Here is a 144,179-nt window from a genome sequence, read left to right as displayed (position 1 = left end):
TGTCATGTATGTTTTGACAATACCGAGGTGGAGTTCAGCAGGAAAGATGTCAAACTATAGTTTTTAGAAAAGAGTTTCACGCCGAACACCTCAACCAAGAGAATGTCCCGCTTCCTGAAAGGAAAACATAAAATAGGTGAAAGATGTTATAAGCTCAAAAGACCAAAAAGCATGCGTAAAAAACTTTACGCCTAGATTGAATCAAGTTGTTTTGGTGCCAATATGAAATTGGTCTTAAAATTGTACTTCCATCGTGCTTTGACATGACACATCCGATCTCTAGACTTCAAATGGGTCAGCCTTCGGCTTCAACCTCCCTATCCCGAAGGTGGAGTGTTTCTCAGGCCAGTTTAGTGAACTAAACGCGAGCGGCTTTAGAGAGAAACCAGGCTAACTGGCTATTGATCATACACCTGAGTCGAGAAAGGAGTGGTAGAAAAAGACTTTGAAGTGACTAAAAAGAAAACGTCTATTATAAAATGACTCATATTAATTTAAGAGCCCCCCAGTGACCTGGGTAAAAGAATTTTATGTACAATGATTGTATGTACTGAGGTACTTATATAATATTTGCGTTCTCCTGAACTTTCAACGCGTCTTAACCGACCGTCAACTTCTCCCTCTTTGGCCAAGGACCGAAAAGTGTTATCTACCCCGCCTACCGAGAATATCGGTGGTGTTTCGGATAACCAGGCAATCAGGCCATGAGGCTGTAACAGACAAAGTGCGCCCAGGGAACTTATGCTATATTACTTATGTACGGTAAGAAGCGTCTTTAAAGAAAATAGTGCCCCCAACAGTACCTTTCTTTGGTCGCTCATGATTACTATGAGACTTGTGCAATAGATTTGTGTACGCAAGAGTTCCGTCGTGCGCCAATCATAGTTGAAAACAATAAGAGCGCTAGCTTTCGGCTTCACCCATCTGAGGTACGAGTTCGGATGACCCGGTCGTAACAATCGCAGAGGTGCTCCCTTTACTCCCTAGCCGAACAATCGAAACGTAGGGGTAAGCACAAGATCCAGGCAACCCACCTTTGTGGAACACTTAAGTCAACATGATGCATATTTTGGCATAATACACGAACAAGGAATGGTGTGATGCATTAATAATCATATGCAAGAAGAATGGTTTCATAAAGGAAGCACCCAAGTAAACGGGGTATTTGAATTTGTTTGTAACAAACAAGGTTTTGGCAAAGAAGGTTTTTCGCAAATGACTTTTTGTTAAAAAAGTATAATGCTTGGTCGAACCAAACAAAATTTAAAACTGAAAGTTTTTTAGTATGAAAGCAACTTAGCTGGTTAATGTGCTCGGTGTGACATGGGCTGAGCTTGTAGCAGCTCAAGGTCCCAACCCCCAAGCCGGTCTTGATGTACCCGAGCAAAGAGCTCAACTTTATGAAGTGATAGCACGACAGTGCCGAAGTGCCGAGGAGACAGAGTAGTTCGGTAGCGTGACAATGAAGCCCCCACGTCAGTCGACGTGTCAAAACAGGTCGGCATGGTGGACGTCAGTTTCATGAAGCGACGACGCGATAATGGCGACACAGGGTATCACACCATGGTGACGGTGGAATTTGGTTGATGGAGGCACGAGGACGACTCCGTACGCCGATGTGACTGGTCCGGATGTAGCCATAGGAGTGAGAGAACTGCCCCAAAGTGACTATATAGCTTCACACGGGAGTCACTAGGTAGACTAGCTCCTGGCTCATCTATAGTACTAGTACTCACTGCCTCACAGGAAGTGCATGCAAGAATGGTTCGTAGGCGTGATGCAAACTCGTTAGCACATGAACTAGCAAAAGTTAATCCGTGTGCCTAATATGGCGACTTTGGCGATTTGCCGGTGACTGGCGTGATGCCGTTCTGACCTCGCCCAATTCCTTCTCAATCCGCCTTGACTGCTCTAGTTTCCCCAGATCCCTTCTTCCCTGATTCTTCTCCACGAAAAATCCCCAGTTTTCGGTTCAGAAACTCCTGGAAGCCTGAGGTCAAATCAGATACGCAAGTCATTTTCTGTACCGCTTTACCGCCACCGGCGGCGATCTTGCCTCGCTACCATCAAATCGACACCACATTCTTCATCCTCTGCTGCATCATACCCCATCTACCATCACTTTCAGTTCTGGTCAGGGCTACTCATCCCCATTTTGCGGATCTGTTGTGACAGCCAAGAAGTCGCCCTTTACCTTCCTACTCCTTGCCGCCCCAAGTCCCTCTCGCCAACCTTATCCTGCAGGGCTTCGCTCCCCTGCTGCGATAATCGGAGGTCCTCCCGGTTTGTCTCCTGTGGTATACTCCTCATATCAAGTTGGTGCCAACAATCTGGTGACAGGAGGGCGAGATTAGCAATATGGAATGGCACCTCCTTCAGACTATGGCAGGTTTTGTGATTTTGTGTTGGAATTGTTGAGGATTGGGGACAGATTCCATAATTGGCGATCTGCACTGGTTGGTGCAGACCTATCGCCCATCTCTCCTTTTCTTGTGTGAGACAAAGATGGCAGAGAAAAGGGTGAGAAACTTCATGTGGTCACTGGGATTTTCAAATTCTTATGTAGTAAGTAGTGAGGGCCAAAGTGGAGGCTTATGTTTGTTTTGGCTATCATCAATCGATGTTTCTTTGAAGGCGTTTAACAATAGATGCATAGATGTTCATGTCAAGCCTGATCAGGGACCAGTCTGGAGGGCGACTTTTGTGTATGGAGAACCAAGAAGAGAAAATAGATGCCAATTTTGGGATTTTATCCGTTTTATGCGAGCGCAGTGGGATGGTCCATGGATCTACTGTGGGGATTTCAACGAGGTGTTAAGCCACGACGAACATCAAGGCCTTCGAGATAGAACAGATAGGCAAATCAATGACTTCCAACAGTGCTTAGCTAATTGTGGCCTCATCGACTTGGGTTATTCTGGTCCTAAATATACTTGGTCTAATCGCCAGGACTCTCACCGCCATGTCAAAGCCCGACTAGACAGAGTTGTAGCTAACATTGAGTTCTCTAATATTTTTGAGGATTTTTTGGTTGAGAATGTCATCACTACTACCTCGGATCACCATGCTGTCCATATTGCTCTTAATAAGGGGAAGATTCCTTATGACAGGGGAAAGACTTCTAATGATCATTGTCCTGTGCAGCAAGGTTTCAAATTCGAAGCTATGTGGCTGAGAGCTCCTGACTACCGGGAGGTCTTAGAGAAGGCTTGGGCAGAAGGTAGGGGTAATCTGCCTTTATCACTGCAATCAACCTGGTCCAATCTGAATCGAGTGGCAGCTTCCCTTAAACAATGGGATAGAGAATCTTCTGGCTCTGTGAGATCCAATATCCGGAAGTTGGAAAGGCGTCTTAAATGTCTAAGGTCGACCCCTATCTCTGATCCATCGATTATGGAGGAACGCTCATTGGAGAGACAATTAGGCGAACTTTTTGAGCGAGAAGAAATAATGGCTAGGCAACATTCTCGGGTGGACTGGCTCCAGGAAGGTGACCGGAATACTGCATTTTTTCATGCTAGGGCATCGGCACGTCGACGTATGAATAGAATTAATTCTCTCACTCGTACTAATGGCTCAATTACTGAAGACCAGGAGGAGATAAAAGGTGTGGGGCTGGTGTTCGGCTCGATTGCCGTTGGGACCGCGGCCCCCGAGGCGGCGTCCAACCATCCATCCTCGATCAGCACGGTTGGCTCCGAATTAAGGGTCAAAGCCGATGCGGGTGCGGCCTCCAGGGCACTGTTCGGCGGTAGAGCTAGATCATGCTCGTCGTGACAGTGCGGCGCACTTGGCAATGGCTCAAGGCCCCGCGGATGTCAGCTGTGTAGTTTAAACTTCCATGTCAGGACCCCGATTCTAAGTCACATCGATCTAGCCAGTAACACCTCATATCACTTTGCGGCCTCACGCACGGTATCCCACGGGTGTCGCCTTACCATGGCCCGGGACCGTTTGCGCTTTTTGGCTCACATATATGATAGTGTCGCTAGCATCCATATGACAGAGAACCCGGGCCGACATGGCTAGTCGTGAACCCAAAGCGGCACAGACCTATGGAGACAGGCATACATGAATCACATCGAGCATGTCGGTCATCAGCGAGTGATTCCGGGCTGTAGCACTGGGCTAACAGGACTCCGGGGAACCCGGGCTGTAGCAGGCTAGGCAGGACTCCGGATATCACCGCGTGACATTTCCCCGAAGGGACAGACATAGGAACGAAGTGAAACACATGCCGTCCAGTCAAGTGTCCTAAACAGTAGTGCTGGGCTAGCAGGACTCCGGTGAACCGGGCTGTAGCGGACTACTATGGCTCGAGGAACACTAGACTACATTTCCCCATAAGAAAGGCTGTCAAGGATAAACAACTAGATTGTCGGATCCCACTCATACCAAGCATTTCAATCATACACACAATATGCCCGATATGAGTACATACAACATGGCATCACAACAAAGCTCTACAACTCAAGTACTTTATTTAAAGGCTCCATAGAGCCGTACATAACATGGTCATACAGATAGGGGTCACATGACCCGACACTCAAGTCATACAATCATACAAGCACATGCGGAAGCAACTAGTCTGAGTACAGACTCTAGAAAGAAAGAAGGCTTCTCGAAGCCTGTCTATCTACATAGGGCCCTCCATGGCCAGGATCACCACCTGGGTGCCTAGTCACTTGTCGACGTCAAGGTCTACGTAGAACCCATCGGAGGGGGCGGTGTTGTCGTCTGAAAACAGTAATTAAGCAAACATGAGTACAAAGGTACTCAGCAAGTCTTACATCAGAACCTAATATACATGCTCATTCTCAAGAAGGTGGTGGGGTTATTGCAGCAAGCCAGCTTTGACTCTTGGCTAAGCTATCCTACGGAACTTCACTAGTAAAATAGTTTTCGCACACGAGTCCATTACTCACCAACACAATACTCCACCGAGGATCCTCCCTCGTCATCCTACGAGAGGGCCATCCTCGGTACTCACACTTATCTTGAGTCTTTTAGTAGTATCCATTAACTTTTCTATGAACTGTATAGGCAACCAAGTAGTCCTTTACCACGGACGCGGCTATTCGAATAGTTTTATACCCTGCAGGGGTGTACTTCTTCATACACGCTTTCACCACTTACCGCCGTTTACACGACATGTACTCGGAAACCTTCAAGCGGAAGCCCAGCGAGGGTGTCGGCCACGGCCTACCTAAACACTTAAGTCTCTAGTCCAGGTTTATCGCCTATCCAGGTTCCATCCGCAGGGAGTCCGGCCGAGGTTTCCACATACGGCCCCGAACAATGTGAACAGGGTCCCGAGACGCCTAACGGGCGCCCGGCATACCCGGCCACGGTTTATCTACCGCAACATAGCCCACCCCTATGGTCAGCGCTACGCACGACCGCCAACACATAACCTACAAACACCAGAAACTATTTGCAACTCATGGACAGAGTACTAGGGTGATTAAGAAGCCGAGAGGGTCCATTGGTTTCGGGCCTGATGTACGGTAGTAACTGCATCTTAAATCACACATACAGATCTCAGTTCTTATGGACGGCCTCAATGAAACAACCCACCATGTACTCCTACATGGCCTCTCATTGATACCTTTACCAAAACATGTTCAACACATCCCTCACATTACCGGCATAAGCATTTCACTCTAGCCCATCACCCAAATGAACCAGACCTGACACAACTCTAAGCATAGCAGGCATAGCAAGGTAGGAATCACATACATGGCTCAATCAACTCCTACACATGCTAGTGGGTTTCATCTAGTTACTGTGGCAATGACAGGTCATGCAGAGGATAAGGGTTCGGCTACCGTAGCACACAGCAGTTTGAATCGCGTTGTCTTAATGCAGTAAACAAGAGCGGAAGCGAGAACATGGGTTTGTATCGGAATGATCAATGGGTTGCTTGCCTGATGGAGTGGTAGTGGGATACTGCCCTTCAGTTGGATACTCGTGAATATCCTCGGAGGCAGAACCTACCACGAAGAACACATCGGAACACAATCAACACATGATGATATGCAACAATATGATGCATGCTATGACATGGCAATATGAATGTGTCTTGGCCTAATGCAAGCTATAACAGAAAGGAATGTGCTTATTTGAACCAAAGGTTCAAATGTTAGTTCATTTAACATAGCCACATTAGTGCATTACCTTATTATGCTTAAGCAGCAAGGTTAACTTGTTTTATCATGCATGAAACCATTACAGATGGATAGATTGAATTTTTCTGATCATTTTTCATATATAAATCTTTACATTTGGAGTTATGGTTGATTTTATATGATTTTCAGAAGTTTTGACTATTTTCTGGAATTTCCTGTACAAGAATAATTCCAGTAATTTAATTACTACATCAGCATTACAACAGGGTGACGTCAGTGGTCAACGGGGACGTCCAAGTCAAACATGACTGGTGGGTCCCGCGTGTCAGTAGTTAATTAAACTAATTATTTTTAGTTAAGACTAATTTGATTTAGTTAGCAGAGGGGGCCCACTTGTCATTGACTCGGGGGAGTCAAACTGGGGTCAAACCCCTAGTCAGCGGGGCTAATCCCGCCGGCGTTGAGTCGCCAGCGAGTCCGAGACGGCGGAGGGCTTCAGAAATCACCCACAGGCGACCAAATCGACCGCGGTTTGGTCCTACGCGTAGCTGGGGCTCGCGCGCATCTAGTGGGGCAAGTGGGAGGAGCTGGGGTGGAGCGAGCTCGCCGGAGTCGAGCTCGTGGCGGCGGCCGGAGTTCATACGGGGTTGGGTTCGATGCTACGGTGCACGGGAGAAGGAGCTGGTGGTGGCTACGAGCTCCTGGTGCTGCGTTGAGCACAACGGTGAGCTTGGCTTCGAGCCACTATGGCTCTAGCCACGACGGCGCCATGGTCGGCGGCGGGGAGCTTTCGGGTGCGGTGGAAATGGCGACTACAAAGGACAAACGAGCAGGGGAACTAGGGGAAGAGGAAGAGGAGCTCACAGCAGGGTCAGAGAGGGGGTAAGCGAGCTCGGGGAGGTCCTGGCGGTGGCGAATCGACCGGAGATGGCTCGGGTGCCCGAGGTTGAAGACGAGGGCGAAGACGGCGTTCGGTGGCGTTTGGAGTCGCGTGGGTCAGCGGAGAGGTCCAGGGCGACGAGGCGGAGCTATTGGGCTCGTCGGAGGGGCGAGGGGGTGGCTCTGGTGGCGTCTACGGCGAACGGCGGCGAGGCTCGTGCTCGGCCATCGCGAGAGAGGGTGAGGGAGATGAGGGGGAGAGTGAGGGAGGATGAGAAGGGGGCGTGGGGGTCGCGTGGCATCCCTGGATGTCTCCAGGGCGTCGGCAGAAGCAGGAGTTGGCCGGCGTGTGGCCGCGGGCGCCGGCCACGTGCTCCTCGTCCTTCTGGCGGGAGGAGGACTACGACTGGCAAGCCAGTCGGCTGGGCCGAGCCAGGTGGGCTGGGCCAGCACAGGTAAGGCCCAGGTGGCTTCCCTCTCTCTCTCTTTTTCCGATTGTTTCTATTTTTCTATTTAACTGCAACTGTTGGGCTTTATTAAAAATACTAAAACGTTTCCAAAAATCCTGAAAATAATTGTGGGCTCTGGTTAGAATATATCCAACAGCAAACATTTATTTCCAGAATTATTTGAGCATTTAAATTATTTTATAGCATTTAAATGCCCAAATTCAAATACTTATGATTTAATTCAATGACCTTCTGTTGACCTAGAAAATTGTGCACCAATTTTGCCAGAGGTTCTAACCCAAGACAAAGAGGGTGAACTTTTTAGAAGGGCATTTTAGGTTCATTGAAAATAATTTTAGTAAACCCTAGTTGTTTCCAGGGGGTGTTGGGGGTTTCTGCCTTCCCCATTTCAAATTTAAGAGGAATTTAAACATGATGCACACTCTAATGCTTGAACTAGCTAGGGTGTGACAACTCACCCCCACTCAAAAGAATCTCGTCCCGAGATTTAGGATCCTCTGGAAAGAAGGTGGGGTACTCGAGTCGAAGATGATCCTCCCTTTCCCAAGTGGCTTCTTTCTTGGAATGTTGTGACCATTGAACCTTGAGAAACTTGATATTATGACGTCGAGTGGTACGCTTGGCTTGATCAAGGATACGAACGGGATATTCCCAATAGGAGAGGTTATCTTGTAGATCAAGCGTTTTGTGGTCCACTCCACGGATAGGATCCGCGAAGCAACGCCTGAGTTGTGAAACATGGAAGACATTGTGAACTCTGGAAAGATGCAAAGGTAGTTCCAATTGGTAGGCAACTTCTCCTCGTTTGGCAAGAATGCGAAAGGGTCCAATGTAACGAGGAGCCAATTTGCCTTTGATATCGAAATGATGGGTTCCCTTTAACGGAGTAACCTGAAGGTAAGCCTTCTCGTCGACTTCATAAGTCATAGGATTATGTTTACGATCATATTGACTCTTTTGACGAGATTGGGCTGTTTTCAATTTCTCATGAATAACGCGAGCCTGCTCTTCTGCTTCCTGAATCATATCCGGGCCAAAGAGTTGTCTTTCCCCGGTTTCTAACCAGTTAAGAGGCGTTCAACATTTTCGTCCATAGAGAACTTCGAAAGGAGCCTTGCCTAAGCTAACTTGATAACTATTGTTATAAGCAAACTCCGCGAATGGGAGGCAATTCTCCCAACTCATTCCGAACGAGATAACAGAAGCTCGGAGCATATCTTCAAGAATTTGATTAACTCGTTCTACTTGACCACTTGATTGAGGATGGAAGGCGGTACTAAAAGAGAGACGAGTTCCCATAGCATTTTGGAAACTTTCCCAAAATCGAGAGGTGAAGAGACTCCCTCGGTCTGCGTTAATTTCCAATGGGACACCATGAAGAGACACTATTCGGGAGATGTATAAATCGGCTAGCTGGCTAGCGGTGATACTCTCACGAACAGGTAGGAAATGGGCTACTTTGGAAAGTCGGTCGATCACGACGAAGATGGCATTATTCCCTCTCTTGGTCCTGGGAAACCCAGTGATGAAATCCATACTGATTTTATCCCATTTCCACTCGGGAATAGCCAAAGGTTGAAGGGTGCCAGCAGGCCGTTGATGCTCTGCTTTAACACGATGACAAACGTCGCAATTAGCAATGTATTGAGCGATTTCTCTCTTCATCCTAGTCCACCAAAACCTCTGGCATAGGTATTGATACATTTTGGTACTACCGGGATGAATGGTGAGAGGGGATTCATGAGCTTCCTTAAGGATCAGCCGCCTCAGGTTTTGTGCCTTTGGAACCACTAGGCGATTTCCAAAGTATACGACACCTTGATCATCAATGGAGAAACAATTCGCGACCCCTTTCTTAATGTTTCTCTTAATACGGGAGATTCCCGGATCTAACTTCTGTGCTTTGATGATCTGATCCGTAAGGGTAGGTTTCGCCACCAGGGTGGATAGGAATCCTCGAGGAACAATGTGAAGATTTAGCTTACGAAATTCCTCATGGAGAAGTGGTTGACTTTTTTGTAACATCAGGTTGTTACAATAGGACTTACGGCTTAGCGCATCAGCCATGACATTGGCTTTGCCCGGGGTGTAAGTTATTCCTAAGTCATAATCCGAGATCAACTCAACCCAACGTCTTTGCCTGAGATTCAAATCTGGTTGGGTGAAGATATATTTCAAACTTTGGTGGTCGGTGAAGATCTCGCAACGATTACCGAGAAGGTAATGTCGCCAAGTTTTAAGTGCATGGACTACAACTGCAAGCTCAAGATCATGTGTGGGATAATTTTCCTCATGTGGATGTCATTGCCGTGAAGCATAGGCAATTACCTGACGATCTTGCATGAGTATGAAACCTAGTCCTTGTCGCGAGGCGTCGCAATAGATAATAAAGTCCTTGGAGAAATCTGGTGGTACCAGTACGGGAGCAGATGTCAGGCGTCTTTTCAGTTCCTGAAAACTGAACTCGCACTGTGGAGTCCACTTGAACTTTTTATCTTTCTTGAGGAGTTCAGTTAGAGGTTTAGCAACCTTGGGGAAATTCTCGACGAAGTGGCGGCAATAGCTCGCTAAGCCAAGGAAACTCCGAACTTGCTTGACCGTCTCAGGTGGAGTCCAATCAAGGATGGCTTGAACTCGCTCGGGATTGACAGCAATACCCTTACCAGAGATTACATGGCCTAGATAGGTCACTTCTGGCAACCAAAATTCACACTTGGAGAATTTGGCATAAAGGCGATGCTCTCGAAGTTTCATCAATACCAGCCTTAGATGTTCGGCATGTTCCTCTTCATTCTTGGAGTAGATGAGTATGTCATCGAGGTATACTACGACGAATTTATCCAAGTACTCCATGAAAACCGAGTTCATTAACCGGGAGAAGGTGGCTAGGGCATTGGTTAAACCGAAGGACATAACGGTGTACTCGTATTGGCCATAACGAGTAACAAAGGCCGTTTTGGGAATGTCCCCGTTTCTGATTTTGATTTGATGGTAGCCCAACCTCAAATCCATCTTGGAAAAGACTGAGGATCCAGCGAGCTGATCATACAGATCGTTGATCCTGGGAAGCGGATATTTGTTCTTGATGGTGACCAAATTGACAGGTCGGTAATCCACAACCATTCGATCCGTTCCATCCTTCTTCTTAACGAAGAGGACGGGGCAAGCCCAAGGAGAGGAACTAGGACGGATAAAACCCTTTTTCAAGGACTCATCGAGTTGGTTCTTAAGCTCGCCTAGTTCTAAGGGTGCCATCTTGTAGGGTCTTCTAGAAATTGGAACGGTTCCTAGAACAAGGTCTATCACAAACTCAACATCCCTGTCAGGTGGAACACCTGGCAGTTCTTCTGGAAAGACATCCGGAAAGTCTCGGACTACCGGAACATCCTCAAGGTCTAGAAGGGGGTTGGCATTTAAGGAGTAAAGCTGGCGCTTGGCCACTCGAGTTAAGACATTGACTGTCTTGCCCGATGGGTGAGTAAGTTGAACGGTTCTAGTGGCACAATCAATCTTAGCATAATGAGCTGACATCCAGTCCATACCCAAGATGATGTTTATGTCCGAGGACTTGAGAGCTATTAAGGATGCAAGGAAGACAAGTCTATCGACAAGAATTTCGTTCCCATGGCTTACTCTAGAAGTTTGTCATCTAGAGCCAGGAGTTTGAATTTCCATGGTAGAGGGCATGTCACAGAATGTCGTGTTGTGCAATCGAGCATAGTTCTCGGATATGAATGAATGAGATGCTCCAGTATCGAAAAGAACAGATGCCGGATGGCAGTTAACAAGGAGCGTACCAAGGACGACATTAGGATCCTCATGAGCCTCCTCGGCTGAAACATAGTTGACATGGCCACGTGCAGTGGTGGCCGGCTTGGCGTAGAATGTTTTTCCCGCGGGCTTACCACGGCCAACGGACTTTCTAGTTTGAGTGGGGTTGTTGTTCTGGGGACACTCTCGGCTATAGTGACCCGGCTCTCCAAACTTAAAGCATGTCACCACATTGGGGCGTGGAGCAGCATTAGCAGCGGGGCCACCATAGGGCTTGGGCAGTGCAAATTGCTGGTTGGGACGAGGCGCCTCAAAGGATGGCCTCGGGATGAACCTGGGTGGCAGTGCCGTGCTTGGAATCCACACCCGGCGCTTCTGAGCTCCAGAGCCGGATGAAGAGCCAAAATCACGGGAGTGCTTGCGTGAAGCGTCATAATCAGTCTGGCCTGTCTCAGCACTGATGGCTTTATTGACCAACTTCTGAAAGGAGGTGCACTCATGCAGACGAAGATCACGTCGAAGCTCAGGGCTAAGTCCCTTGCGGAACCTTGCCTGCTTCTTAGCGTCAGTAGATACCTCTTTAGGGGCATAGTGTGCCAGATTCCCAAATTCACGACTATATGCATCCACAGTCAGTCTTCCTTGGGTGAAATTGCAGAACTCCTCCCTCTTGCGATCCATGAGACCTTCCGGAATGTGATGCTCACAGAAAGCCTCACTGAATTCAGCCCAAGTAGTAATTTGGCCGACCGGGCGCATAGCTTCAAAATTCTCCCACCAGTGGCTAGCAGGGTCTTCGAGGTGGTAGGCAGCGTAAGTAACCTTGTCGGCTTCGGCTACGTTGGCAGAACGTAGCTTGTGGGTAATGCTGCGAAGCCAGTCATCCGCGTCGAGGGGTTCGACGGAATGGTTAAACTTTGGTGGGTACAGCTTGATAAAGTCATTGATTGACACCAAGTCATTTGCGGGTGGCGTGCAGTGTTCTGCTCAATCTGCTCTAGCAGGCGGTTAGTCTCACGCTTGTTTCTTTCCGCCTCCAGCATTACTTCGGCCAGAGAAGGCGGGTGAGGCAGATTTTCACCCCTAGCTGCACTGGCTTCCCCCTGCTCCGAGGCAGCAGGGTTGCTGCGGGTGTTGACCATCCTTGGAGAAAACAAGACAACGGTTTAGACAATGATGGCTCAAACTTAGCAAGGAAGTGCAGAATGTAATGGATAACACGGAATGCAGAGATGTTCATCCGTATGTCATGGTAATATAAAACTGCCATATATATACCAACGGTCATACACATCATACATAGTTTAGTACAAGCCCAGGCTACAGTACAACTATGATGAAAGACGTTACATCTCATCAGAAGCATCCCAAGCTCCTATACATTATTTGTCTACACCTCCGGAATTGAATACACACAAAGTCATATTCCACAAGTCACGCAGGACAGGGGAGATACAACTACTACAATACTAGTGATACTACTACTAACTCAGACAGCTCCGTAGTAGTCCTCATAGAGGTCACCTCCATAGCCTGGAAGTTCAACGTGACCATCCGGGAACAGATGGTCCTGAGGAGCCTGTGGACCAAAGGAGCTAGGATGAGGTCTTGGACCAACAAACGGTGGCCTGCGGGGACCACGGGGTGGGGTGATGCCTCCCACATCACGCCAATCCACCATGTCTGGCAAAGCAGATCTCATAGGATACAGATCCCTTGTATCCATACATCCAGCTTGCACCGCAGGTGCAAACCGAGTCAATGTGGCCCAATGATCAGCACGAGTATTGAAAAGCTCCAGCCTCAAGGCCCGATTCTCTCGGTCCTTATCTTCGAGCATCTCGGCAGTGGTACGAGTTAATGAGTCCTCCTGAGTGGAGTCAGCATAGATAGCCTGAAGATACCCTTGCGCTCCCGGAAGTGAAGCTGGCATGTAACAGAAGTCGGTGTTCTGAAGCAGGCCAGTCTGGACTCGCATGATGGTCATCATGGAATAGGCAACATCCTGCATAGCCATCTCAACAGTAACCCCGAGTCCATAGGAACAGTGAAGGGGCTCAGTAGATCCAGAATAAGAAGGAAATATCCTGACGGTGCAGAAATATTGGCTTTGATTAAAGTCTCGGAATTGCTCTTCGACGGTGTATTCGGGATACCAACGGTAACCCGTCTCGATCATTACCCGGACTAACATAGCAGTATGACCGGGCACATCGAGGCACCGGGTCAGGCGAACCACTTGGTTTTGAACACGGTTGGCCATCTGAAAGCACAACCACAATGCAAAGACATCAGAATTTCTAGGGAAAATTGGACAGCATAACAGCTGTAAATGCTCAGAAAAAGATTTGAGACATCCACAACAGTTTGCAATACCACTCAACAACATCATATCAAGGTTCTGATCCAATTAGCAACATACTAAGAATAGTAGAAACTGAACTAGGACTTGTAACAACAATCCTATAAGCTACTACGGATTAGTAACACGTGAACCTGATAGAGGGAGAGAGCCTAGTCCTTAACCCACGTTGAATGAGAAGAGAATGACTCAGATCAGAGGGCATAGGGTAAAGGAGTAAAAGAGCCTTACGTTCCCTCCCACAATCAATTCCCCTACATATAACTAAAGCATTTCTAGACTCAACATCGACCAGTTTGGCTCAACGAACCTACAGGCAGTCCGGCTCTGATGCCAACGCTGTCAGGACCCTGATTCTAAGTCACATCAATCTAGCCAGTAACACCTCATATCACTTTGCGGCCTCACGCACGGTATCCCACGGGTGTCGCCTTACCATGGCCCGGGACCGTTTGCGCCTTTTGGCTCATGTATATGATAGTGTCGCTAGCATCCATATGACAAAGAACCCGAGCCGACATGGCTAGTCGTGAACCCAAAGCGGCACAGACCTATGGAGACAGGCATACATGAATCACATCAAGCATGTCGGTCATCAGCGAGTGATTCCGGGCTGTAGCACTGGGCTAACAGGACTCCGGGGAACCCGGGCTGTAGCAGGCTAGGCAGGACTCCGGATATCACCGCGTGACATTTCCTCGAAGGGACAGACATAGGAACAAAATGAAACACATGCCGGCCAGTCAAGTGTCCTGAACAGTAGTGCTGGGCTAGCAGGACTCCGGTGAACCGGGCTGTAGCGGACTACTATGGCTCGAGGAACACTAGACTACATTTCCCCATAAGAAAGGCTGCCAAGGATAAACAACTAGATTGTCGGATCCCACTCATACCAAGCATTTCAATCATACACACAATATGCCCGATATGAATACATACAACATGGCATCACAACAAAACTCTACAACTCAAGTACTTTATTTAAAGGCTCCAGAGAGCCATACATAACATGTTCATACAGATAGGGGTCACATGACCCGACACTCAAGTCATACAATCATACAAGCACATGCGGAAGCAACTAGTCTGAGTACAGACTCTAGAAAGAAAGAAGGCTTCTCGAAGCCTGTCTATCTACATAGGGCCCTCCATGGCCAGGATCACCACCTGGGTGGCTAGTCACTCGTCGACGTCAAGGTCTACGTAGAACCCATCGGAGGGGGCGGTGTTGTCGTCTGAAAATAGTAATTAAGCAAACATGAGTACAAAGGTACTCAGCAAGTCTTACATCAGAACCTAATATACATGCTCATTCTCAAGAAGGTGGTGGGGTTATTGCAGCAAGCCAGCTTTGACTCTTGGCTAAGCTATCCTACGGAACTTCACTAGTAAAATAGTTTTCGCACACGAGTCCACTACTCACCAACACAATACTCCACCGGGGATCCTCCCTCGTCATCCTACGAGAGGGCCATCCTCGGTACTCACACTTATCTTGAGTCTTTTAGTAGTATCCATTAACTTGTCTATGAACTGTATAGGCAACCAAGTAGTCCTTTACCGCGGACGCGGCTATTCGAATAGTTTTATACCCTGCAGGGGTGTACTTCTTCATACACGCTTTCACCACTTACCGCCGTTTACACGACATGTACTCGGCAACCTTCAAGCGGAAGCCCAGCGAGGGTGTCGGCCACGGCCTACCTAAACACTTAAGTCTCTAGTCCAGGTTTATCGCCTATCCAGGTTCCATCCGCAGGGAGTCCGGCCGAGGTTTCCACATACGGCCCCGAACGATGTGAACAGGGTCTCGAGACGCCTAACGGGCACCCGGCATACCCGGCCACGGTGTATCTACCGCAACATAGCCCACCCCTAGGGTCAGTGCTACGCACGGCCGCCAACACATAACCTACAAACACCAGAAACTATTTGCAACTCCTGGACAAAGTACTAGGGTGATTAAGAAGCCGAGAGGGTCCATTGGTTTCGGGCCCAATGTACGGTAGTAACTGCATCTTAAATCACACATACAGATCTCAGTTCTTACGGACGGCCTCAATGAAACAACCCACCATGTACTCCTACATGGCCTCTCATCGATACCTTTACCAAAACATGTTCAACACATCCCTCACATTACCGGCATAAGCATTTCACTCTAGCCCATCACCCAGATGAACCAGACCTGACACAACTCTAAGCATAGCAGGCATAGCAAGGTAGGAATCACATACATGGCTCAATCAACTCCTACACATGCTAGTGGGTTTCATCTAGTTACTGTGGCAATGACAGGTCATGCAGAGGATAAGGGTTCAGCTACCGTAGCACACAGCAGTTTGAATCGCGTTGTCTTAATGCAGTAAACAAGAGCAGAAGCGAGAACATGGGTTTGTATTGGAATGATCAATGGGTTGCTTGCCTGATGGAGTGGTAGTGGGATACTGCCCTTCAGTTGGATACTCGTGAATATCCTCGGAGGCAGAACCTACCACGAAGAACACATCAGAACACAATCAACACATGATGATATGCAACAATATGATGCATGCTATGACATGGAAATATGAATGTGTCTTGGCCTAATGCAAGCTATAACAAAAAGGAATGTGCTTATTTGAACCAAAGGTTCAAATGTTAGTTCATTTAACATAGCCACATTATTCTGCTTAAACAGCAAGGTTAACTTGTTTTGTCATGCATTAAACCATTACATATGGATAGATTGAATTTTTCTGATCATTTTTCATATATAAATCTTTACATTTGGAGCTATGGTTGATTTTCTATGATTTTTAGAAGTTTTGACTATTTTCTGGAATTTCCTGTATAAGAATAATTCAAGTAATTTAATTACTGCATCAGCATTACGTCAGGGTGATGTCAGTGGTCAATGGGGACGTCCAGGTCAAACCTAACTGGTGGGTCCCGCGTGTCAGTAGTTAATTAAACTAATTATTTTTAGTTAAGACTAATTTGATTTAGTTAGCAGAGGGGGCCCACTTGTCATTGACTCAGGGGAGTCAAACTGGGGTCAAACCCCTGGTCAGCGGGGCTAATCCCGCCCGCGTTGAGTCGCCGGCGAGGCCGAGACGGCGGAGGGCTTCGGAAATCGCCCACAGGCGACCAAATCGACCGCGGTTTGGTCCTACGTGTAGCTGGGACTCGCGCGCATCTAGTGGGGCAAGTGGGAGGAGCTGGGATGGAGCGAGCTCGCCAGAATCAAGCTCGTGGCGGCGGCCGGAGTTCGGACGGGGTTGGGTTCGACGCTGTGGTGCACGGGAGAAGGAGCTGGTGGTGGCTACGGGCTCCTGGTGCTGCGCTGAGCACAACGGTGAGCTTGGCTTCGAACCACTGTGGCTCTAGCCACGACGGCGCCATGGCCGGCGGCGGGGAGCTTTTGGGTGCGGTGGAAGTGGCGACTACAGAGGCCAAACGAGCAGGGAGCTAGGGGAAGAGGAAGAGGAGCTCACAGCGGGGTCGGAGAGGGGGTCAGCGAGCTCGGGGAGGTCCTGGCGGCGGCGAATCGACCGGAGATGGCTCGGGTGCCCGATGTTGAAGACGAGGGCGAAGACGTCGTTCGGCGGCGTTTGGAGTCGTGTGGGTCAGCAGAGAGGTCCAGGGCGACGAGGCGGAGCTATTGGGCTCGTCAGAGGGGCGAGGGGGTGGCTCTGGTGGCGTCTACGGTGAACAGCGGCGAGGCTCGCGCTCGGCCATCGCGGGAGAGGGTGAGGGAGACGAGGGGGAGAGTGAGGGAGGATGAGAGGGGAACGTGGGGGTCGCGTGGCATCCCTGGACGTCTCCAGGGCGTCGGCAGAAGCAGGAGGTGGCCGGCGTGTGGCCGCGGGCGTCGGCCACGCGCTCCTCATCCTTCTGGCGGGAGGAGGACGACGACTCGCAAGCCAGTCGGCTGGGCCGAGCCAGGTGGGCTGGGCCAGCACAGGTAAGGCCCAGTTGGCTTCCCTCTCTCTCTTTTTTTCTGATTGTTTCTGTTTTTCTATTTAACTGCAACTGTTGGGCTTTATTAAAAATACTAAAACGTTTCCAAAAATCCTGAAAATAATTGTGGGCTCTGGTTAGAATATATCCAACAGCAAACATTTATTTCCAGAATTATTTGAGCATTTAAATTATTTTATAGCATTTAAATGCCCAAATTCAAATACTTATGATTTAATTCAATGACCTTCTGTTGACCTAGAAAATTGTGCACCAATTTTGCCAGAGGTTATAACCCAAGACAAAGAGGGTGAACTTTTTAGAAGGGCATTTCAGGTTCATTGAAAATAATTTTAGTAAACCCTAGTTGTTTCTAGGGGGTGTTGGGGGTTTCTGCCTTCCCCATTTCAAATTTAAGAGGAATTTAAACATGATGCACACTCTAATGCTTGAACTAGCTAGGGTGTGACATTCCAAATCTAACCTGACGGCCAGGGGCATAGCTTTCGATCTACTCCAGATGGCCAAGCGAATTGGCCTACAGTGCGAAGCCGCCGAAGGCGAAGATCTGTCTGGGGAGGAAGGTCTCACCCTGGACTGCATCGCTATTGATGATCTTAGGAGCCATCAAGCCTGATGGCGACGACACAGAGGAACTCTCAATGAAAGCACCAATGTCGGTGTCAAAACCAGCGGATCTCGGGTAGGGGGTCCCGAACTGTGCGTCTAGGCCGGATGGTAACCGGAGGCGAGGGACACGAAGTTTTACCCAGGTTTGGGCCCTCTCGATGGAGGTAAAACCCTACATCCTGCTTGATTAATATTGATGATATGGGTAGTACAAGAGTAGATCTACCACGAGATCGGAGAGGCTAAACCCTAGAAGCTAGCCTATGGTATGAGTGTTGTTCTGTATGTTGTCCTACGGATTAAAACCCTCCGGTTTATATAGACACCGGAGTGGGTTAGGGTTATACAGAGTCGGTTATAATGGTAGGAGATCTACATATCTGTATCGCCAAGCGTACCTTCCACGCCAAGGAAAGTCCCATCCGGACACGGGACGTAGTCTTCAATATTGTATCTTCATAGTCCAGGAGTCCGGCTGAAGGTATAGTCCGGCCATCCGAACACCCCCTAATCCAGGACTCCCTCAGTATCCCCTGAACCAGGCTTCAATGACGACGAGTCCGGCGCGCAGATTGTCTTCGGCATTGCAAGGCGGGTTCCTCCTCCAAGTACTTCATAGAAGATTTTGAACACAAAGATAGTGTCCGGCTCTGCAAAATAAGTTTCCACATATCACCATAGAGAGAATAATATTTACACCAATCAAATCTGCTGACATGTTCACGGCCAAGCCTTTATTAGAATCGTTTTATTGTCCCACCTCAGCGTGTCATGCGAGGCGGTTTCCTTGGCACGTCTCGTCGAAGCAGAGATCGTGTCCCCTTATTCCGGGATTCTCATTAATACGGGCGTGGGTAACCCAACTACTTCTAGGACTCCTAGACTATAGGCAAGCCCAAACGGCCATGGAGAGGATGCTTGATATTCACCCTCTTTATAAAGGGACAAGGCTTTTATTTCTTCCCTCCCGTGCTCAATCGAATCCTTCCCCCACCTCGAGCTCAAACACCCAAAGTTCAGGTCAAGTGCTCCGAACCTTCAATCATGTCCGGATCTAGCCTTCAAGGCCGATGGATGCCTTCCTCCGTCACGGAAGAAGACATCAAAAAGTTGAGGGAGGCCAGATATCTGACCGCTGAGATTTCTCATCGGCTACCTGCTCAAGGGTAGGCTGTTCCCTCTCCCGAACCCAACGAGAACGTCGTGTTCGTCTCTCACTTCCTCCGAGGTCTAGGCCTTACTCTGGATCCTTTCGTTAGGGGTTTGATGTTTTATTACGGGCTAGATTTCCATGATCTAGCTCTGGACTCCTTTCTGCATAACACGACATTTATTGTCGTGTGTGAGGCCTTCCTCCGGGTTACCCCTCACTTTGGCCTGTGGCTCAAGACCTTTGAAGTAAAGCCAAAGATGATCAAGGGGCAACATGCAAAGTGCGGAGGTGCCTCAATATGCAAGATGACAGGAGCTCCATGGCCCAAAGGTTCCATCCCAGAGGTGTTTGAATTGTGGCAACAGGAGTGGTTCTACGTCACGGCTCCTAGAAGTGCCAAGTGGGCGTCCGTCCCTGTTTTCCGCTCGGGCCCTCCACCACAACTAATGTCATGGATCAGCAGAGGTCTGAGCTAGGGTCCAGCCAAGGATGTGCCTATACTGCAAAGCCGCATTCGAGATCTCTTCAATGGAGATTTTGGTTTGGTTGTGGTAATACAAGTTATGCTGGTTCGTCAAGTCCAGCCTTGCAAACGCCGGCCCCTTCGCTTGTGGGAGTTCAATCCCGAGGGACCGCGTGTTATTCAAAATTTCCTCGGCCTGACGCACAAGGATATGTACAAGTCATTCTTCGGACCTCAGGTAGAGTGTCCGGAAATCACCGAGGACGTGGGCCTGAGCAGCAACCGCGCCGCCGAACAGGTAAGGAATCTTCCGGCTGAACATACTATCTCTCATTTGTTACGAAGGTATTTCTGAGAGTTCACTTTTTGACCAGGACTGGCTAACAAAGGCGAAGTTGATTCGGTGTACAGCCCCCTCCCTGAGGGTTTGGAGAATCCGGTATTGGAAAAGATGCTCCAGGTCGCACCTTGCCCGGAGCCCTTGAAGGAAGATACTGGGGAGGATAATACGGGTGGACGCGGGCCCCCAACACTGCCCATTCTAACTGAGGGAGCGAGCGTCTCCATGAAGGAAGACGGCCGGAAGAGGAAAAGGACTGCGCCCGGCGATCCGGAAGCCAAAGCTTCCAAACGAGAGAAGAAGTCTCCCACAGAGGTTCCTACCTTGGGGGGTGCTTTTGCCGCACCAAGTCCGCGGGGGGATCAATTCTCCAGCAAGTCGTAAGAGACCCGAAACACTCTAATAGTATAGGTATGCCATCTTTTTCTTCTGAGAAAATAACCACCGCATATATTTTTGCAGTTCGGGCCTTAGCCCCTCTCAAATGAGCTCGTCTTCGGGGGATCTTCTTCCAGAGATGATGGAGAGTGAAACGCCTCCTCCGGACTCCTCCGCTCCGGAAGCGGGCGACCCCGAAGTGTCGTCGCGGAGGGCCTCTCCGAGTCCAGTGAGGCCAGAAGATAATCCCATTGACCCCCGAAGCTCCTAGTGTCTGGCTCCCGAAGAGAACAGACAAAAGAGTCCGGCGCCGTCTGGTGTGCGATCGGATGTTCGGAGGGAGTTGGTGGGGCGAGCGGCCATCTCAGATGAACACCGTATGCTGATGAATACGGTGATGGAGAGGATCTCGTCTGCCTACAGCAGATTGCATGAAGCTTTTATGAGTCTACTGACAGGCTTTGAGGTACGTAAAATAATGTATGATAGTCCTGCACATGCTAGGTGTGCCCTGTGTAGATAGTAGCCCCTGAGACTCTGGTTGTCGTCGGAAACGACAACGAACAGAGAATCATATTCCCAGGTAATGACCATACTGCCTCTATGTGCAGGTGATGGAAGCTCCGGTGGCTAGCCGGACTAGCGAGTTTGCCCATTTAAAACGGCAATTGGATGCGGCAGACGCCGACATCGAGCTTGTTAACAAAAGGCTTGACGAGGCACAGGGTAAGTGTCACTATCTGGTAAATGCCACATAGTAAGAGCAGCATGATGCCAGTATCTTTAATATGTTTTGATTGCAGATGGAGCTGCCACTGTTGAAGCCTTGCGGGCAGAACTTGCCTGAGCCAAGGAACAAGCGAGGGTTGGTAATTCGGCTGCTTTGAAGGCGGCCGAAGAGTTGAAGGCCGAGAAGGCCGCGCATGGCGAGAGCCGAGATAAGACGGCCAAGGTGGCCATAGAACTATAAGCCGTCGCCGACCGTTGCCGGGTTCTAGAGAAGGAAAACCTAGCGAAGGCATCGGACCTTGAGAAGGCCGATGCGACGAGAAAAGACATCCGCTCTGCTATGAGGGCGAAGAAGGAGGAGCTGCGGGAAGCCGGGGATATTGTAACTGGGAAATCCTTTATGTTGCGGAGGAAGTTCAGAGATCCACGGTATGCCCCTCTGGATCGGCTGTGGAGTTCGGAGGATGTGTATATGGATTTGGCGGCGAGCGCTGCCGATGCGGCCAAGTACTTCAAGGGTCAGACGGACCATGAAGTGGACCAGCTGTTTTGGACACAATTCCATTCTCCCGAGCGTCCGCTTTCGTTGACTGATCAATTAGCCGAATGGGCTGAACTGAATAGGTTGTCTGGACTCGCCATGAGGTCTGTTGTGGATCAGCTATGGCCGGAAAGGCCAAAACCGAACAGCTATTTTAGCTTGGTGCAGCAGTTCCTTGATATGGTGTCGCGCATTAATGCGATGAAGAGGTCGACGTGCATAGAGGGCTCACAGATGGCCTTTGCCCGTGTTAAAGCATACTGGGCGAAGATGGATGCTACCACTGTTGCAGCGCGGGATTCGGCCATGGGCCGAACGGCTGCTGAGCACTACTTTGAAGAAGTTCTTGAGGGTGCTCGTTTGATAGAGACCCAGTGCTCAAAAAATATTATGTTTGAGTGATATGTAATCTCATTGTAAGCGAAGTGCTTTTATAAATTTTTATAAGGCTATTTTTATACTTATGCCTGAAAGTAATATGATGCCTCCTGGGCAGCCATTTATGTATACATGTGTATAACCTGAAAGATTGCAGCCGTCGGCTTCAACCCCCACGCATATGATGCGGAGGTGCTTGCAAGAAACATGCGTTCACACTTAACCCAATGTCTTGGTCCTATTAAGGAGGTGATAGCGGAGCGAGCGAGGCAACCGGACTATAATGCTTTAGCACTTTCACTTAGCCATAGGAGTTTGACAATGGGGCTACTAGATAGCCCCTGGTGGCTCCGCACTCTCCCGATCCCGGGGTGCGTATATGCCTGGCCGGAAAACGGCCCTTCGTTAAAGCGGAGGAATTCTAACATTCCAACAGGTCATCGAGTGGTTGACCAGTCTCATGCTATATCATGACAGTCAGTTTTCGGCTTTCTCTACTGAGGTGCTTGTCCGGATGAACCAGGGCACAATCGCAGTAGTTCTCCTGGTGCTACCTTAGCCGGTAAAGCGGAACGTAAGGCACCAAAACACAGGAGCCGGGCAAACCCAACATTTGACCAAAGACAATGATTCGAAGCTGATGCATATAGGGCCAAACTCGCGACGCCAAACACTCCCTAAGGTGTTCGGTCTTTGTGGTATAAACCAGGCCTAAATAATGGCCTTTGTAAGAAGCCCCTTGTGTCCAGGTACGTGCATTGTTCTGGCGTGGCCACATGCCAAGACGTCAGCATCCTTCGCAACGGTGGATATGTATCAACAAGAGACAGTAAAAAAGGTTTACGCAGGGTCTTAATCTAAAAAGAATCCTTGGAGCAGGTCCCTGTTGCACGTTTGTGCCTGTGTCTCCATTGTGCCGTATCCTGGACGGGTGTAGCACGATAAACGTCTGTAAAAGAGAGTAATTTAGGTGAAAAAGTTGTCATGCAAAAAGATAGTTTTTAAAGAAACCACGTATAATTTCAAGATGAGAAAAATTGCCATTTGTCTGCGCGCGTTGAGCCCCTTGTATTGACAAATAGGGGTGTGACCATTTATTCGGTATAAATAGCGGCGCCGGGCTTGATTAGTTGTGTCTGAGGTCTTGACGACCTATTGGATGCTTTCGCTGGTCAGGGCGCCTTTAGTGTGCGGCCGTCAAGGCAGCCGCACTATTTTCGGCTCGCAGAGATCGCTTGATATTTCCGTTCACTAAAATGATGCCACGTGGAACGGGCATCTTGAGTGTGAGGGAGGCGTAGTGTGGTATTGCATTAAAGCGAGCGAAAGCTTCACGTCCGAGTAGTGCTTGATAGCCACTTTGGAACGGAGCGATGTGGAAGGTTAAATGCTCGCGACGGAAGTTATCGGGGGAGCCGAATATAACTTGTAGTAGGAGGGAGCCCGTACAGCGAGCCCATGGGCCTGGCGTTACTCCTTTAAAGGTAGTATTGCTATGGCGAATTTTTGTTGTGTCTAACCCCATCCCGCGGAGTGAATCCTGATATATTAGGTTTAGATTACTGCCACCGTCCATCAAGACTCGTGTGAAGTGATATCCGCCAATTACTGGGTCTAATACCAGGGCAGCCCATCCTGCTCGTTGGATACTTGATGAGTAATCGCGATGGTCAAAAGTGATCGGCTGAGACGACCAGTGGCAGGACTTCGTGGTGACAGGAACTTGGGTATATTTTCCTGGGAGTGTCGCGTTGTTTTTCCCTTGATCACGTGCAACACGTTTACTATTTTGACTTTCGGTGGAAATTTCTTTTGTTCCCCAGTGTCTTTCTTGGGAGGCTCGTCCTCGTCTTCACTTGGTGTATCCTCCCCCTTGTGTACGGCGTTGAGCTTGCCGGACTGCTTGAAGACCCAGCATTATCTGTGGGTATGATTAGCAGGTTTACCAGGGGTACTGTGGATCTGACATACTTGGTCCAGAATTTTGTTGAGGCTGGACAGTTCATCCCTGGTGCCTTTAGAGGGCGGCTTTTGACCTGGCCGAGAGCTTTTGAATCCGGCATTTACTGCCGTGCCCTTCATGCTATCTTCTTTATTCTGGCGTTTGTTATTGCTGTTGCGCCGTGATTTCCCGTTTCCATCTCTAACTTCAAATGTACTGGGGTCGTTGGTGCTGCATCTGGCTAGCCAGCTGTCCTCACCCGCGCAAAAGCGGGTCATGAGGTTTGTTAATGCGGCCATCGTTTCGGCTTATTTTGGCCGAGGTGTCTGGCGAGCCATTCGTCACGGACGCTATGCTTAAAAGCTGCCAATGCTTCAGCGTCCGGACAGTCGACAATCTGGTTCTTTTTAGTAAGAAACCTGTTCCAAAGCTTTCGGGCTGACTCTCCGGGCTGTTGAGTTATGTGACTCAAATCGTCCGCATCCGGAGGTCGGACATAAGTCCCTTGAAAATTTGCCCGAAAGGCGTCTTCGAGCTCTTCCCAACTTCCAATGGAGTTTTCGGGGAGGCCTTTAAGCCAGTGACGAGCTGGCCCCTTGAGCTTGAGGGGTAAGTACTTGATGGCGTGGAGATCATCTCCTCGAGCCATATGGATATGAAGGATGTAGTCCTCAATCCAGACTCAGAGTTTGTTGTTCTGTCGTATGTCTCTATGTTTACGGGTTTGAATCCCTCTAGAAATTCATGGTCTAGCACCTCATCGGTGAAACATAGGGGGTGTGCGGAACCCCTGTAGCTGGGTGTACCGTGTTGTTCGGATGTTTGTTGTGTTGCATTGTATGCTGGGGCGCGCTTGCGTGGTCCATAGATGGATCTTGTTGCGCCGTCCTTTGGATGCGAGCCCTCGCATGGGTCGCGTGTTGTATTGTGAGTGGCGTTGTATGCCGCTCTATGTTGGTAGAGGGGTCGTCTATCCTGCCAGGTGGCTGCTTTGATATTTGGTTGTGGGGGGTCTGAGGCCTCCTCATCGAATTTAGGTAGCAACTTCCGCTTTGGGTAGCTCTTGGAGGGGCGATTGTCACCGTACCTCGCTGCTGTGTTGAGTATTTTACTCCATCTGATTTGGAGTGTGTCTTGCGCAGCCCTGAGCCTTTGCTTCTGCTTTTTAAGACTCCTCGTAGTGGCAACAAGCCTTTTATGGGCATTTTGCTGCTCCGGGTGCCTGTCCGGTGTTACGTCCGGACTATTATCCTTGATAGAATTTGTTTGTTCGGTTTGATTATCCGGATTGCCGTTGTCCGGCAGCGGTTCGCCCTGCTTCAGCGTTGGGTCTGTGTGATCGTTATTTCTATCGAGGCGGGATTTGGGGCGGTGCTTGCGTCGCCGCTTTGACTGCTTCTCGAGGGAACAAGCCTTCTGTGCGTCCTTCCGCTCCTCGTCGTCATCTTTTGGTGTGTCCACCATGTATACGTCATATGATGAGGTGGGCATCCAGGGCCCTGTGGGCGGTGGTTCTTCTTCGCCTCCCGCATCGTCGTCCATACCATCGATGTTTTCAGAGTCGAAGTCGAGCATGTCGGTTAAATCATCGACAGTGGTTACAAAGTGGGTGGTGGGTGGGCGTCGAATTTCTTCGTCTTCCGCATCCCAATCCTACTCGTCATGATCCGGGCAGGGCTCTCTTAACAAAGAGAGAGACTTCAGTGATTTCATAATATCGCCGAAGGGCGAGTGCTGGGAAACGTCTGCGGTGGTAAAATCCATGATCGGTGCCCAATCGGATTCTATCGGCAGGGGCGCGGAAGGGTCGGAGTCCGGAGAGGAGTCCGGCTCCTTGGAGTCATGAGTCTCGTGGAGTGCGGGGCTGGTGTTCAGCTCGATCACCGTTGGGATTGCGGCCCCCGAGGCGGCGTCCAACCACCCATCCTCGATCGGCGTGGTTGGCTCCGAATTAAGGGTCGAAGCCGATGCGGGTGCGGCCTCCAGGGCACTATTCGGCGGTAGAGCTAGATCATGCTCGTCGTGACAGTGCGGCGCGCTCGGCTATGGCTCGAATCCGTCGAGGATCAAGTCCACGCGGATGTCAGCCGTGTAGTTTAAACTTCCAAATCTGACCTGACGGCCAGGGGCATAGCTTTCGATCTGCTCCAGATGGCCAAGTGAATTGGCCTGCAGTGTGAAGCCTCCGAAGACGAAGATCTGTCCGGGGAGGAAGGTCTCACCCTGGACTGCATCGCTATTGATGATCGTAGGAGCCATCAAGCCTGATGGCGACGACACAGAGGAACTCTCAATGAAAGCACCAATATCGGTGTCAAAACTGGCGGATCTTGGGTAGGGGGTCCCGAACTGTGCGTCTAGACCGGATGGTAACAGGAGGCGAGGGACACGAAGTTTTACCCAGGTTCGGGCCCTCTCGATGGAGGTAAAACCCTACGTCCTGCTTGATTAATATTGATGATATGGGTAGTACAAGAGTAGATCTACCACGAGATCGGAGAGGCTAAACCCTAGAAGCTAGCCTATGGTATGATTGTTGTTCTGTATGTTGTCCTACGGACTAAAACCATCCGGTTTATATAGACACCGGAGAGGGTTAGGGTTACACAGAGTCGGTTATAATGGTAGGAGATCTACATATCCGTATCGCCAAGCTTGCCTTCCACGCCAAGGAAAGTCCCATCCGGACACGGGACGAAGTCTTCAATCTTGTATCTTCATAGTCCAGGAGTCCGGCTGAAGGTATAGTCCGGCCATCCGAACACCCCCTAATCCAGGACTCCCTTAGTCATCAAGGCCCTCCTATCTCGCACCTCCTTTTTGCCGACGATAGCATCTTCTTTGCTAGAAGTGATCAGCGTAGTGTCCTCTCCCTGAAGGAGGCTTTGCATTTATATTGTGATGGTTCAAGCCAGAAAGTTAATCTTCAAAAATCATCAATCTTCTTTGGTACTCATTGCTCCGACGATACTAAGCAAAAGGTAATGGGAATTTTGGGGGTCACAAATGAATCATTCCACGATACATATCTTGGAATGCCTACTCATGTGGGCAGGTCGCCAGCCAAGACATTCAAATTCCTAAATGACAAAGTTTGGTAGCGCATCATTAGTTTGTCAGATCGATCCCCTTCTCGAGCAAGAAAAGAAGTTTTGCTTAAATCCATGGTTCAAGCTATTCCGACATATATTATGAGTTGTTTCCTAATACCCATTTCTATATGTGAAGGGATGAGACAAGCTGTTGCTGATTATTGGTGGGGTAGAGAAGATGGTAAGAGGAAACTTCACTGGCGTTCATGGGATTGGTAATCCACACCAAAAAAGCTTGGTGGACTAGGTTTCTATGATTTTTCACTCTTCAACCAAGCTATGCTTGGTAGACAATGTTGGAGGCTTCTTACTGAGCCAGATTCTCTTTGTGCTCGGGTTCTCAAAGGACGCTATTTTCCTTCCTGTGATTTTTGGAATGCGCCCAAGCCTAGATCGTCATCCTATACATGGAGAAGTATTCTCTATGGCTGAGAGCTTGTTAAGGCTGGTGTTCGTTGGGGAATTGCTAATGGTCAAAAGGTTAAAATCATGAAAGATCACTGGATTCCCGGACGACCACCGCACATGTTGCAAACTCTATTTCCAATTCCAGAATATGCTAAAGTGTGTTCTCTCATGGATGGACATGGTCATTGGAATGAAGAAAATGTTAGAGCTTTCTTCCCGGAGGAAACTGTTGAACTCATATTACAAACACAGATTAGCAGCCATGGAGGAGAGGATTTTGTGTATTGGCCTCATACTCGCTTTGGACTATATACTGCCCGTTCAGCATACAATCTTGCTCGATCTTCAGATTTCTTTTTATCACATAGTAAGAATGGCCGTGGACTCTCGTCAAGTAAGGAAGTTGAGGAGAAATATTGGAAGGCAATCTGGGCAATCAAGGCCCCAAACAAAATGAACATAGTGCTCTGGAGGTTCGCACACAACTGTCTCCCATCTGGACTTCAGTTACGCCATTGAAATATCCCCACAAATCCTGCTTGTGTGCATTGTGGGAGAGGCGAGAGTATTGAACATTGTTTGTTGTTCTGTCAGTTTGCTTCCGAGGTTTGGAACAAGGTCAAAAAACGGTTCGACATCCACCTACGTCGCAAGAACTTCCACTCAACAAAACAGTGGCTATTCGATTTCATTGACAGAGCATCACCGGAGCAGTCCACTTGTTTGGCAATCACTGTATGGCATATTTGGGAAGCGAGGAATGCGGTAAGGAATGGTGAAGGTAATATCCATCCACACCATGTTGCCTCAAAGATCCATGCTTATGTTGATTTGGTTCTGCTGCATCTCTTTAAGACTGTTGCGGGGCATAGTCGTGAGACACCATCAAGTTCATCGGTTAAATGGTCTCCGCCGCCGCCCGGATCAGTCCTTATTAACGTCGACGCAGCTATCTTCTTAAACCTGCACAAACTGGGAATTGGCATCCTGATTCAGAACCACAAAGGTGAATGCTTGGTCGCCTGCACTGAGCCACTTAAAGGGATGGTACAGCCAAAACTTGCTGAAAGTTGGGCGCTCCGTCAAGCTGTGATTCTCGCCCGTGATGAGGGACTGACCTCTGTCATTTTCGCTTCTGATTGCCTCTCCTTAGTACAACGAGTGAACTCTTCATCCATAGACAGGTCTGAAATGGGTGTAGTAGTGTCAGATATTAAGCGTTTGGTTGCTTGTTTTTCTTTTGTTTCCTTCTGCCATGTCAAGAGGTCGTTGAATGCTGCTGCTCACATACTAGCTAGGGCCTGTGAGTTTGCTAGTTCAAAAGTTGTGTACTATTCTACTCCAGAATGTATCAGGCAAACTCTTTGTACTGATGTATACTAATTAATATAATGCAGCATTCTCTCTCAAAAAAAAAGGAAGTGCATGCAAGATAAATCATTAGAGAAAGTGTGGTGGACCTGCTTGACTAAATAATATAGAGGGAGAAAGGAAAAAAGAAGGTCAAATCTCCCTGTGGTTGCGCCGAGCCGAACTCTCTTCGGCCTTAATGAGCGGCGTTGCGCCAGGTAATGCGCGGTGTAAGTCAATTGCCTGAATGAAGAGTTCGGTTTGACAAAGTGGCGACGTTGCATGGCCGATGTGGCGAGATGAAGTCCTCGGTCCAGTTAACATGGCGAAGCTATGATCGGCGGATGCCGAAGTCTCATGCAGGTCGGCGCGGTGACTGATTATCCTGCATTCACAAAGTAGCGCAAGATGGAAAGAGAAAGTTGTACAATTTAAATAATTTAAGAAATATGGTCTGAACGCCGAGGTCATCCCAACGGAGTGGCCGCACGAAGATGCTGACACAGAGACGTGCGTTGAGGCGACGCCACAACTTGATCGATGCAGGCGGGATGACGACGTTGGCCCATAGAGTTGACCACATGATGCAGTCAAAGGTGATTACCTGGACACATAAAATAGTGCAGGGAAGAAATAATGGTAAATAGAAAAAAATATTTGCATAATATTTTTTACAAAATAATATATTAAAGAGATATGGACTGGCTCGGGGCCGATGTCGACACAGGGCGTTGGCACAACAATGTGACAAAATCCGAATTCGCAGAGACAGCGGTGGCATATCAAATCGCCCTAAAACACCGGCCTCGGTGTAGACTGGACTGTAAAACCTGCCGCGCCAAAAATGGATCACGATCAGAAAATACTCTTTGAAATATTATTAGTAGGCGCATCACGAATAACTAGAACAATTGCACCTGATGATTTATCCGACAACATCCGACCTGATGGGGGATAAGGTGATTATGCACATGGAAGGTCCTGGCCGGAGTGGCTCAAGACCGCGTCGATCCGAACGCGAAGGTTCTGACACTTAGGCCGGCTCACCCGATTGACGTTTACGAAAAACTCATGTATAAGTGTCAACAGAATATCTCTGTTTAACGAGCGATGACCGTAGTAGACCGAAGCAAATAAAAAGAAGCGGTCTGTACCAACTAGTATAAGCTAGTACCAAGAAAAGATTCGTTTCTGATCTACGTGAAGTAGTAGTATTTGAATTACTACAATCCACCAACCGAATATAGGGTATCGTGCTGAATACTAGTAGTTAAATGGATCAGTAGTGCTTCCTTTGTTTAGGTGTGTAAGTCATCTTACGAAAACTAAATAATCTCAAAATATTTAGGCACCATACATTAACTTCCTTTTCGTCTCTTATTTTGTAGCATATCAACCAATAAGATATGTGGACCATGCATGTTTTAAATGACTTGAGACTACCAAACATAACATGAACATGAAATGGTTAATTCATTGCATGTAATGCTATTAATTAGAAAAAGACATTAAGCTTTTTCGTTTTTCTCTCCGCCTTGATCGCGATGCACAACGTAAGATGATTTACACATCTGGACGGAGAAAGTACTTTGTTAGGCCTACGCATACCATTAGCAAAAGACACCGCTAGTGGACGATCAGTGACTACCTTAGGTGCCGAATAAAAAAAGGAAAAGAAATAAAAAGGAAGAGAGAAGAGAGAGCTCCCTGATGGCTGCCGATCTGCTCGCGTTGGCCTCACGTGCGCTGTCGTGCATACATACTTCAGCGTGGTTCCCTCGGTTGGAGCGCTGCTTGATGGATTTTTTTACACAAACCCTGCCGCACACCTTCATGGCGCATGGAAGCCACAACAGAGTTCGGAACTGACGTGCCAGAAGCCGGACACTTTTCCCTGATCTCGATCTGACTGCAGATATGATAGCACAAGGAAGCAACCCTAATTTTGCAAAAACAAGATAGTTTACGTGGAACGCATCAAACTGAAAAAATATCACGTGATTTGGTGTTGATTTTGATACGCATCAAACTGAAAAAATATCACGTGATTTGGTGTTGATTTTGATTCCCATAGAACGATGACGAATATCTAGCAGGCTCTCAATAAAAACATCAATATCGGTTTTATATCCGGTGTATCTCGTAGTAGAGATCCTAAGCTATGCGTTTTGGAGCGATGGTAACATGGACACAAAGTTTTATCTAGGTCCGGGCTCTCTCGAAGAGATAATACCCTACGTCCTGCTTTTGATTGTATTGATATAGGTGTAGCACAGAGTACATGTGTCTACCACGAGATTGTAGTAATGAATCTGAGATTCTCTATTGACTAGCCTGGCCTCGATTTATATAACACACTAGAGGCCTAGGGTTTAGGAGAGTCCTTGTCTTATGCGCCAAGTCTTGTGGAATCCTCCTTGTATTCGGCATGGGCTGCCTGAAGTGGCCCATTAGTGAATCATCATGGGGTTCTCGGCCTGACCCACTGGTCGAGAGACGACGTGGTGAGTACCCCCTAGTCCAGGACACCGTCAGTCGCCCCGTCTCGTGGACTTACGGCAAGGGCCCAGAATGCCCGGCCGTGCCACATAATTATCTTGCGGGTGCTCTCCGGGCCCATGCAACTTCCACAAAGGTCGCCAGTAAAGTCAAGGTAACCGTGTGTCCAAACATCAAGGGGAAAACCCGAGGAATCACCCTCGATGGATTCCACTCGATGTAATCATCAAGGTGAACGTATGAGGTATCACCATCGAGGTCCACACTTGAGGGGTTGCACGACAGAGTCGTATCGGAAGTGGTTAAGGAGGAATCACCCTCGATGACCATGACCGAATAGCTACACTATAGAGTTATCACCAGGAGTGTGTTATGAGGTATCACCCTCGGCACTCGATAGTAGCTCTGCAGAGTCGAGCAACAAAAGGGGCGTGATGTGATGTGAGGTGTTGAGCTCTGGTCGTCGATCATGTTCCTCGAGACGTCGATGATGAAGCAGGGGCAACAGGGATAAGGTGGGGGTCACTGATGGATCACTAACCAACTTATACTAAACAGTTTAGGATAAGTAGGTAAGGTACAACAGCATGTACAAAAGTAAGCTATGCATCAGAATATGTGCAAACAATTACAATAGCAAAATCTAATGCAAGCATAAGAGAATGGAATGGGCGATATCAGGATGATCAAAGGGAGGGCTTGCCTGGAAGCTCCGCTGAAAGGGAAGGAGGGTCGTCGACGACGTAGTCGATCACATGGGCATCAGCAGCGGTCTCAGGGTCTACCGAAGAGAAGAGGGGAAATAAACAGTAAATACAGAGCAAACAAGTGCAATACTATGCATGACAAGACAAAAGCAGCGCTCGGGGTGAACTAACGCAAGGCTACACGATACCGGCAAAGGGGGATAACGTCCGAAAAAGTTTTCCCGAAGTTTGGCATTTTCGGACAAACGAAAGAGATGAGACGGTTGCACGTTCACTATGCTAGGGGCATGTGGCAGATGAACGAATCGCGTATTCGGATTCGTCTCGTCGTTCTGAGCAACTTTTATGTATAAAACTTTTTTATCCGAGCTACAAAATATTTTATATGATTTTTCAAAATTTTAATAATATTTTGAAAATACATATTTATTTGATTCAAAAATCATTTTAATACCTAATTGCTTTTTTGCGATTATTTAATACCTAGTTGCTACGGGTACCCGAAAGTTTACCACACTTTTGCATCTGAGGCTAACAGATGGGGCCCAGCTGTTGTGTCAGCCCAGTCAACTGTTGACCATCATTGTCACATAAATTAACTAGTGTCTAGTAGATTAAAAAAACGAGGCCAGGTTCCATTGTTTTATACGTATTAAACTAAACTAGCAGTACCCCCCTCCTAAAAAAACCTAAACTAGCAGTAGGGTTAGTCCTAAACTAATCCTATTCCAATTAAACCACACACACCTAGCACACACTCACGCACACACACCTAGCACACACCACCCACGGCCATGGCCTTGACATGGCCAGCCGCAAGCAACATGCGGCAGCAGGCAACGGCACTACGCAGCGGCAGTACAGGAGCAGCAATACGCAGCAGCAGCGGCAGGGATTAGGAGTAGTAGCAGCCAGCAGCAATGGGCAGTAGCAGGGAGCAGCATCAGCGGCGGCATGAGCAGCAGCAAAGCAGTCGGCGCGCACGCAGCAAGCGATGAGGAGCAGCCGAACGCAGCAGCAGGCACGAGGGCGTGGGCGCACTCGCACGCGCAGGGCGCAGCTGGCGCGCGGGCAAGGAGCGACGGCGCGAGCGGGCAGGTCCTGGGTGCGGCCGGCGCACGCGCCGACAGCGCAGGGGCGAGGCCAGGAAGCCGGAGGTGCGCGAGAGCGCAGCCATGAGCTCGCGGCCGGTGACGCAACGGCCAACGACGATGGATTCGACGGGACGGAAAGGAAATAGTCGCGGTGGCTCACCGAGAGGCACAAGAAGGCCGGCGGGAGCTTAGTAGTGCAGAGAGACGACGGATCGACGCATCGAACGGAGGCGACGGGAGGTTGAAGACGGGCTCGATCCGGGCGCTCCCGTGGCGAGGAGCTTGTACCCGAGGGCTTAGCTGATGTAGTCGACGGCGAGGAAGCTGTTGGACGCCTCCTTAGGTTCCGGGAACGACGATGGCCGCGTTGAGGAGCTCGGCCATGGCGACGGATGCGGCTGCGCGATGCGAAGATGAGAACGAGCGAGGGGAGGGGAAAGTGGGCGCTACGGTTTGCCTACGCGCGTTTGGGGATGGTCTTAACCTCCTCCCGGCGTCCCTATAGCGCCAGACGTCGAGCATTGGCGGCCATGGCGCCGTGGATTGCTGCCACGCCAAGCCTCTGTACAGGGAGAAAGGAGATGGCTGGTTGATGGGCTGGGCGGTGCACTGTAGCAATGGGCTACAAGTGCACAGTAGTAGTTAGGCTTCCCTTTTTATTTTATTTTATTTACTGTTTTGTATTTTCTCCAATGTTTTGAATTTACTTTTTGCTGTCAGATAAATTTTCTTAATTGTGAGACTTAGCACAAATACTAGGCTATCTTACAGGGCTGCACAAAAGGTTTGAGGCCAATTGAAATTGTTCAAATTTATACTTGAATTAAAATGTTTTTATTTAATCACGTTGATCCACTAAAATATTTCTAGGGGCAATCTAAAAACCCATTTAATGTTAGTTTATCTTCGAAAAATATCAGGGGGTCTTAAAAAAATGTTCTCTGAATATGTTTAGAACATTTTATATTTAATTTAAATATCAACGGGTATTAAAAGGCCAAGAGGTGGAGGGCAAACCTAGGCCACAAGGGCCCAAGTAGGAAGGCGCCGCCCTTTCCTTGTAGGGGGGGGGGAATTGAACTAGGGGAGGAGTCCTACTCCTCCCCCTTTGGCCAACGCCCCAAGGGGGACTTTCCCCCCTTAGTGGCAGCCCTCTCCCTCCCCTCTAACCTATATATACTAGAGGATTTCCATCCTATGAGTACACAAGTTTTGGAGCCTCCTTTAGTTGATCTAGTGCATGTTCTAGTTGGTCCTAGTTGACTAATTAGAGCAAGCCCCTAGCCACCTCTAATCCTCATAATTAGAAGCCTCGTGTGGTTCTAAACTCCTCCCTCTAATTCTCTGGCGACGATTATCTCTGGACGGTGAAGCGCTGCCGGATTGTGAAGACCGTATGCTTGCAACCAAGTAGAGAGGCTGTGCTTTCGGTCTTCTGTTCGAGGGATCATTCGAGGGCGGTTCAAGGGATCGTTATTAACGTTCGAGAGACTCCAAGTATGATCTACACTTGACTCATCTACTTCCGCTGCACTCCCGGAGTCGGTAATGATCGTTGATCACAACCCGTTATGCACCTTCATATTATTCCTGGGTGATCGCAGGGCAATTTTTTTTGTTTTCTACTAGGTTTCCCAACAGGGGAAAGGTTCGGGAGGATGTTGCAATCAATGTGGTTTTGCGAGCTTCTTCCTACCATTGCATGGTCCTGGAGGAGGGCGTGGTCGTCGTGAGTAGAGGCCCTGGAGGTGTTGCGGTCTTCTTCCCATTATTCGGTTCTAGTGGTTCTTGGACCGCGTTGGATCTTTTCGATTGCTCTTTTTTTTCTCCATGCAGAATTTTGTATCGTGTATACTAGCTATCCATTTGTTGATGATGTATAATGCATTTGTGCGAGCAATAGAGGTTGAAATATTATGATGTTTGCATATTGCCTGTTGTTATGCTCTACATTTTGTTTTTTGTATCATATCAAGTAAGAGGACAATCAATCAAAACACCTAAACTGCTAGGTAAAACCAACATCACATAACGCATGCCCGTCAAGAGATTCAGAAAGGTCGAGTTAGCCAGATTTGCGTCTCGGGTGGGTTCGTGCGCGATTCTTTCCCTGTGCAGTGGGATTTGATGGGCCGATATGGGGCGCCTTTGTCGTCTGCTCTTGGTTGGATGTAGAGGGCATCACGTACCTGGCCTCTTGCCTTCGTGTCCCTAGCAGACTGTCGTGTTTTCAAATGTGTGGGCTCTTGGATGCCGCTGGATATTCAGAAAGCTCGCGTTGGCCAGTTTCGCACCAACATGGTTCATGTGTGTTCTCTAGGTGGTGGGGTTTGATGGGGGCACTGTGGGGCGCGTTTGTCGTCTGGGTTGGATCCAATGCGTTGGGGAATAGCGTAACCGGCCCGTTGCCATCATTGGCCCTGGCTGACTATCATGTTTTTGACTGTCTAACCTGCTTTTGGGTGCCACTGGATCTGCCCGACCGACATGCTGGACTAAAACTCCGCCCAGCCAAGAGCCAGGTACGAAGGAAGCAAACTAGATCAGGAAAATAGCCAGCCAACCATGCCACCAAAGGAACACATAAAAATGAGCCTAAATCGTCCACAACTCGGTGAGAAAGAGTAAACATGACTAGATCTGGGCTAGAGACTTACCCCACCGGAATGTCCCATGCGAGTGCGGTTTTGTTGTGGTTGTGGTCACTAACATCAGTGTTGGGGAACGTAGCATGCAATTTCAAAAAAAATCCTACGATCACGCAAGATCTATCTAGGAGATGCATAGCAAGATAGGGGGAGAGTGTGTACACATACCCTCGTAGACCGAAAGCGTAAGCATTAGGTTAACGCGGTTGATGTAGTCGAACGTCTTCATGATCCAACTGATCCAAGTACGGTACGTACGGCACCTCCATGTTCAGCACACGTTCAGCTCGATGACGTCCCTCGGACTCTTGATCCAGTAGAGGGTCGAGGGAGAGTTCCGTCAGCACGACGACATGGTGACGGTGATGGTGATGTGATTCGCGCAGGGCTTCGCCTAAGCACTAAGACAACATGACCGGAGGAGTAAACTATGGAGGGGGGCACCGCACACAGCTAAGAGATTTCTTGGTGTGTCTTTAGGGTGCCCCCGCCCCCGTATATAAAGGGGGGAGGAGGAGGCCGGCGACCAGGAGGGGCGTGCCAAGGGGGACTCCTACTTGGACTCCTAGTCCAAGTAGGATTCGCCCCCCTTTTCCTTTCTCCACCAGAGGGAATAGGAAGGAGAGGGGGAGGGAAAGGGAAGGGGGGCCGCGCCCCCTTCTCCTTGTCCTATTCGGACTCCTTAGTAGGGGGGCGCGCCACCCCCTCGGGCTTACCTCTCTCTTTCTTTAGGCTCATGTAGGCCCAACACATCCCCGGGGGTTCCGGTAACCGCTCGGTACTTCGAAAAATACTCGAATCAATCGGAAACATTCCGATGTCCGAATACTACCTTACAATATATGAATCTTTACCTCTCGACCATTTAGAGACTCCTCGTCATCTCCGTGATCTCATCCGGGACTCCAAACAAACTTCGTTCACCAAAACGCATAACTCATAATACAAGTCATCATCAAATGTTAAGCGTGCGGACCCTACGGGTTTGAGAACTATGTAGACATGACCGAGACACATATCTGGTCAATAACCAATATCGAAACCTGGATGCTCGTATTGGTTCCTACATATTCTATGAAGATCTTTATCGGTTAAACCGCATAACAACATACATCATTCCCTTTGTCATCGGTATGTTACTTGCCCGAGATTCGATCATCGGTATCTTCATACCTAGTTCAATCTCGTTGCCGGCAAGTCTCTTTACTCGTTCCGTAATGCATCATCCTGTAACTAACTCATTAGTCACATTGCTTGCAAGGCTTATAGTGATGTGCATTATCAAGAGGGCCTAGAGACACCTCTCCGATACACGGAGTGACAAATCCCAATCTTGATCTATGCCAACTCAACAAACACCTTCGGAGACACTTGTAGAGCATCTTTATAATCACCCAGTTACATTATGACATTTGATAGCACACAAGGTGTTCCTCCGGTATTCGGGAGTTGCATAATCTCATAGTTAGAGGAATATGTATAAGTCATGAAGAAAGCAATAACAATAAAACTAAACGATCATAATGCTAAGCTAACAGATGGGTCTTGTCCATCACATCATTCTCTAATGATGTGATCCCGTTCATCAAATGACAACACATGTCTATGGTTAGGAAACTTAACCATCTTTGATTAACGAGCTAGTCAAGTAGAGGCATGATACGTCTCCAACGTATCTATAATTTTTGATTGCTCCATGCTATTATATTATCTATTTTGGATGTTAATGAGCTTTATTTTACACTTTTATATCATTTTTGCGACTAACCTACTAATTGGAGGCCCAGCCCAAATTGTTGTTTTTTTGTGCCTATTTTAGGGTTTCGAAGAAAAGGAATATCAAACGGAGTCCAAACGGAGTCCAAACGGAATGAAACCTTCGGGAACGTGATTTTCTCAACAAACGTGATCCAGGAGACTTGGAGTGGTCGTCAAGAAACAAGGGAGGAAGGCACGAGGCAAGGGGGTGCGCCTACCCCCCTGGGTGCGCCTTCCACCCTCGTGGGCCCTCCATTGCTCCACCGACGTACTTCTTCCTCCTATATATATATCCACGTACCCCCAAAACATCCAGGAGCACCACGAAAACCTAATTCCACCGCCGCAACCTTCTATACTTGAGAGATCCCATCTCAGGGCCTTTTCCGGAGCTCCACCGGAGGGGGCATTGATCACGGAGGTGTAACATCCCAAATTTTCAATTTGGAATGTTATACATTAGATCATCATTGCATATCATATTTTATTTGCTTTTGGTTTTGATCCTAGAAATTCTACGCAACTCAAGGACCCACGAAGAGAGTTGGGATTTTGTTATTTTCATATTTGAGTTTTCTCAAATTTTGAGAATAGGATCATTTGATTTTAATTATTTTATCATCAATTATTTCCATTACAAAAATATGAGAGAGGGAATAAAATGACTTTCCCAAAATAAAGAAATATTGAGGATTTAATAATAAAATCAAATAAGATTTTATTTCGGAGTTTTTCGTTGTTTTATTTGAATTTAGGATGTGCGTTTTTCAAAATTGCATTTAGGCCCCAAATAAATGTTCACCTCGTGTGGCTTGATTTTAGAAGCCCGGGAAAATTTATTTCGGGATTTTTGGAGTCCGTTTAGTATTTTTTTTATTTTTCTTCTGCGCGTAATTATTTAAAAAAACGAACCGACCTACGGGCCGTGTCCGACTAGGACTCCGGCCCGCCAAGGCTTTATAAGCCGGGGGGAGCCAGCCCGAGGCCCAGCCGCCGCCCCAAACCCTAGCCCCGCTGCCTCGAGCCCTGTGCCGCCGCCGCCTCGAGTTGTGCGTCTAGGCCGGATGGTAACAGGAGGCAGGGAACACGATGTTTTACCCAGGTTCGGGCCCTCTTGATGGAGGTAAAACCCTACGTCCTGCTCGATTAATATTGATGATATGGATAGTACAAGAGTAGATCTACCACGAGATCAAGGAGGCTAAACCCTAGAAGCTAGCCTATGGTATGATTGTTGTATATGGAGTTGTATATATTGTATATATTGTATATCTATCTACTAGCCTGGCCTCGGTTTATATAATGCACCGGAGGCCTAGGATAACAAGAGTCCTAGCCAAATACGCCGGTGGGGAGAAGTCCTTGTCTTGATCGCCAAGTCTTGTGGAATCTTCCTTGTATGCGGTAGCCGTCCGAACTGGCCCATGAGTATACGGCCACGGGGGTCCTCGGCCCAATCTAATAGATCGGGAGACGACGTGGTGAGTACCCCCTAGTCCAGGACACCGTCAGTAGCCCCCTGAACCGGTCTTCAAGTTAGGGACGCTCCTCGATTCTTCCGAACTGTTTTCATCTTCGGTTGCCGGTCTTGAAAACTGGTTCAACAAATCTTCTTTATCTTCAATCTTGAGGATCGCCGAAATGCATTCGATGAGTTTACACGTCGGGTATCCGAGGAGCCCCTTTAAGTTTCCGGCCTTTATCAATGCCTTGTTTATTTTATGCCACACCTCGGGTTTGAAGTTGTTCCCGGTAGGCAGGGTCCTCTTGCGTCCGAGCTCCAACGCTGGACTGCATTCGAGGTATCTTTTGCAGCTGAGCACCAACGCCGGACCGCTTCCCAGCTCTAGCGCCGGAATGTATCCGAGCTCCAACGCCGGACTATGTATCCGAGCTCCAAAGCTGGACTATCTATCCGAGCTCCAACGCCGAAATATATCCGAGCTCCAACGCCGGACTGTGTCCAGGCTCCAATGCCGGACTATATCCGAGGTGTCATATCACCTTGGTTCAAAAAAGTTGAAGGAGTTTAGCCGAGCTTAATGCCGGAAATGCCCTCTATGGAGCCAGACACTAGCGCCCGAGCTTTATGCTGGACTGCTTCCGAGGTGGTGCACCACCCCTAATGTGGGCCGATTTTGTGAATATTTTTATTGGTGCAATTTATTCTCTGCCGAGATATATAGCCAGTAGCCCTCAAGGTGTGTATCGGTCTAAAACCCAAGATGCACCTGAAGGATGACGTAAGACCGCTGATCCCAGTAGCCGCTGAGACTCAGGTTGATTACAAAATCGGCCTGAGGATCAAGTCCAAGCTCGGCAGAATACTTTGGGACACTAAAAGCGGCGTGCTCAGTCCTCAAGACTCAGGTTGGGTGCCGACGACCAACCTGAGGATCAAAATCTCCTCGGAAACTATATTGCACATAAAATTCTCTGCATTGGACAAGCAATGCAGTAGCCCCCGAGATACTGGTCGGGTGGCAACACCAGATTAGGGGATCGACGTGCCCCTTTAATATTTGTAAATAATAAGCCCGAAGCCCAGTAGCCCCCGAGCCTTAATGCAGGCACGGGTGGCTGAATTAAGGATCAATATCCATAGTAAAATCACAAATTATGTGTAATGACTCTATGTATCCAAGTAATTTACGTCATTAATGCTCGGATCTGCATTGTACAAAACTTTGTTGACCGACCATCGGCTTCCACCTCCTTGGCCAGTAGCCGAGGAGTGTTTGTCCTACTTTATAAAGCCTTTATGAGGGCAAAGATTTATGACAAAAAAGGCAATCTGGCCACACAGTTTTATAAACAAAGGTATGCAGAGAGATATGTTATATTACTGTTTAACAGAAGAAATGTATTCCAAAGAAAATAGTCCCGCTATCGGTTCCTTTCTTTGGGTTGTCATGCTAAGCATGATCATGAAACCTCAGCTCTAATGTAAGAGCAAAATATCGAGGATTTAGTTTGGGAGGCCAGTTAATAGCCCCCGGTAGTGTTCGGCGACAGTCGAGGTCAAGCCGTAAACACTTCGGCCAATGGCCCGTCATAGTCATCGGATCGCTGACCAGTTTACGCTTATTGTGACAGTCAGTTTTCGGCTTTCTCCACTAAGGTGCTTAACCATGTGAGCTAGAAGCACAATCGCAGTGGTTCTCCCTTTGCACGCCTAGCCGAACAAAACGGAACTTAGGAAGCAAGTGCAGGAGCCGGGCAACCCAACTATTGACCGAAGACACAATTCGAAACCAATGCATATATAGCAATATCTGAGAATGTTTTTGCCGAATCCCTAAAGGTGTCCGGCGTTGCACTACGAGACTAATGCTAGAAAAGCAAAAATAGTTTAAAAGTGCCAAAAAGCTTGGAAAACCAAGAAATGTCAGTAAAAACATGACGTCCGAACAAGATCAAGTGTTCGGTGCCAATCCGAAAATTGGTCTTAGAAAAAAGAAGTGCTTCTGTCGTCCTTTAACATGACACATCCTATCTCAAGACTTCGAGCGGGTCAGCATACAGCTTCAACCTCCTATCCCGAGGGCGGAGTACTTCTCATTAGGCCAGTTTAGCAAACTAAACTCTAGCGGCTTTGAGAGAGAAATTAGGCTCCCCGGCTAGTGACCGCACACTCGCGTCAAAAAAAGGAGTGATAAATAATAATAATAGAACTTTGCAATGACTGAGAAGAAGAACACTTATTATAAAACGGCTCAAATAAACTTAAGATCCCCCAAGTGACTTGGGTAGAAGAATGATTGCATGTACCGAAGTACTTATATCATATCTATGTTCAACCGAACTTTAAACGCGTCTTAACCGACCGTCGGCTTCTCCCTCTTCGGTTAAGGACCGAAAAGTGTTATGTACTCCATCGGTCGAGAATATCGACGGTGTTTCCAATAACCAGGCAATCAGGCCATAAGGCTGTAACAGACAAAGCGCGCTCAGGGAACTTATGCTATATTACTGCGAAGAGTAAGAAGCATCTTCAAAGAAAATAGTACCCCCACCGATACCTTTCTTCGGTGCTCATTGTTATTATGAGACTTGTGCAATAGATTTTTTGTACTCATGAGTTCCGTTGTGTGCCGACCATCATTGAATAACTATAAGAGCGCTAGCTTTCGGCTTCACCCAGTCTGAGGTCCGGCTCGGGTGACCCGATCGTGACAATCGCAGAGGTGCTCCCTTTACTCCCTAGCCGAACAATCGGGAACGTAGGGGTAAACACAGGAGCGAGGCAACCCAGCTTGCAAATCGCTTAAGTCAATGTGGTGCATATTGTGGCGTAATACACGAACAAGGAACGAAGCCGTACAAGTATAATCATATGCAACAGGAAAAGCTTCATAAAGGAAGCCCCCAAGTAAACGGGGTATTTGAATTTATGCGTCACAAACAAAGTTTGGACAAGGAAAAATCTTTACAAGCAACTTTTTTTAAAAAAGTATAATGCTTGGTCGAGCCGAACACAAGTTAGAAATTAAAGCTTTAAGCATGAAAGCGACTTAGCTGGTTAATGTGTTCGGTATTGATGACGCGGTCCGAGCTTGATGCGGGGCAAGGTTCCATCCCTCAAGCCGGTCCCGAGGTGGCGGAGCGAAGAGCTTGACATGCCAAAGTGGTGACATAGCACGATCAATGCAGACCGGCAGAGTGACGCTGAAGTCCCCGGATCATGTTCCTGTGCACAAAAAATAGTGCAAACCGGAGATAATAGTAATAATGATAATTAAAAAAAAGTTGCACAATAAATAATTTATGCAAAGTGAGTAATAAAAGAAATATGGCCTGGCGCCGAAGCCAATGTCGATGCAGGGCGTTGGTGTGATGCGGTAAAGGCGTGACAAAGCCTCAATTCACAGGTCGGTCCGAGCTCCGGACGCGGTGTTCACCGGACTATGTACAGAAACTGACCGAACCACCATGCGACTGTCGTTAATGCGGCCACCATTTGATGGACCTGTGTACATATGATGGACAAACCAGAGTAATAATTCCTTGGGAAAAATGAACCCAAACAAGCAAGAAATACTAGGATTAATAGCACCTGGTTTATTTGTTGTAGCAATCCGAAGGAAGGTGATTCCCAAAATTGGGACTCGATCCGCACACCCATTGCCTGATGGATGATAAAACGACAGCAATGCTGGCAAAGGTTGGCTTGTCGAGGCAAAGCCCTCGGTCCAGCTAACGTGACGGAGTTGGTCGGCTAGTGACACCGAAGTGTCCGGAGTAGGTTGATGAAGAGATGGCGAAGCCCCCGGTCCAGCCGAGATGTCGAAGTAGGTCGGCGTGATAGACACCAGCTTGAAGAAGCAATAGTGCGGCCCTGTCGATGCAGGTCGTGACATGGTCGATGCCGGCTTGATGAAGCGACCGTGCGGCGATGCCGGTTATGCCCGCTCCGCGTAATCCGTGGGGCGGCGATGTTGATGATGATTTATCCTTCGCGATGCCGGACTTCTGTTCGGCTTGCCGAGATGATGATACGAAGAAGTTGAGCTCGGCTCAACAAAGTGACGCCGTGTCTAGCGCAGGTCGGCAGTCGTGGAGTAATATTGCCGGACTGGTTTGACACCAGCATGATGTTGAAGATCATGTTCAAAAGATCTTACAGTTAATGGGATGTGTTCGGGAACAAAACACAATACCCCATATAAAACTTCCTTCAAAATGGATGTCCGAAATCCTGTTCATAAAAAAGATGAACTCGGGTCGGATTCGTTTTCGCGCAGAAAACAGATCCGAAAATTGATGCACTAATCAGAAGGTTCCCGGAGTTTGGATGGTCGGATCGAGCCGAAATTTTGAGAGGTGGTAGATGTAGGAATTCCGCAGCCGATCAACGGTTGGATCTTCCAAAGGACGTCCGAGCTAGAAGCTGGACACCACGCCCTAAACTCATCCAAATTCCCGTCCAGATTTGACAGGGCTCCGATATATCGTGGATTGCCAGAGATTCCTCCATTGGAATTCGACGAAATTTTCCAGGGTTGTTGTAGACTCAATTCCGCACAATTTCACCAAAGCGATCGTCAAAACGATACTCGAGGAGGTGGTGGTGGCAGATACGAGTTCGCTGTCCAGAAAAACAGCACGGTCGCTTGAGGGCAATGTTGACGTTGAGCCCCCGAGCTCCATAGATGATTCCTCCGTGATCTTGATAGAGATCGGAGTTGATGTTTGATGAAGGCCCTCGTCCAGACATGGTGATCCAAACACGGGGCGCAATTCTTGGTCGAACCAAGGTGACCAGTCGAGCTGGTGACGAAGATGCCGAAGTTGCAGTTGATCTGCAGGTGAGCCATCGATCCTTTTGTCGATCATACAGCGGAACTCTCAATAAAAGCACCAATGTCGGTGTCAAAACCGACGGATCTCGGGTAGTGGGTCCCGAACTGTGCGTCTAGGCCGGATGGTAACAAGAGGTAGGGAACACGATGTTTTACCCAGGTTCCGGCCCTCTTGATGGAGGTAAAACCCTACGTCCTGCTCGATTAATATTGATGATATGGGTAGTACAAGAGTAGATCTACCACGAGATCAAGGAGGCTAAACCCTAGAAGCTAGCCTATGGTATGATTGTTGTATATGGAGTTGTATATATTGTATATATTGTATATCTATCGACTAGCCTGCCTCGGTTTATATAATGCACCGGAGGCCTAGGATAACAAGAGTCCTAGCCGAATACGCCGGTGGGGAGAAGTCCTTGTCTTGATCGCCAAGTCTTGTGGAATCTTCCTTGTATGCGGTAGCCGTCCGAACTGGCCCATGAGTATACGGCCACGGGGGTCCTCGGCCCAATCTAATAGATCGGGAGACGACGTGGTGAGTACCCCTAGTCCAGGACACCGTCAATCGGTTTTCCCGATTTATTTATTTAGCGAGCGTTTGTCCGTTCATTCGTTCTAGCGAACGTTCGTCGTTTTCTTTTTCTCGGATTAAATCTGCGATTTTTCTGATCGCGATTTCTGATCCGATTTTCGTTTTAGTATATCTTTTCGCTCGTTTATCGGAATCAGGCGATTCAAGCGCCTGGAGTTTCGTCTCGAAACCCTCTATCCATTTAACCAACTTAAACAAGTTTTTGCTACTGTAAAAATTGCCTTAGATCCAGATTAGTAGAACGAAGTTGTTTTCTTTCGCCGTTTGACTTTCATTGCTTCGTTTGATTTGATTCTTTTTGCCAACCGGAGTTCTTAAGTTGAACTTTCTGGTTAGATCTCTTATTTGAGTTTTACATGTGCATTATATGAGTACTTATTGTATGCTTGTTTGTTTGTCTGCGATAGAATAACCGGAGTGCGCCGCCTGTTACTTCGAATCTCTAGGTTTCGCGGATCATCAGCAAGGCAAGTAACACTTTGATCATGCCTTTTCTACTACCCAGTTTTATTGCATTTGATCAATCCTCAAACATTGCATGATTAGGATCTAATTAAATTGTGGGATGGGAAGTAGTTGAGGTAGTACCTATCACCTGTTATATATCAAACCTTTGGGAGTTACTTCTATGTTTGCCATTATGCCATGCTATGCTAGTAGACGTGGATTGGGTGAGTGATATCCATGAGAGATGTGAGTTTTGTTAATTAATGGTTTATCTAAGGTGGCAACTTAAACACACATCTGGGTGGATTGAGGTACCTGGGTATACCAGGATTGCCTGTTTTTCTTTATGGACCACCACCCAGGCCCAAAGGGATCATGAGATTATTCATGCTAGAAACTTCCGTGTGCAGCCACAAGCTATTATGGGCTCTAGCGTAGTTGACTAAGTCGTGCGAACTCTTACAGTGGTAGACTAGAAGATGTAGGGGATGTAGGTGGTACGGTCTACCCGATCGTAAGGTGCTAGCGCTTCTGAAAGACTATGTCTTGGTCATCCGTCTTCTCAAACACCATGTAGTGCGAGAAACCAAACGAAGGCGATCGAGTCTTGTGGGGAAAAGTGCACAAACCTCTGCAGAGTGTATTAAACTAATCATGGTTAGCCGTGTCCCCGGTTATGGACGTTTTGAGTATCTAGTACTTGGATTATCATGTGAATCTCAACATGTTACTCTAAATTAATTTTGTTGGGTTTTGTTTAATGATGATGCTTAATTGGGATTGAGGATGCTGTCAACCATTCTCAATGTTTAACAACTACCATGATAGTTAAATAAAATGTATTCCTTTGTAGTAGGGAAAAATTGGCTTTACGCAAAACTGTAACCATAGAGCTATCCACCGGCCAAATATGCATTTAGTATAGATGTTTCATTTCATTACTCTCTATGTGTTACCTTGCCAGCATATTCCATGTGCTGACCCGTTTCGGGCTGCAACGTTAATGTTGCAGACTTTTCATACGATGATTAAGGAGTTTTTAGATCGTGGTTCTATACTCAGTGATGCCGTTGGAGTTGATGGACTCACTTATCTTCCAAGCCTTCCGCTGTTATCGTTATTAGATGGCCTTAAGCCATATTTATTGTAATAAGTTCTCTTTTGAGACACTCGATGTAATAAGTGTGTGATTGCTACTCTACTATAAATCCTCCGAGTACTGTGTGGTGTCAGCATTACTGATCTAGGGATGACACCGGAGCACAGAGATCAGACTGTTTGAGGTCTGGTCGCTACAAAGATGGTATCAGAGCACACGCTGACTGTAGGACACGACCACTAATCTAGAGACCTAGAACACTATTCACTCTTTTCTCTTCTGACTCCTCATCTTTTCTACTCTTCAGGATGGCGGATGCAATGAACAAGTTCACGCAACCGGATGAAGATACACCCTTTGGACATTACTTGAAGGAAGTCACGAGATACCTAAACATAGGAGTACCAAGCTTCACCGGAACCTACAACGCCACTTTACCTGAAGAAGAGCGCTGGATGATTCAAGTTCAAGTTCCAGGAAGGACGTTCATGCCAGTCACTGAGCCCATAGAGTTTTCTTTTGATGCACCAACTTGGAGTCTAGGAAAGAGCATGGCAGCTCACATCGCCATGGGACGCATTGGAGAAGTCTACCGCAATGATCTCAAGGATACTATCTACCAGATTTGTGGGCGCAGAGATGAACACTGGGAGATGATCAACACCAGAAAGGATAGATCAATTGCAGCTTTTATCCAGGAGTTAAACCATCACATTCGATGACAGGAGAACCAGATGTGCGCCGACATGATAGACCTGAAGAAGGCAAGGACAAGAATCAAGGAACTGGAGGAAGAACTCAAGGCTACACGTGAAGATTATGAAGAAGAAATTGAAGTACTAGTGGATAAGAATGCCGACCTAACAATGAAGCTAGCGATATTTATGGGAGACCCTACACCAGTAGATGAAGACGAAGAACCCAAGGAGATTCGCCCAGAAGACTACATCATCATCGACGACGCCGATTCGGACCCAGATGATAGTGATGATGACTATATTGATGAAGCAGGAGCAGATATCATGGAGTCTGCAACCGAAGAATATTTCTAGTAGACCACCTCATCAGTAGTAGTAGTCCACCATGTAAATACAGTAGTCCAAGCACTTTTGTGATAGTTAGATCGATTGTATGCCCTTTTTTGATTGAATGAAGTGAATTGTTTGATTTTGCCTCATGTGCATATGAGTAGTGTTTTCTCTTTAGACCCCCTCTATTCTTACATCTCATCTTTTCTAAACCCTCAGATGCCTTCGAGACGTGAACCCAGATTTACCTTTCCACCGGAGCTCACCCAGTTGATCCAGCAGCAGAACACATTGATGCAGTTGCTAGTCCAGAATCAGAATCAGGGGAACAACAACAAGAACCCACCACCACCACCACCTGTTGATCACTTAGCCCATTTTCTTAGGCTGAATCCGCCAGTGTTTTCGAGTAGCACCGAGCCGATAGTAGCAGATGATTGGCTCCGCAAGACAACTAGAGAGTTGACCACAGCAAGATGCACCCGGGTCTATCTTACATCATATTAATTTTAGTTATTTCCTTTGCTGTTTATTTTATGTTGCATCTTTATTTCTCTTTATCATAAAAATACCAAAAATATTATCTTATCATATCTATCAGATCTCACTCTCGTAAGTGACCGAGAAGGGCTTGACAACCCCTTTATCACGTTGGTTGCGAGGTTCTTATTTGTCTGTGTAGGTGCGTGGGACTTGAGCGTGATCTCCTTCTGGATTGATACCTTGGTTCTCAAAAACTGAGGGAAATACTTATGCTGCTTTACTGCATCACCCTTTCCTCTTCAAGGGAAAACCAACGCAGTGCTCAAGAGGTAGCAAGAAGGATTTCTGGCGCCGTTGCCAGGGAGATTCACGCCAAGTCAAGTCAAGATTTGACTCCCACAACGAGTCATTTCTGGTGCCATTACCAAGTCAAAATATACCAAGTACCCATCACAAACTCTTATCCCATGCATTACATTATTTGCCATTTGCCTCTCGTTTTCCTCTCCCCCACTTCAACCTTGCCATTTTAGTCGCCATCTATTTGCCGCTCTCCTTTCTTTCGCCATGTCAGAATCAAAAAGGGTTGGGGGTTCTCTCCCTAGTTTTAGTACTCTTGACAATCCTTCCATTCTCTCTAAACTCATAAAAAATGATGCTATGGAAAGACCTACCGAAGTCATCAATGAGAATCTTAATAATTTTGACGAAGATGACTCTGGAATTTTTCGTTATTTACTTGATGAATGTTTGAAAGATGCTTGGGATAGACTATTAAGGATCCGGGCCAGCTATATGCCTCAATACCAAATTGAAATTTACTTAAAGAGCTTTTATGTTGCCCTACCTTCTTCGTTTAAGCATGTCCTAGATTCTATTTTTGAAGAAGGTTTTTTTGAAGGGGATTCCATAGATACTTATGAAAAGATGAAAAACATATTTGGGCACCCCATGAATGAGAGGGTTGAATCCATGTCTCTTTTGCTCTCTTACCAAAACGAATCTTTCAAAGAGATGAAAGCTAGCTTAGATGCAAATTTCCGTAAGATGCTTAATATTTCTTCTACCATTAACAAACATGTGCTCTATCAAAATAGAAAGATTAATTCCATATATAATAAGTTTGCTCTTTTCTTCCCTAAGACCAAAGATGGCAGTACCTAGATCTATCTTTGCTTTTATGCCTAGCTAGGGGCGTTAAACGATAACGCTTGTTGGGAGGCAACCCAATTTTATTTGCATTCCTTGCTTTTTGCTCCTGTTTAGTAATAAATAATTTACCCAGCCTCTGTTTCGGTTGTGTTTTTGGTGTTTAATTAGTGTTTGTGCCAAGTAGAACCGCTGGGAAGACTTGGGAAAGTCTTTTTGATCTTGCTGTAGAAAACAGAAACTTTAGCGCTCACGAGAATTGCTGTCATTTTTATTTGGAAGGTTCTATTTAGTTAATTATTTTTTAAGATTATTAATAGATAAATTACTCACGTCAAGCAATTTATTTTAGAATTTTTGGGGTTCCAGAACTTTCGTTAGCTACAGATTACTACAGACTCTTCTGTTTTTGACAGATTCTGTTTTTCTTGTGTTGTTTGCTTATTTTGATGAATCTATGGCTAGTAAAAGAGTTTATAAACCATATAGAAGTTGGAATACAGTAGGTTTAACACCAATATAAATAAAGATGAGTTCATTGTAGTACCTTGAAGTGGTGTTTTGTTTTCTTTCGCTAACGGAGCTCACGAGATTTTCTATTTTGAGTTTTGTGTTGTGAAGTTTTCAAGTTTTGGGTAAAGATTTGATGGATTATGGAACAAAGAGTGGCAAGAAACTAAGCTTGGGGATGCCCATGGAACCCCAAGGTAAAATTCAAGGACACCAAAAAGCCTAAGCTTTGGGATGCCCCGGAAGGCATCCCCTCTTTCGACTTCGTCTATCGGTAACTTTACTTGGAGCTATATTTTTATTCACCACATGATATGTGTTTTGCTTGGAGCGTCTTGTATGATTTGAGTCTTTGCTTTTTAGTTTACCACAATCATCCTTGTTGTACACACCTTTTGAGAGAGACTCACATGACTTGAAATTTATTAGAATACTCTATGTGCTTCACTTATATCTTTTGAGCTATATAGTTTTTGCTCTAGTGCTTCAGTTATATATTTTAGAGCATGGTGGTGGATTTTTATTATAGAAACTATTGTTCTCGCATGCTTCACTTATATTATTTTGAGAGTCCTTTAGAACAACATGGCAATAATAAAAACTTTCATATAAGTGCATTGAATACTATGAGAAATTTGATACTTGATAATTGTTTTGAGATATGGAGATGGTGATATTAGAGTCATGCTAGTTGAGTAGTTGTGAATTTGAGAAATACTTGTGTTGAAGTTTGTGATTCCTGTAGCATGCGTGTATGGTGAACCGTTATGTGATGAAGCCGGAGCATGATTTATTTATTGATTGTCTTCCTTACGGGTGCCGGTCGGGGACAAGCGATGGTCTTTTCCTACCAATCTATCCCCCTAGGAGCATGCGCGTAATACTTTGCTTTGATAACTTGTAGAGTTTTGCAATAAATGTGTGAGTTCTTTATGACTAATGTTGAGTCCATGGATTATACACACTCTCACCCTTCCACCATTGCTAGCCTCTCTAGTATCACGCAACTTTCGCGGGTACCATAAACCCACCATATACCTTCCTCAAAACAGCCACCATACCTACCTATTATGGCATTTCCATAGCCATTCCGAGATATATTGCCATGCAACTTTCCATCGTTCCGTTATTATGACACGCTTCATCATTGTCATATTGCTTGCATGATCATGTAGTTGACATCGTATTTGTGACAAAGCTACCATTCATAATTCTTCATACATGTCACTCATGCATCATAGCACATCCCGGTACACCGCCGGAGGCATTCACATAGAGTCATATTTTGTTCTAAGTACTGAGTTGTAATTCTGGAGTTATAAGTAAATAAAGTGTGATGATCATCATTATTAGAGCATTGTCCCAAGTGAGGAAAGGATGATGGAGACTATGATTCCCCCACAAGTCGGGATGAGACTCCAGACAAAAAAAGAGGCCAAAGAAAAAAAAGAGAGAAAGAAGGCCCAAATAAAAAAATGAGAGAAAAAGAGAGAAGGGACAATGCTACTATCCTTTTTCCACACTTGTGCTTCAAAGTAGCACCATGTTCTTCATATAGAGTCTCCTATGATATTACTTTCATATACTAGTGGGAAATTTTCATTATAGAACTGGCTTGTATATTCCAATGATGGGCTTCCTCAAAATGCCCTAGGTCTTCGTGAGCAAGCAAGTTGGATGCACACCCACTTAGTTTCTTTTGATGAGCTTTCATATACTTGTTGCTCTGGTGCATCCATTGCATGGCAATCCCTACTCACTCACATTGATATCTATTGATGGGCATCTCCATAGCTCGTTGATATGCCTAGTCGATGTGAGACTATCTTCTCCTTTTTTTCTTCTCCTCAACCACCGTTCTATTCCACCATAGTGCTAATCCATGGATCACACTCATATTGCGTGAAGATTGAAAAAGTTTGAGAACATCAAAAGTATGAAACAATTGCTTGGCTTGTCATCGGGGTTGTGCATGATTTAAATATTTTGTGTGGTGAAGATAGAGCAAAGCCAGACTATATGATTTTGTAGGGATTACTTTCTTTGGCCATGTTATTTTGAGAAGACATAATTGCTTAGTTAGTATGCTTGAAGTATTATTATTTTTATGTCAATATTAAACTTTTATCTTGAATCTTATGGACCTGAAAATTCATGCCACAATAAAGAAAAATTACATTGAGAAATATGTTAGGAAGCATTCCACATAAAAAATTCTTCTTTTATCATTTACCTACTCGAGGACGAGTAGGAATTAAGCTTGGGGATGCTTGATACGTCTCCAACGTATCTATAATTTTTGATTGCTCCATGCTATTATATTATCTATTTTGGATGTTAATGGGCTTTATTTTATTCTTTTATATCATTTTGGGACTAACCTACTAATTGGAGGCCCAGCCCAAATTGCAGTTTTTTTGTGCCTATTTTAGGGTTTCGAAGAAAAGGAATATCAAACGGAGTCCAAACGGAATGAAACCTTCGGGAACGTGATTTTCTCAACAAACGTGATCCAGGAGACGTGGAGTGTCCGTCAAGAAACAAGGGAGGAAGGCACGAGGCAGGGGGTTGCGCCTACCCCCCATGGGCGTGCCCTCCACCCTCGTGGGCCCTCCGTTGCTCCACCGACGTACTTCTTCCTCCTATATATATCCACGTACCGCCCAAACATCCAGGAGCACCACGAAAACCTAATTCCACGGTCGCAACCTTCTGTACTCGAGAGATCCCATCTCGGGGCCTTTTCCGCAGCTCCACCGGAGGGGGCATTGATCATGGAGGGCATCTACATCAACTCCATGGCCTCTCCGGTGATGTGTGAGTAGTTTACTTCAGACCTACGGGTCCATGGTTATTAGCTAGATGGCTTCTTCTCTCTCTTTGGATCTCAATACAAAGTTCTCCTCGATTTTCTTGGAGATCTATACGATGTAATCTTCTTTTGCGGTGTGTTTGTCGACATCCGATGAATTGTGGGTTTATGATCCAGATTATCTATGAACAATATTTGATTCTCCTCTGGATTCTTTTATGTATGATTGGTTTATCTTTGCAAGTCTCTTCGAATTATCAGTTTGGTTTGGCCTACTAGATTGATCTTTCTTGCAATGGGGGAAGTGCTTAGCTCTGGGTTCAATCTTGCGGTGTTCGATCCCAGTGACAGAAAGGGAACTGATACGCATTGTATTGTTGCTATCGAGGATAAAAAGATGGGGTTTATACCATATTGCATGAGTTTATCCCTCTACATCATGTCATCTTCCTTAAAGCATTACTCTATTCTCTTGAACTTAATACTCTAGATGCATGCTGGATAACGATCGGTGTGTGTGGAGTAATAGTAGTATATGCAGAATTGTTTCGGTCTACTTGTCTCGGACGTGATGCCTATATACATGACCATACCTAGATATTCTCATAACTATGCTCAATTCTATCAATTGCTCGACAGTAATTCGTTTACCCACCGTAATACTTATGCTCTTGAGAGAAGCCACTAGTGAAACCTATGGCCCCCGGGTCTATCTTCCATCATATTAATCTTAGCTATTTCATTTACCGTTTATTTTACTTTGCATATTTATTTCTATTGATCATAAAAATACCAAAAATATTATCTTATCATATCTATCAGATCTCACTCTCATAAGTGACCGAGAAGGGCTTGACAACCCCTTTATCACGTTGGTTGCGAGGTTATTATTTGTTTGTGTAGGTGCGTGGGACTTGAGCGTGATCTCCTACTGGATTGATACCTTGGTTCTCAAGAACCGAGGGAAATACTTACACTGCTTTACTACATCACCCTTTCCTCTTCAAGGGAAACCAACGTAGTGCTCAAGAGGTAGCAAGGCATACTAGGGACACTCTGTTTTGTCTATGTATTCACACACATGTACTAAGTTTCCGATTAATACAATTCTAGCATGAATAATAAACATTTATCATGATATAAGTAAATATAAATAACAACTTTATTATTGCCTCTAGGGCATATGTCCTTCTGTCTCCCACTTGCACTAGAGTCAATAATCTAGATTACATAGTAATGATTCTAACCCATGGAGTCTTGGTGCTGATCATGTTTTGCTCGTGGAAGAGGCTTAGTCAACGGGTCTACAACATTCAGATCCGTATGTATCTTGCAAATCTCTATGTCTCCCTCCTTGACTTGATCGCGGATGGAATTGAAGCATCTTTTGATGTGTTTGGTTCTCTTGTGAAATCTGGATTCCTTCGCCAAGGCAATTGGTCTAGTATTGTCACAAAAGATTTTCATTGGACCCAATGCACTAGGTATTACACCTAGATCGGATATGAACTCCTTCATCCAAACTCCTTCATTTGCTACTTCCGAAGCAGCTATGTACTCCGCTTCACACGTAGATGCCGCCACGACGCTCTGCTTGGAACTGCACCAACTTACAGCTCCACCATTCAAAATAAATATGTATCCGGTTTGTGACTTAGAATCATCCGGATCAGTGTCAAAGCTTGCATCAACGTAACCATTTACGACAAGCTCTTTGTCACCTTCATAAACGAGAAATATATCCTTAGTCCTTTTCAGGTATTTCAGGATGTTCTTGACCGTTGTTTGGTGATCCACTCTGTAACACTCACAATGCGGCTATATCTCCCACGTGTCGGGGCACGACTTAGAGGCATAATCGCATGGTAGGTTTGTCGCAAGAGGGGTAATCTTCACACAATCCCATGTACTAATAAGAAAGGGATACAGAGTTGGCTTACAATCGCCACTTCACACAAATAACAAGTAAAACATACATCATCCAGAGTACAATCAAGGTCCGACTACGGAACCAACATAAAAGAAGACAACCCCAAATTCTAGATCCCCGATCGTCCTAAATGAGCTCCACTACTGATCAACCGGAAAAGACATAAAACAATGATCAAGATCTTCAGCGAGCTCCACTTGAGCTCGGTTACGTCACCTGCACTGGTATCATCGGCACCTGCAACTGTTTGGAAGTATCTGTGAGTCATGAGGACTCAGCAATCTCACACCCATGAGATCAAGACTATTTAAGCTTATGGGTAGAGTAAGGTAATGAGGTGGAGCTGCAACAAGCACTAAGCATATATGGTGGCTAACATACGCAAATAAGAGCGATAACAGAAGCAAAGCAACAGTCGGGAAGCTAGAAGTGATCAAGAAGTGATCCTGAAACTACTTACGTTCAAGCATAACACAAGACCGTGTTCACTTCCCGGACTCCGCCGAAAAGATACCATCACGGCTACACATGGGGTTGATGCATTTTAATTAAGTCAAGTGTCGAGTTCTCTACGACCGGACATTAAAAAATTCCCATCTGCCACATAACCGTGGGCACAACTTTCGAAAGTTTATACCCTGCAGGGGTGTCCCAACTTAGCCCATCACAAGCTCTCATGTTCAACGAAGGATATTCCTTCTCCCGGGAAGACCCGATCAGTCTCGGAATCCCGGTTACAAGACATTTCAACAATGGTAAAACAAGACCAGCAAAGCCGCCCGATGTGCCGACAATCCAGATAGGAGCTGCACATATCTCGTTCTCAGGGCAACACCGGATAGGTCAAGCTACGAGTAAAACTAGCCCTCAAGTTGCCCCGAGGTGGCCCCGCAGGCTGCCCGGTTCGGACCAACACTTAGAGAAGCACTGGCCCGGGGGGGTTAAAATAAAGATGACCCTCGGGTTGGCCGACCCAAGGGAAGGGTAATAGGTTGTTAGACAAATATAAAACCAAGGTTGGGCCTTGCTGGAGGAGTTTTATTCAAAACGAACTATCAAGGGGTTCCCATAACACCCAACCGTGTAAGGAACACAAAATCAAGGAACATAACACCGGTATGACGGAAACTAGGGCGGCAAGAGTGGAACAAAACACCAGGCATAAGGCCGAGCCTTCCACCCTTTACCAAGTATATAGATGCATTAATTAAATAAGAGATATTGTGATATCCCAATATATCCATGTTCCAACATGGAACAAACTTTAACTTCACCTGCAACTAACCTCGCTATAAGAGGGGCTGAGCAAAAGCGGTAACATAGCCAATCAAGGTTTGCTAGGAAGGTGGGTTAGAGGCTTGACGTGGCAATATGGGAGGCATGATATAACAAGTGGTAGGTAGCATGACATAGCGATAGAGCGAACAACTAACAAGCAAAGATAGAAGTGATTTAGAGGGTATGGTCATCTTGCCCGAGATCCCGCAAGTCAGAAGAACGAGTCCATGAAGAAGACAAATGGACGTAGTCAAACGAATCCTCACAAAAACGACGTTATCGGAACTAACCCGAAGAAGCAACACCGGAAAGAAGCAAACAACATGGTAAACAACTATCACATAATCATGGCATGATGCACAACCAAGTATGATGCATGTCCGGTTTAATGAGGCATGGCATGGCAAAGTGCACAAACAATACTACAAATTAAGTGGGGCTCAATATGCAACGAGTTGCGTATTGACGAAACGCCACATCAATTATTTAGTTCTCTCTCGTTTAGGAACCCAACAATATTAAATGTTGTTAAACATGGCAAGAGATGAAGCATAAGAAACTACCTATCTAAATAAGTTTAAATGAGGCCGGATATAACAAACAACAATTCTGGAAAAAATCCTCATATGCATATTATGAATTTGGTACTGTTCTGCCCTAAACCATATTTTAGAGTTGTCAAACATGCAAAGTAAATCCACCATGTTAAACTAGGCATTTTTCTACCCCATTTACATATAAAGTTTATTAAATTTGGAGCTACAGTTAATTAGTTATGAATTAAAGCATTTTAACATGGCAATAGGCAAATTTAAAAAACAACATTTTAAACATTTTAAACATGCCTGAATGTAGGATATTGCGAAACTAGACAAAATTCTAAGAATTTTTCATATTTAAAGTTTTTACATGTGATGCATGGTTGGTGAGTTAGGATATGCATGAAGCTTAGGGGGTTTTCTGCAAAACAGTTAAATCCTGGATAATAGGAAATTCGTTCTATGGAAAAAACGTGAAACGGGCCAAAACTTCTGGCCCGACAGAGCACAAGGGGCTGAAGGGGGGTCTCACCATGGGCTTGGCCCATGAGTTGGAGGGGAGGTCGCTGGGCCTGATGCATGACGCGGTTGTGGGCCTGGTGCTGACGTGGCTCGGTCAACGCGAGCGGTCGCGGGATGAGTGACCTGCTCGTTGCTGCTCGATGCAGCCAGCGGTGACGGAGATGGAAGCAGGGGCACGATGCAAGGGCGGAGACCAGCGGGCGCGGCGCAGGGGGTATCCGGCAAGGTCAGCAGGGTGAGGACGACGGCGACCAGACACGGGAGCACGCGAGGGAGGCGCCTAGGTTCGGATCTGGCGGCCGGCGCCTTGATCTGAAGCAGAGGACAGCCATGGTCTGGGGTCTGCAGAAGCAACGGCTGCTGGGTAGTCAGCAAGGAGCGACGTGAGGGGAGGAAAAGGAAGACTCAAAGGCGCAGCTCGACGGTGGAGCTCACCTCTAGCGATGCGACGGCGACAGGGAGGTAGCGGCAAGCTCCATGGGTGTCGACTCCTATCAAGAGAAACAGGGTAGAGATGAGAGGCGGGAAGGAGGAAACGAGAAAGGAGGTGGAAGGTCATGGGCACAATGGGGTCCTGCGGGTGGTCGCCGGCGACGGCTGCTGGAGGAGGCTCGAGCAACGACAACAAAGTCGCCTTGGCCACAAGGATCGGGAGCTCCTCTCCCATCCGTGCGTGGAAGACGAGCATGAGCGTGGGGCACGGGGTGAGGGCTGGACAAGGGGATCCAAGGGAGGCTCCGGTAGGATCGTGGGGGTCTCGGAGTTTGGGCAGGTGGCTGCACTCGGGATCGAGCCTCCTGCTCGATCTGGAAGCGGGCATGAGGATGGATCGAAAGGAGGAGGTGGAGGCTGGATGGATCTGGACCAGGGAAGGATGAGGCTGGTGATTGGCTCACTGGTGATCCCGAGGGGAAAACAAAGAGGAGACAAGGTGGAGGTTTTTGTGGCGGCGAGGAGGAAATGATTGATGGGATTGCCTAGCCTAGGGTTTGGGTTGGTATATAGGGACAATAGGATTAGGTTTGGACCCTCCGATCAAAATCGGACGGTCTCTAATAAATAGGTTAGGGAGCCCAATTAACAAAATGGAGATGGTTTATAGATGTTTGGGGATGATCCGGACCCATCGGTGACAACTGAGTAGGTCGGGTTCGGGGAAGTTTTCGGACGCGCGTGAGGGGTCGACACACTGTGCACGGAGGGGTTAGGTGGCCTAGCGGTTGGTAGTGGACTGTGTAGAAGGGCTTGGACTGAGAGGAGAGAAGAGAAAGCGGACCGGCAACAGTTTTCGGAGACCGAAAAGTCCGACGTTTGACCGGCTATATTGCCGCTATAGTTAACCGTTGGGCGTCAAACAGACTCCGAATGCGATGAAACTTAGCAGGCGACCTACGAACAACATAACAACACCACACGCCAACTTTCAACCCATTCCGAGAACATTTTCCTGCCACTTATAAAATAATATTTCGGACGTGCCGCGGGCGCGTGCAAGTGTGTATGGGCTCAGAACGGACAACATGGAGAACTGGGAGAACACAGACAAATGCAAGTTTTGAAAACATGATGATGCAATGCACATGATGACATGGCAAGATGCAACACGCAAGCAAATGACAAGGCAACAATAGCGAATAACTGGAAGACACCTGTCACATCGGACTCGAGGCACTACACACTCCTGGATTACTTTGGTATCTCCCGGCTAAACTTATAGCAAGGCACACATCAGGTTTGGTACATAGCATTGCATAAATGATAGATCCTATGGCTGAGGCGTAGGGAATGACTTTCATTTTCTCTCTATCTTTTGCAGTGGTCGGGCATTGAGTCTAACTCAACTTCACACCTTGTAACACAGGCAAGAACCCTTTCTTTGACTGATCCATTTTGAACTTCTTCAAAACTTTATCAAGGTATGTGCTTTGTGAAAGTCCAATTAAGCGTCTTGATCTATCTCTATAGATCTTGATGCCCAATATATAAGCAGCTTCACCAAGGTCTTTCATTGAAGAATTCTTATTCAAGTATCCTTTTATGCTATCCAGAAATTCTATATTATTTCCAATCAACAATATGCCATCCACATATAATATTAGAAATGCTACAGAGCTCCCACTCACTTTCTTGTAAATACAGACTTCTCCAAAAGTCTGTATAAAACCATATGCTTTGATCACACTATCAAATCGTATATTCCAACTCTGAGAGGCTTGCACCACTCCATAAATGGATCGCTGGAGCTTGGACACTTTGTCAGCACCTTTAGGATCGACAAAACCTTATTGCATCATATACAACTCTTCTTTAAAAATCCATTAAGGAATGCAGTTTTGACATCCATTTGCCAAATTTCATAATCATAAAATGCAGCAATTGCTAACATGAATCGGACAGACTTAAGCATCGCTATGGGTGAGAAGGTCTCGTCATAGTCAACTCCTTGAAGTTGTCGAAAACCTTTCGCAACAAGTCGAGCTTTGTTGACAGTAACATTACCGTCAACGTCAGTCTTCTTCTGGAAGATCCATTTATTCTCTATGGCTTGTCGATCATCGGGCAAGTCAACCAAAGTCCACACTTTGTTCTTATACATGGATCCCATCTCAGGTTTCATGGACTCAAGCCATTTCGCAAAATCTGGACTCATCATCGCTTCCTCACAGTTCATATGTTCATCATGGTCAAGTAACATGACCTCCGGAACAGGATTACCGTGTTGGAAATATGCCCTAGAGGCAATAATAAAATGGTTATTATTATATTTCCTTGTTCATGATAATTGTCTATTGTTCACGCTATAAGTATTAACAGGAAACCGTAATACATGTGTGAATACATAGATCACAACATGTCCCTAGTGAGCCTCTAGTTGACTAGCTCATTGATCAACGGATGGTTGTGGTTTCCTAACCATGGACATTGGATGTCGTCGATAACGGGATCACATCATTAGGAGAATGATGTGATGGACAACACCCAATCCAGAGCATAGCACAAGATCGTGTAGTTCGTTTGCTAGAGCTTTTCTAATGTCAAGTATCGTTTCCTTAGACCATGAGATTGTGCAACTCCCGGATACCGTAGGAGTGCTTTGGGTGTATCAAACGTTGCAATGTAACTGGGTGACTATAAAGGTGTACTATAGGTATCTCCGAAAGTGTCTGTTGGGTTGGCACGAATCAAGACTGGGATTTGTCACTCTGTATGACGGATAGGTATCTCTGGGCCCACTCGGTAATGCATCATCATAACGAGATCAATGTGACTAAGGAGTTAGCCACGGGATCATGCGTTATAGAATGAGTAAAGAGACTTGCCGGTAACAAGATTGAACGAGGTATGAGGATACCGACGATCGAATCTCGGGCAAGTAACATACCGATGGACAAAGGGAATTGTATACAGGATTGATTGAATCCCCGGCACCGTGGTTCATCCGATGAGATCATCGTGGAACATGTGGGAGCCAACATGGGTATCCAGATCCCGTTGTTGGTTATTGGGCGGAGAGATGTCTCAGTCATGTCTGCATGGTTTCCGAACCCGTATGGTCTACACACTTAAGGTTTGGTGACACTAGAGTTGTTATGGGAAATTGTATGTGGTTACCGAAGGTTGTTCGGAGTCTCGGATGAGATCTCGGATATCACGAGGAGTTCCGGAATGGTCCGGAGGTGAAGATTTATATATGGAAGTCCAGTTTTAGCCACCGGAATAGTTTCGGGGGTTATCAGTATTGTACCAGGACCGTCGAAAGGTGTCTTGGGGTCCACCGGGTGGGGCCACCTGCCCCGGGGGACTTAATGGGCTGAATGTGGGAGGGAACCAGCCCCCTAGTGGGCTGGTGCGCCCCCCAAGGGCCCAAGGCACCTAGGGTTGGAAACCCTAAGGGGAGGGGGCGCCTCCCACCTTGCTTGTGCGGCAAGTTCCCCCCTGGCTGCCGCCCCCCTCTAGATGCATCTAGGAGGGCCGGCCCCCTCTTCCCTCCCCCTATAAATAGTGGGTGGGGGTGGGGTGGGAGGGCAGCTGCACCCCTTCCCTGGCGCAGTCCCTCCCTCCTCCAACACCTCCTCCTCCTCCTCTGTAGTGCTTAGCAAAGCTCTGCCGGAGAACCATGAGCTCCATCGCCACAACGCCGTCGTGCTGCCGGAGTTCTCCCTCAACTTCTCCTCTCCCCTTGCTGGATCAAGAAGGAGGAGACGTCCCCGGGCTGTACGTGTGTTGGATGTGGAGGCACCGTCCGTTCGGCGCTTGGATCAGATCTTCTGCGATTTGAACCGCCGCGAGTACGACTCCATCAACCGCGTTCTTGTAACGCTTCCTCCTAGAGATCTTCAAGGGTATGAAGATGCACTCCCCCTCTCTCGTTTCTAGCATCTCCTAGATTGATCTTGGTGACACATAGGAAAATTTTGAATTATTACTACGTTCCCCAACAGTGGCATCATGAGCTGGGTCTGTGCGTAGATTGTATGCACGAGTAGAACACAAGTAGTTGTGGGTGAAGATTTGTTCCATTTGCTTACCGGTACTAGTATTATCTTGATTCGGCGGCATTGTGGGATGAAGCAGCCCAGACTAACCTTACACATATGCTTACATGAGATTGGTTCCACCGACTGACATGCACTTGATGCATAAGGTGGCTAGCGGGTGTCTGTCTCTCCCACTTTAGTCGGATCGGATTCGATGAAGAGGGTCTTTATGAAGGGTAAATAGCAGTTGGCATATAACCATTGTGGCTTTTGCATAGGTAAGAAACGTTCTTGCTAGAAACCCATAGCAGCCATGTAAAACATGTAACAACAATTAGAGGACATCTAACTTGTTTTTGCAGGGTATGCTATGTGATGTGATATGGCCAAAAGGATGTGATGAATGATATATGTGACGTATGAGATTGATCATGTTCTCTTGTAATAGGAATCACGACTTGCATGTCAATGAGTATGACAACCGGCAGGAGCCATATGAGTTGTCTTAATTTATTGTATGACCTGCGGGTCAATATAAACGCCATGTAATTACTTTACTTTATTGCTAACCGTTAGCCATAGTAGTAGAAGTAATGGTTGGCGAGACAACTTCATGAAGAAATGATGATGGAGATCATTGTGTCATGCTGGTGACAAAGGTTATCATGCCGCGCCTCGAAGATGGAGATCAAAGGCGCAAGATGATATTGGCCATATCATGTCACTTTATGATTTGCATGTGATGTTTGTCATGTTTACATCTTATTTGCTTAGAACGACGGTAGCATAAATAAGATGATCCCTCACTAAAATTTCAAGAATGTGTTCCCCCTAACTGTGCACCGTTGCGGAAGTTTGTTGTTTCAAAGCACCACGTGATGATCAGGTGTGATAGATTCTAACGTTCACATACAACGGGTGTAAGCCAGATTTACACATGCTGTGAAACACTTAGGTTGACTTGACGAGCCTAGCATGTACAGACATGGCCTCAGAACACGAGAGACTGAAAGGTCAAACATGAGTCATATAGTAGATGCCATCAACATGGAGATGTTCCCGTTGATGACTAGTCCATCTCACGTGATGATCGGACAAGGCCTAGTCGATTCAAATTATGTATCACTTAGATGACTAGAGGGATGTCTATCTGATTGGGAGTCCATTAAATAATTTGATTAGATGAACTTAATTATCATGAACTTAGTTTAAAAATTTCTTTACAATATGTCTTGTAGATCAAATGGCCCGCGCTAATGTTGCCCTCAACTTCAACGCGTTCCTAGAGAAAACCAAGCTGAAAGACGATGGTAGCAACTATACGGACCGGGTCTGTAACTTGAGGATCTTCCTCATAGCTGCCAAGCAAGCATATGTCCTTGAAGCACCGCAAGGTGACACACCCATTTTCCTAGCAACTCAAGACATTATGAACGCCTGGCAGTCGCGTAGTGATGATTACTCCCTGGTTCAGTGCGGCATGATTTACAGCTTAGAACCGGGGCTCCAAAAGCATTTTGAGCAACACGGAGCATATGAGATGTTCCAAGAGCTAAAAATGGTTTTCCAAGCTCATGCCTAGGTCGATAGATATGAAGTCTCCGACAATTTCGACAGTTGTAAGATGGAGGAAAACAGTTTTGTCAGCGAGCATATACTCAAAATGTCTGGGTTGCACAACCACTTGTCTCGGCTGGGAGTTAATCTTCCAGATGACTCGGTCATTGACACGATCCTCCCTTCGCTTCCACCTAGCTACAAGAGCTTTGTGATGAACTACAATATGCAAGGGATGGAGAAGACCGTTCCTGAGTTATATTCAGTGCTGAAATCAGCGGAGGTGGAGCAAAAAGGAACATCAAGTGTTGATGGTGAATAAGACCACTAGTTTCAAGAAAGGCAAGGGTAAGAAGAACTTCAAGAAGGACGGGAAGGGAGTTGTCGTGCCTGGTAAGTCAGTTGCCGGGAAGAAGCCAAAGAATGGACCCAAGCCTGAGACTCAGTGCTTTTATTGCAAGGGAAATGGTCACTGGAAACGGATCTGCCCCTAGTACTTAGCGGATAAGAAGGCCAGCAATGCCAAAGGTATATCTGATATACATGTTATTGATGTGTACCTTACCAGCGCTTGTAGTAGCTCCTGGGTATTTGATATTGGCGCGGTTGCTCATATTTGTAACTCAAGACAGGAACTGCGGAATAAGCGGAGACTGGCAAAGGACGAGGTGATGATGCGTGTTGGGAATGGTTCCAAGGTCGATGTGATCGCCGTCGGCACCACTACAAAAAAAAGACACATTCGTGACATTTTGGGCCGAACGAATTTTTTTCTGTCATACTTATGACACTTCTATGACGATAATTGTGACAAAACCCGGTATCATCATAGATGTGGTGGGCTCCTACTTCTATGACAAAAAATCATGACAGAAAATGGGCTTTTCGTCCTGGGCAGGTCTGAGATGCAGCTGCATGACATTCTTTGGGCCGTCCAAGATGGAAAATCCTATGGTAGAAGCGAGGGCGAGGAAAATATCGGGGTGTTCCCGATTGCGGTGGGTGGCCAGGGCCGAGCGATGCATGGAGTTTTGCGTGTTGCTCTCATACACGCACGTGCATGGGTGCGAGGCGTTGGGCTCTAACTGAACCCGAGCGAGGCGTTCGCCTACTGAACCCGAGCGATTGCACTGCAGGCTACGCGTTACTGAACCCGAGCGATCGATTGATGACTGTTAACTGAACCCGATCGAGCGATTCCTTCGCTACTACTGCTAACTGAAGCCGGTCGATGCTGGCTCTGGATGAACAATGAGCGTTGCTGGGGGGTTGGATGAACAGTTCCCGGTGGGGGTGGATGAACAGGACCCCGTGGTGTTGCCTCTGGATGAACAGGACCCCGATCGATCGAGCCGGTTGGGGCTGGATGAACAGGACCCTGTCGAGGGCTGGATGAACAGGACCACCTCGTGGAGGGCTGGATGAATAGTAGATGGTGGAGGGCTGGATGAAGAGTAGACCGTGAAGGGGTGGTTGAACAGGAGCCCGTGGAGAGGGCTGGTTGAACAGTAGCCGGTGGAGTAGGGCGCGGTGGAGGCTGGATGAACATGAGACCGTGGATGAACAGTCGCAGGTGGAGGCTGGAGGAGGTCAACGGTGGATGAACAGTAGCCCGTGGAGTCTGGAGGGGGTCGACGGTGGAGATGAACAGTATCCCATGGAGCATCGTTTTGCGGTACGCCACACCCCTCCCAATGAACAGGACCCCCGTTTCGACAGTAGCGCTCCAACACAAGTCTGTTTCCTCCGTTTTGTGGTACGCCACACCCCTGCCGATGAATAGGACCCCCGTTTCGACCATAGGAGGTCCGTTTCCTCCATTTTGCGGTACGCCAGACCCCTCCCGATGAACAGGATCCCGTTTCGAACGTGGCCAGTCGAACAAAAGGCCGTTTCCCCATTGTGCGGTACGCCAGGCCTCGTTTCCATCGGCTGTTCCATCCAAGCCCTCCCAATGAACACGGCGACGCATTCCGTTCTGACCCAGCCGGTTGGCTCCCCGTGAACACAACGACGACGCAGTTTCTCCGTTCCGACCCAGCCATGTACATGAGTCCTGGCCGTACGTATGCACGAGTAGGCGTTCGAGACAATTTGGTGTGTACATGGGCTAAGAAAAGATAAATTTTCAGCACATTCATCTAGCTCTTCTTGCAACAATTTGGTTTCTAAGTACTTATGCCTCTTGCAATATCTATCTTCCCTATTTGGTGTGTACTTGCAAACCCAGTCTACTCCACAAAAATTGACATGTTTATAGGAGGCATTTTCATCATAACTAGTGCAATCATCATTAGCATCATGGATATTCAAAGAATTCGTACTAACAACATTGCAATCATGCTCATCATTCAAATATTTAGTGCCAAACATTTTAGAGACCTCTTCTTCTAGCACTTGAGCACAATTATCCTTTCCATCATACTCACGAAAGATATTAAAAAGGTGAAGCGTATGAGACAAACTCAATTCCATTTTTTATAGTTTTCTTTTATAAACTAAACTAGTGATAAAACAAGAAACTAAAAGACTCGATTGCAAGATCTAAAGATATACCTTCAAGCACTCACCTCCCCGGCAACGACGCCAGAAAAGAGCTTGATGTCTACTACACAACCTTCTTCTTGTAGACGTTGTTGGGCCTCCAAGTGCAGAGGTTTGTAGGATAGTAGCAAATTTCCCTCAAGTGGATGACCTAAGGTTTATCAATCTGTCGGAGGCGTAGGATGAAGATGTTCTCTCTCAAGCAACCCTGCAACCAGATAACAAAGAGTCTCTTGTGTCCCCAACACACCCAATACAATGGTAAATTGTATAGGTGCACTAGTTCGGCGAAGAGATGGTGATACAAGTGGTATATGGATAGTAGATAAAGGTATTTGTAATCTGAAATTATAAAAACAGCAAGGTAACAAGTGATAAAAGTGAGCGTAAACGGTATTGCAATGCTAGGAAACAAGGCCTAGGGTTCATACTTTCACTAGTGCAAGTTCCCTCAACAATACTAACATAATTGGATCACATAACTACCCCTCAACATGCAACAATGAGTCACTCCAAAGTCACTAATAGCGGAGAACGAATGAAGAGATTATGGTAGGGTAAGAAACCACCTCAAAGTTATTCTTTCCAATCAATCCGTTGGGCTATTCCTATAAGTGTCACAAACAGCCCTAGAGTTCATATTAGAATAACATCTTAAGACACAAATCAACCAAAACCCTAATGTCACCTAGATACTCCAATGTCACTTCAAGTATTCGTGGGTATGATTATACGATATGCATCACACAATCTTAGATTCATCTATTCAACCAACACATAGGACCTCAAAGAGTGCCCCAAAGTTTCTACCAGGGAATCACGACGAAAACATGTGCCAACCCCTATGCATAGGTTCATGGGCGGAACCTGCAAGTTGATCACCAAAACATACATCAAGTGAATCACGTGATATCCCATTATCACCACAGATATCCACGGCAAGACATACATCAAGTGTTCTCAAATCTTTAAAGACTCAATCCGATAAGATTACTTCAAAGGGGAAACTCGATTCATTACAAGAGAGAAGAGGGGGAGGAGAAACATAAGATCCAACTATAATAGCAAAGCTCGCGATACATCAAGATCGTGCCAAATCAAGAACACGAGAGAGAGAGAGAGAGAGATCAAACACATAGCTACTGGTACATACCCTCAGCCCAGAGGGAGAACTACTCCCCCTCGTTATGGAGAGCACCGGGATGATGAAGATGGCCACCGGAGAAGGATTCCCCCTCCGGCAGGGTGCTGGAACGGGTCTAGATTGGTTTTCGGTGGCTACAAAGGCTTCTGGCGGCGGAACTCCTGATCTATTGTTCTCTCTGGAAGTTTTACGATGCGTAGGTATATATGGGTGAAAGGAGTACGTCGGTGGACAGAAGGGGGGCCACGAGGCAGGGGGCGCGCCCCAGGGGGTGGGCGCGCTCCCTACCCTCGTGAGCACCTCCTTCATCTTCTGACGTAGGGTCCAAGTCTATCCGGTAGGTTTCCTTCGAAAAATAACTTCTCCAGTTGATTTCGTTCCATTTCGACTCCGTTTGATATTCCTTTTCCTCGAAACACTGAAATAGGCATAAAACAGCAAATCTGGGCTGGGCCTACGGTTAATAGGTTAGTCCCAAAAATAATATAAAAGTGGAAAATAAAGCCCAATATTGCCCAAAACAGTAGATAATATAGCATGGAGCAATCAAAAATTATAGATACGTTGGAGACGCATCAAGCATCCCCAAGCTTAATTCCTGCTCGTCCTCGAGTAGGTAAATGATAAAAACAGAATTTTTGATGCGGAGTGCTACTTGGCATAATTTCAGTGTGATTCTTCTTAATTGTGGTATGAATATTCAGATCCATAAGATTCAAGACAAAAGTTTAATATTGACATAAAAATAATAATACTTCAAGCATACTAACTAAGCAATCATGTCTTCTCAAAATAACATGGCCAAAGAAAGTTATCCCTACAAAATCATATAGTCTGGCTATGTTCTATCTTCACCACACAAAATATTTAAATCATGCACAACCCCGATGACAAGCCAAGCAATTGTTTCATACTTTTGATGTTCTCAAACTTTTTCAATCTTCACGCAATACATGAGTGTGAGCCATGGACATAGCACTATAGGTGGAATAGAATGGTGGTTGTGGAGAAGATAAAAAGGAGAAGATAGTCTCACATCAACTAGGCGTACCAACGAGCTATGGAGATGCCCATCAATAGATATCAATGCGAGTGAGTAGGGATTGCCATGCAATGGATGCACTAGAGCTATAAGTATATGAAAGCTCAACAAAAAGAAACTAAGTGGGTGTGCATCCAACTCGCTTGCTCACGAAGACCTAGGGCATTTTGAGGAAGCCCATCATTGGAATATACAAGCCAAGTTCTATAATGAAAGATTCCCACTAGTATATGAAAGTGACAACATAGGAGACTCTCTATCATTAAGATCATGGTGCTACTTTGAAGCACAAGTGTGGTAAAAGGATAGTAGCATTGCCCCTTCTCTATTTTTCTCTCATTTTTTCGGTCTTCTCTTTTTTTATGGCCTCTTTAATTTTTTTATTTGGGCTTCTTTGGCCTCTTTTATTTATTTATTTATTTTCGTCCGGAGTCTCATCCCGACTTGTGGGGGAATCATAGTCTCCATCATCCTTTCCTCACTGGGACAATGCTCTAATAATGATGATCATGACACTTTTATTTTTCTTACAACCCAAGAATTACAACTTGATACTTAGAACAAGATATGACTCTATATGAATGCCTCCGGCGGTGTACCGGGATGTGCAATGATCCATGAGTGACATGTATGAAAGAATTATGAACGGTGGCCTTGCCACAAATACGATGTCAAGTACATGATCATGCAAAGCAATATGACTATGATGAAGCGTGTCATAATAATGGAATGGTGGAAAGTTGCATGGCAATATATCTCGGAATGGCTATGGAAATGCCATAATAGGTAGGTATGGTGGCTGTTTTGAGGAAGGTATATGGTGGGTTTATGGTACCGGCGAAAGTTGCGCGGTACTAGAGTGGCTAGCAATGGTGGAAGGGTGAGAGTGCGTATAATCCATGGACTCAACATTAGTCATAAAGAACTCACATACTTATTGCAAAAATCTATTAGTTATCGAAAAAAAGTACTACGTGCATGCTCCTAGGGGGATAGATTGGTAGGAAAATACCATCGCTCGTCCCCGACCGCCACTCATAAGGAAGGCAATCAATAAATAAATCATGCTCCGACTTCATCACATAACGGTTCACCATACGTGCATGCTACGGGAATCACAAACTTCAACACAAGTATTTCTCAAATTCACAACTACTCAACTAGCATGACTCTAATATCACCATCTCCATATCTCAAAACAATCATCAAGCATCAAACTTCTCTTAGTATTCAATACTCTATATGAAAGTTTTTACTATTCTTGGATGCCTAGCATATTAGGATTATTTAAGAAAATTACCATGCTATTTAAATAATCTCAAAAGAATATAAGTGAAGCATGAGAGTTCATCTATTTCTTCAAAATAAAACCACCACCGTGCTCTAAAAGATATAAGTGAAGCACTAGAGCAAACGACAAACTACTCTGAAAGATATAAGTGAAGATCAATGAGTAGTCGAATAATTATGCAACTATGTGAAGACTCTCTAACATTTAATAATTTCAGATCTTGGTATTCTATTTAAACAGCAAGCAAAGCAAAATAAAATGACATTCTAAGAATAGCAAACATCATGTGAAGAAGCAGAAACTTAGGATCAACCGATACTAACTGATAGTTGTTGAAGAAGAAAGGTGGGATGCAACCGGGGCATCCCCAAGCTTAGATGCTTGAGACTTCTTGAAATATTATCTTGGGGTTCCTTGGGAATCCCCAAGCTTGAGCTTTTGTGTCTCCTTAATTCCTCTCATATCACGGTCTCCCTAAATCTCAAAAGCTTCATCCACACAAAACTCAACAAGGACTCGTGAGATAAGTTAGTATAAACCATTGCAAAAACCTTATCATACTCTACTGTAGAAAATCACTAAAATTATTATTCAACATTGAATACTAAATTACTCTCCATATTTAATAGTCCTATCCTCAAATAGAATCATTAAAGAAGCAAACATATGCAAACAATGCAAATATAACAGCAATCTGCCTAAACAGGATAGTCTAAAGAATGCTGCAACATCCATACTTCCCTAGATCCAAAAATTATGAAATACAATTCACACTATAGTAAATTTATCATATCTTAATATGCAAAATGTTTCAATATTTTATCACATTCTGACTTTTCTAGGGAATTATTGCAACAGCGGTAAACTTTCTGTTTTCAAACAACAACATGTATACTTGTAACATAGGCATAGTAAAGGCTATCAATGCCACTTTTATTGAAATAAAAGATGCAAAACATTATTCTAAATAACATCAAGCAAATCCTAACAAAATAAATTGACGCTCCAAGCAAAACACATATCATGTGGCGAATAAAAATATAGCTCCAAGTAAAGTTACCGATGAACGAAGACGAAAGAGGGGATGCCTTCCGGGGCATCCCCAAGCTTAGGCTCTTGGTTTTTCTTGAATATTACCTTGGGGTGCCTTGGGCATCCCCAATCTTAGGCTCTTTCCACTCCTTATTCCATATTCCATCGAATCCTTACCCAAAACTTGAAAACTCCACAACACAAAACTTAACAGAAAACTCGTAAGCTCCGTTAGTATAAGAAAATAAATCACCACTTCAAGGTACTGTAATGAACTCATTATTTATTTATATTGGTGTTATACCTACTGTATTCCAACTTCTCTATGGTTTATAAACTATTTTACTAGCCATAGATTCATCAAAATAAGTAAACAACACATGAAAAACAGAATCTGTCAAAAACAGAACAGTCTGTAGTAATCTGGATCAAACGTATACTTCTGGAACTCATAAAATTCTCAAATAAATTTCTTGTACTGAGGAATTTATCTATTAATCACCTTCAAAAATAATTAACTAAATATCACTCTCCAAATAAAAATGGCAGCAATTATCGCAAGCGCTAAAGTTTCTGTTTTTTACAGCATGATCAACAAGACTTTCCCCAAGTCTTCCCAAAGGTTCTACTTGGCACAAACACTAATTAAAAGCATAAAACCACATCTAAGCAGAGGCTAGATGAACTATTTATTACTAAACAGGAACAAAAAGCAATGGACAAAAATAAAATTGGGTTGCCTCCCAGCAAGCGCTATCGTTTAATGCCCCTAGCTAGGCATGATGATTGCAATGATGCTCACATAAAGGATAAGAATTGAAACATAAAGAGAGCATCATGAAGAATATTACTAGCACATTTAAGTCTAACCCACTTCCTATGCATAGGGATTTTGTGAGCAAACAACTTGTGGGAACAAGAATCAACTTGCATAGGAAAGCAAAACAAGCATAACTTCAAAACTTTAAGCACATAGAGAGGAAACTTGATATTATTGCAATTCCTACTAGCATATATTCCTCCCTCATAATAATTTTCAGTAGCATCATGAATGAATTCAACAATATAACCAACACCTAAATAATTCTTTTCATGATCTACTTGCATAGAAAATTTACTATTCTCCACATAAGCAAAATTCTTCTCATTCGGAATAGTGGGAGTATCATAAGAGACTTGAATACTATAAATTGTTTCCACGTTAAAGGAGTAATGTTCAGAGAAAGGGTACTCATAATCATGACAATTTTTATAAATATAATCATCACTACTCTTTATAGCATAAGTCTTATCACAATAATCATCATAAGTAGCAACTTTGTTCTCATCGTAATCGATTGAAACCTCTTCCAAGATAGTGGATACATCACTAAATAAAGTCATGACCTCTCCAAATACACTTTCATAAATATTATAAGATTCGACATACTCCAAAATAGTGGGATCATTACTTCCTAAAGTTGACACTCTTCCAAACCCACTTTCATCAATATTATCATCGTAAGTAGAAGGCATGCTATCATCATAACAACTTTGCATATAAAAACTCGAGAGGCTCAAAATATCATCATTATTAAACATAGCATCCCCAAGATTGGGACAAACATTAATTGCAGCAAATATATTCTCAAATATGTCATCCTCATCAAACATAGCTTCCCCAAGCTTGGTCCTTGTCATATCATAAGCATAATCACTCTCATCATTAATAGTATAGATAGCACCAAGAGTATAGCAATTATAATATTCTTCCAAGCAAGTGCCAAAAAGATTTTCAAGATCGTAAGAAGTGTCATTATCTTCGCAATCATAATCATCACAACAAGCAATAGGCATAACGCGATCCTCATCAAGTGTATCATTTTCATGAGGCACAGCAATAATAGGAGCAACTTTATTTGGGAGAGATATGATACCTTTTTACCTCTCTTCCTTTTTCTTTTCTTCTTCTTCACCACATCATGTGTGGGTTCAATCCTCTTTTTGGAGCTCCTTATTACTGAGATTGGTTGAATAGAGGGCTCCTCTTCGTTACCTGATTCATCATAAGAAATAATAGGAGAATATTGGGAAGTCTCTTTCCTTTCGTTAGCATTCTCTTCATCTTCTATTTGTTTTCTTTTCTTTATGTAATTGGCAATATAAGGATTTTCAATGCAATTCACCGTGCAATACATATAAATTTCCTCTAGATTAAAATGGAGAATTTTATCAAGGGCAAATTTTGGAATATCCTTAGTTCTATGTTTAATTTCTTCATAACCCAAGAGCAAACAAAGTTCATTATGATGTGCAAGGGAAATCAAGTCATCACTATTTTTGGACACGATACGCTCATGAAACAATTTGCATTGGGTACTAAAATGATCACGTTCATTGCAAAGTTCACAAGCAGGTCTAAGAAAAGATAAATTTTCAGCACATTCATCTAGCTCTTCTTGCAACAATTTGGTTTCTAAGTACTTATGCCTCTTGCAATATCTATCTTCCCTATTTGGTGTGTACTTGCAAACCCAGTCTACTCCACAAAAATTGACATGTTTATAGGAGGCATTTTTATCATAATTAGTGCAGTGATCATTAGCATCATGAATATTCAAAGAATTCATACTAACAACATTGCAATCATGCTCATCATTCAAATATTTAGTGCCAAACATTTTAGAGATCTCTTCTTCTAGCACTTGAGCAAAATTATCCTTTCAATCATACTCACGAAAGATATTAAAAAGGTGAAGCGTATGAGACAAACTCAATTCCATTTTTTTATACTTTTCTTTTATAAACTAAACTAGTGATAAAACAAGAAACTAAAAGACTCGATTGCAAGATCTAAAGATATACCTTCAAGCACTCACGTACCTCCCCGGCAATGGTGCCAGAAAGAGCTTGATGTCTACTACACAACCTTCTTCTTGTAGACGTTGTTGGGCCTCCAAGTGCAGAGGTTTGTAGGACAGTAGCAAAATTCCCTCAAGTGGATGACCTAAGGTTTATCAATCCGTAGGAGGCGTAGGATGAAAATGGTCTCTCTCAAGCAACCCTGCAACCAAATAACAAAGAGTCTCTTGTGTCCCCAACACACCCAATACAATGGTAAATTGTATAGGTGCACTAGTTCGGCGAAGAGATGGTGATACAAGTGGTATATGGATATTATATAAAGGTATTTGTAATCTGAAATTATAAAAACAGCAAGGTAACAAGTGATACAAGTGAGCGTAAACGGTATTGCAATGCTAGGAAACAAGGCCTAGGGTTCATACTTTCACTAGTGCAAGTTCCCTCAACAATACTAACATAATTGGATCACATAACTATCCCTCAACATGCAACAAAGAGTCACTCCAAAGTCACTAATAGCGGAGAACGAACGAAGAGATTATGGTAGGGTATGAAACCACCTCAAAGTTATTCTTTCCAATCAATCCGTTGGGCTATTCCTATAAGTGTCACAAACAACCCTAGAGTTTGTACAAGAACAACATCTTAAGACACAAATCAACCAAAACCCTAATGTCACCTAGATACTCCAATGTCACCTCAAGTATCCGTGGGTATGATTATACGATATGCATCACACAATCTCAGATTCATCTATTCAACCAACACATAGGACCTCAAAGAGTGCCCCAAAGTTTCTACCGGAGAATCACGACGAAAACATGTGCCAACCCCTATGCATAGGTTCATGGGCGGAACCCGCAAGTTGATCACCAAAACATACATCAAGTGAATCACGTGATATCCCATTGTCACCACAGATATCCACGGCAAGACATACATCAAGTGTTCTCAAATCTTTAAAGACTCAATCCGATAAGATTACTTCAAAGGGGAAACTCGATTCATTACAAGAGAGAAGAGGGGGAGGAGAAACATAAGATCCAACTATAATAGCAAAGCTCGCGATACATCAAGATCGTGCCAAATCAACAACATGAGAGAGAAAGATCAAACACATAGCTACTGGTACATACCCTCAGCTCGGAGGGAGAACTACTCCCTCCTCGTCATGGAGAGCACCGGGATGATGAAGATGGCCACCGGAGAAGGATTCCCCCTCCAGCAGGGTGCCGGAACGGGTCTAGATTGGTTTTCGGTGGTTACGGAGGCTTCTGGCGGCGGAACTCCCGGTCTATTGTTCTCTCTAGAAGTTTTACGATACGTAGGTATATATGGGTGAAAGGAGTACGTCGGTGGACCGAAGGGGGGGCCACGAGGCAGGGGGCGCGCCCCTACCCTCGTGAGCACCTCCTTCATCTTCTGACATAGGGTCCAAGTCTATCTGGCAGGTTTCCTTCCAAAAATAACTTCTCTAGTTGATTTCGTTCCGTTTCGACTCCGTTTGATATTCCTTTTCCTCGAAACACTAAAATAGGCATAAAACAACAAATCTGGGCTGGGCCTTCGGTTAATAGGTTAGTCCCAAAAATAATATAAAAGTGGAAAATAAAGCCCAATATTGCCCAAAACAGTAGATAATATAGCATGGAGCAATCAAAAATTATAGATATGTTGGAGACGTATCAGGGGGTGAATCGTTTTTTTTTGCCCGGCCATACTTCCTTGCGTGCGAAGATGTAGTTGGTCGGTCCCAGCAGTCAGGGGGAAACATTTTTTCGCGAAATACGTGGCCTGTCCGGTGGGTCCCTGCTGTCAAGTGGAGGAATAATTATTTTGCGCGTAATAAGGAGGCACTTCCTTGCGGCTGCCCTGGACCCAGCTGCCAGTCTCTCCATGTATAGTACTCTTCCGATGGAAGTCGGTCGTTGACCACATTGACCACACCGTGTCGAGAGCACCACGGCGGTGGACGATGGTGAGGCCTAGGAAGGGGACGACACGGATCCGGGGAAGACGCGGCAGTGGATACCCACACGAAGAGGAGTATGAGGGTTCACTGGTTTGGCTGCGGTGTGAGGCTACCGTCGCCGCAGAATAACAGGGGGTGTGGGTGAGTGGAGGGATGGCCTGTCCAGCGGTGGGAGTAGTAGGGGGCCGTGAGGCCTCTGCGGCAGCATAGCCGGCCACAGAAGGTAGGAGCAGGCTGCACGACCGGCGCTGCTTTGGGCGACTGGAGCAAGAAGACCAGAGGTTGAAGGAGCACGACGGCCGTTGGATGGACATTGTACGGTCACTATAGCTGGAATCGTTTATATTGACTAAGTTGACAAAGCCCTTGGTACACGCAACTTCGTAGGCCCACAGACCAGCTTCCGAAATGGTGCGCCCCAGATGTCAGGGGGAGGAATCATTTTTTGGGCGGGTGAAGCTAGAATATCCGAGATTGAAGAAGCATGACATCCGTTGGATGGACATCCAATGACCACTACTGCTAGAACCGTGTGTTGACTATAAGTTGACAAAGCCTTGCATACGATCAACTCTTTTTTTGAGGGGATGCGTCAACTTAGTAAGTCCACAAGTGTGTGCTAGAGAACATATAGCCCATTTGAGATTTGTAAGAATGTGTAGCCAATTTTTGAATTCTAATGGAATTTACTACAACCCATTTACAGTTTGTTAAAAGTACAACCCATTTCAACCAACCGTTCAAAACAGAATTCAATAAACTTTCCCACATTTTGATGGGATTCGAAATATTTTTATCCTGAAATTTCTAGTCAGATTAAATACGATTTCAATATAAATTTATATTACGTAAAAATCCAGAGAAACATTGCGTTCGCAACAATTAATGAAATTAAAATTTTCAATATCCAAAAATAACATTTTATAAAGTAATTACGTGTTTGGTGCATTTTTTATAGTTACTGCCCAGTTTTTATAATTACATCCCATTTATTATTTCTTAAAGCCCATTTTCTTGTTAAGCCTAATGCATCCCTCATAGGAAAGATTTGCAGCCCAGCGGGGCGCAGAATAACAACTTGACCTTGCCTGGGTATTCCTAAAAAAAGTATAGCTGGGCTAGCCATTTTCAGCTTGAAAAAATTTAATATCTGGGCTGGATATCTGGCCTGGGCTAGATGGGCCATAGCCCGCCCAGTTAATACCTGCAACAATGTTTTCGTTGTTGTTCAGAGGCGAAAAATTAATATCTGGGCTAAACATCACTGAAGAAAAACTCTGCAGTGCTCGCACCTCAAAAACACAAATACTGCTCGAGCTGCTTGGTCCCAGCTGTCGGACGCTTCTTGTGCAATTCTCTCGTTTATTGACTACATAGGTTGACAATGGTGTGGGATCGTGATGTCAGGAAACCAGGAGGAAGCAAAAAATATAGTTTTATATACTAATAAGGAGGCACTTGCGTACGTGCAGCTATGGCCCTGGTGGGTCCCCAGCGTCATCCTCTCCAAGTAAAGTCATCTCCTCATCCTCATGTCCGTTGACCATGTTGACAACGCGAGACAGCGGCGCCACGGCGAGCGCAACAACTCGAAGGACGACGGAGAGGGCCTTGCGGGCCCTATAGATGGTCTGATATAGCGCCCGCTGCTCATTCGGGAAGCCAGGATCATAGGGCCACATGTCCTCGACGGCATTGTCGGTTCGCTTGTTCACCGGTGCTCGTTGAGGAGATGGAGGTTGCAGCACATGTCCTCCTATGCTGGTAGCTCTTCTGCCATTAGGGTGTCGAAGTGCGGTCGCACCTGCTCTACAGTGAACACGACATGAACCGGCTTGGACAGTGGCGCCGTCTCCTGGTCAGAAGCTACGCCCATTGTCTGATTGTCGTCGCTCAGCTCGGCGAGCTGGCTGGCGAGCCAGCATGTCCGGCTATGCTACCTCTTGACCACTGCGTTGGTTTTCCCTTGAAGAGGAAAGGGTGATGAAGTAAAGCAGCGTAAGTATTTCCCTCAGTTTTTGAGAACCAAGGTATCAATCCAGTAGGAGATCACACTCAAGTCCCACACACCTACACAAACAAATAATAACCTCACAACCAACGCGATAAAGGGGTTGTCAAGCCCTTCTCGGTCACTTACGAGAGTGAGATCTGATAGATATGCTAAGATAATATTTTTGGTATTTTTATGATAAAGAGAAATAAAGATGCAAATTAAAATTAATGGCAAAGGAAATAACTAAGTATTGGAAGATTAATATGGTGGAAGATAGACCCGGGGGCCATAGGTTTCACTAGTGGCTTCTCTTAAGAGCACAAGTATTACAATATCTAGCATGCATCTAGAGTATTAAGTTCAAGAGAACAGAGTAATGCTTTAAGGAAGATGACATGATGTAGAGGGATAAACTCATGCAATATGATATAAACCCCATATTTTTATCCTCGATGGCAACAATACAATACATATCAGTTCCCTTTCTTTCACTGGGATCAAACACCGCAAGATTGAACCCAAAGCTAAGCACTTCTCCCATTACAAGAAAGATCAATCTAGTAGGCCAAACCAAAGTGATAATTCGAAGAGACTTGCAAAGATAAACCAATCATACATAAAAGAATTCATAGGAGAATAAAATATTGTTCATAGATAATCTGGATCATAAACCCACAATTCATTGGATCTCGACAAACACACCGCAAAATAAGATTACATTGAATAGATCTCCAAGAAAATCAAGGAGAACTTTGTATTGAGATCGAAAGAGAGAGAAGAAGCCATCTAGCTAATAACTATGGACCTGTAGGTCTGAAGTAAACTACTCACACATCACCGGAGAGGCCATGGAGCTGATGTAGAGGCCCTTCATGATCAATGCCCCCTCCGGTGGAGCTCTAGAAAAGGCCCCGAGATGGGATCTCTCGAGTACAGAAGGTTGCGGCGGTGGAATTAGGTTTTCGTGGTGCTCCTAGATGTTTGGGGGGTACGTGGATATATATAGGAGGAAGAAGTACGTCGGTGGAGCAATAGAGGGCCCACGAGGGTGGAGGGCGCGCCTAGGGGGGTAGGCGCGCCCCCCTGCCTCGTGCCTTCCTCCCTTGTTTCTTGACGGCCACTCCAAGTCTCCTAGATCACGTTTGTTGAGAAAATCATGTTCCCGAAGGTTTCATTCCGTTTGGACTCCGTTTGATATTCCTTTTCTTCGAAACCCTAAAATAGACAAAAAAACAGCAATTTGGGTTGGGCCTCCAATTAGTAGGTTAGTCCCAAAAATGATATAAAAGTGTAAAATAAAGCCCATTAACATCCAAAATAGATAATATAATAGCATGGAGCAATCAAAAATTATAGATACGTTGGAGACGTATCAAGCATCCTCAAGCTTAATTCCTGCTCGTCCTCGAGTAGGTAAATGATAAAAGAAGAATTTTTGATGTGGAATGCTTCCTAACATATTTCTCAATGTAATTTTTATTTATTGTGGCATGAATGTTTGGATCCGTAAGATTCAAGATAAAAGTTTAATATTGACATAAAAATAATAATACTTCAAGCATACTAACTAAGCAATTATGTCTTCTCAAAATAACATGGCCAAAGAAAGTTATCCCTACAAAATCATATAGTCTGGCTATGCTCTATCTTCACCACACAAAATATTTAAATAATGCACAACCCCGATGACAAGCCAAGCAATTGTTTCATACTTTTGATGTTCTCAAACTTTTTCAATCTTCATGCAATATATGAGCGTGAGCCATGGATATAGCACTATGGTGGAATAGAATGGTTGTTGTGGAGAAGACAAAAAGGAGAAGATAGTCTCACATCGACTAGGCGTATCAACGAGCTATGGAGATGCCCATCAATAGATATCAATGTGAGTTAGTAGGGATTGCCATGCAACGGATGCACTAGAGCTACAAGTATGTGAAAGCTCATCAAAAGAAACTAAGTGGGTGTGCATTCGACTTGCTTGCTCATGAAGACCTAGGGCATTTTGAGGAAGCCCATCATTGGAATATACAAGCCAAGTTCTATAATGAAACATTCCCACAAGTATATGAAAGTGATATCATAGGAGACTCTCTATATGAAGAACATGGTGCTACTTTGAATCGCAAGTGTGGAAAAAGGATAGTAGCATTGTCCCTTCTCTCTTTTTCTCTCATTTTATTTATTTATTTATTTATTTGGGCCTTCTTTCTCTTTCTTTTCTTTGGCCTCTTTTTTTTGTCCGGAGTCTCATCTCGACTTGTGGGGGAATCATAGTCTCCATCATCCTTTCCTCACTTGGGACAATGCTCTAATAATGATGATCATCACACTTTATTTACTTACAACTCAAGAATTACAACTCAATACTTAGAACAAAACATGACTCTATGTGAATGCCTCCGGTGGTGTACCGGGATGTGCAATGATGCATGAGTGACATGTATGAAGAATTATGAACGGTGGCTTTGCCACAAATACGATGTCAACTACATGATCATGCAAGCAATATGACAATGATGTAGCGTGTCATAATAACGGAACGATGGAAAGTTGCATAGCAATATATCTTGGAATGGATATGGAAATGCCATAATAGGTAGGTATGGTGGATGTTTTGAAGAAGGTATATGGTGGGTTTATGGTACCGGTGAAAGTTGCGCGATACTAGAGAGGCTAGCAATGGTTGAAGGGTGGGAGTGCGTATAATCCATGGACTCAACATTAGTCATAAAGAACTCTCATACTTATTGCAAAAATCTACAAGTTATCAAAGCAAAGTATTATGCGCATGCTCCTACGGGGATAGATTGGTAGGAAAAGACCATCGCTCGTCCCCGACCGCCACTCATAAGGAAGACAATCAATAAATAAATCATGCTCCGACTTCATCACATAACGGTTCACCATACGTGCATGCTACGGGAATCACAAACTTCAACACAAGTATTTCTCAAGTTCACAACTACTCAACTAGCATGACACTAATATCACCATCTCCATATCTCAAAACAATTATCAAGTATCAAACTTCTCATAGTATTCAATGCACTTATATGAAAGTTTTTATTATTGCCATGTTGTTCTAAAGGAATCTCAAAATAATACAAGTGAAGCATGAGAGAACAATAGTTTCTATAAAACAAATCCACCACCATGCTCTAAAAGATATAGGTGAAGCACTAGAGCAAAAACTATATAGCTCAAAAGATATAAGTGAAGCACATAGAGTATTCTAATACATTTCAAGTCATGTGAGTCTCTCTCAAAAGGTGTGTAGAGCAAGGATGATTGTGGTAAACTAAAAATCAAAGACTCAAATCATACAAGATGCTTCAAGCAAAACACATATCATGTGGTGAATAAAAATATAGCTCCAAGTAAAGTTACCGATAGACGAAGTCGAAAGAGGGGATGCCTTCCGGGGCATCCCCAAGCTTAGGATTTTTGGTGTCCTTGAATTTTACCTTGGGGTGCCATGGGCATCCCCAAGCTTAGGCTCTTTCCACTCTTTGTTCCATAATCCATCAAATCTTTACCCAAAACTTGAAAACTTCACAACACAAAACTCAAAATAGAAAATCTCGTGAGCTCCATTAGCGAAAGAAAACAAAACACCACTTCAAGCTACTGTAATGAACTCATTCTTTATTTATATTGGTGTTAAACCTAATGTATTCCAACTTATATATGGTTTATAAACTCTTTTACTAGCCATAGATTCATCAAAATAAGCAAACAACACAAGAAAAACAGAATCTGTCAAAAACAGAACAGTCTATAGTAATCTGTAGCTAACGCAAGTTATGGAACCCCAAAAATTATAAAATAAATTTCTGGACGTGAGGAATTTATATATTAATCATCTGCATAAAGAATTAACTAAATAGCACCGTCCAAATAAAAATGGCAGCAATTCTCGTGAGCGCTAAAGTTTCTGTTTTCTACAGCAAGATCAAAAAGACTTCCCCCAAGTCTTTCCAACGGTTCTACTTGGCACAAACACTAATTAAACACAAAAACGCAACCAAAGCAGAGGCTAGGTAAATTATTTATTACTAAACATGAGCAAAAATCAAGGAATAAAAATAAAATTGGGTTGCCTCCCAACAAGCGCTATCGTTTAACGCCCTTAGCTAGGCATAAGAGCGAAGATAGATCTAGGTGTTGCCATCTTTGGTAGGAAATTCTTCAATGAGACACCTATAATTCTTAGGTGTTTCTTCCTTTTTATTAATTATCAAACTCCTAGGCACAAAATCAAGAAAATCATTTGTAGCAAACGGTTCCTTAATGATAGCAAAAAGATTAGGATGAACACTTATTGATTTTAAATCCGCAGTTCCTTACTAGAGGATTCACCCTTATTTTTAGGAACATAAACAAGCTTGGCAATTTTGGTAGGAAGGAGTATTTCTAGTGGAAGAAAAAGCGGATCCCAAGTTGGTTATAATTCCCTCAAGTTTATCGATTCTAGTAGAATCTTGATCTATTCTTTCTTTAACTATGGGTTCCTTTTCCTTAAAAAAATTCAAAGTAACTCCCACTTTAGATCCATATTGGGTAATTTGGTTGTGGGTCTTTTTATCCAAATTCTCAATCAAATCTATAGTAGCAACTTTATTCTCAATAATTTCAAGCCTTTGCATCACATGTTCCAAAGTTAACATAGTTCCATTAACCAAAAGAGGTGGTGGGCCAAACAAATCTATCATAGCATTATAAGAATAAAATGTATGGCTACCCAAGAAATTTCCTCCGGTAATGGTATCAAGAATATATCTATTCCAAGGAGTGATGCCTACATAAAAATTGCGAAGAACGGAAGTAGATTGCTTCCTAGTAGATTTATTTTGAGCATTGCAAATTCTGTACCAAGCATCTTTTAGATTTTCTCCCTCCCTTTGTTTAAAATTAAGAACTTCATTCTCGGGAGACAAAGGAGTAGATAAAGGACTAGCCATAACGATGAAGCAAATAGAAAAGGGGCGACTAGGGAAGGATAAGGGGATGGAGAGAGAGAAGTCGAATAAAATGGCAAGGGTGAAGTGGGGGAGAGGAAACGAGAGGCAAATGGAAAATAATGTAATGCGAGGGATAAGAGTTTGCGGTGGGTACTTGGTATATTTTGAACTGGTAATGGTGCCAGAAATGACTCATTGTGGGAGTCAAATCTTGACTTGACTTGGCGTGAATCTCCCCGGCAACGGCACTAGAAATCCTTCTTGCTACCTCTTGAGCACTGCGTTCATTTTCCCTTGAAGAGGAAAGGGTGATGCAGTAAAGCCGCGTAAGTATTTCCCTCAGTTTTTGAGAACCAAGGTATCAATCCAGTAGGAGATCACGCTCAAGTACCACACACCTACACAAACAAGTAAGAACCTCGCAACCAACACGATAAAGGGGTTGTCAAGCCCTTCTCGGTCACTTATGAGAGTGAGATCTGATAGATATGGTAAGATAATATTTTTGGTATTTGTATGATAAAGAGAAATAAAGATGCAAAGTAAAATAAAACGGCAAAGGAAAGAACTAAGTATTGGAAGATTAATATGATGGAAGATAGACCCGGGGCCCATAGGTTTCACTAGTGTCTCTCAAGAGCATAAGTATTACGGTGGGTAAACGAATTACTGTCGAGCAATTGATAGAATTGAGCATAGTTATGAGAATATCTAGATATGATCATGTATATAGGCATCACGTCCGAGACAAGTAGACCAAAACGATTCTGCATCTACTACTATTACTCCACACATCAACCGCTATCCAGCATGCATCTAGAGTATTAAGTTCAAGAGAACAAAGTAATGCTTTAAGAAAGATGACAAGATGTAGCGGGATAAACTCATGCAATATGATATAAACCCCATCTTTTTATCCTCGATGGCAACAATACAATACATATCGGTTCCCTTTCTGTCACTGGGATCGAGCACCGCAAGATTGAACCCAAAGCTAAGCACTTCTCCCATTGCAAGAAAGATCAATCTAGTAGGCCAAACCAAACTGATAATTCAAAGAGACTTGCAAAGATAAACCAATCATACATAAAAGAATTCAGAGGAGAATCAAATATTGTTCATAGATAATCTAGATCATAAACCCACAATTCATCGGATCTCGACAAACACACCACAAAAGAAGATTACATCGAATGGATCTCTAAGAAAATCAAGGAGAACTTTGTATTGAGATCCAAAGAGAGAGAAGAAGCCATCTAGCTAATAACTATGGACCCGTAGGTCTGAAGTAAACTACTCACACATCACGAGAGAGGCCATGGAGTTGATGTAGAGGCCCTCCGTGATCAATGCCCCCTCCGGTGGAGCTCCAGAAAAGGCCCCGAGATGGGATCTCTCGAGTACAGAAGGTTGCGGCGGTGGAATTAGGTTTTCGTGGTGCTCCTGGATGTTTGGGGGGTACGTGGATATATATAGGAGGAAGAAGTACATCGGTGGAGCAACGGAGGGCCCACAAGGGTGGACGGCGCGCCCCTTGCCTCGTGCCTTCCTCCCTTGTTTCTTGACGGCCACTCCAAGTCTCTTGAATCACGTTTGTTGAGAACATCACGTTCCCAAAGGTTTCAATCCATTTGGACTCTGTTTGATATTCCTTTTCTTCGAAACCCTAAAATAGGCAAAAAAACAGCAATTTGGGCTGGGCCTCCAATTAGTAGGTTAGTCCCAAAAATGATACATAAGTGTAAAATAAAGCCCATTAACATCCAAAATAGATAATATAATAGCATGGAGCAATCAAAAATTATAGATACGTTGGAGACGCATCAGGCTGCTGGACCGACCCGCTGCCAAGCACGAGTCGGACTGCCCTGGCCCACCCAGACCGCCTCCCTCGCCCGCACGCGCTTTCTGCCCGAAACGGTCAGCGCCGCTCGCCCCGCTTCCCGGTGCAGGCGATTGCTCCGACTTCAAACGACAAAAGTGCCATTCGTCCTTCTACCGCCCACATTAACGATACGCGGTTGCCGAGGCGGCTACTCCGGCGCCACACGTCCGTCCCTCCGCCGCCCATCATTGCTATATAAACTGTTGTGCCGGCCATAGCCGTAGTCATCCGCATCCGTTCCCTTTCTCATGTCCACATCACTACTTCCCACCATGGCTTCCTCGCGCTCCAGCACTCTTCGGGACGGGCGGACGACGGACCACAAGGAGCTGGTAGCCATTGCTGCCGACTGGCTGGCCGGCTGGCAGCCAGAGGACGACGACATCCCAATGGAGAACATGGTAGTCGATGATCCGGTGCCAACCCCCTCCTCCGCGCCATCCTCGTCAGTGCATTGAACCATGATCATCGGCGAGGCCTGTGCCCAATATATGGACACGGTGAGGTAGAAGCGTGAGGAGCAGTTCCGGGAGGCGTAGGCCGACGCTGCCTACAACCACCATCTCGTCCAGGAGCACCTGCAGGCGGAGGAGCAGATCTCCGCGGAGCGGGCAGAGCAGGAGGCGCTGCTCGACTCATACCGCTCCGCTCGCAAGGGCCGCCTCGAGTGCTGGTGGTACCGCATGCGGGTGGCGGAGGCTGCGGCAACCTACAAAGAGGGCGATGAAGCGGGTGAGGCGCTGTTTGGCAAGACCGAGGACGAGGCAGAGGACAATGCCGGCTCTGATGAGTCCCCGCTCCGCTGGCGTCGATGAGGCCCTTCTCCTCCAAGGCCCCGCAACACCAACAACGAGGCAGAGGACACGGCCCGCTCCGCCGAGGCCCCGTGGCGCCAACAACGAGACAGAGGACACCGTCGGCTCTGCCGAGGCCCCACCCTGCCGGCAACGAGGGGGAGGATTTCCCCCGCTCCGCCGAGGCGGCGCCCGCCGGCAACGAGACAAAGGACATCGCCGGCTCTGCCGAGGCCCCGCCCCGCTGCCAACGAGGCCGCGCCACACAGAAAACGAGGAAGAGTAGAACATGGTAGGTCGCCGCCGCTCGGGTCCAAGTAAGGCCACCATTGCTACCCTCTGGTTGCTGGCACTGAGCTGTACATCATGGAGCAATTATATGACTATAGGATGATTGAAGACCGCTCCGTGGTTGAGCAAGCTCATGAGATACAGTCATTTGCTAGAGAACTTGAGCACTTCAGTTGTATGCTATCGAACATAGGTGGGTAGCTTCGGTTAATTAATTATACATCCGACGCACCCCTTTTTAGTTGAAGAATGTATGAAATGTAATGAAATCTGGCATGTTTATATGAAATCCGACCATGTATGAATGAATTCATTTCGATTAGTTCGAATTCTTGTTTCACTGGCATTGGATGAACATGCAAAACAATACGTACTAGCATTATTCCCAGGGTGATCACCTCGTTTGCAGCAGTTTCACATGTACTCCCTCTGGTCCTTTCTAGTCTGCATAGAAGTTTTGTCTGCAGTCAAAGTATCTCTACTTTGACCAATCTTATAGAAAAAAGTATGCACTTTCACAATGTGCGAAGTAAAAAGGAACAGAAGGGGTAAAAGAGTTTGAGAAGCTTTTTAGCATTCCTGTACATTGCAATCAAACACACAAGCCTGGCAATTCATAGAGAACATTCAAAACAATCGATAATTATGCATCTCAGCGATTCACATGTCAGAGCCAATATTTAGTTCACAACTAAAGAATAAAGAAAAATGGATCAACGCTGCAGACAGCAAAGGGCGTCCCATTTGAAAATATCAAACGCGTGTCTTCTTGCTAAAATCAATGAGCAAAATTTGACAAGGTTGTCCCATTCCAAAATATCAAATGCCTACGATTGTGGAATGGGAAGGGTTTTCCATCAGTTCAGACATTGACATGGCACCTCGTGCTCAATAAACTAGCTATTCTTCTTGTGCAGTTCCACCAAAATCAACCAAATTAGCTCGACACCTCCTTTCTTGTGGTGGAAATGAATGATTCGATGTATTCATGAAAATTTTGTGCAGTTCCCATTGAAATCAAGCTGAGCACCCCTGTTTGCACAAATACAAAAAATTTATTAGTATAAAGCAAACTGTACTATCAATTGACAGTTTAAATAGGGTCCATCTAGAGCACACTTTTAGAAAAATGGAACTCACCGGAAAGAATCCTAGAACAACATTGTACTCGCGCATCACAGCAAGAAAATGGAGATTTGTCAGTCCTTCTGAGCTGAAATTAGTTTGGTCTTGTGGGGGGTAATGTAACCATCCTTCAACTGCTCCTTCTGATGAGAAGATATACAGGGCTTCTTCATTCTGGCATATTCAGAACTAGTCACTTCACGTACTCCATATTCTTCTTCAGAGGAGGATGATCCTATTGCGCAAAGACAAGAGGACAACTAAATGCTAGCATCCCTGTTTGCTCGAAAAAAAGGAAATGAAATATTTAAAACAACACAGATGAAGCACTTCTCAAGGACAATACCACTTTTGATGACAGTATCTAAACAGTAGCACAACACCAATAGAGATGACAAAGATCAATTATATGGATGAAATCAGTGGGCGAGTACCAACCTTTGTTAGGAGGCTTATTGTGTAGAGCATAGAGATGAAGCATTTCTCCACAACCATCTGTTGCTATCTACTGTGGTGGCCATGCTTAGTATATACTCCTCGATTAGTTCAATTTTTCCAACATCTTGTGGTGCGGTTCCACTAAAATATATGGTATCTTCAAAGAAGATCCCTGTTTGCACAAGTAGAGGTAATTACGTATTACATTAAGAGTGGCATCAAATCAGTGGCAAAACAATTGCTCGTTCCAACCATAGCAATAAATTAAGATGCAAGACTATATCATTACCTGTGTCACCACAGTTCCAGTGCTTCATTACAGCACCGGGAGTTTATTTCTGTTTTTCTTCCGCTTGTTCTTCCCCCTCATCACTTGGTTCAATAACAGACAAGCTTCGCCTTCAATGTAAGATTTGACATGTCAATTAGGTTGCACAAGTATAACACCAAACAATGACATTAATTTTCTAATGAAAGTGGAAAAATAAAGGCCAGCAGTTGTGAAATATCCTTATCTTACCTCAATGGGATATTACGGTGCACATACAGATTGGAAGTCTTGTCTCCATTTGTGCAGTTCACTAAAATCAAGCAACATTACCGTAGAAGTAGCACAACATATGAAAGCACACTGCAGAATCATGTGAAAGAAGGCTAGTACTGACCTCTCATGACACGGAATTCAAACAACTCACAAGAAGAAGAGCTGAACCAAATTTGCCAACACAGATAAGAAGTAACATGTCCTCTTGTGCAGTTCCACTAAGATCAAGCAATCAAGCAACATTGTCGGTGGGACATTTTACTTGAACTGCACAAAACACTCTTAAAACAAAAGTGTTTTGTGCAGTGCAACAAAAGGACACAATGGCAACGAGGTGAAGTAGATAACCCTGTTTACAAAGAGGTGTAAAGGAAACAACTAGTGGTCAATAACGGTGGATGACACATAAGCCAACAAAAAGAAGCATCTACCTTATCTAAATGGGAAAGAAAGCAAGACAATAGCATTTCTCAAACGGTGGCATTGATTAATATTAACAGAGAGATTACATTAATAATAAAATTTGTTAAACATGTAATTTTCTTTTAACTGTGGCATTGCATCAATTTTCCAGTGGCATTATTAGAGGGTGTTTGTTTACAGGGACATTTTGGTGGAGGGACTAAAAAAACTCCGTGTCAGTCCCATCTAAACCAAACAGGAGGGACTTTTAGGGACTAAAAGTGGGCATTTGGGACTAAAGAAAGAAGACCCTGCCATGCATCGCACCTTGTCTCTATTAGTTCATTACTAGGGGTAATGTGGCAACCCGGCTTAGAGAAATTGGAACGCCCCGTATTCCAGCCCAGAGATCAAGGAGAAGTCTTCTGGAATACGACACTCCTTAGCATAGAACAAACCAGCTTTCTATTATTGCATGATTATGAATATAGGGTCTCCGATATTACAATGAATAACATCGGCACGACGACACTACACCATCCTCCGTTGCTCTATGGAAGCAGCAGAACAACTCGAAGCAGCGGAATAACTCTAGTAGCGGAACAACGATGACGGTGGTGAACTCCACTCCGTAGGGACTCTGGCTGGAACGCTTATCCTAGCTCACGTGAACGGAAACCACGACAAGCAATCAAGCAATCATGGCATGACCTGCAAACTGGCATGACACGCCAGGTCAGTACATAGAATGTACTTGCAAGCTCACAATAACCAGAAGCATTCAAGATAAACAACAGCATGGCAATTACAGTTTAAGCAGGAATTATCATTAGATCATCAGGATAACATGGTATGAACAATATGAACATGATACAGCTAGAACAATATGAGCATGGCACGAGCATATAAATCTGTCGATACTAGCATGCAACATGATGACACTATATGCACCACTTATTCTGCTCGGGTTACCTCATAACCATCACATGCATTACTTACCAACCTCGGACATCACACGATCATCTCAGGATCAATACTGTAGTAATCATTAAATGACCACAAGGAGCTTGATCTTTAGCCATGGTTTTCACACAACATCATGAATATCCAACAACTCGGTATCCTCGATACCACGGTGATCATTCACGGATCACAAAACAGAACCACTCTTGGTTCAACGGGTTACCTCGTAACCAAACGGTGATCATTCCTGCGATCACAACCATGACAAACACTTGGCCACAAACGGTGATCTTTCCGGCGATCACAACCAACTTATCTCATCATCGAACCGTGGTTGTTATTAAGCACATTATTATTAATTACCGTTGACTCATAGGGTGACCAACTATGAACTGGGCCCTTATCCGCACGCGCGGCTATCGATAGATTTAATATACACTCTGCAGAGGTTAGTACACTGTACCCACACCACAGAACCCCTGGCCTCACACGCCCATTCGGGTGGACCAATGGCGTTCCGAAAAAACCGTCCTACTGCCATGACACTCTCCCGACCACTTCGACTCACGCCCCACTTAGCTAGTCCTGGGTGGCCCCGTGTCTACCAAAGACACCAACAGCCACCGTCGTGGCCAAACCGCCACCATCCTGGCAAAAACGGTCCCAAACGAGGACAAACTGGTTATAAGAACAACGGGCACACAAGGTTATGTCTGCTTACCGGGCCAGGGTACCGCACGCCCATAACCTTCCCTCGTTGGAGGCACCGGCGAGAGGCACGACAATAGACCCAGTTAGGACCTTCCCATAAAGGCAAGCGTGGTTGTACTGGTCAGCTCGATATGGTGGCACCATGACTTAGCCAATAGTTGTTCAAGTTTAATTTAATCCGGTTAACTTATGCAAATATGCTGAGCCATGATAAAATAACATGATGCAAATTACAATGCATGAGCATGGTATCAACATAAGCATGGAGGTGCAACATAACTATTAACCATATCAACAATGAATCATATCCAACTGAGCATGGCGTACTGACTAGCATGAATATCACAAGTACATACTTCTTAGAAACATAGAATGACCACTAGCATCAACAATAAATATCATGCAAGAACATATCAACAATGCCATCATGCAAGCATTTAACCAACTGGATACAATGGACATGCATAACAACGATACTCGGGACAGACGGCAGTCATGCACCGAAGACCATCACCAACATCAACATGTACTACTAGCAAGCATAAGCATATGAAAGGAATACTAACAACTAGCAGGGCATGATAACCAGGTGCATAACAACATAGCAAGAAAGTAAGCACTAACCCAGAAGCATTACCGAAACAACGATAAAGATATTTTAAACAAGCAAACAATTAATAAATATTCTAGTTGAAAACCATGGCTACTACATGACTATCATGCAAGTGGGTGTTGTGGCTTGCCTGGGGTGGAAGAAATCACTGGGAGAAAGTGCGAGAAGCTCATAGAACGAATCACCGAAAAACGTTCTCTCTAGGAGGGGGTGATTTAGCGCAAGGTCAAAATGGTCATGTTAATAATGTTAAAACATAGTGAAAATGATACCAACAGAACGGGCTCGACGAAACAAAGAAGTGGGCTTTGGATTCACCTCAAACGGAGTTGTGAGCAAAAAGATATAGTTGTTTTTCTGCCAGGGACCTTTCTGCAATAAAACCCTCAGAAACAGCCCCTTGGCCGGAAAAACAGAAAACCCAATCCATTGATTATGCTTTCAGTGACTGAAAGTGTATTCCTGCCCGCAAAGCACCACAGTACGCTTTCATCGGATGAAAAACGCATTTCATGGAAAACTGCTTCCACTTATCCACCTTAGCGGGGGAGGAGTCAGCGGGATGTGCGGCTGACATGTGGGGCTATGGGCCCGCTTGCCAGTTGGAGCGGAGGGGCGTGGGCGTCATCTTCTTCCGTCGTCGCTGGCCCGACGGAGCAGAGGGCGGGGCCGGCGCCGGTGATGGCCCGGTCAGCTCCGGCAGTCCCCGGACGAGCCGAGGCCACCGGAGAGACCGGAGAGGAGCGCCGCGTCCATCTGGGCAGGCTGCGGGCACCTCGGGAAGATAGAGAGCATGCGGCGGTGGCCGAAGCTTGGGGTCACGGACTGGGGCACTCCGGCGACGAGGCGAATGGTTGGGGAGGGTCTGCTGGCTCCGGTGGTTCTACTGGTGGAGGAGTAAGGAGGAGAGGGGCTCTGCTCCGGGCGAATTTAGTAGAAGGAGGCCGGCAGCCATGATGGTGATGGCAAGGCAGGAGGGGCTCTGGTGATGCTTTGAGGGGTCGGGGAGAGAGCTGGGAGGGAGGGAAGAAGCTTGGTGAGGTCAAGAGGCCTCGGGGTGGGTTTATATAGCCGCGGGGCGAGGAAGCCGAGCTGTCGTCGTCGCGGACACGTGGCCGGCGCCGTGGACGCGTGTGCGCGCGCATGAGCTCGGAGGCAGCCGATGAGAGGGAACAGGAGGGAGAGCTCACGGGGAAGAGGCGGCTAAGGGAGCGCAGGGAGGAAGAGGACGGCGATATCCGAGCCAAACCGCCACTGTTCATCCGTGGGGGCGCGGCGGCTTGCAGCGGTGAGGAAGCGAATGGAGGGGAGAGGGGTCTAGGGGAACGGCGATGATGAGAGGAAGCTAGGGTACATGCCCGTGCTCGCTGAGACGCCGAGCAGAGGAGGGGCCCGAGCAAGAAGATGCCCTAGACGTGGCCAATGCCGGCAGAGCGCGTGCATTGCATGCCAAAACACGTGATCACCGCATGCACTGGTGCACACAGTGCCACACGGCCGGCCAAACGATGTATGGGAGTTTTTCCTTCTTGGGGAGGTTGCAACTGCGGTGGTAGTTTGGTTAAAAGCTCTCTGGTTAAATGGTAAGAACCCTTTGAAGTTTACTGCAGTAAACTTGGTCGTGAACTGCTGATCAACAGGAAGGAGATTGGGAGCAATGGAGTTGTCTGCGAGGTTTAGGTTAATAAGGACTTTCATCCTGGTAACTTTGAGAAGATTAGGACTAAGATTTAATATAGTTGCTTAACAACCACATAAACTAGTATAGAAGTAAGATGTGGATGATGCACTCATATGGTGAGGCTACTTGAGCTCAAATTTGGCAAGGCCTAATGATTTGTTCATATGAAGATGTTGTAAAAGTTTCATACCACTTGGGTTCACCAAAATGGTACTTGTTTCACAACCATCCTCACTGACCAGAAACGAGAAATAAATCTGGAGAAATATTGGCTAGGTGAACGGGTGCCAAATTTGGTGGAGAGAAGTCATTTGGGTAGGAGCATGATCTGGTAATTTATCAGGATTTTTGAAGCAATATAAAATGCACTTGCTTCACAACCTGAAAATATTGCCAAAATAAAAAAATTGGTCTTGTGCTCACATATATGATTGTATGGAGCTGAAATTTGGAGGAGTGGTATAATATCAGCACAAGAAGGGGCATGCAATATTTCAACTCATTTGGTTACTCCTAGCTAGCACTTCCTTCACAATGCCTTCTGTTTGACAGAAAGTTTAAAAATTCACTGAGGAAGATTGTCTAGGCAAATAAAGTTGAATTTTGGCATGAGGCAATGATTTGGACATAAGAGAATGCTCAACAAGTTTGGGAACCAACAAGGAAACCTAGGTGGCACTTACTTCACAGAAAACCACACTGGACAGAAATGAAGAATAATTTTTGGAGAATTATGCTTGGTCTAGGACAAGAAAGTTTGGGCATATTTGAGCAACATATGACCCAAAGAAATTATGAGAATTATTTGGGAATTTTTGTATGGACATAAATATAGGTTGCTTCACAACCTAGGGCCATTAGGGTTATTCCTTTAATAGAAAAAAGGAATTTTCCCTAGAAAGATAAATTAGGGTTTGGTCAAGGAGTGATGTGACATGATCTTGGCAGCCACTTGGGAGAGGGAATGAGGATGATTTCCCAGCTAACAAGGCCACAGAACCACTCCAAAAAGAAAAACAGAGCAAAAACCAAATAAATCAAAAGAAAAAGAAAAGGGCCAAAATCCAGGCTGTTACAACTCTTACCCCCTTCAAGAAATTTCGTCCTCAAGATTTTGTTGCTCAGGGAACAAGTATGACTTGAGGACACCGTTTCCAACTTGGGTATCCTTTTTCCTTTATTTATTGTTCCCCCAAGAATTTCAGATGATTAACTTACCTTTCTCTGGGGTGGCTTGCTTCACCTTTCCCCAAATTCTGACGGGTCTTTGCTCATATACCAATTCCTTTTTACTGACGTTGACTTTCCATACCTAAGGTGATATCCAATGGATCTGAGCATAAATTTTATTTTGGTCCTGAAAAACCTTTTTACTTCTGTCATGGGGTTGCTTCAAATAAATGCAGGCCTTTTAGTTTCAATAAATGCTGAGAATTAATCATGGCCATCTTCTAACGGACTCTGACTACTCATAAGTGGTACTGATTTATTTTGATTTATTCCTTTGGATCGAGCATGAGATATGTACCAAAGATTCAACTGCCTTTGGTCGTGAGAAATATAACGGGGTATGGAGTTAAAGATGTGTCATACCTCAAATATTTATATCTTGCGACTGGCCTGACAGGGGGCTGATGAACAAATGCTTTTCCTGGCAGACTGGACGTGTACTTGATTCCGCCGGTAAGTATACCGGGTTTGAGCTGATTGTTCAGCTTTTGATTTTCTCATTTTGTCGGTATGCCCATTTGGATTTTCCACACTAACTGTTCCAAGCGGGTCAGCGTGATACGAAATCCTTGTAAAACAGAGTAGGCCTATGAGGGTATGCCTTTGGGGATCATATGAAATTACGGCCTCCAGCTGATTTGGGTATCCGGACCTTGATGGTCGTGCAAAAGTCATCATACCTTTGCTGTCAGTCTCACCCCTTAACGGTCATGATTTTCTTTGTTGGGATACCTTACTGAAATAACTTGGCCACACCTGTCCTTGATTCTTCGTATGACCAGGGACGCGATTAGTGCAATATTTTTGACATTATTCCTTGTGCCCGTTTTCTGACCTGGGTTCGCACACATATGACATATACCCAGGGTTTGTAGTTGTACGGAGCTCATTGTTGAGGTCAATCGTACAATAAGGTGACAAGGTTTTAGGACATCTCCTTGTCAGTTGCGGGAATAATGACCTTGATAACCATTGTCAAGACCGTTGATTCTGTGATGTCATCCCAGATCTTGTCGATTCTTGTAGCTCATGAGATGTACCTCTGCTTATTTTCCTTTGCCTGACTCGTGAGGTTGTGGGATCCTTACTTTCCTGAGGTATATCTGCTGGATCCTTGCCGCATCTCGCATGAGTGACTGATATGACTGAGGGTACATGCTCACCATATATAACAACCATATGCGACCAAACACTTCATTCTTGAAGAAGGCACATGCCCTGACTGATTTGTGCTTCTGAAAAAATGTTGCGAGTCTGATTCTTGAGCGGTACTGCCATACATTGGAAACTCATCATATATCCTCTGAGGACGGTACACAGTGCTGCACTGACGGGGCCGAGCGGCTTACGAGAGAAGCCATCCGAGTAGCTTGCTAAGGAAGACTTGTTAACTTCTGCTCAAACCTTTTGTATGGGTATCGTGCAGAAGAAGGCTCTATGTCTTATAGACGAAACTTGGTCTGATTATTGTGCTGGAGAAGCCTGAGTTACATACTTGAGAAACTTCTCCTCGGGTTTTCTTGTTGAGAAAAATCCATTTTTGTCTGTCAGAAGCTTTTACCGAGGTGTCTTGCTGAGAAAGACCGGGTATCTTGGACCGGAAATTGTTCACATATCATGTTGAGGAAAATTGAGGAGCCTTGCATCATAAATTTATTCTGATAACGTGTGGAAGAAGATTGAGTTTCTTACGTCCAAAGCTTCATACTAATATGCAGACTGAAATCTACACACATGCCCATACTATTCTGTGGCTGATTATTTGCATGACAAAATTTTTTTGACTATCTTCCTTGAGCATATCACCTTCTGACTTCATTTCGGATGATAATATATCTGAAGCATCATGCATTGCTGAGCCAAAATTTTGTATATGATCCATACCTTTGACTGAAAATATACTATTGCTCTTGTACCTGACTTGTCTTGCTGCTGACTTGATCATTAATGTTGTGAGGATTTTGTACTGATGTAGACTTGAGTTATCAGTAGTGTTGTGAGGAGTGCACACTAATGCAAAAATTGATTATCAGCCTCAAGATCAGATATTCCCCATTTTACTGCAGGCGACTGAGAATTCCATTATGTTTAGCTGAGTTTCCAAATATTTAAACTCCTTATTGCTTCTTTGAGTCCGGTGTTGGTTGATGAGCAACTCTTTATAGGGGAAAAATAATGTAACACCGGGGCCCAAAAAGAAAGAAGCAAAAGAAAACTCAAGAAAACAAAAGTACACAGCAACAATCAATTCACACACAATCAGAGTCACACAGTACTACTAGTCACACAATATGCATGCCTACTTAAGCACACAAATCTCGTGGGATCTCCGGTTCTACGATCTAGCATGCTGTGACGATGTGCACAATGACGAATAAATGTGTGGAAGAATTGGTGTAAACAGCGCTACACCAAGTGCTACCTTAGCCAGATAGCAACCTGGACTAGCTCGGAGGCGAGGACGCACTCGATAAACATGTAGTGGGACAGGAAGGTCGCAACCACATATTATTAAACGGACGGAAAAAGATCCGTACTCGTCCAAGGAATAGGATAGTGGGGGAAAACTGAGGCTGCTGACATTGCCCTTTCTTGGTAACTAAGATCATTAACGGTTGCCAACATGGCAAAATAAAAGAGCGATTTGGGATAGAAGCATGTCCATCACCGAAACGATAGGCGGGGCTGAAAGGAGGCTATCGGCGAGATACCTGAGCACCATTTTTGCAAACGGTGTCAGGATCACTTGGCATCACTCTGTTGGGACAGAAATGACACCAAACACCGAAGAACGAGCAAGAAAATAAATCTAGAGAAATGCAAAGGCTGAGCTGTAGTGGATCTGAATCGATGCTAGCTACACTCACTAGATAAACCGTTATCAACAAATACTAAGGCTATATGCATGCTATGCAACAAACAAATGCAGCAACCAAATGCAATAACCAGGCCGGACTTTAAACTACCGATTTCTACCGGTTTCTGCCATTCGCGCTGACTAGGGCGTCCTACAGCCAGACCTCCTCTGATACCAAGTGTTGTGGCACCCCGGCTCAGAGAAACCGGAACGCCCCATATTCCAGCCCAGAGATCGAGGAGAAGCCTTCTAGAATACGGCACTGCTTAGCATAGAACAAACCAGCTTTCTATTATTGCACGAATATGAATACAAGGTCTCCGATATTAAAATGAATAACATCCTCACGGCGACACCACACCATCCTCCGTTGCTCTATGGAAGCAGCAGAACAACTCGAAGTAGCGGAATAACTCTAGAAGTGGAACAACGATCACGGTGGTGAACTCCACTCCGTACGGACTCTGGCTGGAACGCTTATCCTAGCTCGCATGAACGGAAACCGCGACAAGCAATCAAGTAATCACGGCATGACTTGCAAACTGGCATGACACGCCAGGTCAGTACATTGAATGTACTTGCAAGCTCACAATAACTAGAAGCATTCAAGACAAACAACAACATGGCAATTACAGTTTAAGCAGGAATTATCATGAGATCATCAGGATAACATGGTATGAACAACATGAACATGATACAGCTAGAACAATATGAGCATGGCATGAGCATATAAATCTGTCGATACTAGCATGGAACATGATGACACTATATGCACCACTTATTCTGCTCGGGTTACCTCATAACCATCACATGCATTACTTACCAACCTCGGACATCACACGATCATCTCAGGATGGTATAAACAATACCGTAGTAATCATTGAATGACCACAAGGAGCTTGATCTTTGCCCATGATGTTCGCACATCATCATGAATATCCAACAACTCGGTATCCTCGATACCATGGTGATCATTCACGGATCACAAAACGGAACCACTCTTGGTTCAACGGTTTATCTCGTAACCAAACGGTGATCATTCCGGCGATCACAACCATGACCAACACTTGGCCTCAAACGGTGATGTTTCCGGTGATCACAACCAACTTATCTCATCATCGAACCGTGGTTGTTATTAAGCACATTATTATTAATTACTGACTTACTGTTGACTCATAGTGTGACCAACTACGAACTGGGCCCTTATCCGCTGGTGCGGCTATCGATAGATTTAATATACACTCTGCAGAGGTTAGTACACTGTACCCACACCACAGAACCCATGGCCTCACACTCCCATTCGGGTGGACCAACGGCGTTCCGAAAAAATGGTCCTACTGCAATGACACTCTCCCGGCCACTCCGACTCACTACCCACTTGGCTAGTCATGGGTGGCCCCGTGTCTACCAAAGACACCAACGGCCACCATCGTGGCCAAACCGCAACCATCGTGGCAAAAACGGTCCCAAACGGGGACAAACCGGTTATAACAACAATGGGCACACAAGGTTATGTCTTCTTACAGGTCCAGGGTACCGCACGCCCATAACCTTCCCTCGTTGGAGGCACCGGCAAGAGGCACGACAATAGACCCAGTTAGGACCTTCCCATAAAGGCAAGCATGGTTGCACTGGTCAGCTCGATATGGCGGCACCATGACTCAGCCAACAGTTGCTCAAGTTCAATTTAATCCGGTTAAACTTGAATGCAAATATGTTGAGCCATGATAAAATAACATGATGCAAATTACAATGCATGAACATGATATCAACATAAGCATGGAGGTGCAACATTTCTATTAACCATATTAACAATGCATCATATCCAATTGAGCATGGCATACTGACTAGCATGAACATCACAAGTACATACTTCTCAGAAACATAGCATGACCACTAGCATCAACAATAAATATCATGCAAGAGCATATCAACAATGCCATCATGCAAGCATTTAACCAACTGGATACAATGGAACATGCATAACAACGGTACTCGGGACAGACGACAGTCATGCACCGAAGACCATCACCAACATCAACATGTACTACTAGCAAGCATAAGCACATGAAAGGAATACTAACAACTAGCAGGGCATGATAACCAGGTGCATAACAACATAGCAAGAAAGTAAGCACTAACCCAAAAGCATTACCGAAACAACGATAAACATATTTTAAACAAGTAAACAATTAATAAATATTCAAGTTGAAAACCATGGCTACTACATGACTATCATGCAAGTGGGTGTTGTGGCTTGTGTGGGGTGGAAGAAATCACTGGGAGAAAGTGCGAGAAGCTCGTAGAACGAATCACCGGAAAACGTTTTCTCTCGGATGGGGCTGATTTAACGCAAGGGAAAAATTGTCATTTTCAGAATGTTAAAACATAGTGAAAATTATACCAACAGAACAGGCTCGACGAAACGAAGAAGTGGTCTTTGGATTCACCTCAAACGGAGTTGTGAGCAAAAAGATATAGTTGTTTTTCTGCCAGGGACCTTTCTGCAATAAAATCATCACAAACAGGCCCTTGGCTGGGTTAACAGAAAACGCAATCCGCTGATTACTCTTTCAGTGACTGAAAGCGTATTCCTACCCGCAGAGCACCGCAGTACGCTTACATCGGATAAAAACGTATCTCTTGGAAAACCGCTTCCACTTATCCACCTCAGCGGTGGTGGGGTCTGCGGGATGTGCGGCTGACGTGTGGGGCTGCGGGCCCGCTAGCCTGCTGGAGGGGAGGGGCGTGGGCGTCGTCTTCTTTCCTCGTCACTCGCCCGACGGAGCAGAGGGCGGGGCCGGCGCCGGCGATGGCCCGGTCAGCTCCGGCAGTCCCTGGACGAGCCGAGGCCACCGGAGAGACCGGAGAGGAGCGCCACGTCCATCTGGGCAGGCTGCGGGCGTTGTGGAGGGACGGAGTGACGGTGCCTCGCGAAGACAGAGAGCATGCGGCGGCGGCCGAAGCTTGGGGTCGCGGACTGGGGCACTCCGACGACGAGGCGAATGGTTGGGGAGGGTCTGCTGGCTCCGTTGGTTCTACTAGTGGAGGAGTAAGGAGGAGAGGGGCTCTGCTGCAGGCGAATTTCGGAGAAGGAGCCCGGCGGCCATGGTGGTGACGGCGAGGCAGGAGGGGCTCTGGTGATGCTTTGAGGGGTCGGGGAGAGAGCTGGGAGGGAGGGAAGAAGCTTGGTGACGTCAAGAGGCCTCGGGGTGGGCTTATATAGCCGCGGGGCGAGGAGGCCGAGCAGTCGTCGCCGCGGACGCGTGTGCGCGCGCATGAGCTCGGAAGCAGGAGACGAGCGACAACATGAGGGAGAGCTCACGGGGAAGAGGCGGCCAAGGGAGCGCATGGAGGAAGAGGACGGCGAGCTCCGAGCCAAACCGCCACTATTCGTCCGTGGGCGCGCAGCGGCTTGCGTCGGTGAGGAAGCGGACGGAGGGAAGAGGGGTCCAGGGGAACGGCGACGACGAGAGGAAGCTACATGCCCGTGCTCGCTGAGACGCCGAGCAGAGGTGGGGCCCGAGCAAGAAGACGCCATGGACGCGGCCAACGCCGCTAGAGCGCGCGCATTGCATGCCAAAACTCGTGATCACCGCGTGCACTGGTACACAAATAGTGCCACACGATGTCTAGGAGTTTGTCCTTCCTGGGGAGGTGGCAACTGCGGTGGTAGTTTTGTTAAAAGCTCTCTGGTTAAACGGTAAGGACCCTCTAAAGTTTACTGTAGTAAACTTGATCGTAAACTGCTGATAAACGTGAAGGAGATTGGGAGCGATGGAGTTGTCTGCGAGGTTTAGGTTAAGAAGGACTGTCATCCTAGTAACTTTGAGAAGATTAGGACGAAGATTTAATATAGTTGCTTAACAACCACACAAAACTGGTCCAGAAGCAAGATGTGGATGATGCACTCATATGGTGAGGCTACTTGAGCTCAAATTTGGCAAGGACTAATTATTTGATCATATGAAGATGCTGTAAAAGTTTGATACCACTTGGGTTCACCAAAATGGTACTTATTTCACAACCATCCTCACTAACTAGAAACTAGAAATAACTCTAGAGAAATATTTGCTAGGTTAACTGGTGCCAAATTTGGTGGAGAGAAGTAATTTGGGTATGATCATGATCTGGTAATTTATCAGGATTTTTAAAGCAATATAAAATGCACTTGCTTCACAACCTGAAAATATTGCCAGAATCAAAATTTTGGTCCTGTGCTCACATATATGATTGGATGGAGCTGAAATTTGGAGGAGTGGGATGATATGAGCACAAGAAGGGGAATGCAAAATTTCAACCCATTTGGGTACTCCTAGCTAGCACTTCCTTCAAAATGCCTTCTGTCTGGCAGAAAGTTTGAAAATTCATTGAGGAAGATTGGCCAGGAAAATAAAGTTGAATTTTGGCATGAGGAAATTATTTGGACATAAGAGAATGCCCAACAAGTTTGGGAGCCAATAAGGAAACCTAGGTGGCACTTACTTCACAGAAAACCACACTGGACAGAAATGAAGAATAATTTTTGGAGAATTATTCTTGGACTAGAATAGGAAAGTTTGGGCATATTTGAGCAACATATGACCCAAAGAAATTATGAGAATTAATTGGGAATTTTTGGATGGACATAAATATAGGTTGCTTCACAACCTAGGGCCATTAGGGTTATTCCTTTGATAGAAAAAGGAATTTTACCTAGAAAAAGAAATTAGGGTTTGGTCAAGGAGTGATGTGACATGATCTTGGCAAGGTTTTGAGAATGATGAGCCACTTTGGAGAGGGAATGAGGATGATTTCCCAGGTGACAAGGCCACAGAACCACTCCAAAAAGAAAAACAGAGCAAAAACCAAATAAATCAAAAGAAAAAGAAAATGGCCAAAATCCAGGCTGTTACAGGTAACATGGTATTTTAGCATGTCATTTAATAACCTCTACTCCATGTTTAGTCCCTGGAACCGAGCAAGTAGGGACTAGGGAGTTTTTAAACAAACAGGGCCTTAGATTACCAACAGCTAAAGAGTTGCACGGGACAGTGGACGCACCAGCACCATGTGCATCTACCGATGTACTAGGGTGATGCACAGTCTGTTGCAACAAAGAACAAACAACCAAGGAGCATATTTGTGTTGGTTCCAGTTTTGTTATCTTTAGACACCTTTCCCTATGTGAGCGCAGCAAATCTAGTCCCACTCAAACTCTACAGCCTTGTCCCCCAAAACAAAACAAAAGATCAGTTTGTTACAGATGTGCGTACTGCATTTGTCATTGTTTTTCCTTTTCGACCAACGTAGGTGTTGGATAGCCAGTCTGTACTAGTACTTTCCCCCCTTTCCTTTCCTCTTTGAACCACGTCCTAGATTTATGCTATACAACTTTCCCCACTACTTTCCCCCATTCCTTTCCTCTTTGAACCACGTCTTAGATTCATGCAATACAACTTTCCCCACTACTTTCCCCCTTCCTTTCCTTTTTGAACCACGTCCTAGATTCATGCTATACAACTTTTCCACAACTTCCCCCCGTTCCTTTCCTCTTTGAACCACGTCCTAGATTCATGGTATACAACTTTCCCCACTACTTTCCTGTTTGATCCAACACCTAGATTCGAGTGCAGAAGCGGAAAAAGCCCACATGCAGCTAGAGCAATGCATGTGGAATAAGTAAATTATACCTTAAGGTTCTTGGGGTGTGGTTCGGTGGGCGACCGGAGGCCATTCGACCCACACTATGTACGGCAGCGAAGAAGAAGGGGTCGGAGGCCCTCCCACGCCGCTGCTTGGTGAAAGTGAACAGCTGCGCCAGTACTGGATTCCCTCCCTCATCGACAGTGACGGCGTTAAGCCTGGTTCCCTTCCCGGCGGACGGATCCTGCTGGCTCTTTGACCAGCAATGAGGGGAGAGAGAGAGGCCAACGAAGTCTTGTTTAGATCTGGAGAGGGTGAGAGAGTGTGAAGAGAGCAACTACAAGCAGACCAGTAGTGAGGGGAGAGAGAGGGGCCAACAAAGTCTTGTTTGGATCTGGAGAGGGTGAGAGAGTGCGAAGAGAGAAACTACAAGCATTGAGGCGCCAACGTGTATATATATACTCAAGAGAGTGTGAAGAGTGCAAACCCTAAAAACAAGCGCCGATGCTGCAGCTAATAATATTGGTCCGTATCCATCCATTTTGAGCAATCAAAGAATCCTCTTGGCATGAATTATGCTCAAGTGTAGTTATCAAACCCGAGACCTCAAGTTTGATGAGCGAACAGGCTAACTAGCTACACAACCCTCCCGTTATGTTCAACGAGAGGAAAATAACCTTTTATACATTCCTGCATTCATGTGACAAGCATGCTGTGTTTTTTGTGTGGGAGTCATTGGGATTTAAATCATAATCGTGTCATGTGGCTTTGGTGGTAAGACTATCCACAGTGGTGCAGAAATAATGTAGCCTTAGTCACCTTACCTCTCTCCACGTAGTATGTTGGGTCCCACCAGTCAGAGGGTGAAACAAACAAATTAATAATAAAAATTAAAAGTGCCAGCGGTGTATCTTACCTCACACATCTTGCTACTGCTCGGGAACGCTGTCCAATTGATCCCTCTGTTCGCTCACGTACTATTTTAAGTGAATCCTTATTATAACATGTACACAATTTTGCGCACTTGTATTTGACCTAAGTCAGTGTGCCACCGTATCTCGTACGACTCCCTCCGTCTAGGTGTAATAAGCCACGTTAGAAGGTGCAGCGGGACCAAGGTGCAAGCAGATTGGAGGAGAAGGAGAAACTTGACCGGTCATTCCTCCAATCAAAGCCCTGATTTCTGTCTCTAAACACAACAATTAATCCAAACAACTAAGAGATGCCGTTTTAGCTACCATGCAGGGCCACGTATTAACTCTCATGCAAGCCGACTTTGATTTCTTGACTGATCAACGCGTAGTTGCGCTCCATGCATTGGGTTTCCGGGGGAGATAACAAGGCAGAGTAAGGAGCGTTTGGTTACATTGCTTAGGTAGGTCATAGTGGTGAGTAACTTGGACTAGTAACATGCATAAGTTACTAGTCTATGTTACTACTACGTGAAGTTTGCCGTCGGAAGCGAGCCGATCCTGGCTCTCCTGAGCTAGCAAGGTTTTCCTAGCTCACCCAAGCTAGCTGGCCCACAAAAGCTAACATATTTTAACAGTTCCAAATGCCTAACCTTGCCCGGCTATGCTATAAGCTGTTCTTGCTAAGGATCCAAACACTCCCTAAGTAACAACACTTGCTAGGAACAAGGCCAGGAGGGGATTGAGATGCGAAGTTAATGGACGACGCCTAAACATTTTGGGAATATCTGATTTTCGTAAGATGACTTAACACCTAGACGGAGGGAGTACTACTCCTCGGTCCAGGTTTGATGGAATATTCGTCACCTCTTTGCTTCTTGTACACACTCCATTTGTATCTCACTTCTTGTGGCTTCGCATTCACACGATTTTCCTATTCTATGAACCTATGTGTGTGTTTAACAGCATGTGTGTGTGTTAGAGAGAGTGACAGATTGACCTACTCCTACAGAGAGATGGTGTCTAGTGTACATTTTTAGCCGTGAGAGTCGGTGCATCCTCTCGTTTCCGGGCGTTCGGTAGGGACAGGCGGACAGCTGCCACGCCCGCTCCTGACCAGCCTGGCCCACCCAAAGCCCCTCCATCGCCCGCACGCGCTTCCTGCTCGAAACGGTCAGCGCCGCTCCACAGAATCGGTGCCGCATTCATGCCCGGGCACAGCGGACGCGACCTCTCACTGGCGCCTGCGTTGAAGGGAGAAGCGGATTCAAGAGTGATGGTTGCTTCGTCCGTCCATCTTACTGCTGGGTCTATGTGATTTGACAGCTCATTGGTCATTATTACTAATGTGGTAGGACTGCTGGATGTCTCACGCTTTCGGCGAAAGGAGGTACTACTAGATTACAATTTTCTCCATTCTTACGGCAAAGGAGTGCAAGAGCAGTGAAAACACTCAGGCTCAGTGATTACATGGCCCACCTCACACTATCACCATATTTTCTAGACACCGTGCGACACCTAACTCTTTACATAGTAATCCCTCCATTCCTAAATATATAAGTCTTTGTAGAGATTCCACTAGGTGGACTACATACGTAAAAAATGAATGAATCTACACTTAAAATGCATCTATATACATCCGTATGTGGTTCATGGTGAAATATCTACAAAGACGTATATTTAGGAATGGAGGAAGTACTAGTATAGTATGTACTGTAATTTATCAGCGAGATAGTACAATGCTATGAAGCTTCCAGCTTCTGTTACATGTATCTTGCGTCCAAGGTTGCCCGTTGCAACATTTCATCAAATACAAAGCAGACTAACATGCATGCTATTGCATCTCAATGATTGACAGATCATAGCAAATATGCACTCCCTCCGTTCCAAAATAAGTGTCTCAACTTTATGCTGGGGGTGTTTGTTTCCAGGGACTTTTTAGTGTAGGGACTAGAAAAAAGTCCCTCTTAGAGACATTTTAACCAAACATGAGGGACTACTAGGGACTAAAACTTGCTTTTTGGGACTTAATGAAGAAGACTCTCAAGGAGAGTATTTTTTGGGACTTTTCCAACAATGCCCCTCCCTGCACCCATTGCCCTGCCGCCCCATGGTGTTGTTTGGTTGTTATTTCTGTATACTGGGGGTAACATGGTCATTCAATAACCTCTAGGGAGGGACTAGGGACTTTTTATTAGTTCCTGAAAACAAACAGGGAGGGACTTTTTAGTTGGGACTAGAAAAAGTCCTAGGACTTATGAACCAAACAGGGCCTCAATATGGACTACATACGGAGCAAAATGAGTAATTCTACACTCTAAAATACGTCTATATACATCAGTGTTTGGAGTATGTACTAGTAGTTCATATTGAAATCTACTAAAGGACATATATATTCCAAACAATATGATGATCTCTCTAACCAAGGTAGTAGGGACGAGGAGTAAACAGAGGGAGTAGTAAAATTTTCTCCTCGTCCCGCGAGCCACCGCACGCGTGGGCGAGGGAGCGGGCGTAAGGCGTACAATACTACTACTAGTAAGCAAGCTTCACCTCATCCTGCGAGCCACCGCGCCCGTGGGCGGGGGAGATGGCGTACTAAGCAAGATTCTCCTCGTTCTGCGAGTTGACGGGACACATCAAAAGTACTCCAGTGTGTATAGAGCCTTGCCTCTAAGGTAGGCCCCACATGGTTTGCCTCTTTTTAACATAACGCATCAAGTAGCAATTTGTTTGTTCACCCGTGGTAGACGATCCTCCCTCCATCTAGTGGACAACCAGTACACGTGTCAAATTACCACGTGGGCTGCCTTTTCGTACAGAAATGAGCTCCACCGTGTACCCGCGCGGGTGTGGTTGGGAAAGAGACGTGAGTACGTGCACCGTGCGTGCACCTCTTCTCTTCGTGCACGTCCCCCACCTACGTGGGTGTGTGTGAGAGATACAAACCTAAACAAATGGCTTGTGCGTTCGTGAGTGTTTTTTGTTTTTTTGGGGGGAAGGTTGATTTCGTGAATGTATTTGTGGGAATATGTGCCGCTGACATCTCAAACAAAATTTTGCATGCAATGTGTGTGAAATGGAGGCCTATCCATATCATATATAGAGGGTCGGTCGATCCATGAGAAGAGAGGGAGGGGTCATAGATATCGATAGAGTCGAAGAGAGGATCAAGTGGGTGGGTGCGAGATCGATGAACAGAGCCATCGAAATTGTGTCTGTACATGTATTCTATATTGAATAATTATAAACATGAAATTTGTCATCATGATTTTAATTTCCAATCACATGAGAGTTATTTTGTTGAGTTTGCTCCCACAATTATTGATGAGAATAAATTTGCTTATGTGGAGAGTAATAACATTTCTATGCTTGTGAATCATGAAAATAATGCTTTATGTGATAGCTATATTGTTCAATTCATTCATGATGCTACTAAAAATTATTATGAGAGAGGAACATATGCTTGTAGGTATTGCAATAATATCAACTTTCCTCTCTATGTGTTGAAAATCTTGAAGTTTTGCTTGTTTTGCCTTCCTAGGCTAAGTTGATTCTTGTTCCCATAAATTTTTTGCTCACAAAATCCCTATGCAAAGGAAGTGGGTTAGACTTGAATGTGCTTTTCATGTGCTTGATGATGCTCTCTTTGTGTTTCAATTCTTATCTTTTATGTGAGCATCATTGAAATCATCATGCCTAGCTAAAAGGCATTAAAGAAAAGTGCTTGTTGGGAGACAACCCAACACTTTTACCTAATGTTTTTGTGTGTTCACATCATTAGGCTACTGTAGTAATCATGTTTTACTGCTTTCGTTTAAATAAAGTGCCAAGTAAGACCTTTGGGGTGGTTTACGGTGATAGTTGATTTGATCTTGCTGAAAAACAGAAACTTTTGCGCTCAGGAAAACAATTCTCATTTTCAACAAAATCATGATAAAATGCTGATTCTTTTTGCAGATAATTAATAGACAAATTTCCTAGGTTTTCCTATTTTTTTCATAATGTTTAGAGTAACATAAGTATGGTTGGAGTACATATTACTACAGACTATTCTGTTTTTGACAGATTCTGTTTTCAATGCATAGTTTGCTTGTTTTCTAGTTTCCATGGCTTATATTGCTCAATATAAATTGTGGAAATGATATTCTACAGCATGCATTGTGTGATAACAATTATGAATCTTGTCTTTGACAGTACCAAAAGTGAAATGGTTTGCTCTTTATCATACTAACCTATCTCACAAAGTTCCGTTAAATTTTGTGTGATTGAAGTTTTCAAGTTTTGGGTGGGATGTCGATATGAGGAGAGTAAAGAGTGACAAGACCCTAATCTTGGGGATGCCCAAGGCATCCCAAGGTAATATTCAAGGAAGATCTAAGCAACTAAGCTTGGGGATGCCCCGGAAGGCATCCCCTCTTTCGTCTTCAACATTACCGGTAACCTCACTTGGAGCTATGTCTTCATTCGTCACATGATATGAGTTTTAATTGGAGCATCATTTTATTTTGTTAGGATTTTCTTGATTTTATTTAGAATAATGTTTTGCATCTTTTATTTCAATAAAAGTGGCAATGATAGCCTTTTCCAGGCTTATTTTGCAAGTATACATGTTGCTGTTTGAAAACAGAAAGTTTGCCGCTGTTATGTTTGCATTGTTTGCATATGTTTGCTTGTTTAATGATTCTATTTGAGGATAGGAGTATTAAATATGCAGAGGAATTTATAGTGCAATGTTGAATAATAATTTTAGTGAATTGCTACAGTAGATAATGATAAGGTTTTTGCATTGGTTTATACTAACTTTGTCGCCGTTCTGGGAACGGGGGTCCCCAGACTTGACTGCCTGCGGCCCGCAGCGTGGCTCCACCAGCGGCCCTGTACGGCCCATCTTCACCAGCAAACATTCAAGACCCTCGCAAGGGGCCAAGCCTCGCGAGGCGGACGATGCAAGACCTCCTCAGGGGCGGCCTCACCAGGCTGGCTCGCGAGGGGCGGAGAGATCAAGGCAAGGGACACCTCACGAGGTTTCTGTGATGCAAGCCATGATGACTGGGGCCAGGCAGGCGCCAGGTGGGCGCTAGCACGCGCAGTGTCCTCGTTTCCTCTTTGGTGCTAAAGGGGCAAGCGCAGATGAGGAGTCCCGAGGCATCAGGCAAAGGTTTTCATATCGATGCAACAAGACCAAGACCAGTGGGACGGCAGGACGGAGGTCACCGTGGAGCCCAAGACGGCGTCACCATCAGAGCCTTTGGCAGGCGAAGACTACTTTTGTCAGGATAGCTTGTACTAGTTGTCTCCCTTCGAATTTGGTCGTTGTGGTATCCCTTCCCACTCAATATTTGGGAAGAGGACCAGGGCCTCTATAAAAAGGACTAGCCACCACCGTAGGGGAGGACCCGGATCGGATCCATATCATCCCCAACCACTCAAGTTCACTAAGCACAAGAAGACCTCTCCTCGCGAGGCTGTTCTTCCCTTGTAACTCTTCATCCTCAGCCCAAGAGGCAATCCACCACACCACATTGGAGTAGGGTATTACACCACAATGGTGGCCCGAACTAGTATAAATCTTGTGTCTCGTGTTCTTTGGGTTCGTCGAGCTAGGCCGTGAGATCGTAGAGTGTGCGAGCTAGAGAGGGGGAGAGATCTTTGTGTGCACCCCAGTGTTCAAACCTCAATTGTTTTTCCGGAACCCAAAATCCGACATTTGGCGCGCCAGGTAGGGGTGCGCCGGAGCTTCTCTTCCTCGGTTGATCCGCCGACGCCCCGTGGTTCCGATGTCAGGCGACCCAAGGACCAACGCCGACCCTGGGCAGCTTGACCGGCCCGGGCGGCACTGTCCGCCCAAGAAGACCTCAACCCAGCGCCCCAGGCGGCGCGCGCGCCGCCAAGCACCGCGGGGAGTGGGCGGCGCAATCAGACGCCGTCCACCCTCACTCCACGACAAGTGTGGGAGGCCACAAGGGCCTCAATCCACGCTGCGGCTACGATGCCGCACACCCGACAGGAACAAGCAAACATGAGGGTCGTGCTCACGGTGGCTCGTGAGCTGCTGCGATGCCGGCTGATGGAGAGCGGCCGAGATGCATTGCTGGAACGCGTCACCGAGCTACTGGATGCCACGGCCTCGGGAGCACCGCCCTTCTACTCCCTGCTTATGCCTCAGGCCACAGCCAGATCGCATGGCGGGCCACGCCGTGCCCGCGCACCCTGAGGTGCGCCAGGGGGCTCCATCGACACCGGCACGACCAGAAGCACCGGACGCCCACTCGCGCCCGCGCCACCCCCGATGGGCGCGGGCACGAGCGTTACTGCCCCCAGCCTCGGCGGAGTGCCGCCCTACCATCCTCAGGGCGGCACAACGTGGAGTGTGGGGCACTTCGGCGAGGTCTTCAAGGCGGCGGCCTCGGAGGCCTACGTGCCCCGCATGGTAGACCAAGAGTATGCGCTGGAAGACGACCGTGGCTCGTTCCTCGAGCTGGGCTGGGAGGAGGAGGCGCTGGAAGCTGAGGCCTTCCAGGAGCCCCCCGAGCACACCGTGAGCCTCACCAACCATGCCAGCGACGACAGCTACAGGGTACCACTAAACTCTCAAGAGTAAGCTTATGCTAACCATGGGTCGCAGGAGGATCAGGTCACAACGGCGGACGGCGGCCCCAGCTCAACGGCCTCCCTCCCACCAGGAGGAGTGCATTGGGGGCTGCAGGGGAGAGGCCGGGAGCCAGGTCCCTTCCCGCATCACACGGAGCAAGGTGCCCCCCGGAGGTAGGCCCTCTGTCAGGGAGGTGCTGATGAGCCTTCCCCCGGCAGAGGACCCGTGGTCGCCGAGGGTGCCGCTGGCGTCCCCTTTGCCCCTTGGCTTCGTCCTGGTTTCCTGTCGAACCAGCGATGGTCGAGGGCGGCGCAAGGCGGGGCCCTCGTCTGGCGATATGAAGTAAGGCTCACGCCTGTGAAGATCTCCGCTCGTGACACTCTCACGTAATAATGAGTGGGGCTGTACACGCCCCGGAGTCTCAGGAGCGCCGCCCTCGGGCCTCGGGGGCTCCCTCCCACGTCTAGTGGCAGCACTTAGCTCTACGCTGGTGAGAAGACAAGAAGACTAGACTAGGTGCCGGACGCGGCTATTTGCTCTTAACCTCTTTTCTGTAGCCCTGTTTCAAGCTTTGGATTTAGGTTGAAGTTGAATTTTCATTGCTATGCGCGGGGGGTGACTTTTCTCGTTCGTTCGGTTTCTTGCCGTTTGGTTCCTTGCCCCAACTCGAAGTTCGCACCTGCTGCCTCCCCCCTTGCGAGCCCCTCGAGAGCAGGGGTTGGGCGCGACACGCGCGTGCTGCGTGCACGCCCTTCCACGGCTGGCTCTTGCTCCTTGCGAAGCCCTCTCGGGCAGATCAGCAGGCCCTTCAGGAGCTCACGGCCTCACGAACTGGCCGGGAACCGGTCCTGACTAAGGTAAATTTCGGCAGTAAGCTCGCGGCGTGACTCGCGGGCCCATAAAAACACATCTTCAGCTTGGCCTAAGGAATAGAGGTAGTAATCTGTTTACATGAGGGGCTCCCCCTCCCAAAATGCTCTTACAACTTTCGGGGCTGTGCCCAAGTTTTCACTTACAAGGTTAGCAACGAGGAAGCACGAGCTCAATTGGACATATCGCTCGCCGCGTCCTCCGGGTCGCCCTCAGACACGTCGCTGGCATCATCGTCACCATCGCTGGCGCCACCATCCTCGTCACTGGCATCACCGTCACCATTGTCGGCGTCACCCGCACCATCGTCGACCACGTCGCCTTCATCCGCAGCGACCACCACCGCATCATCCTCGGAGGTGAAGGCTCTGACTAGAGCATCCACATTGTCCTCTACCCAGCACGCCAGGTCATCCCGGATGGCCTCGGGCACAGGGGCAATGGCGGCGTCAAAGTCAAAGTTGGGGTAGGTGTTCTAGAGGTGGCTGAAGACACGGGAGAATGCACGCTTGAGCAGGTCGCGGCTCCTCTCCTCGACAAGCATGCGAGCCCTCTCGGATCGATTCTCCAGGCGTGTCACCACGTCGGCAAAGAAAAGGAGGTGACTGGTGTAGTCGTTTGAGTGGGGATGAGGTGCATTTTCGTCGTAGATGGCGCCCAACGTCGCGTTGGCTCTGGCCCTGAGGCTTTGGAGCATGGGGGTGTGCTCGCGCTCCAGCGTTTACCGCCGGAGCGCTTCCTCCCTGCTCTGTTGCATGGAGGATTCGGTGCCGGCGACCCGCCGCTGAAGGGAAAACAGCTCGGCACGAGCGGAAGCCAGCTTAGCTTGCACTAAGGACAGGGCGGCTGCGGCGGTTTTCTCATGATGTTCCGCCTCGTCCAACCCTACCCTGAAGGCATTAGGCCTGCCCACAGCCTCGGCTTCCACAAGCTTCAACTTCAGGTCGTACTTGCCCACAAGATCCACGTGAGCCTCGGCCACCCGGCGGTCGACTTCCTCCTGGGCCTTGGCCTCGCGCGCGCCGATAGCATCCTCAGCTTGGGCAACCTGGCGCTCCCTCGACTCCAACCGCTCGAGCTCAAGGCTGCGCTCCATGGTTTCCAGCGCCAGCGCTTCCTCGCGCCTCAGGATCTCTTCCTCCTCGATAGGCGTCCCCTTCATCAACGCTAGGGCAGCCTTGCATGCCTCCACTTGCTGCTCCAGGGAGGCACTCCAGGCTTTGAGCTCCCACGCGCGTTTCTCAGCGATCTCGCGGCGTCGATCAGCTTCCCGGGCTTCTTCCAAGGCTCGGGCGGAAGCTTCGTGCGAGGTCGCAAGAGACGCCACGGCCTTCGCGTTATCAAGCTCACGTTGGTGGAGCCCGAGGTTGATGGCCACCTTCAGTTTATGCCACTCTTCCACCAGCCGAAGACCCTCAGCCTCAAGGTGCGCGTCTACATCCGCGAGCTCCCCGCCAAGCCGGCTCATCGCACCCATCGCCTCCTGGAAGAGCTCGTGGCGGATGACGCTCCGTTCGTGCGCAACCTTGAGCGCACGGCCGACTCCGTCCTCCACATCAGGGGCCGTCGACGGAACCCGAAGCGACTCGCCCCCTTCCCACAGGGGGCTGGGGGCTGGCGCCCCTCCGGTCACCGACTGGGCTTCGGTAGGAGCTCGGTTGGGATGAGGCTCGCTGCTCGAAGAAGGAACCAAGACCGAAGCCATCCGGCCGCCGTCTATAACCAGAGGAGGATCCCTTGGCACGCTCGTCACGCCCCCAACGAGGCCACGAAGAAGAGATGGCGGGATTGCGGGCTCAAGGCGCTAGGCTAGCGCGTCTGCCTCTCCAGCCGACCTCACGACGGAGGCAGCATGTTGGCTTGGGACGCTCAAGGCCAGTGGGAGATCCGAGGCAGGAGGAGTTTGCTTCTCGAGGGGCTTCGCGGCCTTTGCAGATGGGATCCTGAAGAGCCACCGTCGGGAGGGGAAGCAACATTCAAGGAATTACAAAGATAAGGTACTTACTCATCTATGGCGATATACTTCCTCTGTTTCAATGGCCGGAACGTGCTGCTGCTGCAGCTTGGGGACCTCTTAGTCTTGCGGAGTGCATCGAAGTCTATACAGAGCCGGCTGAAGCATTCGGCGTGGCGACCAGCGCAGGGCGCGCCTGGTGAAGCGCCCAAGGAGGTGACCTCAGGAGCACCAAGCTGCGGAGAGCGATCAAGTACCACCTTGTGACGGCCTCCAGAGGCCTCGGGAGCTTCGGCCTCGGGAGCAACAGGTTGCGCCACCCCCTCAATTGTCACCTCAGTGTGAGAGTTGCTGGCTCCCGAAGATGACGCCTCAGGAACTATGGGCGGCTTCGACGCCATGGCGCCCGCGCCTCCAGCCTCCGGTGATGCTTTCCCCCCTACGTCCACTCTTGGGGCAAGTCTGGCGCCGGTGGCAAGGAGGGGAACCATGGTGACGGGGTTCTCACGGGACCCCTCAAGGCCAACCAGACGTATCCCCATTCGTCAAAGGGGGGCATCTGCCCCGCGAACTCCACCCTGTTGGAGCAGCAGTACAAGAGACAGCCCACTGGTGGCATATCGGCTGGCGAGGGGTTGCCCGCCAGGACCTCGAGCACTATTCTTCGTGCCTCAAGTGGAAGCTCTGACTCCTGGAGCATCATGCAATCTGGGCCGACAGATAGGGCCCACATTGGCTGGGAATGGCGCTCGAGTGGGGCGACGCGGCGTCGGAGGAACTCCTTCATCACCATGGGCGCGGTCCAGCCAAGGTCTTTCAACCTCCTCAGACGGAGCTAGACGAAGGCAAGACGGGGGTCCGTAAGCTTCTCGTGAGCCCAGGCGAAGCTGGGAACGGCGAGCGCAGGCGGAGGCGAGAGCAAAGGGATGAGCACTCCGACATCCACATACACCCACCGTGTCCGGAACCCGCTCGCAGACGGCGGGAGCTCAAAGTTAATCCCTGAGCCGGCCGTCGCCACCACGGTCTGGAATCTCAGGCACCCCGAGCATTGCCGGGGGTCGGTCAGATGCAGCGAGAAGAAATGGCGCAGAAGGGCCATGGAGGGGGCGATTCCCACCATGGCCTCACAGACAAAGGCAAAGACAGCAAGAAGAGCGACATATTGGGGATCTACGTGCAGCAGATGAATATGGTAATGGGAAAGCACGGCGTTGAAGAAGGCGGATAAGGGGGGAATCAGACCGGCCCATAGGGCGTCGATGAAGAATAGGACCTCGGTTGCTGCTCTACCGACAGAAGCTCGGGACGCCGGGCAGGCGGCCATCCCTCCCCATTCGTTGAAGCTGGTGGCGAGCGCAAGGCGGACCTTGTCCATGGCCTCCTCATTGAGCACCCCCGATCGGCCAACTGCGGGCTCGACAGCAGGAGGCGGGTTGGCTGAGGACAGGGGCTTCTTCCCTTTCTCCGTCTGGTTCGGCGCCATGACGACGGGGACGACTGAGCTTAGGTTGGATTGGGAAAGGAATCTGAGGTTCGAGGAAGCGAAGGAGTCGGGGGGTGCGTTGCCAACAAGGGGGAAATAACTGTGTGGGACGCCGTGGCCGCCTAGCCAGGCGGATATCAAGGTTGCATGGGGAAGCGGGGCTACCCATGTCCAATCGATCACCATGTGTCAAGCAGGGCCACATGTTGTTGGGGCCCACGGCGCTCTGCTCTTGCTCCTTTGGCTTCGCCTCGAAGCCAAACCCGAGAGCGCCTTGGGACCGGGGGCTACTGTCGGTGTTTTGGGAACGGGGGTCCCCAGACTTGCCTGCCTGTGGCTCACAGCGTGGCTCCACCAGCGGCCCTGTACGGCCCATCTTCACCAGCAAACATTCAAGACCCTCGCGAGGGGCCAAACCTCGCGAGGCGGACTATGCAAGACCTCCTCAGGGGCGGCCTCACCAGGCTGGCTCGCGAGGGGCAGAGAGATCAAGGCAAGGGACACCTCGCAAGGTTTCTGTGATGCAAGCCACGACGACTGGGGCCAGGCGGGCGCCAGCGCGCGTAGTGTTCTCATTTCCTCTTTGGTGCTAAAGGGGCAAGCGCAGACGAGGAGTCCCGAGGCATCAGGCAAAGGTTTCCATATCGATGCAACAAGACCAAGACCAGCAGGATGGCAGGACAAAGGTCACCATGGAGCCCAAGATGGCATCACCACCAGAGCCTTTGGCAGGCGAAGACTACTTTTGTCAGGATAGCTTGTCCCTTCGAATTTGGCCATTGTGGGATCCCTTCCCGCTCAATATTTGGGAAGAGGACCAGGGCCTCTATAAATAGGACTAGCCACCACCGTAGCGGAGGACCCGGATCGGATCCATATCATCCCCAACCACTCAAGTTCACTAAGCACTAGAACACCTCTCCTCGCGAGGCTGTTCTTCCCTTGTAACTGTTCATCCTCAGCCCAAGAGGCAATCCACCACACCACACTAGAGTAGGGTATTACACCACAATGGTGGCCTGAACCAGTATAAATCTTGTGTCTCGTATTCTTTGGGTTCGTCAAGCTAGGTCGTGAGATCGTAGAGTGTGCGAGCTAGAGAGGGGGAGAGATTTTGTGCGGACCCCAGTGTCCGAACCTCAAGGGTTTTGCCGGAAACCGAAATCCGACAAACTTATCTCATGATTCCTTGTTGAGTTTTGTGTGGATGAAGCTTTTGAGATTTACGAAAACCGTGATATGAGGAGAATTAAGGAGACACAAAATCTCAAACTTGGGGATGCACAAGGCATCGCAAGATAATATTTCAAGAAGTCTCAAGCATCTAAGCTTGGGGATGCCCCGGTTGGCATCCCACCTCTTTTCTTCAACAATTTATCGGTTAGTATCAGTTGAGCCTAAGTTTTTGCTTCTTCACATGATGTGTTCTATTCTTGGAATGTTATTTTATTTTCATTTTGCTTACTGTTTTAATAAAATACTTAGATTTCAAAGTTTTTAAATAAAATAGAGTCCTCAAATAGTTACCAGGGAGGCTAGGTAAGCGGCATTCACATCCCGTCAATGTAGTTATTTTCTATGGAATTGCTCTAGTGCTTCACTTATATCTTTTTGAGCACGATGTGCTTTAGTATTTTTTAAGAAATTATCTCTTGATTCACTTAAATTAATTTGAGATAAAGAAATATTATGCTCATGATCTTCACTTTTATCTTTTTGGAGTAGCTTGTCATTTACTCTTGTGCTTCACTTATATCCTATGAGTAAATTGTTGAATAAATTGAATGTCATGAAGTTGAAATCATATCATGCCTAGTGGTAGCTTCACATTGGGTTTAGAAAGTGAAATCTTTTGAGGCTTGACAATCACAATATTGGTCATACAAGAAATTCATGAATAATTAGTATAAGGAAGGGAACTTTACATGCATATACACTATCATGGAAATCTTTTGTGATTGTGAGCCCCCATCAAGATATTATATGCCAAAATTGTTTATGTTGGACAAGGAAGACAACGTAATGGTTTATGTTTGTTCATATTCACAAAGAAGTTATATTGTCATAGATCCTCCAACATGTGGTGCTTGTCCCCCACCTTTGCTAGCCAAAAATTCCGCACCAAGTAGAGATACTACTTGTGCATCCAAAAACCCTTAAACCCAGATCCTATTTTCAAGAGTCCACCATACCTACCTAAGGATTGAATAATATCCTTCAAGTAAGTTGTCATCAGTGGAATAAGGCAATAAAAATTGCTTCTAAAAGTGTGATATCATTTAATGTAAGAGAAAATTGAGCGTTGTACAAACTTGTGATGGTGAAGAATAAAACCGACAGACTGCATAATAAAGGTTGCCATCACAAGCGGCAATACAACGTGACGTTCTTTTGCACTAAGGGGTTGAGCATACAAACAAATAAGCGCATGGCAACCTCTGCTTCCCTCTGTGAAGGGCCTATCTTTTACTTTTGTGTATTTACTTTTATGCAAAGAGTCAAAGTTATTCACTCTATTCCTTTTTATTTTTATCTTTTGGCAAGAATCATGTGGTGAGGAAAGATCTAGGCACATACATCCAGTTGGATATGGGTAGCATGACTTATTATTATTGACATCACCCTTGAGGTGAATACGTTGGGAGGCAAAATTATAAGCCCCTATCTTTCTGTGTGTCCGATTGAAACGTTTTGCTCATGTGTATGCGGTGAGTGTTAGCAAACATAGAATACTATATGATGGTCGAGTATGTGGAGCTCTTACTTAGACTCTGTTGAATACGTTGAATTACAATTGCTTGGTGACTGAGAACATAGGTTGTTGAGTTTCAAGAGAATTCATTGTTTGGACCTTAACATGTGAATTGGTTGCTACTATAACATGAGAAGTTTTATAAGAAAGAATTTCTGTTATGTTGCTAGGAAAAGTGATTGAAAATATCATTGATCAAACTTATGCACTTTGCTAGCATTCACACTTCATTAATTATTTCTTTTATCATTTACCTACTCGAGGATGAGTAGGAATTGAGCTTGGGGATGCCGATACGTCTCCAACGTATCTATAATTTATGAAGTATTCATGCTGTTATATTATCATTCTTGGATGTTTTACAATCATTTTATAGCAACTTTATATCATTTTTTGGGACTAACCTATTGACCCAGTGCCCAGTGCCCATTGCTATTTTTTGCTTGTTTTTTACATCGCAGGAAATCAATATCAAATGGAGTCTGTGACAGTCTGGTTTTTGCCCACTTCTCTTTGACTGATTTTCAGTTGGTTTGGTTTTAAAATTTGGAGTATTCAATATTTTTAGATGGACTTAAACACTTCGGTACCCCTTGACTTTCACCCAAGTGCCTCATTCCCCTCTCCAACTATCATTTCTTCTCTGGTTCACCTCAAAATAACATTTTTAAATATTTTTCTTAAAGGAAAATATTCATATCCCTCTCTAAAACCCTAGCAAGCTCAATGTGATCCAAAGCAACCCCAATTTTCTTGCCCACCAAAATCTGAGAAAATTCCCAAATATTCTTTGAACCCTAGGGCACCTTCCTGGGCAAAAATATTTCATCACTTTTTGGAATATTTTTGCTACAGAAAATCTTTTCTGTTCTAGACAGAAATGGGGGTTTCTACAACAACTACCATTTTACTTGCTCTATTGTGGCTGATTTTTCTTGTGCATCATCACCTTAGTAGATGATTGCTAACCACCAAAGCCCAGCTCCCAACTCCCGGTAGTTTGACCATAGTAAGCTCCCAAAGTTACTGACCAGAAACTTACCAGGGAGTAGAAATCCATTCTTCTGCGTCTAAGCTCAAACCAAAGCCTGGTAACATCTTAATATACCACGAACTACACGCCAGACATGAAGTTCGGGCTTAGGTCGGCCTGAGGTCATAGTTCACGCGGTGACCGTGCTCGTCCAGGCGTGCTGGCATACGGCCGACGCGCTCTGCATCGCGCCCGAGCCTCTGTTGCGCGCGTGCTTGCTTCCCCGACTGCCAAACCTTGCCAAACTTAGCCACGATCATCGTCCTGACCCTCTTAACTCCCTCCTAGCGCTTGCCGATGCTGGAGCTCGCCGTAGCGAGCATGGCGCAGTCCGGCCAACGCAACAGTGCGCTGCGCACTGTGTTCATCGCCACCCTCTCGCCCCTGTGCTCGTCTCCACTCGCCCACAGTTCCCGCTTGAGTTGCGTCGCCTTCCCCCTCGCTCACTGACGCCGTTCATCGTTGGGCACCGTGTCTAGGTGTCCTCCGGTGGAGCCCGAACCCCCTCGTCGCTCCGGCTATAAATAGAGCCCTCCCAGCTTCCTCGAGCCTCATCCACTCCACACACACACTCCATGATCACGTAGAAAGCCGTAGCCTGGCCGGGCAGGCCGCGGGCCTCCATCACCGAGCTCGAGCTCGCCGGCGATCCCCTCGGGTCGTCTCCGCAGCTCCAGCCCCTCCCAGGCTCGGGCCATCCTTCCAGGCCTCCGCCGTGCCTCGGTGGTGCTGTTCCGCCCGGTTGGAGCCCCTGGTATCGCCTCTAGTCGCCGTCGTCCTCATCTCCGGCGACCTCTGCTTCTTTTTGCTGCTGGAGAGGTCATTTCCGACACCGTCCGATCACCCCTAGCTAACCTACAGGTACGATCAGGTGCACCTCCGTCTCCTCTTTTGATCCCTCCCTCTAATTCGGGCCAAGGTTCCCTCCTCGCCGGCATGTGCTCAGGCGAAGCCGCGCCGTCCTCTGCTTCCCTCGCCCCCTCCCTCTCACCCGACTAGCAGGGCCCGCTAGTCAGCCACTCTATACGCGCGTGAAGCGGTACAAGTGGTGGCGCCCGCGAGGTTTACGCCTTCGACGTCAACCCCTCCTAGTTCTGTTTTATTTAAATATAAATCCAGAGAACTTCAAATAGACAAAACTTTTTAACCCTAAGTCCAAATGAATTGGTTCTTTTTGCATTGTGTTCTCTATGAAGAAATCTAGCAGCTCACCAAAAATGAGATTTTTCTCTGCTGTCTAGATTTTTTGGTGAATTTCAGAAGGGTTCTTGGTATTTTCTTTTGGTGTTTATAATTGTTTTCAAAGAGTGAAGCTTGTCTTGAGGATCACTAGGAGGTTTGTGAACCTCATCTGCACTAAGGCAAGCCACTGCAACATTTTCATGGTGCCATTACAATATTTGTGATTTTTTCAACTTGAATTAATGATTTAATCCATGCATTTAAATCACTAGCATACTATTTATAATCTGATAAGTTGCTTGTTTAAGTTGATATGCTTAGTTTACAGAAAGTTAGAAGCTAACTAAGTTGGTTAAGTAACTAGAAGTAATAATTGTTATGAGGAAGTAATACGAGTATGGATATAAGTACTTATTTTGAGTATTTTCTTGGATGAGAAAAATGATAAATTTGCTAGTAAGGATTCTGTTTAAAGTGGGGATTAATCATAACCAGGGAAGTGTTATGAGTTGTTGATGATTATGCTTAGTGTGGATATAGTTGACCCAGTTATTTCCATTGAGATATGATGTGCATGTTAGTGCTGCATTTCATGGCATATTATGACACTGGTTGCATTCACTTTAAGTTGAACTTGCTAATAACTCAACTTGAATATATCATTGACCGGGTCATGGTGCGACTAAATCGAGTTATTCCCAGTGCAACCACATTTGCCTTTATGGGAAGGCCTTTATTTGGTCCATTGTCATGCCTCTGGTCGGTGCCTCCAACGAGGGAAGGTTATGGGCGTGCGGTACCCTGGCCCGGTAAGCAAACATAACCTTGTGTGCCTGTTGTTGATGTTATGGTACCTTGTACCAGTGTGGGACTGTTTATGTTTTGCCACGATGGTGGCTGTTGGTGTCTTTGGTAGACACGGGGCCACCCAGGACTAGCCCAGTGGGGCGTGAGTCGGAGTGGCTGAGAGAGTGTCATGGCAATGGAGAGGTTCCGTCAGAATGTCATTGGTCCACCCGAATGGGAGTGCGAGGCCATGGGTTCCGTGGTGTGGGTACAATGCGCTACCTCTGCAGAGTGTATTAAATCTATCGATAGCCGAGTCCACGATTACGGACACGCTCGAAAGTAGGTCACACCATGGGTCAACGTTTAAATAAATTTTGCACACTAAGTTATGAACGTCGCACTGTTAAGAAGATGATGGTGGGTAAACCATCTTGATGTTGGTTGTGATCGCCCAAAGGATCACCGTTTGAGGCCAAGTGTTGGTCATGGTTGTGATCGCCGGAAGGATCACCGTTTGAGGCCAAGTTTTGGTCATGGTTGTGATCGCCGGAAGGATCACTGTTTGAGACCAAGTGTTGGTCATGGTTGTGATCGCCGGAAAGATCACCATTGTTAAGCAAGTCTGAGGGAAATTTTATCACGAGATCATGTTCACGGCATGTATGATATGTTGTTGCATTATTAATTGGTTAAGTATCATGATATTGTTTGACATTATGTATATGTTTGTTGTGAGCTTGCAAGTACATTCAATGTACTGACCTGGCATGTAGTTCCGCTACGACGTTGTTACGCTGCCACGTAGTTGTTCTGATCGAGGCCCCTTTATGTTCACTAAATAATGTACATATTGTTCAGCCGCACCATGTGTGCCGCTTGGCCTCGCCACCTGTTGTAATATAAACTATGATCCACTGGCATCAATAAAGCGGCTGTTTTCTGTACCAAGATGTTGTGTGTTGCCAGAAGACATGGTCTCTGGGCTGGAAATGCATGGTAAACCGGTTGTTCTGAGCCGGGGTGCCATAGAGTCCAAACACCGTGAAACTTTTTGGATGTTTTTTATGGACCAAAACACCCAAAATTGGCCAGAGAAGCACCTGGGGGGTACCCCGAGGGGGGCACAACCCACCAGGGCACGCTTGGGGGCCCAAGCGCGCCCAGGTGGGTTGTGTCCACCTCGGTGGCCTCCCGCACCCCCTCTTTACCCTATAAATTCCCAAATATTCCAAAATCCCTTGGGGTTAACCTAGATCAGAAGTTCTACCGCCGTAAGGCTCTATAGCCACCGAAAACCAATCTAGACCCCATTCCAGCACTCTGCCAGAGGGGGAAATTATCACCGGTGGCCATCTTCATCATCCTGGCGGCCACCACGATGAGGAGGGAGTAGTCCACCCTCAGGGCTGAGGGTTTGTACCAGTAGCTATGTGTTTAATCTCTCTCTCTCCCTCTCTTTCGTGTTCTTGAGATGTCATGATCTTGATGTATCGCGGGCTTTGTTAATATAGTCGGATCATATGGTGTTTTCCCCTCTCTATCTTTTTGTAATGGATTGAGTTTTCCCTTTGATATTTCGTTGTTATCTTCAACAATTTCGTCTTATTTTAGTACGAACTCTAGGATAGATTGATCGGAAAGAATAGCTTTGAGGTGGTTTCGTACCCTACAAACAATTCCGTCTTATGTTCTCCGCTAGATAGGAACTTTGGAGTGATTCTTCATTGCACGTTGAGGGATGGTTATATGATCCAATTGTATTAGCATTGTTGAGAGATTGCACTAGCGAAAGTATAGACCCTAGGCCTCAGTTTCAAGCATTGCAATACCATTTTTGTGCCCGTTTACTATTTGCTACCTTGTTTTTTTATTTATTCAGATTATAAAAATATATTTCTACCATCAATATTACACTTTTATCACCATCTCTTTGTCGAACTAGTGCACCTATACAAATTGCCACTGTGTTGGGTGTGTTGGGGACACAAGAGATTTCTTGTATTTGATTGCAGGGTTGCTTGAGAGAGCATCTTCATCCTATGCCTCCCACGGATTGATAAACCTTAGGTCATCCACTTGAGGAAAAATTGTAATTGTCCTACAAAACTCTGCACTTGGAGGCCCAACGCATGTCTACAAGAATAAAGTTGCGTAGTAGACATCAGTTGGTGTGACAACCCCGATGGCGGCATGATGATGGAGATCATGGTGTCATGCCCGTGATGATGGATATCATCCCGTTGCTTTGGAGATGGTGATCAAAAGCACACGATGATGGCCATATCATTTCACTTATGATTTGCATCTTTTGGCATTAATATTATGAATATGTGTATCACTATGATCGAGATTCAACAAGAATTGATCAGTCATCAAGGGTGCATGGCCATAAAAGATATTACTCATATAAATAGAACAACCATTATTCTCTGATTTAAATGAAAAACTGTCTCACAATAAACAAGATCGAGACATAATGTTCATGCTCAACACGGGCACCAAATAACAATTATTCAGGTCTAAAACTAATCCTGAAGCTAGACGTAGAGGTAGCGTGCCGACGACGATCACATCAACCTTGGAACCATTCCCGACGCGCATCGTCACCTCGTCCTTAGCCAATCTTCGTTTAATCCGTAGCTCCTGTTTCGAGTTACAATATGAGCAACCGAACCAGTATCAAATACCATGGTGCTACTACGAGCATTAGTAAGGTACACATCAATAACATGTATATCAAATATAACGGGTATGCGTCGGTGCTATACAAACGGTTTTTAACCCCTTTTCACGACGGCATTTGGAACCGTCGCCTAGTGAGTGACAGCGATAGGGGGGTCCTTCCCACGCGACCCAGAAACCCTCGGGGATAGGGAGCCTTGATGCATACAATTGTGCCTATATAACCATTTCCGATATCTCGAATATCCCAAACGCTTCATCCTTGCTACTCGTTTGCGCTTGCATTGCCATCGTAGTCAGAGTTTTGTGGTTTTACCTAAAACCAGGTAGATTCCAGGCACGAGAGTTTTCTAGGCAGATTCCAGGCACGGGAGTTTTACGATGCCTGGCACATCACAAACAGTTCATGATTATAAACCGTGTACGATAGGTAGACAATTACACACATTAATTTTCCCGCACCGTATGTGATAGTGTCTTACATCACACACGCTTTGCAAACGGCAACTATGTGCATTGTTACACACCTTTCCTCTCCGTGAACCGTGTCAGATTATGATGTGTATCGCACACGCTGTGCTTTATTAACCGTGTGCGCCATAATGACCTGAACGCCGTAATCTCTCCCTAATTTAATTATTGCTATTTAAAATTGTACCTAATTTAAACTTGAAAGTAGGCTATAGCTATATTCATATCTATCAGGTTCAAACAGCCAATGCATTATTCGATTCACATATACATATGTTTAAGAATTACATAAGCATCAAATAAAGAATGATGAACCAGGGTTCTATACTTGTACTATTACAGATGGTAAAGAAAGAGGCGACAGACATTCCGGTTGCTGAACAAGGTGAAGCGGAATGGCCCTATTATGCTCTCCTAGATGCAGAAGGCATGCAGGACTCTAGTCCAACCCCTTGTGATGGTAGGCTGCCAATCATGTAGTTTGAGAGGTAATCTTGAGTAAACTGCTTCAGGATCCACTGGAAAAGAAAAAAAGATTCAGACATTGTCATCTAACACAACTCATTACGGGCAGTAAAAAGAAGGTTACACGGTTCTTACTTACCGTCCTGCAGTTCACTGTTGTCTAGCATGAAGCAATGTTGGGGATATCGCTTATCGGGAACTTATCGGTCCACCCATGATAAGGGGTAAATCGGCCAGTTTATCGGCATATCGGCCGATTTATCGCCATATTGGCTGATTTATCAGCCGATTTATCTTATCGATCAGACAACAGTAAGAGATAAATCGGCCGATTTATCGAAATATCGAAAGATATCTTGAACAGTGGCATGAAATGTAAACAAATAGTTCGATTGACGTCTTTGGACCCATTTTAATAACAATATTTATGAGTTTCCTCACTTGATGCTGGTTCATGAATATCTCATTGCCCTAGAAAGGGTCGATGTGTGGAACTTTGGCAATGATATATGTACCTAAAAGCACCAAGTTAATATTAGAAGCTAAACAATAATTGAAAAATGATGTAGTACAACACTCCCTCCATCCCATTATATAAGATTTTATTACATGTATATCTAGACATCATCAAAACATTAAGGTAACACTCTTCCTTGTTGCTATGTAGCCTGGGATTGCATATTTAGTCATTCAGTACAATGCATGTTGTTATGTAGCCTCAGATATATTAACTATGTTCCTAGTTAACCTACTGATAAATGGGTTACAGATATATTCAGTGAAATGTCTGTTTCGATGATTAATCCCTTATCAGCCCCACGCTATATGGCACCAGTTACCGATATCCTGAATAGTGAGTACATATAAGCAATGCGATGAAACTAACCTCGATGGAAAACACCACTGTTCTCAATATTGTTCTGCATGAGTACATATAAAGGCATGTTAAGCACAACAAGCTAAACATCAACCAAATATATCCATGGTAGACAACATAATCTACAAATGATAGCTTCAATGTGCAGGCTTAACCACGCTAGTTAAGCAAAACAAGAAGTGGAAAGGTATGTTAACTTCATCAGGCATAACATTTAAAAACAAGCAAATAGTCATTCAAACTAGTATTGTGCAGGTCTAAAGTACACTAGTTATTGTTAAAAGAACGAAAAGGCATGTTAACTGCAACATCCTTAACAACAACCAAATATCGTAATTCATAGTGGTATTGTTGAAACTGTTATTGATGAAATTGAACTACACGGCAAATAGTTGCACATATAGAGTATCACATTGTGAAGAACTAAAATAAACAAGTCATAAGGCCATCTCTAGCCGATCCTTTAAAAGTTAAAGGACTAAACCCCTTAGTGGATATATATATACTCCAACAATTTTTGTCCTTTTCTAGTCGATCCCCTAAACTTAACGTTGTAAGCTTCAATTTGATCAAGTTCAAAGCAGGTTCAACTGAAAGTAGCATGCATTCAAACATAAACATAGATAGTTTTGCATAACCAAACATAAAACATAAATTCAAACTAAGCTAAACTACTTTCGGTCGAATTAGAGGTCGAGCCAATCCTTCCTCGTCACGTACGGTGTGCCGTGAGCCGGGTCCAGGCCGATGCCGTCGTCAGGGTCGTTAGGGAAGGCACTCCTCCGCTCGTCGACGTCGATCTCCTCGTCCTCGAGGCCCACCTCGATGCCCTCTGCACCACCGTCGTCGCCGCCTTCGACCTCATCATCGGAGGAGAGCGCGATACCCTCGCCGCCCTCTGCGCTGCCATCCTCGCCGCCTTTGACCTCGTCATCGGAGGAGAGCGCAATAACCTCGTCGCCCTCCGTGCCGGCAAAGATCGCCCGCTCTGCCTCCACGAGCTCCGGGTGCTGCCGGCGGAGCTCTTGCATGTAGGCCTTGTCGGCGGCCACGGCCTCGAGGCGCTCCCATGCCTCGCGGTCCTCCCATGCCATAGCCGAGATCACCACCCCTGGCTCCGGCAGAACGAGGTCGACCGGGCGTGTGCCGAAGGGGAAATTGAGCCTAGCCGCCGCGCCATGGTAGCGGACCTGCCAGCGGTCGTACTCCATGGTTGCGAGTTCGGCCATGTGGAAGCTACCAAGCCACCGGTGATGAAGCTATGTACCTAGGGTAGGGTCATGGGCCTGACCTAGACGCCCTTCCCAAGGTCATCACCCTAAAGCCAAAAGCATTCCAAGGGTACCATCATCCACTCAACCAGAGGCATTCCACTCGGAAGAATCAATGACACTCGACCGCCACAGAAACCACTCGACGTACAGAAGATCTAAAGCCACTCTACGCAACAACGGTCGGGCATTTACTCATAGACTTAATTACCATTTATATCACTTAATTGCTAGCATTACCAGTAACTTTCCACTCTTAATGTACATTGAACCCTGTGTAACAGAGGGGAGCTGGGGTCCTGGCGCACTCTATATAAGCCACCCCCTCCTCTGGGATAAGGGTTCGCATCCTTTGTAAACACACACATATACACAATCCAGTCGACCGTCTCCGAGCACCGAGACGTAGGGTTTTTACTTCCTCCGTGAAGGGCCTGAACTCGTAAACTCGTGTGTACAACTACTCATAGCTAGGATCTTGCCTCCTCATACCTACCCCCCATTCTACTGTCAGTCTTAGAACCACGACAGTTGGCGCCCAACGTGGGGCAGGTGTCTTAGCAGTTTGTTGGAGAAGTTGCGATTTTTCCGATTCCCATTATCATGGTTTTCGGCGGAGAATTGGCTGAGGGCCGTGAGATCTGTCTTGACGCGCTCGTCTTCATCGTCGACGGCTCCTCCTTGCTCCACGAGGCTCCACTCGATGTCGACACGCTCCCCGTCCGGGGGGCAACGCACTTCCGCGCGTACGTCTGCGGCGTCCTTCTTCAACAGTCGTCGACTCAGTATCAGTCGGCTCCTACGGCGTCCTCGCTCTCCGCTGCTCGCCGGCGCAAGTGATCCGGTCGGTCACGACTCCAACGGTGGGCGAGGCATGCGGTGGCCTGCCAATCGGCCACCCCACAAATCACGGCGATCGAGCCCGATGAAACTCTTTGCGGCCTGTTCGACTGGCTCCGTCGAGACTGCATCCGAGTGTGATAGTAGTGACCCCGCGGCGGAAGTCTTGATGGTCAATGGACCACGCAGTCCTCCTGGCTTCCCCTGCGATGACGGTGGCGATGGCATCGATGATCCATCACGCGTCCACGAGGAGTACCGCCCCGAACCCCTCTTTTCGCAGCAGAGGGAAGATCTTCGCCGCCGCAATATGGATGCACTTCACACTCCTATCGTTGGAGAAATCCCCGAGGCCCGGGCCTTGGAGGAGGCGCGCCTGGCCAACTTAGCTGAGCGCACTCGACTGTAGAACCTCCAGCACGCACTCGACGAGCGTGCTCGGTAGCGGATTCTTGAGTCCAGTCGAGGACCACTTTTTTCACCTCCAACTCAGGTATACCGAACTCCGATCCAGAATCTCACAGCTGCAGCCCGAATAGCAGAGTCAATTCAGCCTTCCCAATCGGAAGCTGGCCGAGGTTTGATGCAGATCCGGACTTTACTCCGGGCAGCAGCAGAGCAAAATACAACAGTATCTCAGTCGCGGAATAGGATTCATAGCAGATTTGTAGTGGCAGACACTGTCCAATCTGCTCATAGCCCAAGATCGCCTCCGCGGCGTGAGGGACGTGGGCACCGGCAGGATCAGTACAGGAACCGTGAGCAGTATGATCATCGACTCGACCACGATGACCATCGTCGAGTGCCCACGCCTCCTTCGAGGAGTGGGTCATATGTGCATCGGCGGCAAGAGGACAGGTGCCCCCATAGCGGCGAACGAAGAATTCCAGTCGACCCCAGAGAGCCAGGCTTTGATGCGAGATCTATTCTTGTTCAAGGTCTGGTTGACAGGAACAGGGCACACAGAGAGGGCCATGATAGAGATTGTCCGACTGGAAGCAGGGTGGATGTTTCAGATCCCGAGTGTTTCAGCAGAGCCATTAGAGCAACATTGATTCCTCCCAACTTCAGGTTGGCGACTGGAGTCAGCAAGTTTACTGGCGAGTCCAAGCCTAACACTTGGCTTGAGGACTACCGAGTGGCTGTGCAGATCGGTGGCGGCAATGATGAAGTGGCCATGAAGCACCTTCCTTTGATGTTGGAGGGCTCAGCTAGAGCATGGTTGAATTAGTTAGCACCTGGCAGCATATATAGTTGGGAGGAACTTGCCCGAGTGTTTGTTAGAACCTTTGAAGGTACATGCAAAAGGCCGGCGGGGTTGACAGAGTTGCAGCCCTGTGTGCAGAAGCCGAGTGAAACCTTGAGAGATTATATCCAGAGATGGATCACATTGCACCATACAGTGGAGAATGTGTCGGATCACCAAGCAGTTTGTGCCTTCAAGGAAGGTGTTAAGTACAGAGAGTTGAACCTGAAGTTCGGTCGGACAGGAGATATGTCCCTGAGTCGAATGATGGAGATTGCCACCAAGTATGCCAATGGTGAAGAGGAAGACCGACTCCGGAGTGGCAAGCACAAAACAGTCGCCCAAGAAACCGGAGGAGGGAATTCCAGTCGGAAACAGAAGTACAAGGCCGAACCAGCTGCTCCTGGTGAAGCTTTAGTTGTGGCCCAAGGGAAATTCAAGGGGAAGCCCAAAGGGCCCTGGACTCCCAAGAAAGTTAAAGATCAACATGGGAACGATGTGTTGGATTTACCGTGCCACATTCATACCAAAAAAGATGAAGAGGGGAATCTCATTTACCCTAAGCACACCACTCGACAGTGTCGTCTCCTGATCTAGCAGTTCCGAGAGAAACAACCCCAGGAGAAGGAAAAGGAGTCGGACAAGGGTGAGGAAAGGGAAGAAGATGATGATGGTTTTCCCAATGTCAATTCCACTCTGATGATTTTTGCTGATGTTGAAAGCAAAAGTCGATTGAAAGTTATTAACAGAGAGGTGAACATGGTTGCTCCGGCAACACCCAGTTATCTGAAGTGGTCCCAGACTGCCATCACATTCGACTAGTCAGACCATCCAGCACATATAGCTACCCCTGGGAGGCAAGCACTGGTAGTCGACCAAGTTGTTGAAGGCACTCGACTAACTAAAGTGTTGATGGATGGTGGTAGTGGCCTGAATATTCTTTATGCTGAAACTTTGAAGGGAATGGGCATTCTGATGTCCAAGCTTAGTGAAAGCAACATGAGCTTCCATGGTGTTATACCTGGCAAGAAGGCTGAATCACTCGGCCAATCACCCTTGAAGTGGTTTTCGATGATTCCAAAAATTACCGCAAGGAAAAGTTGACATTTGAGGTAGTGGATTTTAAGAGTGCTTATCATGCCATTCTGGGTAGGCCTGCTTATGCACGTTTCATGGCTCGGCCATGTTATGTGTACCTCAAACTGAAAATGCCTGGCCCAGAGGAGTGATAACTATCACTGGCAATCGGCAGAAGGCAGAAGAGTGCTTCCAGAAGGGATCAAAAATTGCCGATGCACAAATGGCAGTAGTAGAATTGTAAGAGTATCAGAAAAATGTAGATCCGAGTGATTTGCTGCGAGCTAAGAAGCCTGCCACAGACTCTGCATTTCAGTCGTCTGGAGAAACGAAACTGATTCATATTCACCCGACCGATCCCAATGCTGCTCCGACTCATATTTCAACGACACTCGACAGCAAATAGGAAGAAGCACTCATCTAGTTCCTCTGTGAGAACTGGGATATCTTTGCATGGAAACCTTCTGACATGCCGGGTGTACCCAAGGGACTGGCTGAGCATCGTTTGCGAGTCGACCCGAAAGTGAAACCTGTCAAGGAACATCTCCCATGGTCCGCCGTCCAGAAGAGAAAAGCAATTGGTGAAAGTGGCTCGGCTCCTGGCAGCTGAGTTCATCCGAGAAATCTACCACTCCGAGTGGCTCGCCAATGTTGTCATGGTCCCCAAGAAGGACGATTCACTTCGCATGTGCATTGACTTCAAGCATATTAGTTGGGCCTGCCCGAAAGATCATTTTCCTCTCCCCCGCATCGACCAAATCGTCGACTCGGCTGCGAGGTGTGAGCATTTGTCTTTTTTGGATGCCTATTCCAGGTACCATCAGATCCGACTGTATGGACCCGATGAGATAAAAACGGCTTTCATTACTCCATTCGGATGCTTTTGTTATGTCACCATGCCATTCGGCCTGAAGAACGCTGGAGCCACATTCATGAGGATGATCCAGAAGTGTCTGCTCACTCAAATTAGTCGAAATGTGGAAGCATACATGGATGACATTGTAGTCAAGTCACGTAAGGTTTTTGACCTGCTGGTTGACCTTGTTGAAACCTTTGCCAACCTTAGAAGATATGATATCAAGCTTAATCCATCAAAGTGCACATTCGGAGTTCCTGGCGGAAAGTTACTCGGTTTCCTCGTTTCTGAACGAGGGATCGATGCTAACCCAGAGAAAGTTGGTGCTATACTTCGGATGAAACGCCCTGTGCGTGTGCACGATGTCTAGAAGCTTACTGGTTGTTTGGCCGCCTTGAGTCGATTCATTTCTCGCCTCGGTGAAAAGGCATTGCCTCTTTACCAACTGATGAAGAAGTCTGATAAGTTCGAGTGGACTCCCAAAGCCGATGCAGCGTTTGCAGAGGTCAAAGCCCTACTTTCCACCCAGCTGGTGCTTGCTGCACCAATCAGCAAAGAGCCTTTACTACTTTATATTGCAGCCACTGGACAAGTTGTCAGTACAGTACTCACGGTCGAGCGGGAAGAAGAAGGAAAAGCCTATAAAGTTCAGCGCCCAGTATATTACGTTTCTGAAGTTCTGACTCCATCGAAGCAAATATATCCACACTATCAGAAGCTTGTTTATGGGATTTACATGACCACGAAGAAGGTTGCACACTATTTCTCTAATCATTCCATTATAGTCGTCAGTGATGCTCCATTATCAGAGATTTTGAACAACAGAGATGCAACTGGTCAAGTGGCAAAGTGGGCGATTGAACTCCTTCCCCTGGACATCAAGTTTGAGGCAAAGATAGCTATCAAGTCCCAAGCAATAGCAGATTTACTCATCGAGTGGATCGAACAACAACTTCCGGCCCAAATTCATTTGGAGCATTGGACCATGTTCTTCGATGGCTCCAAGATGCTGAATGGTTCCGGTGCTGGGGTGGTGTTGGTATCCCCCCGTGGTGACAAACTCAGCTATGTTCTCCAGGTTCACTTTGACTCTTCCAACAACGAAGCCGAATATGAGGCACTTCTGTACGGGTTGCGTACGGCCATTTCACTCGGCGTCCATCGCCTCATGGTCTATGGCGACTCGGATTTAGTGGTCAATCAGGTGATGAAGGAGTGGGACGTCAGAAGCCTAGCTATGACCGGTTATTGCAATGCAGTGAGAAAGTTAGAAAAGAGGTTTGAGGGGTTAGAGCTCCATCACATACCCCGACTGAAAAATCAAGCAGCTGATGATCTAGCAAATATAGGTTCCAAGAGAGAAGCCATTCCCAGCAATGTGTTCCTGGAACATATTCATACACCTTCAGTTCAAGAAGATCCTTTCACTGAAGAGCCCCACAACCAAAGAGTGCCACTGATCTGACTGAAATCGAGGTCCCAGCCGTGGTCGATTTGATCATGGAGGTTTTGGTCATCACTCCCAATTGGACAGTACCATATATCGCGTACAATCTTAGAAAGGAACTCCCAGAGGATGAAGAAGAGGCTCGACAGATCGTCCGTCGATCCAAAGCCTTTACCGTGATAAGAGGACAGTTGTTCAGAGAAAGTGTGACTGGAGTCTGCCAGAAATGCATAACACCCGAAGAAGGTCGAGTGATCCTCAATGACATTCACTCGAGGACCTGTGGTCACCATGCGTCCTCTCGGACCATTGTGGCCAAAGCATACCGAGCGGGATTTTACTGGCCACGAGCAAATGAGATGGCAAAAGAAATAGTCGACAAATGTGAAGGTTGCCAGTTTTACTCCAACATGTCTCACAAGCCTGCGTCGGCCCTGAAGACCATTCCACTCGTCTGGCCTTTGCTGTTTGGGGATTGGATATGGTTGGACCTCTGAGGACTGGTAGGAGCGGATTCACTCATGTGTTAGTCGTAGTCGACAAATTCACCAAATGGATTGAAGCCAAGCCTATCAAAAACCTTGAAGCCAGCACTGCTATCAGTTTCATCAGAAATTTAAAATTTAGATATGGTGTTCCACACAGCATCATCACTGACAATGGCTTGAACTTCGATTCTGATGAGTTCAGAGCCTTCTGTGCTTCTCAAGGTACTCGAGTCGACTATGCTTCGGTCGCCCACCCCCAGTCGAATGGACAAGCTGAAAGACCAAATGGATTGATTCTCAAAGGACTGAAACCCCGACTGATGCGTGATCTCAAACACGCAGCAGGAGCCTGGGTCAATGAACTTCCATTAGTGTTGTGGGGACTGAGGACAACTTCTAATCAGTCGACTGGCAAAACTCCTTTTTTCTTGGTTTATGGAGCTGAAGTTGTACTTCTGAGTGACTTACTCCATAATGCTCCTCGAGTCGAGCTTTTCTCAGAAGCAGAAGCAGAACAGGCATGGCAAGATGCAGTTGATCTCCTGGAAGAAGAAAGAGAGATGGCCTTGATCCGGCCGACCATCTATCAGCAAGACCTGCGTCGATTCCATGCCAGAAACGTGAGAGGTCGAGCATTTCAAGAGGGAGACTTGGTTCTCCGAGTGGATCAGCAGAAACCAAACAAGCTTGCTCCTGCTTGGGAAGGCCCCTTCGTTGTCACTAGAGTGCTCCACAACAAAGCATACCACCTCTACAACGCCGAGCACAAGAAAGACGAGTCATGCGCTTGGAATGCAGAACTGCTCCGCCCCTTTTATACTTAAGCACTCAGTATGTTGAGATGTAATAGGAAGCACATTTGTAGTCTGTTTATCAAATACAAGAGTTTTACAGTCTTCCAAAATGATTGTCGATTGCTTACGTTTGTTCCTCAAATCCCCCAGTGGGTGGCTTTGCTGTGAATCTGTTTCGCCTAAGTTTAAAAAAAATCCTACCAAGTGATGAGCAAGCCTCTCACTCGGGGGCTTAGCTGTGAATCCGTTTCGCCTAAATTTAAAAAATCCTACCGAGTGATGAGCAAGCCTCTCACTCGGGGGCTTAGCTGCGAATCCGTTTCGCCTAAGTTTTAAAAAAATCCTACCGAGTGACGAGCAAGCCTCTCACTCGGGGGCTTAGCTGCAGTTCAGTACTCGCTTAAGTGTTAAAATCCTACCGAGTGGTTAGCAAGTCTCTCACTCGCGGGCTTAGCTGCAGTCCAGTACTCGCCTAAGTTTCAAAAATCCTACTGAGTGGTGAGCAAACCTCACACTCGGGGGCTTAGCTGCAGTCCAGTACTCGCCTAAGTTTAAAAAATCCTACTGAGTGATGAGCAAGCCTCTCACTCGGGGGCTTAGCTACAGTCCAGTACTCGTTTAAGTTTCAAAAATCCTACCGAGTGGTAAGCAAACCTCACACTCGGGGGCTTAGCTGCAGTTCAGTACTCGCCTAAGTGTTAAAAATCCTACTGAGTGGTGAGCAAGTCTCTCACTCAGGGGCTTAGCTGCAGTCTAGTACTCGCCTAAGTTTCAAAAATCCTACCGAGTGGTGAGCAAACCTCACACTCGGGGGCTTAGCTGCAGTTCAGTACTCGCCTAAGTGTTAAAAATCCTACCGAGTGATGAGCAAACCTCACACTCGAGGGCTTAGTTGCAGTCTAGTGCTTGCCTAAGTTTTAAAAATCACACCGAGGGATGAGCAAACCTCACACTCGGGGGCTTAGCTGCACTCCAGTACTCGCCTAAGTATTAAAAATCCTACCGAGTGATGAGCAAACCTCACACTCGGGGGCTTAGCTGTAGTCCAGTACTCGCCTAAGATGACGAGATGCAGGTCGACTGCAACTCTTTCCTCGGAGTTGCGCCACAATTACAACATGCGCTCCATCCCTATCCGCAAGGATGACAAGGTGCAGGTCGATTGCAACCTTCTCCTCGGAGCTGCGCCACAAGCACAACGTGCGCTCCATCCCTATCTGCACGGATGACGAGGTGCAGATCGATTGCAACCTTCTCCTCGGAGTTGCGCCACAAGTACAATGTGCGCTACATCCCTATCCACAAGGACGAGGAGGTGCAGGTCGACTGCAACTCTCTCCTCGGAGTTGTGCCACAAGCACAACCTGCGCTCCATCCCTATCCGCAAGGATGGTGAGGCGCATGTCGACTGGGGTACCTCCCTTAGAACTGCATCTCAAGAAATATTCCGAGTGAAGAATAAGTTCCACTCGAAGGCAAACGCAAGCACATGCAGAAGATAAACCAAGTTCGGATAAAACCTCAAAAGTTTCAGGACAAAGATAAAAGTACTCGGGCATCAGGCCCAAAGGAGTTTAACGATTAAAAAAATCATTCGGCATTCCGAGGCAAATTTAAAGCAAGTTTACGTATCAAGTTTGTTCACTCAGCAAGAGGAGGGCTTGCAGGCTCGATGAACTCGTCCAAATCAATCGCGTCCGTGATCCGAGTGGCAGCAGCAATGGAAGTCTCCATGAAGGACTGGAAGTCGTGCCTTTTGGTGTTGGCGACCCAGCTTCTCTTCTCGAGCTTCTTTGCAGTGGACCCTGACCAAAGACAGAGCCACATCAGCACCGGATCGGGCAAAGGACTTCTTCCATTCCTGGACTCGACCGGGGACTTCATTAAGTCGAGTCATCAGAGACTCGAGATCATTCTGAAGCGTTGCCCTTGGCCAGAGCGATCCATCAATGCGCGACACCGCCACCTTTAGACGAGCAAGATAGCTGGTAACATTGGCAACACGAGATTCTAGTCGAAGCACATTCATGGCAGCCTCGTCGTCGACTGGAGAAAAGATAGGATCCAAGCCTGTCTCGATCCGTCCAGTCTCCTCTTCAAAGTTTTGGTAGAATTCTGAAAATTCAAGGATTTAGTGAGTCGACTGATCAGGACTAACTTGCAAACAGTAAAGCAGTCGGATAAAAGGGGTACCTTCGAGCATAAGAAAGGGCTTCTTGGCGAGGGCCTTCAAATAAGCTTCCAAGTCGTTTCTACTACTAGACATGCTTTCCAGTTGGTCGTTCAGAGCCACCTTATCCTTCTTCAAATGAGTCGCCTCTCGTTTGGACTCAGTAAGAGACGACTTCAGCTTGGTTATCTCCTCCTCCAGCGCTCCGACTGAAGCCAGCTTTTTGTCAGCGAGAGCAGTCTTCTCTTGAGATTCTTTTTGTGCAGCCGCAAGGTCTAGGTCCTTCTTCTCCAGAGCGAGCCTCATTTTCTCTGGAAAATACACATTTAGATCAAACAGAAGAACGAGGGGATAACTGGAAGGATGGTCGGGATAAGCAGTCGATAGGCCGTTACCTTCCATACCAGCAACTTCATCTTGAGCCTTTTTCAAGTTCTGTTGGGCCAACTCCAAGTCAAGATTGAGTTTCCTCTGCTTTTCCTCAAATTCAGCGAACTTGGAGATGAGGGCACAAGATTTCTATAGTGAGTAAAAGACATGTCAACAGACAAGATCAAAGATTATTTATTTCCGAGTGAATAAAACTTTAAGACTACTGCAGAATCGAACATTCTACAGTAGTCTCGGGGACTACACCCAGTGGGTGCACTTAGCGTGCCCCCACTGGTTCAGATCCCACTCGACATGGTCCGCCCAGACCGAGTGTTAAAAAAAGTACTCAGACCCCAACCGACTGCCAATAGTCGATCGCGGTCTCGGGGACTACACCCAGTGGGTGCACTTAGCGTGCCCCCACTGGTTCAGATCCCACTCGACATGGTCCACCTAGACCGAGTGGAAGAAAGGGGAAAACGGAGAAGGTAGTGCTCAGAGCCCAACCGACTGCTAACAGTCGATCGCGGTCTCGGGGACTACACCCAGTGGGTGCACTTAGTGTGCCCCCACTGGTTCAGATCCCACTCGACTAGGCCGAGTGGAAGAGTGAAAATAATAAAGATGACAAAACACCCAGTGGGTGTACAATCTCGAAGTGCAAGACAATGAGAGATTGCGCGAAGGAAAATATTCGGGTAGCATATCCTAATAGAACAAGTTCAGTCGGAAGTCAACTTACCTGGACATTGGCTCGAAGAGCCGCGCTGGCATCATAAGCAGCCTCACTGCTTTCGTGCACCACCTTCACCCGCTCCATCATTATGCCAGCCTGACGAATGGCCTCCGCAGCGGCATCCGACTGGCTTTCTAGAACATGATGAGTGGCGAAGAAGGGGACGGACGGTCCAGACGCAGTGGCTTGGAGCTCCGAGGCATGAAGTTGGATGGTTGAAGCAAGCACGGGTGCAGTCGGTGATGCGGGGTGCGCACTCGACACTGGATCAGCAAAGGTTACAGAAACCTTACTCGCATCTTCGAGCTGTTGAACTTGTCGGCGTTCTGGGAACGGGGGTCCCCAGACTTTCCTGCCTGCGGCCTGCGGCGTGGCTCAAGTGGGGGCCTAGCGCGGCCCATCTTCATCAGCTCAAGCTCAAGACCCTCGCGAAGGGCCAAGCCTCGCGGGGCGGACGACAGGAAGCTTCCTCAGAGGCGGCCTCATCCGACAGGCTCGCGAGGAGGCGGAGAGATCAAGGCAGGGATACCTCGCGAGGAACCCGTGACGCAAGCCATGACGATCGAGACCAGGCGGGCGCCGGCCTGCGCAGTGTCCTTGTTTCCCCTTTGGTGCAAAGGGGGCAAGCACAGGTCAAGGCATCAGACAAAGGTTACCATTCCGGTGCAACGAGACCAAGACCAGCAGAGCGGCAGGACGGAGGTCACCATGGAGCCCAAGACGGCGTCATCACCAGTACTTTTTGCAGCCAAAGACCACCTTTGGTCAGGATAACTTGTACTATATGTTCCCTTCAAAATGGCCAAGTGTTGGCGCCCTTCCCGCTCATTATTTGGGGAGAGACCCAGGGCCTCTATAAATAGAGCTAGCCACCACAGAGTAGAGACATGGAGAAAACCTCAAGAGATCAGGGAGACTACCAGAAAATTTGGTAGAGCCCTACCAGAGAGAGAGAGAGAGGCTACTGAGCTCACCCTAGCAGTTCATCGCACCAGCTCAAGAACACCTCTCGCGAGGCTGTTCTTCCCTTGTACTGTTCGTCATCAGCCCCAGAGGCAATCCACCACACCACACACTGGAGTAGGGTATTACACCACAACGGTGGCCCGAACCAGTATAAACCTCGTGTCCCTTGTGTTGTTCGTTGTTTCCAGCTTAGATCACGCGATGAGATTGGACGTAGATCGGTAGGGGAGAGATCTCCATGCGCACCCAAGTGTTCGAACCTCAAGGGTCTGCCGGAACCCCAAATCCGACATTTGGCGCGCCAGGTAGGGGTGCGTCGGAATCTTTCTTCCGTCGTTCGCGTGTGGTCTTCAGTCGTGTCCATGGCTGACGCTCGTCGGGCTCGCGCCGAGCGCCGGGCTGCTCTCGCCACCCGCGTCGCCCAGACGGCGCCCGTCGGCGGACGTCCTCGTCGTTCCCCGTCGCCTGCCGCCAACACCGCCACCGGCCCGGCGGGGAACGTGCAGCAGGCCTCCTCCCAGCATCCTTCGGTGCGGCGGGAGGGCCGCACCGCCACACCGTCGCTGACTCCAGCCGCTTCGTCGTCCCATGCCCGTCGTGCCCCCACGGATGCGCACGCCGCGCTGCTCCTGGCAAGAGAACTCTTGCACTACCGCCCCGTCGACGACCTCTACGAAGACTGGCTCGCCTGCATCACCGAGCTCATCAGCGCCGCGGGGGGCTCCCCCTTGCCGTCCCTCTTGCTGCCTCACCCTCCATTCCATGCAGGAGGCGAGGATCTGGAGGTGCCTCCACCACCTCCTCCCCAAGGAGGCGCCCTGGCTCCAAGGCGCGCAGCCCCGGGGCGAGACCCTCCGCGCCCGGTGCCTGCGCAGCAAGAAAGGAGCTGCCAAGAGATTCCTCGTCCCCAAGAAGGCGCTCGCGCGCTCCTGGCGCCGGCGCGCCAAGATCGCGTCCCTGCACCTCCACGCCAAGACCCCGCGCTGCTCCAAGCGGCGGCACGGGGTAATCCCCAGGAGCAAGCCTAGTACCAGCAAAAGGCACCGGTGGCCACAGCAGGCTGTCGTGCCCTCACCCCCGAGCTACACGGTGTTGCATGGCCAGGCAAGTTCAAGCCTGACCTGCCCCCTCGCTACGATGGCACGGCGGAACCTGCAGAGTTCCTGCAACTCTACAAACCATGCATCGAAGCCGCCAACGGAGACGAAAGGATCATGGCGAACTGGTTTCCCATGGCACTCAAGGACGGGGCCCGCACCTGGCTCCTGGCACAATCTCCTCCTGGGACGAGATGCGCACTCACTTCATCGCCAACTTCCAGGGCACTCGCGACCGGCCCCCGGCCGTGAGCGATCTGCACCGCATCAAGCAGCAGCAAGGGGAAACCCTGCAGAAATACATCCAGCGCTTCAACAACGCTCGCCTCAAGATCCCCAAGGTGACTGAAGAAGCCATCATCTCAGCCTTCTCTGATGGCGTACACGACATCAAGATGAAGGCGGAGCTAGCAATCCATGAAGACCTGTGCACATCCCTGAAGCTGTTCAACTTGGTGACCAAGTGCGCCAGGGCTGAGGAGGGGCACCTTTCCCTCCTCGAACTCCCGGCTGCCGACCCAGAAGAGAAGAAGCCCAAGGCCAAGGACGTGAAGCGCAAGGGGGTTGTCGTGCTTGCAGCGGAGCCAGACACCAAGCGAGGAAGGGATCAGCCTGAGTCATCGAAGGGCAGCTGGTACTGCGTGTACCATGACCTCCACACCCACAACACCAACGAATGTCAAGAGCTCAGGGCCGAGAGAGATGGACGTGTCGGCCGACGCCCCGAGCGCAACGACAAGGGCTATGGCCGAGGAGGAGGAAGAGGTTGCGGACGATGGGAAGACCGTGGCCCTTGTCAAGGGTGGCGAGACTGACCTCGCGAGGATCACTGGCAGGACCAGCCTCGCGAGGATCACTGGCAGGACCAGCCTCGCGAGGGAGGCTGGAGAGACCAGCCTCGTGAGGATCGCCCGCACGGCAACACATGCCTTCCTCCTCTGCCGCCACCGCCAAGGAGGAACGAAGACCAACATCAGGACGAGGGGGTTGGGGGCTTCTAGGAGCCGCGCGCAATCGCTTGCATCTTGGGTGGCGCGCAGGCCCCAGCCTCACATCGCATCTTCAAGTAGTTTGCTCACGAGGTGAATGCAGTCCTCCCCAAGCTTGAGGCCACGCGCCCTCTCAGGTGGTTCGCGTGCGCTATCACGTTCAGCTTAGCGGATCAGCTCAAGTGCGCGGCAACGGCCGGAGTCCTCCCGATGCTTTGCTCCCCAGTCATCAGCAACGTGCAGGTCACCAGGACCCTCATTGACGGCGGAGCAGGACTCAACGTCCTGTCCGTCGAGACGTTTGACAAGCTCCAAGTGCCGTACGATCATCTTCAGCCAACCAAGCCCTTCTCAGGAGTCACTGATGGTTCCACTGTTCCGATAGGGCAGGTTCGCCTTCCAGTCACCTTCGGGCAGCGCAACAACTACCGCACCGAGCTCATCGACTTCGACGTCGCCCACATCCGTCTACCGTACAACGCCATCCTTGGGTACCCAGCCCTGGCCAAGTTCATGGCAGTGACTCACCATGGATACAATGTCCTCAAGATGCCAGGAAGTGGTGGAGTCATCACCGTACCCTGTGAAGAAAGGGACGCGGTGTGTTCACTTGAGCACGCGTTCCAAGCCGCAGCAATCGAAGACCCGGACCGCAGAAACAGAAGACTTCCCGAGGCGACCCCCAAGAAGAAGAAGGTTTCGCCTAGCCCAAGCCATCGGGAGGCAGGCGCCTCCGGAGGTGTTGGGTCAGGATCTGCGCCCAATCAGGGAGCGCCACCCCCTCTTGCATAGGAAGGCGCACCCGACGCCCTCCTTAGGCAAGGCCCCGGGGCTCTTTCTTGGAGAGCCACCGACTTTGCCAAGGTCGCGAGGGAGGCGCTCGGGCACCACTTGGAGGGGTGCTTCCAGGCACGTTTCCCTCAGGAAGGTACAAGGCAAGGAAGACCAAACCTTCGGGAGTTCATCGCAAGCAACACTCAGGAGCTATAGGAGTCGAGAGTCATGCGCGGCAGCCACCGCTTGCCCGCCATGACCCCACATCCAGGCGAGGATGGTGGGATGCACGTCTGCATCGACGTACCAGGGCTCAACCGAGCAGCGTCTCAGGAGCGCCTCTGGCCCTCGCGCGCGGAGCGTTGCAAGGGTCCGCCTCACAGCTACGTTCGCATGCCTTTCAGCCCGCCGAACACGGTCGCCGCTCATCGGCGCCTACTGAGGATCATTCTGGAGGCTCAGGAGGTCAGGCATGTTATGGTCCTGGCGGAGATGGAGAAGGCCCTCGGAAACCCACATGTGCCCCCGGAGCCTCCCGAGCCTCCTGGGCCTGGGGGCTCGTAAGGATCGACGTCTTCATCGCGCATCGCCCGCTTCTTCAGCATCACTCCATCTTCAACGGCACCAGGTGACATCTTTCTAAGTTCCGTTTTTAGCTGGGAGCACCCACAGGGCCGCATTATTCCCATGTCGCGTGGGTCCGTCCCTGCGGCATGTATCCATTTTGCTGATGCTCTTTACTTACCTTGTTGGGGGCGCCCCTTGGGCTGCATCATCCCCGAGCTGCTCGGGCCTGGCCCAGCGGCATTTGCTTTTCCTGCGTCTACTTAAAATGAATTTTCTCCTGCGTGCTTAACATATCCAACCTAATCGCCTACTCGATTGACGCCTACCTATGGAGCCGCTTGCTCTGGCATGGCATCTGCGCACGGGTCCATCCCTGCAACGCTGAAAAATCTGAGTGGTCGAGCTCTGGCCGCGGCAGCCCCGCAAGGCGCCACCTCACCAGACCCTCAGTGCCGAATCACTCCCCCGAAGCGACCAAAGGTTGGCTGGCAACCGTAACAACAGGTCTTGTTTCTCTTTATGACTGGTGTGCAGGACCTACTCCAGGAGCAATGATAGGGACATCGCGAGCTGTCTCTCCCTCTCTCCGGCACGGACCGCTTGCACGTTAAAAGGGGGGCACCTGAGCATCGTGACTCATGGGCTCCTACTGGCTCTCCAGCCCTCACCCCCTGGCCTTGACCCACGGCATCGCGACCTGTCATACCAGTGGCGGCTGAGCTCGCTCGAGGGCCGGGACTTGAGGATGTAGAGCATTAAGGAAAGTGCGGGGGAGTGGGAAGAAGCTCGCGAGGACCTAACCCAGCAGTGCCTCAGCCGCCACCGTTCGGGCCAGGCGCTTCATCGAGGAACTGCACCAAACTCAATAAGTCACGCCCTTACAAGAGTTGGACTAACGCAGCGCAAAACCCTCGCCCAGTGCGGCTCTATCATGACGATGTTACCTTCCTTTCTCACCCAGCAAGGACTGCTTGAGCGCTAAAGGGGACCTCCCGAGCATCGCGACTCAGTGGCTCTTACCGGACCTCGGGCCGCTCACCTCCTGGCCTTGACCACGGCATCGTGACATGGCATACCAGCGACGACTGAAGCCTGCCTGGGTACTGGGACCTGTCAGCGTAGAGCGCCAAGTCCTCGCGAGGATAGAAAGGGGGAGCCGAGCTAAGACAGGACAAGCACCTCGCATTGATTCATATTAAGGATATAATATATATAAAAGACATGGCAAACGCCTTACATACCCCTGCGGGGCGTTGCTTTCATTCCTCGCAGGGAACAAGAGTACTAATCCTAAAGAACGCTAATCGCTCGCACCGCCGCAAGGGACACCATCATCAATAGTGGGCTTCCCAACATCGACGCCAACCCCATCCAGATCAGTGGCGTCAGCGGCTGGACGCAGCTGCCCCGCTCCGAGCACCGCGCGAGCTCGGGGGCTTGTAGCTGTCGTCGCTCATCTCCGGAGTCGCGAGGATCTCGGGGGAGCCACTGAATTCCCCAGCTCCTCCGCTGCTGCCTGAGGAGTGCTACGTCTTGAGCTTGCATTGGTTTTCCCCAAAGAGGAAGGGATGATGCAGTAGAGTAGTGTAAGTATTTCCCTCAGTTTTCGAGAATCAAGGTATCAATCCAGTAGGAGGCCACGCTCAAGTCCCTCGTACCTGCACAAAACGATAGCTACTCGCAACCAACGCGATTAGGGGTTGTCAACCCCTTCACGGTCACTTACGAGAGTGAGATCTGATAGATATAATATTTTTGGTATTTTTGGTATAAAGATGCAAAGTAAAAAGTAAAAGCAAAGTAAAAGGCAAAGCAAGATTAAAGTGATGGAGATTGATATGATGAGAATAGACCCGGGGGCCATAGGTTTCACTAGTGGCTTCTCTCAAGAGCATAAGTATTCTATGGTGGGTGAACAAATTATTGTTGAGCAATTGACAGAAATGAGCATAGTTATGAGAATATCTAGGCATGATCATGTATATAGGCATCATGTCCGTGACAAGTAGACCGAAACGATTCTGCATCTACTACTATTACTCCACTCATCGACCGCTATCCAGCATGCATCTAGAGTATTAAGTTAAAAACAAGGTAATGCCTTAAGCAAGATGACATGATGTAGAGATATAAATTCATGCAATATGAAATAAACCCCATCTTGTTATCCTCGATGGCAACGATGCAATACGTGCCTTGCTGCCCCTTCTGTCACTGGGAAAGGACACCGCAAGATCGAACCCAAAGCTAAGCACTTCTCCCATGGCAAGAACAACCAATCTAGTTGGCCAAACCAAACGAATAATTTGAAGAGACTTGCAAAGATAACCAATCATACATAAAATAATTCAGAGAAGATTCAAATATTATTCATAGATAGACTTGATCATAAACCCACAATTCATCGGTCTCAACAAACACACCGCAAAAAGAAGATTACATCGAATAGATCTCCACAAGAGAGGGGGAGAACTTTGTATTGAGATTCAAAGAGAGAGAAGAAGCCATCTAGCTACTAACTATGGACCCGAAGGTCCGAGGTAAACTATTCACACTTCATCGGAGGGGCTAGGATGATGTAGAAGCTCTCCGTGATGACAGCCCTCTTCCGGCGGAGCTCCAAAACAGGCCCCAAGATGGGATCTCGTGGATACAGAAAGTTGCGGCGGTGGAATTAGGTTTTTGGCTCCTGTTCTGATCGTTTGGGGGTACGTAGGTATATATAGGAGGAAGGAGTACGTCGGTAGAGCACCGAGGGGCCCACGAGGCAGGGGCGCGACCCCCACCCTCGTGACCTCCTCTTTGACTCCTTGGAGTAGGGTCCAAGTCTCCTGGATCATGTTCGGTGAGAAAATCACGCTCCCGAAGGTTTTATTCCATTTGGACTCCGTTTGATATTCTGTTTCTCCAAAACACTAAAATAGGCAAAAAAACAGCAATTCTGGGCTGGGCCTCCGGTTAATAGGTTAGTCCCAAAATAATATAAAAGTGGAAAATAAAGCCCAATATAGTCCAAAACAGTAGATAATATAGCATGGAACAATCAAAAATTATAGATACGTTGGAGACGTATCAGGCATCCCCAAGCTTAATTCCTGCTCGTCCTTGAGTAGGTAAATGATAAAAAGAGAAATTTTGATGCGGAGTGCTACTTGGCACAATTTCAATGCAAATCTTCTTAATTGTGATATGAATATTCAGATTCGAAAGATTCAAGACAAAAGTTTATATTGACATAAAAATAATAATACTTCAAGCATACTAACAAATTAATTATGTCTTCTCAAAATAACATGGCCAAATAAAGTTATCCCTACAAAATCATATAGTCTGGCTATGCTCTATCTTCACCACACAAAATATTTAAATCATGCACAACGCCGATGACAAGCCAAGCAATTGTTTCATACTCTAACTTTTTCAATCTTCACGCAATACATGAGCGTGAGCCATGGATATAACACTATAGGTGGAATAGAATGGTGGTTGTGGAGAAGACAAAAAGGAGAAGATAGTCTCACATCAACTAGGCATATCAACGGGCTATGGAGATGCCCATCAATAGATATCAATGTGAGTGAATAGGGATTGCCATGCAACGGATGCACTAGAGCTGTAAGTATATGAAAGCTCAAAAAGAAACTAAGTGGGTGTGCATCCAACTTGCTTGCTCATGAAGACCTAGGGAAATTTGAGGAAGCCCATCATTGGAATATACAAGCCAAGTTCTATAATGAAAAATTCCCACTAGTATATGAAAGTGATAACATGAGAGACTCTCTACTGTGAAGATCATGGTGCTACTTTGAAGCACAAGTGTGGTAAAAGGATAGTAACATTGTCCCTTCTCTCTTTTTCTCTCATCATTTGTTTATTTGGGCCTTTTCTCTTTTTTATGGCCTCTTTTTATTTGGGCTTCTTTGGCCTCTTTTTTTATTATTTATTTTATTTTTCGTCCGGAGTCTCATCCCGACTTATGGGGGAATCATAGTATCCATCATTCTTTCCTCACTGGGACAATGCTCTAATAATGATGATCATCAAACTTTTTTTTTCTTACAAATCAATACTTAGAACAAAATATGACTCTATATGAATGCCTCCGGCAGTGTACCGGGATATGCAATATGACAATGATGGAGTGTGTCATGATAAACGGAACGGTGGAAAGTTGCATGGCAATATATCTCGGAATGGCTATGGAAATGCCATAATAGGTAGGTATGGTGGCTGTTTTGAGGAAGGTATATGGTAGGTGTATGATACCGGTGAAAGGTGCACGGTATTAGAGAGGCTAGCAAAGGTGGAAGGGTGAGAGTGCGTAGGATCCATGGACTCAACATTAGTCATAAAGAACTCATATACTTATTGCAAAAATCTAGAAGTTATCAAAGCAAAGTATTATGCGCATGCTCCTAGGGGGATATATTGGTAGGAAAAGACCATCGCTCGTCCCCGACCGCCACTCATAAGGAAGACAATCAATAAATAAATCATGCTCTGACTTCATCACATAACGGTTCACCATACGTGCATGCTACGGGAATCACAAACTTTAACACAAGTATTCTTTAAATTCACAACTACTCAACTAGCATGACTTTTAATATTATCACCTCCATATCTCAAAACAATTATCATGCTTCAATCTTTTCTTAGTATTCAACACACTCAAAAGAAAGTTTCACAAATCTTGAATACCAAGCATATTATTATTAAGCAAATTACCATGCTATTAAGAGACTCTCAAAATAATTTAAGTGAAGCATGAGAGATCAATAGTTTCTTTAAAACAAATCCACCACCGTGCTCTAAAAGATCTAAGTGAAGCACATAGAGCAAAACTACTTAGCTCAAAAGATATAAGTGAAGCACATAGATCAAAACTACTAGGTCAAAAGATATAAGTGAAGCACATAGAGTATTCTATAAAATTTTAATTCATGTATGGCTCTCTCAAAAGGTGTGTACAGCAAGGATGATTGTGGCATACTAAGACATAAAGACACAAATAATACAAGATGCTCCAAGCAAAACACATATCATGTTGGTGAATAAAAATATAGCTCCAAGTAAATTACCGATGGAAGTGGACGAAAGAGGGGATGCCTTCCGGGGCATCCCCAAGCTTTGACTTTTTGGTGTCCTTGGATTATCTTGGGGGTGCCATGGGCATCACCAAGCTTAGGCTCTTGCCACTCCTTGTTCCATGATCCATCAAAAGAATTCACCCAAAACTTGAAAACTTCACAACACAAAACTCAAAATAGAAAACTCGTGAGCTCCGTTAGCGAAAGAAAACAAACGACCACTTCAAGGTACTGTATTGAACTCATTACTTATTTATATTGGTGTTAAACCTACTGTATTCTAACTTCTCTATGGATTATAAACTATTTTACTAGCCATAGATTCATCAAAATAAGCAATCAACACACGAAAAACAGAATCTGTCAAAAACAGAACAGTCTGTAGTAATCTGTAGCTAGCGCAAGATCTGGAACGCCAAAAATTCTAAAATAAATTGATGGAAGTGAGGAATTTATCTATTAATAATCTTCAAAAAGAATTAACTAAATAGAACTCTTCAAATAAAAATTACAGCAGTTCTCGTGAGCGCTAAAGTTTCTGTTTTTTACAGCAAGTTCAACAAGACTTTCCCCAAGTCTTCCCAACGGTTCTACTTGGTACAAACACTAATTAAACACAAAAAACACAACCAAAACAGAGGATAAATAATTTATTTATTACTAAGCAGGAGAAAAAAGCAAGGAATAAAAATAAAATTGGGTTGCCTCCCAACAAGCGCTATCGTTTAACGCCCCTAGCTAGGCATAAAAGCGAGGATAGATCTAGGTATTGTCATCTTTGGTAGGAAATCCATAAGTGGCTCTCATGATAGTTTCATATGGTAATTTTATTTTATTTCTAGGAAAGTGTTCCATGCCCTTTTTTAATGGAAATATAATATTCCCTTCCTTCATATCAATAATCGCACCAACCGTTCTAAGGAAAGGTCTACCAAAAATAATAGGGAAAGAAG

Source organism: Triticum aestivum, chromosome 4A, assembly GCF_018294505.1.
Source record: "Triticum aestivum cultivar Chinese Spring chromosome 4A, IWGSC CS RefSeq v2.1, whole genome shotgun sequence".
NCBI classification, from domain to species: Eukaryota; Viridiplantae; Streptophyta; class Magnoliopsida; order Poales; family Poaceae; genus Triticum; species Triticum aestivum.
Note: the sequence above shows the minus strand (reverse complement) of the source record.